General features: G+C 40.7%; 3 protein-coding genes across 16 annotated transcripts; 1 reads left to right on the top strand and 2 right to left on the bottom strand.

The window, feature by feature from the left end:
- Window positions 1–45,038: 45,038 nt before the first annotated feature.
- Window positions 45,039–103,418, bottom strand: LOC103785494 (uncharacterized). 10 transcript variants are annotated; one of them, XR_010111176.1, is made up of 9 exons: window positions 103,295–103,418; window positions 102,355–102,453; window positions 101,388–101,445; window positions 100,906–101,051; window positions 99,472–99,583; window positions 99,135–99,216; window positions 96,420–97,912; window positions 95,369–95,457; window positions 90,858–91,415 (listed from the first exon to the last, which is right to left on the bottom strand). XR_010111176.1 is itself a non-coding variant. In XM_063601521.1 (7 exons), the coding sequence occupies exon 5, from the start codon at window positions 98,105–98,107 to the stop codon at window positions 97,454–97,456; it is 654 nt and encodes a 217-aa protein (XP_063457591.1). In that variant the 5' UTR covers window positions 98,108–98,424; window positions 98,909–99,216; window positions 99,472–99,583; window positions 101,388–101,445; window positions 102,355–103,017; the 3' UTR covers window positions 45,039–83,012; window positions 95,369–95,457; window positions 96,420–97,453. The 10 variants fall into 10 exon arrangements, 3 of the variants coding, with proteins under 3 accessions (XP_063457591.1, XP_063457592.1, XP_063457593.1); XR_010111175.1 differs by lacking the exon at window positions 100,906–101,051; XR_010111174.1 differs by lacking the exons at window positions 90,858–91,415; window positions 100,906–101,051; window positions 102,355–102,453 and adding an exon at window positions 45,039–83,012 and having other exon boundaries at window positions 99,135–99,174; window positions 103,100–103,370.
- Window positions 103,419–104,736: 1,318 nt separating this feature from the next.
- Window positions 104,737–118,600, top strand: EOLA2 (endothelium and lymphocyte associated ASCH domain 2). Of its 5 annotated transcripts, XM_055106312.2 has the most exons (6): window positions 104,754–105,078; window positions 105,790–105,837; window positions 109,138–109,270; window positions 109,372–109,653; window positions 110,508–110,686; window positions 113,199–118,600. In XM_055106312.2, exons 4-6 carry the CDS (start codon window positions 109,401–109,403, stop codon window positions 113,205–113,207), a joined length of 441 nt encoding a protein of 146 aa, XP_054962287.1. In that variant the 5' UTR covers window positions 104,754–105,078; window positions 105,790–105,837; window positions 109,138–109,270; window positions 109,372–109,400; the 3' UTR covers window positions 113,208–118,600. The 5 variants fall into 5 exon arrangements, with proteins under 5 accessions (XP_003805192.1, XP_034805502.1, XP_054962287.1 ...); XM_003805144.5 differs by lacking the exon at window positions 113,199–118,600 and having other exon boundaries at window positions 104,737–104,875; window positions 110,508–111,078; XM_034949611.3 differs by lacking the exon at window positions 113,199–118,600 and having other exon boundaries at window positions 104,737–104,875; window positions 105,790–105,856; window positions 110,508–111,078.
- LOC100971024 (heat shock transcription factor, X-linked member 3) lies at window positions 111,995–113,766 on the bottom strand. Its single transcript, XM_003805149.7, has 2 exons — window positions 113,153–113,766; window positions 111,995–112,693 (listed from the first exon to the last, which is right to left on the bottom strand). Exons 1-2 carry the CDS (start codon window positions 113,633–113,635, stop codon window positions 112,175–112,177), a joined length of 1,002 nt encoding a protein of 333 aa, XP_003805197.1. The 5' UTR covers window positions 113,636–113,766; the 3' UTR covers window positions 111,995–112,174.
- Window positions 118,601–144,179: the final 25,579 nt, after the last annotated feature.

Raw genomic sequence — 144,179 nt, 5'->3', positions numbered from 1 at the left:
AGAAGCAGTTATGCCAGTTCTTATCAAAATTGCAAAATTACAACTAGTCCTCTCTCTAGAACCAAACCCTGGCCATGTCACATAATCCAGAGATGGATATTTCTACCAAATAGCTAAAAAATGATGAGGAAACCACTGGAAAAACAGAAGAGCCTGTGGATAGGTCAGGAATCTGAGTAGGGTAAATTAGGGAAAAGGCAGCCTAGAAAAGAAGAGGGCCAAGAACAATGGACAGGAGTTAAGGTAGGAAAAAAATTTTTTAATGTGCCCATTTTCTCTACTTACTACCCTGAGAACACCATTCTTTTCCCTGCTTTGCCACCGGGAGACATTTAAACAGTAGACTAGTACCCACTAGGTGTGAACTCAGGGCTGGCTGAGATGATGGGTACTAGATATCAACTGCATGTGGATTGGCCAGCCTTTAAGAGTTTTTTCCCCACTTCTACCTGTATCTCGACACCCTGAAAACTAGAGAACTACAACTACAGAGGATTCTTCTGAAAAAAAGCAATGCCAAGGCTGAGTTACCATTTGTTATGCTAGAGGCTCTCTCCCCAGCAACATAGCTCCCCACCATCAAACTTATTGGGTTGGGAGGGGCACTAGGCAAGGCTTAAGTTTTAGTGGCTCCCCATAGTTACACATTACAATCCAAGACAGCCAAAACCCTAGTGGAACAGGAGTTCACAAGGAAAAACGGCTAATGAATATTCACTGAAAAGCATAGTGGAACAATTGAGAATAGCAGCCGAAACTGGTGGAGGTTGTCCACTCTCCAGTACTAAGTGAGTATAAAAGGCCTACGGCAAGAAGGACTAAAGAGGCTGTAGGAGTCTAGCCACTATGAGCTCTCAAAAATGACTTGTCAAGATTCCTTTCTAGGACAGAATACCACATTAAAGATAAGCTGCTAGGAGTGAAATCAAAATTGAGCAGGATCATTGCTTCTGCTTCTGATATGACTGAATAAACTCCTACTGATTGCAATCCTCCTGAAAACAGCAATTTTAAACACTGAACAAAATATAAAGAAACAATGATATGAAGAGACTGGAAAGTGAACAGAAGCAGACATATTCTTAAAAGGAGTTGACATTTGACAATAAAGGTATGGCATAACATGAGCAACCTATTTTTACAGCTTTTAGACTGAGGGCAAGCCAAAGCTGCCAAGTGGCTAGCACACTAAGAATAAACTGACAATCATTCTGATATGACGAACTAAAGAACAGAGCTTGGGACAAACTGAGCCACTGGACAGTTGTGGGGAGAATCCTGTAAAGGAGAGAGAGGGCAAGATAGAAGGAGCACTAATTCCTGTATATACAAACTATCCAAGTCTCAGTTGGCCCCTGAACCACACATACATGGGACAGACTTTAGCTAAAGATAAAAGCACTGAACTCACATTTTAGCTACCAACCAAGAGACAGAATTTAGTTTCAGTCTAACCAAGTTAACTGTCTGCTAAAACAATAAAATCAGTATTTTTCAGACACAGAACCCAGAGTCTCCATAATATAATATTCAAAAGACTCAGAATACAATCCAAGGTTACTCAATATATGAAGAACTAGGAAATTGTGATCCATTCCAAGAGATAATACAATCAACAAAGAGAAAACCTAAGATGATTCAGGTGTTAGAATTAGCAGACAATAAATTTAAGGCAACTAGTAGAATTATGCTCAAAGGAGTAAAAGAAAGTATTTTCACAATAAATGAAAAGATAGAAAATCACAGCAGAGAAATATAAACCATGAAAAATGAAAATTACACAATTGGAAAATACAATATCTAACTTTAAAAAATCACTGAATAGGCTTAACAGCAGAATGGAAATAAAAGAGGGAAGTTTCAGTAAACTTAAGATGAAACTTTCAAAATCATGCGTTCCTATAGATATACAGAGAACAAAGAGAAAAACATATGAGAAAAAAAATGAACAAAGCCTCAGGAATGTGTGGGACAATATCCAAAGGTGTAACGTACATGAAGTTAGAGTTCTAGAAGGAGAGGAGGAGGAGGAGAATGGGATAGAAAAAAATTGCATGTGTAATGGTTTAAATTTCCCTAAATTTAAAGATTCCAGAGGCTCAGCAAATCCCAAGAGGACAGAAAACAAAGTCTTGGAATATAGTCAAACTGCTGAAAACCAAATATAATGAGAAAATCAAAAAAACAGCCAGAAAATAACAACATTTTACACACAGAGGAGGAAAAATGACTCAATTACTGACATCAGAAATGATGGAGGCCAAAAGAGAGAAGATCAACATCTTCAAAGTGGTAAGAAAAAGAAGCCAACCTGGACTTGGGAAAGAACAAGGTGGTGGAATATAAACCTCTCCTGATTGTTCATCTGCAAGGACACGAATTTAACAACTATCTACACACCAAAAAAGCACCTTCATAAGAACCAAAATCAGGTGAGCACACACAGCACCTGGTTTTAACTTCATATTCCTAAAGGAGGCACTGAAGAGGTAGGAAAAAGTCTTGAATCACCAAAGCCACCCCTCCCTCATCTCCCAGCAGTGGCAGTGTGGTTCGGAGAGCGTTCCTGTGTGTCATGGAGAGCAAGATTGCAGCAATTGTTAGGCACTGAACTCAGTGCTGCCCTATAACAGAAAACAAAACCAGACCAAACTCAGCTGAACGGAGGGAACATTTAAGCCAGACCTAGCCAGAGGGGAATCAGCAGTCCCAGTGGTCAGAAATTGAGTTCCTGCTAGTCTCGCAACCACAGGTTAAAGTGCTCTGTGTCTCTAAATAAACTTGAAAGGCAGTCTAAGCCAAAACAGCAGCAACTCCTGGGAGAATCCTAGTGCTGAACTGGGCCCAGAGATAGTGGACTTTGAAAGGACTTGGGTGTTGTGATCTAAGCTGTATCTAAGCCCCTTTAAAGCAGATTCAGCTTAGATAAACCAGAAAACTATTAGAACTGTTAAACAAATTCAGTAAAGTTGCAGGACACTAAATCAAAAGCAACACACAAAAATCAATAGCATTTCTATATGCCAACAGTGAACAATTTGAAAAAGAAATCAAGAGAGTAATCCCATTTTTAACAGCCACGAATAAAATTAAATACCTAGAAATTAACTTAACCAAAGAAGTGAAAGATCTCTATAATGAAAAGTATAAAACACTGATGAAAGAAATTGAGGATACCAAAAAAATGTAAAGGTATTTCATGTTCATTGATTTAAAGAATCAATATTGTTAAAATGTCTATATTGGCCGGGTGCGGTGGCTCACGCCGGTAATCCCAGCACTTCGGGAGGCTGAGGTGGGCGGATCATGAGGTCAGGAGATCGAGACCATCCTGGTTAACACGGTGAAACCCTGTCTCTACTAAAAATACAAAAAATTAGCCAGGCGTGGTGGCGGGCAACTGTAGTCCTAGCTACTTGGGAGGCTGAGGCAGGAGAATGGCGTGAACCCAGGAGGCGGAGCTTGCAGTGAGCCGAGATCGTGCCACTGCAATCCAGCCTGGGCTACAGAGCAAGACCCCGTCTAAAAAAAATAATAAATAAAATAAAATAAAATATCTATACTACTCAAAGCAACCTACGCATTCAATGCAATTCCTATAAAAACACTAAGTAGAAAAAAATCTTAAAATTTATATGGAACAACACAAGACCCAGAATAGCCAAAGCTATCCTAAGCAAAAAGAACAAAACTGAAGGAATTACATTACCTGACTTCAAATTATACCACAGAGCAATGGTAACCAAAACAGCATGGTACTGTTATAAAAGCAGACACATAGACCAATGGAACAGAATAGAGAAACCAGAAACAAGTCCACACATCTACAGTAAACTCATTTTTTATGAAGGTGCCAAGAACATAAATTGGTGAAAACACAGTCTTTTCAATAAATGGTGCTGGGGAAACTGGTTTTACGTACAGGAGAATGACACTAGACCCCTACAAAAATCAAATCAAAATCAAATCACGATATACAAAAATTAAATCAAAATGGATTAGAGACTTAAATCTAAGACATCAAACTATAAAATACTATAAGAAAACATCCGGGAAACTCTGTAGGACATTGGTCTGGGCAAAAATTTCTTGAGTAATACTCCACAAGCACAGGCAACCAAAGCAAAAACGGACAAATGGGATTACATCAAGTTTTAAAAGCTTCTGCACAGCAAAGAAAACAATCAACAAAGTGAAGAGACAACCCCCAGAATGGGAGAAAATATCTGCAAAGTACCCATTTGACAAGGGATTAATAACCAGAATATATAAGAAGCCCAAATAACTCTATAGGAAAATATCTATTAACCTGATTAATAAACGGGCAAAAGACCTGAATAGGCATTTTTCAAATAAAGACATACAAATAGCAAATAGGCATATGAAAAGATGCTCAACACCACTGGTCAGCAGAGAAATGCAAATAAAAACTTCAATGAGGTATCACCTCACCCCAGTTAAAATGGCTTATATCCAGAAGACAGGCAATAGCAAATACTGGTGAGGGTGTAGAGAAAAGGGAACCCTCGTACACTGTTGATGGGAATATAAATTAGCACAACCACTATGGCAAACAGTTTGGAGGTTTTCAAAAAACTAAAAATACAGCTACCATATTTTCCAGCAATCCTACTGCTGGGTATATAACTAAAAGAAAGAAAATCAGTAGATCGGCACTCCCATGTTTGTTGTAGCACTGTTCACAATAGCGAAAATTTGGAAGCAACCTAAGTGTTCATCAACAGATGAATGGATAAAGAAAATGTGGCACTTACACACAATGGAGTACTATGCAGCCATAAGAAAGAACAAGATCTTGTCATTCGCAACAACATGGATGAAACTTGAGATCATTATGCTAAATGAAATAAGCCAGGCATAGAAAGACAAACATTACATGTTCTCACTTACTAGTGTGATCTAAAAATCAAAACAATGGAACTCATAGAGACAAAGAGAAAAAGGATGGTTAGCAGAGGCTGGGAAGGGTAGTAAAGGGTGGGTGGGAAGTGGGGATGGTTAGTGGGAACAAGAAAATGGTTTGAAAGAATGAGTAAGACCTAGTATTTGATAGCACAGGAGGGTGACTATAATCAATAATAAATTAACTCTACATTTAAAAATAACGAAGAGTATAACTGGATTGTTTGTAACATAAATGATAAATGCTTGAGGGGATGGATACCCCATTCTACATGATGTGATTATTACACATTGCATGCTCATCTCAAAACATCTTATGTACCCCATAAATATATACACCTACTCTGTACCTACAAAAATTAAAATATTTTTTAAAGTCAGAATTCTATGCTCAGCAAAAATATGTTTTTAAGAATGAAGGCAAAACAAAGATACAACAAAATTCTAAAAAATATTGTTATTAATCCCTTGTCAGATGGATAGTTTGCAAATATTTTCTCCCATTGTATGGGTTGTCTCTTCACTTTGTTGACTGTTTGTTTCCTTTGCCCTGGTGTGGTTATTATGCATTGTATGCCTGTATCAAACTGGCCTATGCACCCCATAAATATATACAACTACTATATAACCACAAAAATTTAAAATTAAAAACATAAAATCGTGAAATTGTTAAAGAATAAGGAAAGAAAAAATTATTTGCCAGCAAACCTGAACCACAAGAAATGCTAAAGTTGTAGGAGAACAGCTCTACCACATGGTGCCCCAATGATCATTTTAGTCTCCATATGGGCCACTTAGGCAAGGTTTTACCATAATCTGACCTGGGTCTTTGGAGAACACCATGCAATTCCTCTTGGAGCAAGGGAATATAAACAGCCTGGTGAGGAACCATCCCAAGGCTGTTTTTCATCCGTCTCCCTAATGTCGGTGAGCACAGAACTTTCCACCTTGTCTCACTCCCTTATGACACAGCTGTATAAACATGTTTGGCTATAGTTTAGAGCTGGTTTTTCAGTGTCAGAATAACCTGTTATTCATGTCATCTGGTTCCTGTGGTTCAGTGTAATCCTGTTGGACTATGGATACAGGCAGCTAATGCCATGTTGATCTTGCTGTTACTCTCTAAGTAATAAACTGAATCTATCTGGGCTTGTTTTTCCTTACTGGCTGAATCTATGAAAATGTGACAAGCTGACCTAGCAGCTAGACAAGTGATCCTATTAGCTTCACTAAGCAATTAGCTTCATCTAAGCCAATGCTGCCTGGATACTGCTTGACTTCTTGACAAAAGGAAGTTCTTCGCCAGGCTGAAGGAAGATGAATCCAGATGGAAATGCATACATTAATTTAAAAAATAAAGCAGAAATTAGAAATATCTGGGTAAATATTTAAAAAGCCATTTCATTCCTCTTAATTTCTTCAAATACATAGGATTCCTTAGACCAAAAATTATGGCATTTACTTGTAGGCTTCATATGTAGATGGAATACATTTGACAACCATAGAGAAAAGGATAGGGAGTGGTTACATTGACCTCTAATGTTGTAAGTTTTCTACATTTTATATAAAATCTTATTTTCTTTACTTAGACTGAAAAGTTAGAGATATGCATACTACTAATTCAGAGAGCACACACTAAAAACCACTGTGAAAATGAATATCTAAAAAGCTAAGAACTTTTATGTCATGCAAAGAATTTGGAGTAAAATGCTTTCAAATAATTATTTGCTTTAAACTTGAAATAGGTTAACATTAAATTATTTTACCTTATCTTGGTTGATGAAAGTGTTATTTGGATAAATGAAAAACATTTTTAAAGGCAACAAATAGAATGAACCTGGGAAGACTTAACATTGTGAAGGTGTCAGTGACCCCCAAATTAATGGGTAATTCAATGCTATTCCAATTAAAATTCTAGCATTGCTTTTGAAGCTTTTTCTTTTGAAATAATTATAGACTTACAGGAGGTTGCAAAAATAGTTTACAGAATCCACTGAATGCTTCCCCTGGCTTTCCCTAATGGTGCATCGCAGGTGAGTATAGGAAAATACAATTCACTAAATTACAGAGCTTTTCAGTTTTCACCAGTATTTAAATGCACTCATGTGTGTGAGGTATAGTCCTGTGCAATATTATCACATGTGTAGATTCACACAATAAACATCACAATCAAAACACTGCTTGCACCACCACAAAGGCATTCCCTCATGCTACAACTTTATCTCCTTTATAATCACACCCACTCCTCATCCTTGTTCCTGTCCCCTGGCAACAACTATTCTCCATCACTGTGTTTTATCATTTCAAGAGAGTTATATAATTGGAATCATATGGTATTGACCTTTTGAAATTGGCTTTTTTCACTAAACATCAAATCCTTAATATCCATGCAAGATTTGTCAAGTAGTAGTCCATGGTATGGATGTACTAGAGTTTGTTTATCCATTCCCCCATTTGAGGACATTTGGGTTGTTTCCAGTTTAGGGTTATTATGAATAAAACTGCTATGAACGGGCCGGGCATGGTGGCTCACGCCTGTAATCCCAGCACTTTGGGAGGCCAAGGTGGGCAGCTCACCTGAGGTCAGGAGTTCGAGACCAGCCTGGCCAATATGGGGAAACCCCGTCTATACTAAAAATACAAAATATTAGCCGGGCATGATGGCAGGTGCCTGTAATCCCAGCTACTCGGGAGGCTGAGGCAGGAGAATCACTTGAACCCGGGAGGTGGAGGTTGCAGTGAGCCAAGATCATGCCATTGCACTCCAGCCTGGGCAACAAGAGTGAAACTCCGCCTCAAAAACAAAACAAAAAACATGCTATGAACATTTGTGTACATATTTTTATGTGCACATGAGTTTTCACTTATCTAGAATGAATGTCCAGGAGTGAAATTCCTAGGTTTTATGGTAATTGCATGCTCAGTTTTTTAAAAATTTCCATACTTTCTTTCAGAGTGGTTGTACCATATTAAATTCCCACAAACAGTATATGAGAGATTGAGTTTCTCCACATCTTCACCAGCATTTGGTGTTATCACTATTTTTCATTTTAGATATTCTAATAGGCATGTAGCGACATCTCATTATGGTAATTTGCATTCTCTGATGCCTAATGATATCGAACATCTTTTCATGTAATTATTTGCCATCTGTGAATCCTATTTGGTGAAATGTCTCTTCATGTCTTTTGCTCATCTCTTAATTGGATTTTTTTCCTGTTGAGTTGTGAGATTCTTTGTATATCCCAGATACGAGTCATTTGTTGGATATGTGGTTCGCAAATACTTTCTCCCTGTCTGTAACTTGTCATTTATTCCCTTAACAGGGTCTTTCATAGAGCAAAATTTTTTAACTTTTAATTTTGTAAAACTTTTTTTTAAGAGCTCTAATTTACAAACATTTCCTTTTATAGATCATGCTTTGGGTATCAAGTCTAAGAATTCTTCACCAAATCCTAGATCTGAAATTTTTTCCTATGTTTTCCTCTAAAAAGTTTTATAGTTTATATTTTACATTTAAGTCCATGAAACATTTTGATCCAGTTTGCTTTAAAACACATTCTGAGTAAATGGATAATGGGCAGGAATACTCAATTCACTTCCTCACACGAAGAAATATAACTGCTAAACAAATATACACATTTCAGTCTCACTATTAATCAAAGAAAGCAAATTTGCAATAACAATAAAAGTTATATTTTAAGCAGTTAAGTTAGTAAAAAATCAGGCCATTTTTCCTGCAGAATTCCCCACCCTCTAGATTTGGTTGATTGTATTGACAGAGTTTTTGGTCTTTTAAAACAGGGGTTCCCAACCCCCAGGCCATGGACCAATACCAGTCCGTGGCCTGTTAGGAACTGGCCACACAGCAGGAGGCGAGCAGCAGGCAAGCCAGCATTACTGCCTGAGCTCTGCCTCCTGTCAGATCAGTGGCAGCATTAGATTCTCATAGGAATGCAAACCCTACTGTGAACTGCACATACAAGAGATCTAGGTTGCGGGCTCCTTATGAGAATCCAATGCCTGATGATCTGAGGTGGAACAGTTTCATCATGAAACTACCTCCCCAGTCCCCACTTTTGGTCCATGGAAAAACTGTTTTCCACAAAACTGGTCCCTGGTGCCAAAAAGGTTAGGGACTGCTGTTTTAAAATGTAGGTTTATTATTCAGGTGGTGTGAGGCCAAAGATCAGGAGACATCTGTCATTGAAAAGATAGTTTGTGGCCAGGCATGGTGGCTCACGCCTGTAATCCCAGCACTTTGGGAGGCCGAGGCAGGCAGATCACTTGAGGTCAGTAGTTCGAGACCAGCCTGGCCAACATGGTGAAACCCCATCTCTACTAAAAATACAAAACTAGCCAGGTGTGGTGGCATATGCCTGTAATCCCAGCTACTCGGGAGGCTGAGGCAGGAGAATCACTTGAACCCAGGAGGCGGAGGTTGCAGTGAGCCGAGATTGCTCCATTGCACTTCAGCCTGGGAGACCGAGTGAGACTCTGTCTCAAAAAAAAAAAAAAAAAAAAAAAAAGAGAGAGAGAGAGAAAAGATACTTTGTTACCGACAATTTCAAAGGGAGGGGGAACACCATGCCACAACATGCAGGGCCACATGGGGAAGCACCAGGGTCAGTCAGAAGGCAAGACTCCAAGAACTTGCTCCTTCAGGATCCCACATCAAGGTTGGTAAAAGAGGTGCTAACTACAGGTGAGGGCAACAGGGCCTTCCAGTTTCTAGACAAGATTGAAGAGGATGATTATATCCATGGACAATTAATGAATTATCTTTTTGTGTCTGAGAAGAAGCTACATAAAATACCAAAACTAATCAAAAATTAAAAAGATAACAGAGGCTTTAGTTACCCAATATAATGCAATAGGAACTGAAATTTAAGCAATTCAATTTTCTAGTTGGCCACAGAAGTTCAGATTCTGACCTCCCCTCCTCAGAGGTAAGACCATGCACAATAGCGAGGAATTGAACAAAACAAAAAGGACCCCCAAGAAGTGGAAATTCTATACAAAAGCTCTAAGAGGAACAGGGAGGTTTCTTTCCTACTCAACCCATTCTCCTCCCAGGAAGGTGCAAAACAAATGAAGAAAAAAGAGAAGTTTTGGACCTGGTCATTGGTCTCTAACCTGTTGACCTCTTATTGACTATTCATTTCCTGTTACAGGAAAACTCCTTTCCCTTTTATTTTACAATCTGGCACTTTTAAGTTCAGGATCCTTCGCTTAGCATCTAAAGCCTAAAGCTCTTCACAGCATGGTCCTACCCTTTCTTCCCAGTCACGTTTATTTCTGAGTCATAAAACTTAGTGGCTACAAAGCTAGGCTTTGGAGTCTGACAGACTTGAATTCCTGTTCTGCCATCTCTTAGCAGGTGACCAAGTTACATAATTGTTCTGAGTTTTATTCTCCTAATTTGTAAGGTCGGAATGATACTACCTATAACAAATGAGACTGCTGTGACAGTTATATAAGAGAATGCATGTAAAACACTTAATACGATGCATGGCACAGAGTGATGACTCAATATATAGCGACTATTACTAGCCCTAAATGGATCCTATGATCTCCCACCTTGTTACTTTTGCTCAAGTTGTTCCTGCCTCCTAACATGCCTCTGCCTGTAGAAATTATATCTGTTGTTTATGTCTAGTCCCCAAGGCTACCTTTTCAAGAAGTCTTTCCTTTTGTTCCACCAGGAAATCCTATCCCTGCTTTGAACCTCCAATTCATTTGTACTCTTCCCTTGGCACTTCCTTCACACTGATAAGTGTACCTAGGCACTGCCCAGGGCTGACCTTGCACTGAGCAGATGCTTCATGACTATATACTGAATTAAATCCATGTGGTGCCCAAATGTTACATGATTTTCTGGAATTTTAAGTAAGAATTCCAAATACCTGAGAAATAATGCAATTAATTCCATATGTCAAAATTGCTGCTAACACCCTCAACTCAATGTTATTACAAAAACACATGACCAAAAACTGAATTGGTGGTGAGAAAACATGGAGAAGATAATGGTGAGGAAGAACTCTCTGCTGGCATTTGCTGATGTGATAATGTTGGCCTCCAGGATATGCATGTGTCATATATTTGTTTTGGCGACCTGCCACTGCCATTTTCTGCTCTGCCCAGCCCGTTTTCTTTGGGACTAGCAAAAAAATAACTAGGAAAAGTCTGAAAATAGTTCACAGGCAAGCATCTTAAACATCTACAAATGCTTTTTAGATGAATGGAAAAGATGGCATTTGTTTACAGAAGGGAAAAGATCTAACTCTGATGCACCTATCAACCTTGATGTCTCTTGTTCTGCCTGCCTCCAAATATCAACAAATAATGTCAAGGGAAAGTAAGTGTGGAACACTAACTACCTACCCACCTCTTCCCTGGAAAGCAAAGGGGTCCAATACAAGACAGGTCTTAGAGTTTGGATGCTGAAAGGTGTGCATCACCCATACAGCCTCAGTGGGCACTTGTTATAGAACCACAGATAAGCAAAAAGTACTGCCTCACTGAAGAGGGAAGAAGGGATATTTTTCACCAACTCTGTGGAGATGCACTGAAAAATTCCCCCCGAAAAAACAACCTTAGAACCCCTTGTGGATTACTTTCCCATCTTTTTCCTGGCCTGGGAATGTTTACTAGCATGCGAGCATATAATTTTCCATCATGAATGACTCAGAGGGAGCTTAAGTGTCATGGAGAACCAAGTAAATGATTAATTCAAGTGGATTCAAACTAAGCTGCTTTTAATATTTTGATGGTGAAATGAATAATGCTCAATTATCTTCAAGTCACTCATAGTCAGACTTAACACAGGAGATGATCTGCTGAAGTGCACAATATTGACACACACTAGGATGTCACTTAATCCTCTGTGCACAAAAACCAGAGAGAACAACCATTCTCTTGAATGGAAGCAACCCTAGCTTCATCTTCTGGCCTATAACTTCCTCCCTTCCTCTTTTCCTCTCTTCCTTTCTGGCACAGACATTTAATAAATACCTCCCATGTGCAAAACCCTGAGAAAGGTACTACTGGGAATACAGAAATGAATAATATTGTGTCCTCAGGTAGTTTATAAGCTTAGCAGGAAAGATAAGATTGTAATAAAAGCAAAAATTAGCCACTTGAGATTCTTACAGAATAGCCTAAAAACTCCAGAATGGCTCCCTCAAAAGAACTCTATCCTGGAGATGTCGCCACAGTAAGAGGAAGGTTGACAGATCTGAGAAATTAAAGGAACATTTGCAAGAGGAGACTGGGGAAGTCAACTCACTCATATTTATTATAAATTCTCTTTCATTGAACTTATTTCAAAGACAGTCTTTCTGGCAAACTTTTTGAGGCCTTGGATGCCTTAAAATATTTCATTCTTACATTTAAATGATACTTAGCTGGGTATAAAATTCTAAATTCTAAGTTTTTTCCCTCAATACTGAAAATTAACGTTCCACTGTTTTCTTCTATCTGGGTTGCTTTTGAGTACTAAGGTGCCAATATGATTTTGTTCCTTTGTAGGTTATCTGCTTTTTCTTCCTGGGAAGGCTTCTTTTTTTAAAATTTTACTACTATGTGTCTAGATATACGCTTTGTCTCATAAATCCTGGTTGGCAAATTCTGAATCTTTTAAAACTGAGATCATCCATACTCCCCTAAGATTGGAGAATTCTTGGTCTTTCTTTCTTCAAATACTTACATCCCCTCCACATACTCTTCTCCCTCTCTCTTTCTGGTACTCTTATTCAACTGATTGGACATTTCTCCTTCTAAAGTATTTTTCCTCTACAGTATTTTTCCTATATTTCCCAACTATTTATCCCTTTCTGATGACTTCTGGGAAAGTTGTTCAATCTAGTATTCCATGTCATTAATTCATTCTTCATCTGTATCTGTTGTTTTTACCCCCCCATCAAGTTATTTCAACTTATATTTTCATAGCTGCTATTTCTGAATGATGTTGTTTGCAACTGCCTATTCCTGCCTCAAGTTACCAACATTGTCTCTTAACTTTTCAATGATATTCTAGTTTGTTTTCAATCATTGTTTTGATTAGTTCATTCATTCTGCTTTGTCTAGTATATTAAGATTGTTGTCTTTCTTTTGGGGTAGCTGCACTCCTAAAAAGATATGTTATTTAAGAAGACCCGATGCTCAGTAACTTCTAAGGTTATTTATTAATACTTACGGCAGTTTTTTTTACAGCAGGATTATTTATTGAAATGTGTTTGTTTTCCTTTTTTAAATTATACTTTAAGTTCTAGGGTACATGTGCACAACGTGCAGGTTTGTTACATATGTATACATGTGCCATGTTGGTGTGCTGCACCCATTAACTCGTCATTTACATTAGGTGTATCTCCTAACGCTATCCCTCCCCTAAACAATGAGAACACTTGGACACAGGAAGGGGAATACTTACTGCAGTTTTTTGACTGAGGAGACCACTTTGGTTATAACTTCAAAACAGATTTCTCAGACTGATGTCAGTGATCCTACTCTCATTCTATTAGGTTTAGGTCATACATTCATCCTTCCAAAGGTTCGTTCACCCATTAAAGAGACAATCTTGCAAATAAGATAAGGCATCACTGTAGTTGTTACTGCTGTGGTTGCATAGCTTGAAGTATCAGTTCTGTGTGTAGTTTCTTGAATTAGACAACAGCACTAAATATTGTGAGATATTGCTATTTAAACTTAAAAATACAATGTTTAGTGTCAAAGTATGTCAACTCTAACATCCCTTCACACTCTATAAGTTTATCATTTAGTTTCATAAGGATATACTACTCCAAATAAACATCAATATTTTATGTATAGAAATCTATTTCTTTAGAATAAACAAACCAAAAAATAAATTTACTTTTACATGTAAACCATGCAATCCCACACAGAACAACAAGGAAGAGATGAAAGTCTGTATGCAAAGGGTCCAATTTGTAACTTACTGTGCAGTAAAGCTCAGTCTTTAATCATTTTCTTGTTAATCTTATTCTTAACTATAAGCTGCCTCAGGGCATTTTCACAGCTTTCGCCAGTCTGTCCCAGTTTAGTTTTACCTGTTAATCTATAGACTCCAAGTGCTAAACACTAGATTAATAAGTCCTAAGAGTTCCAATATCTCAGTAAGCACTTTTGCCCTGAGCCTAATCTTATCCAGTAATCAGCCTTTGCACAGTTCCCATGTCTCAGCCCGTTTCTCCAACTCTCATTATTTTTCTCTCCTTCTTGGAGTATCTGAGCTGCCCTTTTTGCTAGAGGCATATGAAGGCATTGTGCCTACCCCTAGCTGTTCTTAATTTTCTCTCTTAAAGGACTCTCAGCAGGCCCAAAGACACGGCCCTTGCTTCTAGGATGCAGATGAAAAGCTGAAGTGGAGGGAGAAAAAGGGCAGTTCACTAACACATAATGACTAATCCTAGTAGAATAAAGGGCAGGGCCCTTTTAATAAACAGTGCACTCCAGGAAGAGGGTGGAGCCAATTGAATAAGCCCCAGGCTCTGATGAGACAAGTATGCTCTTGGAAGCTGTCATAGCAACAGGAGTTTGCTATTCAAGATGTGGACTATCTCTACTTAAGGCAGTTCTCTACGACCAGGACATCACTCTCTAAGGCCATCCTTTCTTCTCGCTGTCTTTAAGTACCTGGCTCTAACTACCTGCAAAACCAGCCTCCTGCCTCAAAGCAAGGGCTTTCCTTTCCTGTCTAGAGAGTTAAAATGGATTGTAGGAGACGCTAGACAAATTTAGCTCTCTCCTCCACAGAAGCCCAGTGTTTTGTGGTGTTACAGAAAAAGCCCTGATACACCAGTTCGCATGACCCATAATTCTTACTGAATTCATCTGCTGACATCCAGAAGTGCTGCTTGAAAAATGATGATGTAATGATGCTTTATGAAAAGGAATCAATCTCTGAGGTGGAAATTCTTACTGTACAATGACACCTGGCTAGAGTAGATAGGATAGTGCCCATATGCTATTAGCTTTGGAATTAGTTTCCCACTGGGATAGTGGTAGAAACATTTTAATTTTTGTCTCATCCTATTTAGTCCAGCAGCCAGTTGAAAACATCCCTTCAGAGCACAGCAATTTTGATGGAGGAAGGGCAGACTAGGGAGTAGGAGAGTATAGTGGAAACCCATGAGGCAGGACCAAATGAATGAGGTAGCAGTGGTTCTCAGCTCTGGCTACACATTAGAATCTCCCAGGAGGCTTTCTTTAAAAGTTTATTTTGAAATAATTTTAAAATTACAGAAAAGTTGCAAAAACAGCAAACAGTTGCTGCACACACTTCATCCAGCATTCTTCATGTCAACATCTTATATAACCATCAGAGTTATCAAAACTAAGAAATGAACTTTGGTACAATATGATTAACTAAACTAGATTTTATTTGCATTTTACCAGTTTCTCCACTACATTGCATTTTCTGTTCAGGGTCAAATTCAGGATTTCACATTGCATTGTCTCCTCCAATCTATGGCAGTTCATCCATTCTTTTATGTCTTTGATAATCTTGACACCTTGAAGAGCACTGATCAGTTATTTTGTATAATGTAGCTCACCAGTTTTCCCATTAATGTCCTTTTCATGTTCCAGGATGCAATCCAGAATATTATGTCACATTTAGTCATCATATCTTCTTATTTGCTTCCAATCTATGGAAATTTATTAATGTTTCCTTGTTTTTCATGATCTCAATAATTTTAAAGATAAATGGTCAAGTACTTTGTAGAATATCCCCCAATTTGGGTTTGTGTAATGTTTTCTCATAATTAGACTGGGATTATATATTTTGGGGAAGGATAGCACAGAGGTGAAGTGCGTTTCTTATGACACAGTATAAGGGGTTCAAGATATGAACATAAACTTACCAGTGATGTTAGTCTTGATTCCTTGGTTAAGGAGATTTCTGCCAGGTTTCTCCACTGTAAGCTACTTTAAGAAGTATTTTATCGATATAATTGTAGAATCAGATGAAGTTGTAAATACAGAGAGGTCCTGTGAAACCCTCACTCAATTTTTTCTAATGGATACATCTTATGTAACTATAGTACTATACCAACATCAGGAAATTGGCATTGGTGCAAAGCATATGTGTAATTCTATGCCATTTAATCACGTCTGTATTCTTGTAACCACCACTGCAATCCAGAAATGGAACTATTCCATCACCACAAATATCTTCCTTATGCTACCTCTTTATAGTCACAACTCCCCTCACCAACACTCCTAACCTTTGTACAGCACCAATCAGTTCTCCATCTTTTTATCATTTTTGAGACTATTATATAAATGGAATCACATACTGTCCTTACAGTATGTGATTGTAAGGACAATGGCTGTGCTGCAGTCAAGTATAGGCTGAGGTACACATCCTGCACAGTATGACACAGTGGGATTGGAGCACAGGCGCACAATCCCATGCATTACATAATCACAGCTATGTAGCCATAACGTGGGAGGGCTCATCATCTGGCTCTGAGCCATTATGGTCTGTGAGGTGCATAAATGCAGCACCGACAGTGTGAAGAAACTGCTGAATAAAGCCATGTCCCACCTACCTGGAACCTAACAGTGACCTTTTGAGATTGCCTTTTTTCATTCAGCATAATGCCAATGAGATCCATCCAAGTTGTATATATCAGTAGTTCATTCTTTTTTTTTAATCACTGAGTAGTATTCCATGGTATGGATGTACCATAATTTTTTTAACCATTCACCTATTAACCAAACACCTGGGTTGTTTCTGTTTTTTGATCATTGAAAACAGCTCTGCTATGAACATTCATGTACAGGTTTTTGTATGGACGTATGTTTTCATTTCTCTGAGATACACACCCAGTAATATGATTGCTGAATAGTATAGTAGGTGTATTATTAGTTTTGTAAGAATCCACTAAACCATTTTCCAGAGTGGTCATACTATTACCCATAAGCAATGTGGAAAGATCCATGCATGGAGGTATTATGGTATTAACTTATATTTCTTTAATGGTGATGTTGATTGAACAACTTTTCATGTGCCTATTTGTCATCTGTATATCTTCTTCAGTGAAATGTCTGTTGCTGTTTGTTGCTTGTTTTCTAATAGGATTTTTTTTATTCTATTGAGTTTTGAGAGTTATTTATATATTCTTTGTTGGATATGATTTACAAATACTTTCTTCCAGTTTATAGCTTGTATTTTCATATTTAAAAGGATGTTTCATAAAAAGTTCCACAGAAGTTTTTAACTTTGATGAGTTCCAATTTATCAATTACTTTTTCCTTTTATGGATCATGCTTTTGGTGTCAAGTCTAAGAATCTGTTGCCTAGCCTTAGATCTGGAAGATTTTTTCCAGTTTTCTAAAATATGTTTAGTTTTATGTTTTAAAAACTTACATGATCCATTTTGAGTAAATGTCTACATAAGGTGTAAGGCTTAAGTTGAACTTTGTTTGTGTTGCCTATGAATATCCAGTTGTTCCAACACAGCACCATTTGTTGAAAAGTCTATCGTTCCTTCATTGAATCACCTTTGCATCTTTGTTAAAATTCAGTTGGGAATATTTATGTGGGTCTATTTCTGGGTTCTCTATTCTGTTCCATTGACCTATATATCTAACTCATCTGGCAATACTGCATGGTCTTGGTTACCACAGCTATGTAGTTAGCCTTAATGTTAGGTAGACCGATTCCTCCAACTTTATTACTCTTTTTCAAAATTGTTCTAGTTATTCTAGGACCTGTGTCTTTTCATATAAATTTTGGAATATTACTCTGATTTAAGTTCTGACAAGATCGTGGAAATCATCACTCCCATCCTTACAAGAAGAAGCTGGACAAACTTAAAATCAATGACTTTTCATGAATCCTTCAGACAAATGAGGTTGTAGGGCAAACCACCACCCTGAAATCTAGAGAGTCAGGAACATCCAGAGAGACATAGCTGCAATTTGCTTGCTTGGACCAGAGTCACTGGAGTCACAAACTAGGAGTACCAAAACTGGTAATTTTAACAAATTGCTGCAGGCTGAGTGTAGACTACTATGAGAATGACAAATTGAGGACTGCAGGCATAGGGAAAACCCCAACATTTTGTTGTCTTTACCTTCAAAAAAATCCAACAAGTTCTTACAGTAAAGATCTGAGTAAAATTATCTTGTGGGTCTGTCGGCGAAACTAAAAAATAATCATTGTGATATATGCCTTCCCCTTAACATAGGACAACTTTACAGGGGAAAAGATTTTTCTAGGGCCTTATCTGAGCTGGGGAAGGGCATTGCTCCTACCTACTCCAGTCCCCTCTAGCAAAACTGCAGAAAACCAAAGGAAAAAAACCTTGAAAGACAAGAGAGGGAGAGAAAACAACTTATAAAGGAATAAGGATAAGAATTACATCAGGCTTCTCAAGGAAACATGCAAAAAAGAAGAGAGTAGAGTGAAATATTTAGTCTTGAAAGAAAAAAAAACCAGCAACCCGCAATTCTATATCCAGTGAAAGTATCCTTCAGAAGTGAAAATGAAACAGTTTTCTCAGAAAAACAAAACAAAAACTGACAGAAATGAAAACCAACTGGCCCTGCAAGAAATGTTAAAAGGAGTTCTTTAGGGGGAAAAGGTTATAGTGATCAGAAACTCAGTTCTACAGAAAGAAAGGATGAGTGTAGACTGTTGGAGAAGGAATATATGAAGGTAAAATAAAATCTTTTATTTATTTTTCTAATTCTTAGCTGATCTAAAAGAACACCTTTTTTTTTTTTTTTTTTTTTTTTTTTTTTTTTTTTTTTTTTTTTTGAGACAGAGTTTTGCTCTTGTTGCCCAGCCTGGAATGCGATAGCACAATCTCTGCTCACTGCAACTTCCATCTACCAGGTTCAAGCAATTCTCCTGCCTCAGCCTCCCAAATAGCTGAGATTACAGGTTGCCACCACCACGCCCAGCTAATTTTGTATTTTTAGTAGAGACGGGGTTTCTCCATGTTGGTCAGGCTGGTCTCAAACTCCTGACCTCAGATGGTCCGCCCGCCTCGGCATCCCAAAGCGCTGGGATTACAGGCATGAGCCACCATGCCCAGCCCAAAGATAACTGTTTAAAGTAACAATAGCAACAATGTATTGGTTGATTATAGCATATGGATAAGTGAAATAAATATCAACGTCACAGAGGATTGGAGGGAAGATTTGATAACTCTGTTATGGGGCACCTGCACTATACGTAAAGTGTTACAGTGTTATTTGAAGGTAGACTCATAGTTAGCAATGTATATTTTAAACTGTAGGGCAACCATTAAAAAATTTAAGAGAAGTATAATTGATATTGTAAGAAAAGAGATAAAATATAATTATATAAAATATCAATTAAAAACAAAGAAGGCAGACAAAAGAGTTGGGATATGAAAATGAAAACACAATAAATAGAAAATAGTTACAAATGTAATCCATATTAATATATCAATAATAATTTTAAATTTGAGTGACCTAAAGGCATCAATTAAAACAGAGGGGATAAAAAAATCAAACAAGACACACCTATATCTTTTCTCCAAGAAATCTACTTTCAATATAAAGACTTATATAAAAGTACAGAGATGGAGAAAGATATACCAGTCTAACCTAAAAGAAAACTGGAGTATCTATATTAATTTCAGACAAAGCAGAATTCAGAACAAGGAAGATTATCAGGAATAAAGAGGGGCATCATACAGATTTTAGAATAAGTTTACCTACAAACAAACTTTATTGAAATTTTGATTAAAATTGCATTAAACCTGTAGATCAATTTGGGGCAGATTTGACAACTTTACTGGGTTGAGACTTCCAATCCACAAACACAGTATTTCTCTCCATTAATGTTAAGTCTTCTTGATTTCTTTCATCAGCATTTTGTAATTTTTGGCATACATATCCTCTACATGCTTTGTTACATTTTGTTAAGTTTATACCCAAGTATTTCATTTTTTTGGTAGCAATTGTAAATGGTATTGTGTTTTGAATTTTGGTTTTGATGTGTTCACAGTATTTGAAAATGTAGTTGATTTTTGTGGGTTGACATTGTGTCTTGCAACCTTACTAAACTCAATTATTAACTCTAGAAGTTTTATTGTAGATTCTTTGGGATTTTCTACATAGACAATCATGCCACCTGCAAATTGGGAGGGCTTTATTTTGTCTTTTCCAATTCAAGTGCTTATTATTTCTTTTTCTTGCTTTATTATACTGGCTAGAATTTCTAGTACTATACTACATTGAATAAGAGTGATGAGAGCAGCTATCCTTGCCTTGTTTCTGATCTTAGTGTATATTTCACTTTTTCTGATATAAGCATTTACTGCTATTTGTTTCCCTCTCAATACTCCTTTAGCTGTGTCCCACAAATTTTGATATGTTGTATTTTTATTTTCACTCTGATTATTTTTTGCTCCATGGATTATTGAGAAGTGTGCTGCTTTGTTTCCAAGTGTTTGGATATTTTCCTGGTATCTTTCTGTTGATTTCAATGCTTCTAAACTTCTTGAAGTTGCTCTACAGTCTAGTATATAGTTTATCTTGGTATATGTTCCATGGATGCTTGAAAAACATGTATATTCTGCTGTTGTGAGGTGGAGGTTTTTATAAACACTAGATTCTGTTGGTTGATAGAGTTGTTGTGTTCTTTTATATCTTTGCTGACTTTCTAATTGTTCTATAAGTTGTTGAGAGAGGAGTTTGAAGACTCCAACTATAATTGTGAATTTGTCTGTTTTCAATTCTATTGAATTTTGCTTCACATATTTTGCAGCTCTGTTGTTTGGCACATACCCATTTAGGATTGCTGTCTTCTTGGTTACTGACAATTTAATCATTATTTAATGACCCCTTCTACCTTAGTAATTTTCTTTGTTCTTACATCTATTTACCTAATGTTAATACAGCCATTCCCACTTTCCTTTGAATATTTGTGTGATATATCTTTTTACTTTCAACCTACTTATATATTAAATAGAAAATATAAATAGTAAATGGTAAAACTACTAAATTTCCGTTTCATACTTTATTAGAACTGAGACAGAAAGTCCAGCTCACACTCAATGAAGGGGAATTAATCTCTACCACCTGTAGGGAGGAGTATCAAATAATTTGTGAACACATATTAAAACCACCATAGTAATTAATACAAATTTGGGAGCTAATAGTTTGTAGCTATGTAAATATCTTGTCCTCTGAAATTACTACTGTGGTGTATTCTCTCTCTCATTAGCTATTTCTCTAAGGAGGTCTAATTCTTTTTAATTGAGAATGGTATTTAGGAAACAAGATGTAGTTCTAGGTAAGCTTAATTCTACTTCAGTGTTGCTGCTTCTAGGCCCTCTCAGTGGACAGAGCTATGAAATACAGTCAACCCAAACCTGAGAAAAACAAGCAATGGGGAAAGGATTCCCTATTTAATAAATGGTGCTGGGAAAACTGGCTAGCCATATGTAGAAAGCTGAAACTGGATCCCTTCCTTACACCTTATACAAAAATTAATTCAAGATGGATTAAAGACTTAAACGTTAGACCTAAAACCATAAAAACCCTAGAAGAAAACCTAGGCATTACCATTCAGGACATAGGCATGGGCAAGGACTTCATGTCTAAAACACCAAAAGCAATGGCAACAAAAGCCAAAATTGACAAATGGGATCTAATTAAACTAAAGAGCTTCTGCACAGCAAAAGAAACTACCATCAGAGTGAACAGGCAACCCACAAAATGGGAGAAAATTTTCGCAACCTACTCATCTGACAAAGGGCTAATATCCAGAATCTACAATGAACTCAAACAAATTTACAAGAAAAAAAAAACCCTTCAAAAAGTGGGCAAAGGACATGAACAGACACTTCTCAAAAGAAGACATTTATGCAGCCAAAAGACCATGAAAAAATGCTCATCATCACTGGCCATCAGAGAAATGCAGATCAAAACCACAATGAGATACCATCTCACACCAGTTAGAATGGCAATCATTAAAAAGTCAGGAAACAACAGGTGCTGGAGAGGATGTGGAGAAATAGGAACACTTTTACACTGTTGCTGGGACTGTAAACTAGTTCAACCATTGTGGAAGTCAGTGTGGCGATTCCTCAGGGATCTAGAACTAGAAATACCATTTGACCCAGCCATCCCATTACTGGGTATATACCCAAAGGATTATAAATCATGCTGCTATAAAGACACATGCACACGTATGTTTATTGTGGCACTATTCACAATAGCAAAGACTTGGAACCAACCCAGATGTCCAACAATGATAGACTGGATTAAGAAAATGTGGCACATATACACCATGGAATACTATGCAGCCATAAAAAAGGATGAGTTCATGTCCTTTGTAGGGACGTGGATGAAATTGGAAATCATCATTCTCAGTAAACTATCGCAAGGACAAAAAACCAAACACCACATGTTCTCACTCATAGGTGGGAATTGAACAATGAGAACACATGGACACAGGAAGGGGAACATCACACACCGGGGACTGTTGTGGGGTGGGGGGAGGGGGGAGGGATAGCATTGGGAGATATACCTAATGCTAGATGACGAGTTAGTGGGTGCAGTGCACCAGCATGGCACATGTATACATATGTAACTAACCTGCACAATGGGCACATGTACCCTAAAACTTAAAGTATAATAATAATAATAATAATAAAAGAACATTAATCTCCCAGCATGGCCCTCCCTTCTGAGCATGGGGTCCTGTGTAAATGCACTGGTCACATGTCTATTAAGCTGGTTCTGTCTCTGGCAATCCTAATGTGCAATCATGGTTGACAATACCAAGCTATATACTAAAAAATCGGTGGTCAGGTTGGTTTTGCTCAAACTCTCAGGCTGCCAGAGCTTAAACAGAAAATAATGGATGGAGACACTGACCTAACAGTATCTGAGAGGAGATGAAACTGGGTATCATTGCCTAAGGCAGTGGCATTATAGTGATCACAGTAAGTAAGCAGGAAGGTCAAGTCCTCAGTTTTGAAGAAAATCTCTAATTATCTCTCCCTCTCAGAGCCCATGGTCCTATCTCAGTACCTGCTGGTTGCATGTTGGCCTGCCATGCCCAATGCGAGGGATTTTAAGACACAGGTTATATACATCTAATCAAATTGCAGGTGCCAGATAAGCCACAGAGGCCACCTTTCCCAGACTCTTCTCCTCTCATTTATTTTACCTACCAGCAGGCCAAGAAAGGACCTCAGGCTGCTCCAGGCAGCCACCTGGGTCCTGGGTCCAGTGCTCATCAGCCAAATTCCAGAACTAGAATATACAAACCCTCTCACCTCTAGCCCCCAGCATGATCAAGTTCCTCAAGGGCCTTCTTTCTTTGTTATCCAATCTTGACTCTTTTTAGAACCTTTTAGCCTGTGTCAACTGCTCGGCACATAGCAGGCACTCACTCAATGGTTGTAGCCTGATGGATTGGCTCACTTTTGGCTTGCTCACGGATCAGTTCTTACATTCTCTCCCCTAGCTTCCATTGCCTTCCTTGGCTCCTCATTCAAGCAGAATGCCTTCCACCTCTCAGCATTCTCTCTCTAACCTTTCCCTAGTACCGAAATGTACCCTTATGATACCAGTATAACTGCATTTACATTACAGGGCAAAGAGAAATAAAATGAGTACATATCTGGAGATTTATCAGAGGCCCTTTCTGACACCACAATCAAGTGGGGTTTATCACAAGATTGTAAGGTTGCTTCAATAATAGAATAATTCAATTGATATAACTGATCATACTAAGTCTAAAAAAGCCAAATAATTGTATCAATTGATATAGAAAAAGCACTTGACAAAAGCCAACATCCATTAATTATTAAAAATAAATCTCAGCAAACTAGAAATAGAAGTAAACTTTTCTCAACTTGAACATCTCCAAAAAACCTACAGATAACATCATACTTAATGGTGAAAATCTAAATGTTTTCTCCTGAAGACTGGTAGCAATGTAACACATCCACTCTTACCACCTATTCCACATCATTATGGAAGTCTTAGCCAATGCAATAAGGCAAAAATCAATCAATAAAAGGCACAGATATCAGAAAAAAAGAAAGAAAACTCTGTTTGTAAACAGCATGACTATCTACACAGAAAATATCAAGAAGTCTACATAAAAACTCCTAAAAATAAGTGAGTACTATAAAGGTGATGGAATACAAGTCAACACACAAAAATCAAGCATATTTCTATATACCAGCAATGCACCACTGAAAACCAAAATTTAAATATATGTATACATTTAAAATTTATAATAGCTCAAAACAAATTTAAATACTCAGGTATAAGTGTAACAAAATATGTACAGACTCTGCATCCTGAGAACCATAAAACCCTGATGAAAGAAATCAAAGAAGATTTAAATAGAGTTATACCATGCTTATGGACTGAAAGAAACAGCATAATTTAATGCAATTCTAATCAATATCCCATAGAACTTTTTGTATTTACAGATAAGTGGAATGTAGAATTTATATAAAAAGCAAAGGAACTAAAAGAGCTAAAACAATTTTAAAGAAAAAGAATAAAACTGTAGAAATAACATTAACTGATTTTAAGACCTACTGTATATACACAGTAATCAAGACGGTGTGGTATTGTCAAAGGGAAGGACACATAGATCAATAAAACAGAAAACAGAGTCTAAAAATTGGCTCACATAAACATGGCCAACTCATTGTTGACAAAAATGCAAAAGCATTTCAATGGAGAAATGATATGTTTTTTCAACAAATGGTGCTGAAATCATTGTATAACAGTATGAAAAAAAATAACATTAACCTAACCTTACACCTTATACAAAAATTTACTCAAGGTGGATTATAGATCTAAACATATAACATAAAACAATAAAATGCTTAGAAAAAAATAGGAGAAAATTTTCCTGACCTTGAGTTACTTGAAGAGTACTTGGATATGACATCAAAAGCATGATCCATAAAAACAGAAGTTGATAAATTGGATTTTATCAAAATTAAAAAGTTTTGTTCAGTGAAATACACTGTTAAGAGAATGAAAAGACTAGCTACAGACTAGAAGAAAATATTTTCAAATCACATATCTTACAAAGGCCTTTTATCTAGAATATAATAAAGAACTCTCAAAACTCAGTAGTAAGAAAAAAGTCCACTTAGAAAATGGGGAAAATACATCAAACATTTCAACATTACATTTCAACATAGATGTGTAGATAGCAAATAAGCACGATATTTTCAACATTGTTAACTATTAGAAAAATGCAAATTAAATCTGTGATGAGATAGCACTGCATAGTTGCATAGTTGCAAAAGAGACCTCATGGCCTTCAAAGCCTAAAATATTTACTTTCTAGGGCTTTACAGAAGCACTAAAATATGCACTTATCCACAGTGTTCTCAACACATCTGGTGGGCTACAAACAAACACTGAGTCCACATTTCATGTATGGCTGTCAAATCTGATCAGAACTCTTACCAGTATTGGACAGTATAGGAAGTGCAGAGCAATTCCTGAGGGTTTGCCCTCAGCTTAAACACACACTTCCACCCGCCCCCGCCACTTTTTACTATGTAAACACCTCTTTACCCTTTAGGACTTAGCCCAAGCATCACCTCTTCCTGAAGTCTTCTCTGACCATTCATTTCCACTCCAGGCTGGGAAAGGAACCTTCTCTTTATTCCCATGATACCCTCTGCATGCTTTTGTCACTCTGAAATAGTATTTGCTATGGTCTGAATGTTTGTGTCACTCCCAAATTCATGTTGATACCTAATCCCCAAAGCAATAATATTAAGAGATGGGACTTTTAGGAGGTGATTAGGTCATGAGGGTGGATCCTCATGAATGGGATTAGTGCTCTTATAAAGAGTGCTCAGAGAGTTTATTAGCCTCTTGCCCTTTTCACCGTGTGAATATGCAGCAAGAAGGGACCATCTATAAAGGAGAGAGCCTTCACTAGACAACTAAACCTGCTGGCACCTCAATTTTTGGACTTTCAAGCCTCAAGAACTGTTGGTGATAAATTTATGATATTTATAAAATTTTCCAGTCTAAGGTATGTTGTTATAGCAGCCCAAATGGATTAAGAGTGTTTTATAACTGTTTGCTTGTCCCTCTCTCCAACAAGAGTATAAGCTCTTTAAGGAAAGGAAAAGTATCAATCTTTCTATCATCGCTACTCAGTAATGGTGATAGAAATATAGTGATGGGTATACTTCATAAGTGCTTATTGGATGAATGGACAGATGGTTGGATGAATGGATAGACGAGAGAGAGAGAGACAGAAAGAAACTGAGAGAGAGAGGGTAAGTCCATTTCCTAAAGTCACACAAGTTTTATCCAAATTAGGACATCCCTTAAGAGCAATCTCATCATCTCTCTACTGTGGGATTATTTGATATACTCTCTCACCCAAACCACGTGTGTGTGTGTGTGTGAGTGTACATGTGTGAACCTACTTTTGTATGATGCTGTGACAAAAGAGGACTTATTTTACCAGCTGCAACCCACAAAAGGAGACACCAAAGCCAGAGCCCAGTTATCCTCATTTGACTCAGACCCTCACTGTGATTGTGCATGGTAGCCCCACTATTAGGGTTGCATACTAACCCTGGATTATAACCTCTTAGCACTCACAAGATCACTCAAATTCCACTTGCCTTCACTGAACATATACTCTATGCCAAACTGAGTGTTGGATACTTTCACATCAAATGCCTCACTGAATCCTGTACCAACCCTTGGAGGTAGGTAGTGATCATTACTTCCATTTTAGAATGAGAAAATTGAGGCATGAGTGGTAAACAGAGAACAGATACTCAGCTCAACGGGAAACTAGATAGTAAGGCACTTAAATCTTAATCCTAGATTATACCATTTTTATGTCCCATTATGAAGCCATATTATGAGTCAGGGAGTTATTAAACGTTTAATTAAAGGTTTTTGGAAAGAAGAAAAGTTTTCACTGCAATAAGTAGCACTCTAGGTAGGGGAAACCTGGTCATCTGAGTTGATCCTGAATTAGGGGCATTTGCCCAAGTCATTGGCTTCCGTGCCTGCAAGGGACAAAAGGAGAGATATCACCTGATTAAAGGAAAGACTCTATGGTTGACCAAGGGCCTACATGTTCTAGGGTATGGATGGGGGAGCTCATGGTGTCTTTGTCTGCAGGAGAAGAGATATTCCCAAGAGTTTCTTTCAAATTAAGAAATAAAAAGTGGAAGAAGTAAAACAGAGAAGTGAAGGAAAGAAAAAAACACCATAAAATGCCATTTCTTCTGCCTTAGCAAGGTCAGTTCAACACTGTATGTCTCTCCTCTTGCTTCCTTTCTAATCTCACTCCTTAGATCACGTATAAAGTATTTAGCTTTATTACTTTTATTAAGACATAATCATTAGTGTAAATCACAAGGTCAGAAAGCCATACATCTTTAGGGAAATCCAACTTGATGTGGTGATCAATAATTTGTGTATTCAGGATCATCAACCTCACTGCACCTTTTAAGCATCTATCAAAACTAGTGTTGATGAATGGAAATACTCCCTTCAATTTTAAGTAAATCTTAGGGCATAAATAATCCAAGCTCAGACAGCATTCTAGTGACAAGATAGGCCAAACCAAAATGGGCTACACAAGTGTAAAGGCCTTGTGTTAAGGATTGTTGAACCATATTTCACTCAGTGTAAAGGTTTTCATTTGAAGTAGATTTAATACAGTCCATTCCAAACAGGCCCTTTGCAATTCATTGGGAGCTTTAAGAAGGTGGGAAACTTTAAAGGCACACTTTATTCTAAAATCCTTTGTTGGACACCTGAATACATACAATGACAATCATTAGCAAGAATAAAGGCTTTATCTCATTTCCACAGTACATTTTACTTAATATGTCTCCAATCAGCAGTGCTCTACCTCTGGAATTCCAAGCTCAACTTGTATCTAAGCACTGTCAAATGAAAAGGAGATAATAAAATTACTAGTGTGTTGCAAGGTGATTAAATTTACATAATGACTCTGGATTTGATCAAATGCCAGATCCCCCTCTAAAAAAATTACCTGTAGAGGCATTAAATCTTCCAGCCACACACACTTCACTGCATTTATGCTTTATCCACAGAAGCTCCCGTTTATCTTAGCAGAGATTACTGCCATCCCACCACAGGAACACAGCATGCAGGTAATGCCTGGAAGCTTATTTAGAAGAGTGGCAGGGGCTCATGCTGCTGATTTGCAGAATAAATATCAGAAAAATGTGAGAGAGACATTGTGTTCATCCAGAGAACAGACTGTACTACAGACTCAGATGCAGACTTTTTCTACTCTACCAAAAATGGAATGGCTTCTTAAAATGCCATCCAAACACGTTCTCCTGAAACTCAAGGCTTCCCCACTACTAACAAACTCTAAGGAGCTTACCATGAGCGGGCCTTTCCAGGAGCAAACTGGTGAGAATTCAGGCTATGGTGTGTCAGATTTGGAAATCCATTCCTGTCAAGCTGGTAGGTAACTAATGCATGTTCTCTCATCCTAAATATCATCTCAAAATAGGATTGCATAGTGGGATATTTCCCTATTGCTTGTTTGCTGCATGGCCCTGGATGGCAGTCTTTGGAATAAAAACAATCACACAAACAAGTAAAAAACCTATGCATTATAGTAATGACACACAGCCAAGCAAAAGGCACCATGATACAGCTTCCAGAATACTCATCATGCCTATTGAAAAAAAATACACAACCAAAGAGCTCTGAAATATGATTTGCTTCTAGAACATACCACTGCAAATTGGTGGTACCAGCTCAGAGAGAAAAAGAAGTCTTACCACTTTCCAATGAAACATCAAGAATAGGGACTGTAGCATCAGCATGTTGTTGACTGGGTCCAGACTGCTTTAGTCAGATAAAAGCAATTACTTCTCTACTATGACTGATGTAAATTGGTCACTCCACATATCCCTAGCTTCAGTAACAGGCAGAGTCTTGGCTGGACAACTACTAAGACCTAAACCCCACTAAAGCTCTTGCTGTTCAATGTTCTATGTTATCCATCCCTTTCAAAGCATCCCACTGTTTGCTATTAAACATGCACCAATCTCTTGCCAGTCTTCTGTAGAGATTTATTTTATTTTATTTATTTTCTATGCAACAAAAGCCACATTCAAAATCTTCTGTAAAGATTTAGAGGTAGCTATGGTCCTCCTACAGCCTACCTACAATACACCTGTACTGCATTCAGTGAAGATAAGACTCAAGTCTCAGGTCAGCATTATCAGTAAATTGTAGAGTTAACCACAACTGTAGCAGGCGGGTTGCCTCAGCAACCTGTAACAATACTTTAGCATATGTCCAACCAAGAGTACTTATGAAATAACCTATAAAAAGTGCCATTATTGGACTATTTTTCATGCGTGTAACAATTTGTATATAAAAAGACCAAATTTTCAGTTGCCAGCACCAAGTAAGGACTATATACTAGTGGATTAATGATTTCTAGGCAGATTTTATTACACTTAAGAATATGTATGAGTACAATAAATAAATAGTTTGAGAGGATGCATGATGTCTTTTAGTATTTCAATTTTTTATTAGTTGTTAATTTTCGTAATAGTCATTTGGAAGGCTAAAACTGAAATTTGTTTCCCTGAAAAAATGTTTTTATCACATTGGTTATTATGGAAGAGTTGTTGTGAGTCATGAAACTGCTGTGTTCCATCTTTCTTTAAAAAAAAAAAAAGTCCCCAGGGAACTCAGGGAATTAAACTCATAAATTTAATTTCAATATCTGGTAAGCTGTGAGGACAATTATTAAGGCAGTCATTTATGAGTATCTAGGGGAAACCCAAGTGATAAACAGTAGTCAATACAGATTCTTCAAATACAAATCATGCCAAACGAAGCTAATTCCTGTTCATGATAGAATGACAAGCTGAATGGTGAAAGAGGATGGAGCAAAGTTAACATATCTTGGAGAGAGAAGCATCTGATATAATTTAACCTGACATTCTTATAGTAATGTCAGAGAAAGACCATAAATAGAGCTGGTAAAGAGAAATCTGGTGGCATAGCTAGACTGGTTTGGTGTAAGCTCAATGGAACATGTTACAGAGTAGGATAAATTCCAGATGCAATACCACCCAGATCATGCATAACCACTCTTAGGTTATATCAACACAGACTGTAATCATAGTCAATGATTATACAAAGTATATGTAGTTACATACACAATTGGGGAGATAAATGAATAAAATACATTATTGATATATCAGAGACGTTTACATCAAACTATGTGTCAAGTTTTTTAAAGTCAAGTATTTCCCATAGAGAATCTTCACCAAATGAGTACAAATGTAACTAGAAGGAATTTGTCTGTAAAAGGGGCTACTGAGAAGAACCAAGTGCTATGATGACAGGAAACAGACTCCTTTGTGATTTTGAGGGGTAGGTATTCAAGAGTCCCCTTAACCTACAGAGCAAGTCCAAACTCTCAGTCTAGTATTCAAGGCTCTTCATAAACTGGGTCGGACTTACCGCTCCAGCTGTACACCATGCTGCTCTCCACCTTACCAGACTAATTGCCATGCGTTCCCTGGGACTGCACACCTGCAGAGTGTGTGGTTCTTCAAACTAAACTACCTTTCACCTCAATGTCTTCCTATAATAATCTCATCACCCCTTTAAGACAAAGCTCAAAACCACCTTCTTTCAAACAGCATTCCTTCCAGATACTCTAATTCGACATAATTTTTTACTCCTCCAATATTCCCTTAACACCTTGTTTAAACTTCTGTATAGACCTTTATTATTGCCTTCTTTGTATGAGAATTAACAGTGCACATGTCAATTTCTCATTACAGTGTGAACTCCTGGAGAGTGAGAGCCATGTCTTATTCATTCTTTATCTTCTTCACAGCAGGCATTCAACAAATATTCATTGAATTGGATTGGATTGGAACTGGAATAAACACACCATCTAGACATTTATTATTGGGAATGCCCCCACGATTCCAGGGCAACTGCGATCGGTTTGGCCTTTCCCTTTCCAGATTTTCAGGCTAATTTTCCAGTGCTGGAAATAAACTAAAAATAATAAAACTAAAAACCTAAAAACAAACCCCTTTGTAACCATTAAATTTCTATCAGACAGTGAATAAAGGACAGTTACCTAACATCTGAAATGCCTTTCCTTTTGGATACTGAGGAACTTAGAAATGTTCAATTCTGTGATTGGGCCATGATCGCATCCTGATTCTGAATCCCTAAAACGTGAAGGCAAGGCAGCTGGAGAGCCAGGATTGGAGTCCACCAGAAGAAGGCAGAGACAGAAACTGTCTCTTGGTTACCAAGGTTTCTCTTAGAAAACCCCATTCACACAAATGTGAATTCAAAGAGGCAACACCCAGGGTGAGCAACACTGATAAGGAAACTAGAGAGTTCTGATCAGGAAAATAAAATAAAAGACCATTCCCTCTTGTGTCTTGGTGTTTTGGGTCAAAGTAGGGGTTGCAAGTCCATAGCTCTAACTAATTTACAGTATAAATGTATTAAATAAAAATGCACAATAGCTGGAGATTCTGCCTGAGGTCTTCATAATGTCATTACACAGGAAAAACTGTGGGCTTCATACTGTGGGAATCTCTTTTTGGCTTGTATTATAAGCAGGAAGTGCTTCTTCCCACCCAAGATCCCTCCCATGGTTTAGCTTGTAAGAAAATGCTGTTCCAGCATGAGAAAACTCAGCTCCACCCTCTGGTATGGAGTCTGGCATGCAGTGTTATGTTCACGGCGTGGCTATTATTGTGGCTTGCCACTAGAGAATCGCAGGCTCACAGAAAAGCTAGAAATACTGATTTAAGGGAGGCAGTATGTATATTGATTAAAAGCATATTTTTTAGGGTCAGATAAACCTGGGTTCAAATTCTAGTTCTTCCATCTACCAGCTGTGTGACCGTAGACAATGTCCTTAGCCTTCCTGTGCCTCATCTGTCACTTTGGAGATAATTACTGCACCTCCCTCATGGGTTTGTCATGAGGATTAAAGGAAATTATGCATATAGTAAATGCCTAAATAAGAGTGAGCTAGAATGAAAGCTAGTGAGGTCAGAAGTCACTGACCTCAAGTTCCAAATAAACAAGAACTTTATAGTTGATAAGGCCAGACCAGAAAATATGGACTGAAGCGGTAGGAGAAAACTTATGAAAAGGATAAAATAAACTATTAGAAAGTATCGGGACAAACTCTGAAGCCTGGTTTGAAACCCACTTTGAGAGTCGCCCAAGGCCAGAGTGGACACATGGTGCTCAGGAAGGAAAACCAATCAAGTTAATTTTCATCTCCATGGAGCATATGCAAGCCACCAGAAGTCTTCAAGTGTCAGAATGCATAACTGGGTAGTGCCCTCAATATAGAGAAAAAGTAAAAGAAACCTGAAGACAGCAAATGAACACTGAATTTACACATTCAAAATCAAATTCAGTGCCCTCTATACAAAACTTATCAAAACCTCAGGGTTTTCCTAAAGTTACATTTCAACCATGTAGCCTTTAAGGGAGTCAGCAAGACTGCATGTGCTGACATGGAAAGCATGGAAAGATACACATGTGACATGGTTTCAATGTGTGTCCTCTCCAAATCTCATGTCGAAATGTGATTCCTAATGTTGGAGGTGGGACGGGGTGAGAGGTGACTGGTCAGCCTCTTTAGCTGCTTAGCATCATCACCTTGGTGATAAGTGGGTTGTCACTTTGAGTGCACATGAGATCTGTTTTTTTAAGAGACTGGGACCTTCTCCGTCTCTCTCTTGTTCTCTCTCTCACCATATGATGTGCCTGCTCCACCTTCGTTTTCCACATGATTGTAAGCTTTCTGAGGGCTTCACCAGAAGCAGATGCCAGCACCAAACTTCCTGTACAACCTGTAGAGCCATGAGCCAATTAAACGTCTTTTCTTTGTAAATTACCCAGCCTCAGGTATTTCTTTATAGCAAAGCAAATGGCCTGATACAACATGGAAGTGGATGTACAAAACTTGTGTTTACCATGCTCCAGTCTGAGTTTTCTAAGAAAGCATATATAAGTAAATGTGTGTATGTTACCTATGTGTACATATATGTATGAATGTATACATTACATACACACTTATATACATATAGAAAATTTTTATAGGGATATGTAAGAAATTGTTATTGATGTTATACAAAGGAGTGAAACTAGGAGCTTGATGTGGAAGAGGATCTTCTTTTCATTTTATATGCTTTTGTACTGTGCATTTTTACCATAAGTATGTATTATTTTTATAATTTAAAAAGGGACAACAACCCCAGAAAGAAATAACTCTAAAAACTCAGTACATTGTACAGTACTTTGCATGAAGTAGGACTCAGTAAATACTTGACTGAATGGATGAAAGTCACTCAATCACCCCATCAGTTGGTATATGGGATGGGGGAAAAGCATATACAAAGAAGAGAAAAGAAATAAAAGAGGAGAATAGCAAGCACCAACTTGGAGCAGTTTTCATTCCCTCAAAAGATAAAAAAAAATGGAAGGAAAGTCACCAAAGGAAAAAGCTGACAAGTATCTTCCCCACCCCAGTGGTGCCTGCTGTCAAAAATTGCAATGTGCTTTGCAAATACTGTCTGCAGATCTGTGAGAGGGTGTAAACAGAAGGCTCTTTAAAGAGTTAATCAAAGCTGTGCTGTGCTCCAAACAGGGAAGGAGCAGAGAAGAGGTTAATGTCCTCCTCGTGGCCATGAAAGATGCTTTGCCATGAGGATGCTTCTCAGTGAGGAGCCCAGGGACTACATGGAAAGTGCAGTAAAACGCTCCACATTGGTAATAATAGGTGCCATTTGCAGAACACTGCCTTCCCAAATCTGAAAGTTCGTAAAGAAATGCTTTTCCACAAAGAGCGGTAGAAATTATGGGTACAAAACCCCACTAGGTTATCCACTGTCTCTTAGATTGGATTTAATTCCATATAAATCCTGATATGGATTTAACACTACATAAATCCTAATGCTTTCAATGATGTATAAGGGGGATTTACACTAATAAATCCTAAATAGAAAATACAGGCACAAAACAACAATACTAAATGCAAAGGAAAGAGAGTCACCTTCACTGATTCATCTTGATATATACCAAGGTAATTATGAACTGCCAGCATGTTTTTAAATTTAGGGTTTTTTTTTTAAAGAAATTACAACTTCATTGAAAGTTTAATGGATGAAGCTATCAAAGTCAAGTTAAAACAAACAAGCACAGATGCCATTTTCATTGATCAATTCAATTTAGTATCCTCATGGGACAGAACCAAATTCCTGAACAAATATAGGAGAGAAATAAGGAAGCCTGGCCCCACAGCAAGCACAGTGTACCTTTATTTTAACAAGGGCAAACTTGGCCTTTGGTCAAGGTGGTGAGACTGAGTGCAGTAGCCTTGTTGCCACTAGAGAAGTCCACCAGAAAGCAGATTTACTCATCATTAAAACTATATAGATCATTTCCAATTTTGTAATTTAGCAGTTAGGGGCCCTTATAAATATGTTGTCTATGTTATTTCACTTTACTTTTCAAACTTTTCTATTTTCCCTCCATTCTATCCAGTTGTGAAAACTGGGACACTTCCAAACTTTGGGACAATTACTCACCAAATGGCTCATAGAAAAAGCACAACCGGAATCCAGACTTCTCTTCTAGCAAACAACCTTTATCTCTTTCCTTCTCCTTTCTTCTCTACCTTACTTATTGTCAGGAGATGTGAGTGTGAGGCCTGGCTGTGCCACCAACTTGCTGTGTGGCCTATAAAGGTGGCTTCTCTTCTCTCAGGTTCACTCTCCCTATGTATACAATGAAGAAGTGGACTAAATGAATGCTAACTTTCAATGGCATTGACTCCATTAATATAAAAAGTCCTTCTTGATCCCAGTATTAACCTGACAGAGCTGGAGGCCTTTTCTAGTCAGATCCCCATTCCCTGATGGAGGATACCCAGCTTTTGGTGCTCTCTTCAGGAGAGTAAAGCTTCTCTGACAGGAAGATGAGAGACTTCCACTCAGGCTCTGGATTAGCATCTCAGAAATCTGAGTCAATAGAAATCATGCCAACCAACCTCTATGGCACAATATATGCTCACTTAGTAGACATAGTAATAATTAATTATTATTACTCAAATATTACTCAATATTTTATGACTATTGGGGTGAAAGAACTCATAATGACAGCTCACTCAAGGCTCTCCATAATCCTGCAACTGTCTCTGCTCAAAGCCGCATTGCTATCTTCATGATATCTGTTTCACTCATGGTTATCCAGAGAGAACAAATAGGAGATACACACACACACTCACACACATGCACATGCTCATACATGTGCATGCACATGCTCATACATGTGCATGCACACACATAAACACACACGCACATTGTCTTAGTTCATTTTGTGCTGTTCTGACAGAATACCACAGACTGGGTAATTTATAAACAACAGAAATATGTTTCCCACAGTTCTGGAAGCTGGAAGTCCATGATCATGGTACCAGCTGATTTGGCATCGAGTCAAAGCTGTCTCCACTTCCAAGACGGCTTCTTGAATGCTACATCCTCCAGAGGGAGAAACACTATTCCTCACATGGCAGAAGAGCAAAAGAGCTGAGAGGGAGAGAGCAAAAGGCGGCCAACCTTGCCCTTTTATAACATACTCACTCCTGCTCAACAGCATTAATCCACTCATGAGGGCAGAGCCCTGTCGATCCAATCACCTCTCAAAGGCCCCACTTCCTAAATATTGTCACAATGGCAATCAAATTTCAACATGAATTCTGAAGGGGACAAACAACATTCCAACCATAGTGCATGCACGCGTGCATGCGTGGGGGTGTGTGTGTGTGTCTGCGTATGGAGAGAGAGAGAGAGGGAGAGAGAGAGATTTTTTTTTTTTTACTTGGGTAGGATTTTTAATAACAAATGAGCAATATATTTTCAGCAGGCTATATATATGCTGTAAGATAAGCTTTATAGAAGCAGTACACTTTGTATCTTATGTTGACTACTAATAATGATTTTCATATAAAAGCACAGCAAAGCGATCCATGTACAAAGTAATATAACCCACTTAAAAGACTGCACAAGCAAATTAAAATAAATGGGGAAATTTCTCAGGGAATAAAATTTCTTGAAGATTAGAAACACTGTTCCTCAATAAATAAGCACCCCTGGAATGTTTAGCACAAAAACTCTATGCTTGATCATTTTACTATTTCAGCAGGACTGTCAGAGAGGTTGGTCTTCGTGGAGTCCTGTTCCTTTCAGGTGTTAGAGATTTTAAGGAACTAGTTCAGATGATTGTGGGAGATGGTAAGTCTGCACATGCAGACAGGCTAGAAACCCGGGTAAGAAGTGATGTTACAGTCTGGAATCCAAAATTTGCATGGCTGGTCAAGCAGCCTAGAAACTCAGGCAGGGTTTCCATGTTACGGTTTTGAAGCCAAATGTTTTCTTCTTTGGGAAACCACATTTTTTTTTTTTTAATCTCAAAGCTTTCAATGAATTGGATGAGGCCCACCCACATTATGGAGGGTAATGCTTTACTCAAAGTTTGCTGATTTAAATGTTAATCTCATCTAAAAAAATCCCTAAACAGCAATATCTAGACTAGTATTTGACCAAACAACTGGGCACCATAAGCTAGTCAAGTTGACACATAAAATTCACCATTACTAGTGTCCAAATATGGTCTGCCTTTGCTGCTCATTTAGGTCATTTACTCTTCTCCTTTGAACTGGGTTTACCTTGGACTAGCTGATACTGGCTTTGCACCCTTTGTCTGGTCCCTAAATCCTGTCATACCTTATAAGAATAGTCCCACACATTCGGTCTGCTCTTCTTCTACCCTTTAACTGCTTCCAGAATAACTTGAGTCTAAGCTACTAGACAAGCAACAGCAGGCACCAAACAAAAAGAAGCCAGTAGCCCCTGTACTCTAGGTCAGGAAATTCCTCTCCACTCAGGAAATTCCTCTCCTTCAAACTTCCTCATGCATTAGCTCTGCTGGCCCCGAAGTACTTGGCTTTGTGTACTGTCTCGCTGGTCTCATCTAGCTCCATGTCAAGCTGTTTGCCTTCACTCTGACCTCAGGATGTTGATCCAAATCTTCCCTGTCCACCAATGCTGGGAAAGAAGTCCCATGTCTGTAAACTCCATCCATCTGGGAAGGAAGACTAGATAACCTGTATGATGCATTACAGTTCTTAAAACACTTTCACATACACTACCCACTAACTGGTATTTCTTGACATTGCCTGAAAGCTTATAAAGATATCATCCACAAAACCTCACTTGACATGTAAGAAAATTGAGGTTCAAAAAGTGTAAGTCCTCAACACAAGGACATGTAGCTAGCCAATACACGTGACCCTGCTATGGAGCTGAAGCTCTGGGTCATTTCATAAAGCCAGAAGCACCTTGGCAAGGAGCTGAATACTACTAGACTAAGTACTACTACTACTAACAATGCCACCTTAGATTCATATGCAACTTAGCTTCCAAAATGATCACACAGGTATTTCTCACCTTCACCTAATTTTCTCAGGGTGGCTCAAAAATTCCCAACAGCATCCCTCTACCTACTGTAGGCTACAAAGACACAAAAATTCTCCTTCATCATCCATCTCAGAATATTAACTTGAATTTAGCCTACAAGGTCATCAAAAGCAAAGTTTTACAAGGTTGTTTATTAACTGGTGCATAGTGACTGAGAAACTAGACACAGTAGCTTTCATCTCAAGGGATGGGCCCACAAACCTGGCCCAGGCAGGGCCAACCTGGCCCAAGGACTGCCCATATAGTCTTTGCAAGTTATAACTGAAACTTGGCTGGGACTAGAATAGACCAGCCTGGGGAAATCTAAAACATAGAGACTAGGCAGGCCCATGATGGCTTTGAGGTTAGGGTCTCCAGTAAGAGATGAGAAGTAGAGACTAATAATCTGTGTTGTGTAGGCCCAGACATGAGTTAGAGGGCAATGTCCCCACAGAGCAGATGAAGCACACCTTAAGAGGGTCTGGTAATAAGCAGCAGGCAGAGGTCCAGGCAAGGCAGGCCAGCAGCCTCACTGAGGATCAACAGTAAGCAACAAAAGGCTATGCTGGCTAGTAGGCTATGAGACATTGTGGAGTCTTGGACAGAAGCCTTAGACAAATATCTCCATGGACAGGCAGATGAGTGATCCCAGAGAATTCTGGCAGTGGACAAGCACAGACCCCAGGAAGACTGAAAAGGACAACAGAATTTCAGTCCTCAGTGGAAAAAGACACCAAGTACAAAGCCAAGGTAGGGACCAGGCTCTCTAATAATTAAAGAAAGTAGGTAGTAGACAGATAATGAGCTCCTGGATATGGAAGAGAAGGCAAGGTGTGCCAGTCCCAAGAAGGTGGCAACAATCTATTTATTAGGACTGAGGGGAAGAGTCCAAGATCAACTTGCAGCCATACTGCATCCATGACCTGCTTTTAAGACTGTGGATCCTTCAGATCTCTCTTGACTACAAGGTAGGGCCTCAGAGCCTTGCTAGGTAGAGTGGAGTAAGGTGCAGGGCCTCATTCTGAGAGTCACATAGGCCCAGTTGTGGGGAAAGGAGGACTGAAGGAGCACGAAGCCAACAGGCCCATTATAGGGTTTGTTGAGTGGAGAAAACACTTTCTTATCCAGGGAAAAGCCTGTAGGGGGAAATCACAGTTCTCTTTACATGTCACCCACCACTCTGATCCAGGGATCCTGGGATGTGGGTCTCTCTTTCTTATTTCACAGGATGTCAGTAAGTACCCCCCAGAGCCACAGCCGGGGGAAATAGAACCCTAACTATTCCAGAATCCTAGAATTGGAAGGCAGAAGAGTTCAACACCCGGCATTTAAAAAATGGGGAACCTGAGATCTGCCCAAGATCACCTAATAATTTAATCATAGAGGCTGAGACTTAGGTTTCCTGACTCCTAGCCTGAGGTTCTTTCCACTAAACCCCAAAGATGAATATTCTGACACCCACACGCATCTGAAGATGGCTTTATGACAGCCCCAATTTCCATCTATGCCTTGGACAATCAAGCTGATTTATCTCATTTGGCTTCAAAAAACACATTTATAGATATAGATCAAGTAGGGGAGACTTCAGCAACCACCATATATAATAAATTAACTTTCTGTCTAAAGCCTGACTTACTTTGTCATTTGAGAAATAATGGAAATACCTACAATATGAACCCCTCCACAAAGCGTGATATATTTAGCAACTTTCAGTAGCATGTTAATTTCAAAATTCCAATATTTCCCCGTTGCTATAGCTATGGCATCTGGTTAAATCAGAGTTCAGCAGCTGTGGGCAATGCTAATACTGATTCCAGCCAACTTTTTGCTTTGTTTCTAATGCAGGATGAGGAAAATGAGAGCAAAACAGTCACATTCTCTCCCACTCCCTCCAAGGAGCAAAACCCCTTAACTAGTCTGAGTTAGACAACATATTAATTCTCCATCTGGCACCAATACAACTGGAGCCCTAAGTCCCAAAGTATTGAATTGACGATGCAAGTAATTCCAGATCTATAACTGGGAGTTACATGTTCAGGACATGCTAATATGTGAAAGCTGTGATCTGCTCATCCAGAGAATCTTGCTGCCTCGTATAGCTGCATGCTTTTGTCAATTCCCTTTACAAACATACCATTTGAGGATTCCTGGACAGGAAAAAATAAGGGCTTTCAAATAGAGTCATCACTTTGGGCTACACAGCTCACAGCTTTCCATTTTGAGCTACTATTATTTAAGGGCTTCTTTTACTCAATTTTCAAGAGAAGTTATCTTAGGCAGGTTTCTTAGGTCTACACACTGGGTCCATTAATGGGCTCTAATCTGTCTACACAGCCCTCTATTTCCTTGACTCCAAATAGTGACTTGGTCTCTAAATGTTATTCCAAACATTTATGGGCCATCATAAATACACATGACAGAGTATTTCCAAAGTTGTGACAATAAAATCAATACAGTATAAATTATGGCATAGATAAGTGATGGCATGCTATCTTATAGGATTGGAAAGTAGGACTGGGCCCATTTTTAAGAAGGCATTTAGCAGGTTTTCTATAATCCTTTCTCTCAAATGTTAATTTTGTCTTCAAATTTTCAAAGTTTTGTTGGCACAGATTCTCTAGAAAATGGGGTCTAGAAAATAGGGTCTACACCTGAATTTAAATAGAATGACCCAAGTCTGACAAAACCAGACTTGGGTCATTCTCAAATAAGGCCAACGGCTCATCTCAATCAGTATAATTTCTACCTGAGAACCCTCGGCTTGAGAAGGACCTAGACTCATAGGAGGTCTGCTACTGAAATCTTTTGGGGGGCTACACAAATGGGAAATCTAGACATTGGGATTGTCCTTGTTTTTCAAATTAAAAATATCCACGAAGTGCCTGCAGGGTGAATACCTTGTCTGTCTCCAATATCCTGGAATCCCAGCAACAGCTCCCCATTTCCACTTTAATGTGCATTTCCAATGTACACGTGAAGACCCATGTACATTGCACACACGTCCGGAGGAATTCAGCGATTTTGAGTTTCTGTTTAGAATGATGTTGCCATAACATGATTATATGACATCAGGGTTTTATCATGCAATAATATGCATTATTGGCCAATATTTCTTTTCTTATTCCCAAATGTCTTATCAATACTCCCTTGTGGTATCCATGTTATTAGACGCTCATTGTACAAATTCCTCACAGTAATGGGGACTTATCCTCACTGATGCTCACATTAATTCAAAACTCAAAAAGACATAAACTGCTAAGTTTTTGGTGAATAAGGCAGGGATGCTTTGGAGATCGGTCCAAGAATCTTAAGAGCATTCTTACGTAACTCTGTAACTTTTGAAAAATATTTTGGAGTGAAATACAATTGGTTAACAGTGACTGGAGAGAAGGTGATAAAAGGATATCCTTTACTATCTGGCTGTTGCTTGTGTCTCAAGTTAAGAAAACACATACAGAAAAGCACTGAATTGGAAATCAAAAGACATGGATTAATTAGTGTTTGCTCTGCCAATGTAACTGTAAGACATTGTGCATGTCTCTTGGCCTCTTCAAATCTCAGTCTCCCTATCTATAAAATGATGGAGTTTCATTAGCTGATTGCTAAAGGACTTTCCTATCACAGAGTCTATGGTTTCCTAACATCTTCATTCTGCAGATCATGGTGAGGGTTATCCCTAGTTTTCTGATGTCTATGCTCATGGCCTCACTATTAGCCTAACTGATTAAAGGCATAAGCTTCTGAAATTGTATGACCAGACTTGCCTTTATTATCTCATTCTCAAATACTTCCATATTTGATTCCTTTCCAAGATTCTTTTAATTCGTGATTATCTCATTGAACTTACTTAGGCCAAAAACAAGACACAAGAGAAGCAACTGACACATTTTACTCCATAGGTGAAGGTTTTGTGCCCACACAGATGATGGATGGGTGGGAAACAATGTCATTTGATGTCCACTGAAGGAATTTTAAATGCTTACTCTAGACAGGAGTACTTGAAAACTGCTTTTATATGTATAAAGAGCTTTCATACTTGCAAAGAATTTGGTGTGGCTGTGTAGCCCGAAGAAGTTTAATCTAGGAACAAGCAGTAGAAAATAGATTTTGGTATGGCCTAAAGAAAAGCTTTCTAATAGGGCAGCCTGATGAAATAAGCTGCCTTGAGATATAACGAGCACTCTGTCAGTGGAGGTACTCAAACCATAGGCTAGACAACCACTTGGTAGTGATGCAGCCAAAGGTACTTAGCCTACACTACTGGCTCATCTTTGAGGCCCCTTCAAACTCTAAAATTCTATGGGCCAATTTACTCCCTCACTCCCTTTTCTCACCTTCCCAGATAAAAACTGCTCCCTTATCTGTGTGATGCTCTCATATTCTAAATACTTTGACACATTGTATTCTGTGGTGATGTGTTAGGTGACTTGTGCATGTAGCCACATCTAAAAACACAGAATGCAAATGTGCCCTAAATGAATTCCCAACCTACGAGGTTTAATCTTCAACATGGCATTGCTGGGTTTGTAAACTGTTGAGCTTCTTTAATAATATTTCTTTATGCTTTGGTCACAATTCAATTTTTAGACGCCTAGGATGGAAAGGTTTTATTATTATGACTTTTTCTTAGAATCTTAAAACATTAGTTGCCACAGCATCCTGAGGAAAAAGATGCTGCTGTGAAGAAAAATGCAAATTGCTTGCTTGTGGAATATAGTGAGTCAGTAGCAGATGAACAGGCATAATTTAATTTCACAGGGCTAGAAAATATGGAATGGAAATAGAAACTAGAAATGCTTTACTCTTCCTAAATGATGATTTCTACTTCTCCCTGTCCCAGATTAAGGTCTTACCAAGTCAGAGTGGCAGTATGAGAGCAGGTGAGCAGTAGAAAATAGTGAAGCCAAGACAGGTTAGCAGAGAGGGTTGGCTCCAAATAAATGAGCTATTGTAGGAGCTGAAGATGAGCAAAAGATCACACAAACTGGTGGGCAGAGCCAGATGGGAGGCTTTAAGACCACACAGATATCTATATAGTGCTTATGTTTGCACAGACTCACTATGGAAGGATCTGAAAGAAGGTAATCATAGCAGCTGCCTCTGGAGGAGGGAACTAAGGAACACAGGATTAGTTAGGACAGGCGGGCCTTACATTCCACTGAATATACTTCTGTTTTATTTGCATTTTTATCATGTAGGTCTTACCTTAACAAAAAAAAGAACCTATCAAAAGAAGACAAGTTAGTAACTGTGAAGAGTGAAAATGTCGAAGGAACAGCACAAGATGCTCAACAGCCAGAAAATAAGCAAGACTGCCCTGACCTAAGCAAACAAGACAGGCCAGAGAACAAAGTAAGGCCCTTGATCTTGACCCTGACCCTGAGAGCAGTGCTGTCCAAATCACAGGTACCTGTATTAGTTTGCTTCTCACCTTGCTGTGAATTAGTCCTGAGCAAACCTGATCTAGACACCCACAGATAAAAATGAAAATACCTGGGTGGGTAGAAGGTGAGCTAGGGAGTGCAGGGGGTTTTCTTGGTAGAGGGACTGCTTTGACAATCAGGTTTCTTAGTGCACATTAAGCATGTGTTCTTATAAGAGATTTGATGAAATTTTCTAAAATCTACACAATGATAGGCATTTAAAGAGTGATGGTCACTTATGTCCCAAATGATAACTCTACCTTACTTTGGTGACATATATATATATATATATTATATATAATTATATATTATATATATTATATATAATTATATATTATATATATTATATATAATTATATATATTATATACATTATATTATATATAATTATATATATTATAATATTATATATAAAATATATATTATATATAATACAATAACATATTATATATTATGCTATATATTATATATTATATATTAAATATATTATATTTAATATATTTATTATTATAAAATATAAATAACATTATGTTTATAATATTATTATAAAATATAAATAACATATTATATATTATATTATATATTATATTATATATATTAAATATATTATTTATAATATAATATATTATATATAATATATTATATATAATATATTAAATATAATATATTAAATATATTTATTATATATAATATTAATATATATATAAATTATATATAATATATTATATATTTTATATATAATATATTATATATAATATATTATATATAAATTATATAATATATATATTATATATAATATATATATTATATATAATATATTATATATATTATACATAATATATTATATAATTTATATATAATATATTATATATATTATATAATATATTATATATATTATATATATTATATATATTATATATAACATATTATATAATATATATAATATATTATATATAAATTATATAATATATTATGTATAATATTATATAATATATTATATATAATTTATATATAATATATTATGATATATAATGTATATTAAATATATATTTTTATTATATATAATATAATATATTACAGATATCTATATAATATTGAATCTTTATTGAATATTTCAATATAGATAATATTCACATATATTGAATCAGATTCACTTATCACCTTGAAAATGCAAAACCCAAACTTGAACAGGCTTGTGTTCAGGCTTGAACGAAATGTTAAAAGTCATAAAGTTCAATCTCATCAGACGTTTAAACCCCCTCTATGGCTTCCCTGCCAGGTAAGTGGTCAGTTCACTACTTGAACTCTTCCAGTGACAAGGAACTCACTACCAAATGAACTAGCCCACCGAAGTCGTGGATAGCATAGTCATTAGAAGGTTTTCCCTTGTGTTGAGCCAATAATCTGACTTGCAGGCATTTCAGTCCGTTAGTGCTGATTCTGTTCTCAGGAGATTACAGAACCAGACTGTTCTTTGCCCTACATGTCAACCCTTCAAATCTTTGCAAGTTGCTATAATGGTCCCCAGACTCCTCTCATAATATTAAAGTAAATTATCTCCAGTTATTTCCACTGTTCTCTATACAACCAGGTTACAAAGTCATCCACATCCTGGTAACTTTCTGAATGGACTCTCATTTGTCTAGGTGCCTTGTATGACAGGAACACAAGTAAGAAGTAAACAGAACAGGTGTGTGCAGGTATGGACCACTGCTTCTTGTACTCTAGACACTAGCCTTCAGTAAGGTGGTTTGAGGTCACTCAGTCTTTTGGAGCAGCAACATCAACCTGTTAGGTACTGTTGGTCTTTCTATCAATTGAAACCCTGAAGGCTTCCTCCTACCTGGTGCTATTAAAGCAGATCACTCTTGCGTGGTTCACTGGGGTTTGAAACCCACATTTCCCTGTTACATTTCATCCTCTTGGGTTTGGTTTACTGTTACTTTCTGACAGCCAATGACTGTGTAAGCCGATGCCTTCACTTGGCTGCCCAGCTCCCCCATCTGTGAATCTCCTCACAGGCCATCGGTGGTCTCTCCATGTCACTCTTGACAGTGCTGAACAGGTCAGAGGAAGGGATGGTGCGCTGAGCAACAGCACCAGCAGCCTCTCTCTGAGGACATTAGTCTAGCCATCAGCATCTGTCACTGTAGGTTCAAAAAGGGCACATTTCTCTACCTTTTCCTTAATAGATGAGAAAAGCCTTTGAATTTTAGAAATCTTCTTTGCAAATACAAGGTACTCATATTCTTTTAACTCATATTTACTTTTTACTTTTCACCAAGGACATAATAATCCTTGAAAACATTTGCTTATTTTATACTTGTCTGAAGAAAGTAAACAATCTTTTATTGTAAGGTGGAGCCATTTCTTCATACATAAATATTTACTGAGTGTCTCCCTATGTACCAGGCACCAGTCTAGGAGCTGAAGATAAACAATGAAGAAAGGCAACATTCCCTGCCCTCCTGGCATGTACACTCTAGCGGGGCTCAGGGTCCAGATGAACGTTCTTGATGTACCAAGAATATGCTAATGAGTTAATGTTTCTCTTCAAAGTGCCATCTAAACAAACAATTCGGTCCCTCCTGAAAGAAGACTTACTGCCTAGGAGGGTTCTGAATCTTGTTCATCTTCAAGGAGCTCCACAGAGTTTTGTGGTTCAATTCAGTTCAGTGAGTATCTGGGAGGTGCCTGTGTGTAGCCAGCATGATACCTGATGCTGTCAGAGACAACAGGGACCTAGTAAGATGACTGTCTCTATCTTTTCTAGTAAAGCTGACCATCCAACTGGGGAGGCAAGCCTGCATTTAGGTTCCCAAACTTAGTTACAGAAATACAGGATGAAGAATAACAGACTTGAGAGTATATTACTTCAAAAATGCTGAGAGACTTTGAAGAATTCCTCCCCTGCTCTGAGACCCATTTCCCTCCCACATAAAATGAAGGGATTATACTGGCAGTGGTTCTCAGTGGGGATGGTACTGCCCCCTTAGGAGGAATGAGGAAATATATGGGGTTGGGGTTTTTTGGTCATCAGAATGACTGAGGGGTGCTACTGGAATCTAGTTGGTGGGAACAAAGTGTACTACACATCTTGCATTGCACAGGACAAACAGTCCCCTGCAAGGAAGCATGGTCCCACCTAAAATTCCAATAGTGCCTGATATGGTTTGGCTCTGTGCCCCCACCCAAATCTCATGTTGAATTGTAATCCCCAGTGTTACAGGAAGGGCCTGGTGGGAGGTGATTGGATCATGGGGGTAGTTTGTAATGGGTTAGCACCATCCTCCTAGCACTGTTTGTTTAAACATGTGTAGCACCTCACCCAACTCCTGCTGGCCATGTGAAGATGTGCTTGCTTCCCCTTCGCCTTCTGCCATGATGGTAAGTTTCATGAGGCCTCCCTAGAAGCAGAAGCCTGTACAGCCCGCAGAACCGTGAGCCAATTAAACATTTCTTTATAAATCACGCAATCTCAGGTATGTCTTTATAGCAGTGTGAGAACGAACTAATACAGTGCCCCCACTGAGTTGCGTTGGTAGATCATCCCTCTAAGGGCCCTTCTATCATTCTGACTTTGTGACTTAGGGACTTTACCTCATCACAAGACATGATAGGGCTGTCAAACTACCAATACAACCTTGGACTACTTTGTTAACTGGAGACCCATGTTTTTTTTGGAACCACCAGCATCATGATCACCTGTGATGTTTGTTAAAATACAGAGTTCCTGGTCCTACATATTGAAACCGGATCTCTGTAGGTAAGGCCCAGGATTGTGGATTCTAGTGCCCATTAAAGTTTGAGGGTTTACATAAAGAGAAAGCTGGTCCTGCCCTCCTTGACACTGATGAGAACAGTGCTGGATTCCAACTTCACTACCCTTACGACCCTGTAAATGAAATGTGCCCAAAACCCTCCAAAATATCCTGAAGCTTACATCCTGTTGTCTGTCTCTCCTAAACTCTCCTCATCAGGGTTATTTAACATTCCATTTTGCTGTTTTTCCTCCTGCTTCTCTCACTTCTCCTCAGTTTTCTTCACTGACTTCTCTTTTCATCCTATGCCCTAAAATAGCAGTTCTCGGTCCGGGCGCGGTAGCTCATGCCTGTAATCCCAGCACTTTGGGAGGCCGAGGCGGGTGGATCACGAGGTCAGGAGATCGAGACTATCCTTGCCAATACGGTGAAACCCCGTCTCTACTAAAAAAAATACAAACAATTAGCCGGGCGTGGTGGCGGGCGCCTGTAGTCCCAGCTACTCGGGAGGCTGAGGCAGGAGAACAGCGTGAACCCGGGAGGTGGAGCCTGCAGTGAGCCGAGATTGCACCACTGCACTCCAGCCTGGGCGACAGAGCGAGACTCTGTCTCAAAAAAAAAAAAAAAAAAAAAAATAAGCAGTTCTCAGGTTGTGTTCAGGCCCTGGGCTATTCATTCATAACCCTTGCCATTGAAGAGCTTAGTGTTATCTTGAATGATTTATGACTAGCATACTTTAATCATACATGAAATTCACAGAGAGAAAAACATAATTAAACATTTACAGACAATAAATGCTTAAATGCTATGGGAGGTCAAAATAAGAGATACTGTCATGTCACAAGCCACCCAAATATACTACTGTATCCTCTTAGAAGAAAGAACCAGGAGTAAAGGTGGCAGATGAAGGTAGGATCCAGAGGAATGTGTGGGAAAGCTCCTTCATAACACTGCCCAGGACAGCAAAGCTATAACTTCTGCTAAAAGTCTCCTCTCTGAAATATTGTCAAACTCTTTCGCATTTTCCTTCTATCCTGGCACTGAGCCACGGTTGGAGGGAAAAGGTAGAACTGCAGCCATAGTGAAGTCATTGTGCCAGAAGCCATGGGACCCAGATTGTCCAAGTGAGGGAGTCAGGTAGTCATGTCATTGGAGTCCAGAAGCTCTGATAACGGTGTGGTCAAGGCCAGCCCTGGAAGCAAGCCACTATCCCCATCTAGGAAAAGTACCCTAAAGTAAATAATGTACTGGAGAGAAAGTAATCAATAATGTCTTCTTTGAATACAAAAGTCAATACATTGAGATGGGATATGGGAGGGAACTACCACTTTCTCAGCAATTACATGGTAGGTACTACACTTAAAATAACCCTGTGATGTCATGATTTTTATCCCCATTTTTGCAGATGAGAAAATTAGGCTCAGAATGATAAAGCTAGCAAATACAGAAATCCTTTCAAAATCAATTATGTCTAGTTCCAAGGACTATACTTTTTTGTTGTTGTTCTAAAAACTTGGGATTACTGGGCACGGTGGCTCATATCTGTAATCCCAGCACTTTGAGTGGCCAAGGCAGGAGGATCGCTTGAGCCCAGGAGTTCGAGAACAGCCTGAGCAACATAGAGATTCTGTGTTAACAAAAAATAAGAAAGTTATCCAGGCATGGTAGTACATGCCTCTAGTCCCAATTACTTGGGTGGCTGAGGTGGGAGGATTGCTTGAACCCAGGAGATGAGGCTGCAGTGAGCTGTGATGGCACCACTGTACTCCAGCCTGGGTAACAGAGACCTTGTCTAAAAAAAAACAAAAACAAAAACAAAACAAAACAAAAAACTAACCAACAACCTTGGGATCTGGAAATCATATTAGGGAAAAGCCAATATTGGAAGGCAAGTGAACCAGGAAGGATCAAGGTAGCTGCCAGTTAGGTTCCCCAGAACATGGTAGAGGACAACATGTGTCTGCTCAGGACAGGTCTAGGTCAGAAAAGCCCTAGTCAAGTACTGCCACAAATTATTCCAAAGGATAGGATATGATGGGCAGCAGGAAACAGGTTCATCTATCGATAGGGTCATGATAGCTAAAGTCAAAGGTTAACAGAGAAGAAGGTCAAAACTTGATATGTGAGGTACCACTTTGCAGCCCCCCAGATATCAGACTGACCAAGGGATGAGAGGAGGCTGGCATAACCTGGCTGGCAGCAAAAAGGATCAACTGGATCCAGATGTAGGCCCTGTCTCCAATGTTTCTTTTATTTTTTATTTTAATTTTTAAATTCCAGGGTACATGTGCAGGATGTACAGGTTTGTTACACACGTAAAAGTGTGCTATGGTGGTTTGCTGCATTTATCAACACATCACCTAGGTATTAAGCCCCGCATCCATCAGCTATTTTTCCTAATGCTCTCCCTCCCTCCACCCCAATCCACTGTTTCTTAATGGAAGGCATCATGGCCCAGCCTGGTAAAATCTTAGAAGGGCTCTAATAAAAAGATAAATGACATTCTACTGACATAACTTTATCCACATGTTCAATAAATATACCACCAAAATTCATTCATGCACATAAAAAACATTTACTGATATGGTATTATATGCCAGGCACCATGACAACAACAGAAAAGATGGCACAGTCCCTATCACTACCCATGTGACTCTGAGTCAGGCATTATTAGGAACATTCAATACATTCGTAACGATTCGTTTGATATCTGCCTTCACCACCAGACTGGGAGATTTACTGGTGTAGGGAGCGACTGTATCAGTCTGAATCACCCCAGTATCTGTAGCTCTCTCAGCAAGAACCTGGTCAATAGTTGACATTCCCGTTGCAGATATGTCTGCTGGATTAACAGTACATTTTTGGGTGGTGCTTGGGAGTCGAGAGGAACGCATCTAAATTAAATTGGGATGAGGGTGGTCAAAAAGTTTTTTTCCAGGAAGAAGGGGCTCCTCATACTGAATTCAAAAGAATGAGAAGCATTAGCAAGAGGAAGAAGAGGGGGAACAGCCTCAGCAGATGGAACAACAATGCCAATTGCCAGTTCTGACTGAACTAGCCTAAATAAGTACTAATCACTTAGCAACCCCTGAATTCATTCAAACAATTAGATTTTAACCAATCCGAATGAAAGCAGCAGCTGTGTGTAGAGACAGGACTACGCACTGTGCCCTGTGCATGTGTGTTTGCCAGCAGAGTTGGTTGTTGTTCTAGGATGATATGTAATGCTGAGCAGGAGGTGGGGGGCATCACAGGAATCCTCCAAGAGAGCACAAGGCAGCAACCTCAGACTCTCAGCAGCTTAGTCCTCAAACGGTATTCACTATACTACTCAATAGGCTTTCTAGTCACTTCTTCAAGGTAGCCTCTGCCCCTGGACTATTTGCTGACCAGTCTGCTGCTTGTTCCATTGGCATATAATCTCATCAAGCAGCTCTGGCTGTCTGTGACACGTTAAAGTTGTCCATCAAGTCTCTGCTATTTCTTCCATTGAGAGGCAGAATCTGATTACCTTCCCCTTGAATCTGGGTTGGTCCTCAGTGACTTGCTTGACCAAGAGAATGCAGTGGAAGTGACATTTTGGGACTCCAGAGGCTGAGTCATAAAAGGTTGTGCATTTTCCACTTGGATCGCTGGAACACTAGCCCTTGGGGCCCTGAGCTGACACATAAGAAGTCCAACCACCCTGAGGTCACCATGCTGTTGAGGCCGTGTGTAGGTTCTCTGGTTGACAGGGCCAGCTGAGCCTAGCCTTCCTGCCATCCTTGCCAAAGCATCAGACAGACATGTGCGTGAAACTGGAGAGGGGGATACAGAGAGGAGGTTACCATACCAGCGCATTTACCAGCTGAATGTCACTGGGTAATCCGTGTTGATCAAAAGAATCACCAAGATGAGCCCTGCCTGAATTTCTGAATTGTGAGCTATAGTAAAATGGTTTTTACATTAAGCAACTAAGTTTTGAGGGTGGTTTATCACACAGCAATAAGCAAGTGGAACACTGTCTTAGTCAACATTATATCAATGGTGCCGGTGTTGTGCCTGGCATGTAGTCAACTTGCAGCATAAATTCACTGACTGAAGGAATGAGTACTAGAGAGAAGGATACGAAAAAGGGACATCAGGGAAAGACAAAGATGATTTCCAAGTGGCAGTTGTTATGTGTTGATACAACTTCATTTACAATGAGTAGAATTTTTTAAGTAACATGGTACCTACTCTCAGAAACTAACCAGAGTAGACATTTAAATTGTCCTGGAGGGGGTAAAAAAGAAACAACTGAATCTTTGTGCTATGTTGCCTACCATAAAGTACAGCTGCCCAATGGCTGTCCCTTTGTCCCAGATCTTAGGATATTCCAGCTCTCATGATCTAGACCCAGTCCAGCTACAATTAATATGCTTTTCCTTCTCTTCACTGTAAGACCTCTGCACTTTCCTGGAAGTGATTAATTCCAAAAAAAAGCCAGCAAGAAACTATGAACAAGAAAATAATTACCATGAATCTTTTCATCTTATTGATAACAATTTTATAAATTAGTTTCCAAGGAATAAAGATTATTCTTGCTTTAAAAAAGAAAATAATTACCAAAATGAATGGGCTTTCAAGTTTGGCTTCAGAACCAGACCCACTTTCTAAAGTATACATACAGACTGTGCCTCCTGATGGAAACACGGAGACTTTGATTCTAAATGTAACTATGTTTTACTTGCCTCACCTTTAATTGTATGAAGTTCAGACCTAAATTCAATCAGTAGCCTATTGTTTGTTGCTTCCTGGGAAGCAAGTAGCAGCTGAAAGGAGAGCTGGGGAAGAATTGGGTGGGGTTGGAAATCTCAATCTTGGCACGATTCTTATGAATTTTCTTTTCCATTTTACTCACCTCCTTCTGGCTCTGATGTTATCAGTAATTTCCCAAGACAGAGAAAACCCAGACTTCCTCAAAGAGTTCAACTACCTGCCTCAGCAAAATCCAAAATGGGGAGACCAGCTGCTCCATAGAAACTCTGCTCCTGTGTTTGTGTCCAAGGAAACTTACAGAAAGGAAACACGCTGGCAGGGCTCTTTCATTTCTGCCTTCCTCTAGCTGGCTAAGAAGCGAAGTCTGTGGTGATTCTGGACAGCCCATCCAAAATCTGGAATGGACAGGACATTCTTGCAGCCAGTGAATAGACAGCAAAGGAAAGAGAAAATCAAGGCACTTTTGATGTATTCAAAGACATGAGCAAAATGGCACCAACAAAATGGATGATGAGCTCTGAAAAGGACAGCACATAAAAGCAAAGTTACTTTAATTTTCACATTGAGTCTAGGGTTGCAGTTGTCTGACAACAGTTTTCAAACGGCACAAATGTTACAAGACCAAACCTGACTTTTTCTACCTTACACTGCTCACCTGAATTCCTCTGGTTCCTCCGAAACCACATCTCTGAGTTTCTGCTAAGCTTTTGAGAGTTTTGAGATGAAAAGCCAATGACTTCCTTATTCAAGTACTAGAAGGCAATATTGTATAGCTTTACAGATGCAAAATGTAGATACAGATCAAGAATCAGTGTACTTGGGCTCTAGTTCTGCTTATGCTGTTAACTGACTGTGTTATCCTAGACTATTCATTTCCCTTCTCTAGGCTTAAGTTTTCTCATCTGCAAAATGAAGAGCATGGACAGACAGTGTGTAAGGGCTCTAAATGGCAAATATAATGAAATACTCATTATCCAAGGCTCATTTTCACAAGTGTAGCTTCTCTGTGGGTCGCCTTGGTTTCAAACTTATGGATAACAACACTTTTGATGAATGCCTTCCCTGTTAAATTAAGGCTTTGCTGCCATTTCAACATCTTCTTAACTTCGTATTCAGAACTACTCTTGGAAATCCATACACTTAACTACCTCCCATGTTGTGAAGGAAATCTTAGAGGGCAATGATTAAGAGAACTAAAAAATGAGGGGCATATATCCAGAATTAAGCACAAAAATCAGTCATCAAATAATAGTGCCATTGTGTTAAGTGGCCACCATATGTGAAGACTTTACATGGATCATTCTAACCCTTATGACAGCAATAAAGGTAATAAAGCATTAAGTTGTTGGTGAGAGCCAGACACTGTATTTGACACTCTGAAATACATGATCTCTGACAGAAAATGCTGCATAGCACTTGCTACCTGCCAGGCCTTGTTTTAAGTGCTTCCTGTATATTAATTTCCTTAGTACCCACACTGACCTCATGAGGAAAAAGGTATTATTAACCTCATTCTACAGATGAGGAAACCAAGGCACAGAAAGGTTAAGTAACTTGACCAAGGACGTACAAGTTAATAGATAACAGAGCTAGGAATCAAATCTAGAAAGTCTGTTCCATACAACCCTACAAGAAAGATAATGTCCTATACCTGTAGGGATGCTTTTCAGCTGTGGATTAGCTGACAAATCAACCACAAAACCCCAATGGCCTAACACAACAATGGTTTACTTCTCACTCATGCTACATGTTGCCTGCAAGTTTATGAGTGTCTATGTTCCATATAGTCACTTAGGGATCCTTGATTGATGGAGGTTCCACCATGGAGATTGTTCCCCATTGCCTCAGCAGGGGTAAGAGAGCACACAGAGATTGCACACTTGCTTTTTTCTACTTCAGCCCCAAAGTGTCACAGGTAATTTTCCCTCACAGCTCATTGGCCAGACCTAATCATATGATCCCACCTAACTATAGGAAGCTTGGAAATTAGTCTTTCATGCTTTCAGAAGGAGAGAATCAGATGGTAGTAAATACTAGTTATGTCTATGCAAACTGCATTTATCAAAACATCCAACTAAATGTTCAGCTACATATGTAATGGAAAATAGTATTCTTTTAGCAAGGGAAAAGAAAACGGCTAGGATAGATAACTAGCAGTGTCCATCATATACCCTAATCTTAAGATGAAGAATGTGAGACTTAGAGAGGTTTAGTAATGGATTAAAGGTCATATAGTAAGAAAGTAGTACACTCAAATTTGAACCCTGGTCTGACTCCAAAGCCTATAATCCTTTTGCTCCAGCAAACTGCCTCCCAAAGACAGGAAGAAATTGTTTTGTGATCATCCACCACTCAGAATTATCCACAATGGTCCACAAAGTCTATACAAGAGAACTAGAGCTAGAGCTGGCTACTGACCACTGCTGCATCATATAAAACCAGAGATGTCAGAACAGGAAGGAGTTCTTACATGACAGATCAGACCACCTATCGCCACCTTAGTACTTTTCAGATATGGAAACTGAGGCCCATGATGTGGAGTATGTTGTTCAAGAATACATGGATGATAATGAGACAGTGCTACCATAACATTTGTATCAGGCAGGGTCTTGGCAGGAAACACAGCACATTCAAAAGGTGTAACTGAAGGTAGGGGCAGGGTTAAGGGAACCTATAAGGTAAGGTGCATTGGTCCTGGATCAGTAGCAGGAAGAAACCACTACCATCTCTAGACCTGAAGTGAGAAGGAGAGTAATGGTTACCAGAACCTGGTAAAAGCTGAGGCTGTCACAGAGGGACAACCCAACACAAGCTATGGCATGAAATAGTGGAACACAGCCACTGCCAAATGTGACCTGGCAGAGAAGAAGCTGGAGAAGTAAATACCGAGATCTGGCTTTCCTCTCAACCCTCTGATCCTTTCTCCCTCCCCCACTGATACGTTGCATTGTCAAACCTAACTGGAAGCCAGAGGACAAGGGAGCCTAGTTGATGCAGCCCATAGAAGTCAGTCTCCAGGGCCCCAGAGCGGGGTAAGGAAGGGTAGAGAGTGCAGCTGGAGTGGGAAACTCAAGAGTATCCATTATAGTGACTTTCCTTTCTTTTCACTGATTCATTCATTTATTTATTTACCATGCATAGTGTCAGAAAGTGCTAAACACGTTTTAATTTCCATCAACATTCAAGTTTTGTCTTTAAAATTTGGTGGTGAAAGCATGTCATCTATCCAAGTATAATGCTAGTTTTATTTCAAAGAACAGGGGTAGATTTTAAGGCCATGCTCAGTTTAGCATGAGGTAAAGAAAACTACATTTAAAAAATTCTACCACAGCTTGACTTCTGGTTAAACATGGCAGACTGATAACACGTGATTATCTCTCTCCCTCCCGAAGTCTCATTAATGGAATTAAAACAATGCAAATAAAAAGTGTGTGTGTGTGTGTGTGTGTGTGTGTGTGAGAGAGAGAGAGAGAGAGAGAGAGAGAAGAGAAAGACAGAGAGAAAGAGGTGTTAAGTCCACACAGACTAAGAAAACAGGGAAGGAGACATTAGTGGACAAGAATTATCCATAAATGTTTCGAAGACAGGAAACGATGGGAAGAATGAATATTTATTTCAGAGAGTAAAGGAAAAGCAAGTTAGAACCTAAGTGCTTGCAGAAAGACAAGCCAATGAAAAGTGAAACAATTAGTCCCCATTGAATCCTGGGAAGGCTTAAGGGTTTAGAAATACCAAGTACCACAGAAATTGGGATAAGACACAGGAAAACAGGAATTAAAACTCTGTATAGGGAGCAGCAGGCTCCCATATATACTTTTCAGCATGCAGCTACCTAGATAACTATTTTATCCTCTCCCTTTGCCCCCAGGAAACAAGAGAGTTCCACTCTTCAATATGAATAGACAGCCAAGGATCACAAAACATTTGAGGAACTCTTCCAATATGAGAGAAGTCAAAACAAACAAACAGAGAAAACAGAGATGATACAATAACAGAAGAAAACTTAAAACTATAATTAATATCCTCAGAGATAAGAGAAAATTTATATCCATAAGCATAAGCAGGATACTACAAAAAGGAAGACACAGAAAACAAAGGAATTTAAGGACACTGAAAATATGATAATCAAACCGCAAAAAAGTAAAAGGATTAAAATAAGAAAATCTCCCAAAAAGAAGAACATAAAGACCAAGAGAGGAAAAGATAAGAAAAGCAGAGGAACAATATGGGAGGTCTAATATCCAAATAATTGAAATTTCAGAAAGAAAAAACGAAGGGGAGAAAATTATCAAAGTCATAATGTAAGAAAAATAAGGACATAAATTTCCACATTTAAAGCTCCTAAGGAAGGATCAGTAAAATGAATGCATAAAGATCTATACCAAGTCACACTGTCAAAACATGTCTGAATTATAAGGGCTAAAAAAAAAAGAATCTAAAAGGTTTCAGAGCAAAGGAAAAAAACAATGCTTATACGGAAGACTCTTATACCAGAACTAGATTGGCATCAGCCTTTTAAATAACAACACTGAAAACGAGGAGACAATGGAGCAATGCCTTCAAAATTCTGCGAAAAACCAATTCATAATTTTATACGCAACACAGCTATTTATTTCCTTTGGCAAAAATATAATTTTACCTGTGGAAGGATTATTTTTATTTTCCAGGCTTATTGACATCAAGCTTGGCCATAAGACTTGATTTTCCAATGACATGTGAACAGAAGTGATGTGTACCACTTCAGAGCAGCAGCTTTGACAGCCAACACTGATTCAATCAGTGCTATTTTTCCTCTGCCATGAGAACTGCTTCTCCTAGAGAGGGGCTGCTCCCTTAACCTAGGTGCCAGAGTGAAAAAGACCTGGCTAGAACTACTGCTAACCCATGAAAGACATAGGATACCAGTAAGAAAGAAATCTTGTATAAGCCATTGGGATTTTGGAATCATTTGCACCACAGCATAACCTACTAAAAAGCTGACTAATACAATTTGTCATAAACCTTTATTTAGGAAGCTATTAAAGCATGTGCTCCAGCAAAACAAGTAAGCAAATAATTTTTAAAAAGGAGACAAAAGACCCCAAAACTAGGGTCCTAATACAGGAAACTGGCAAAGGGAGGATGATTCCTGTACAGAAGGCCCAGAGAGCCAAGGCTGAAGCGGGAGGCTGGAAGACTCCAAGAAAAAATAAAATTGGTAGGTTATCTGATATATTTCAGTGTTCAAAAAATAATACTGAGGACTACTTGATAAATCTGATGAATGTTGTGCAGAAAATAAGAAATTAGTAAAAAGAAAACTAAGCAAATAAGAAATTAGGCAATTATTGACTCTGGGGAAAATAAAATATTATTCAAAAAAGGAAGTGAAAGCATAATGCATTGCTTGGCTTGGCACTGGACATAAATGCAAAGCTATAATAACAAACACTGAATACCAATTTTGAAAAAATACATGATTTACTTATACTGGAGTAATGGAGGAAAGAAAATGGAGAGGCTGTATGGTCATCATTAGGGCTGTTCACAAATATTCCAGAGCATCTTTTCCCAGGCACATGGTAGGGTTGTACTTCCAGGCCTCTTTTCAGATTAAGTATAGTCATGTGGCTTGCTTTGACCAATAAAATGTGGGTAAAATTAATTTATATCATACCTGGGAAGAAGTTTTGAGAGGCAGCAGGCAATTACCTCTTTATTTGCCCATTTCATAGATCATGTGATCAGGTGTTGAGTTGGAGCCTCCATCATCCCATGTCCATCCTTCAGTGACCAACATGAGCCAGAGGCCCCCTGCCCACTTAAGTTGAATGTGTAGCATGAGCAACAAATAAACTTCTGTTCTGTAAAGCCCCTGGTAACTAGGAATGTCTTGTTATGCAGCACAGACCAGCCATACTCGACTGATAGGGACTATGAGACAGCCAGCCTCTCATCTATCATCACAAGAAGTAAACACACAATATCTAAAATAATGAATCAAGTAATGGCAGCATAAGCATATTACATAAAATATGAAGGTAAGTACCAAAAGCAAGAGGAGCAGGATTGGGAGGAAGCAGTACCGGCCTGATTGGTTTTGTTGATGTTATTATAAGCCTGATTACAAAAATTATTCATATTATTGCATTGATAAAAATAATTTTAAACCCATATATATATGCATATATATATGCACATTTTACTGGAGATCCAGTATAAAGAATAAGATATTGGTAGCAGCAAGGTTTTCGTATGAATTTCCTCACCAATGCTCAGGATTCCTAATGGAGAAGACAGGGTCTAGCCTTCATTGTTTTTAATAGAGGAACTCAACTATCTCTTGACCCTTAAGACAGGTTCCTTTCGATTAAACATTAACTCTAGATATTTTGTAGAACTTTATCCTCCAGGATCATCATTCCCTAAACAGCAATGCTAAAAACAGTAGAAATGGATAAATCAAGACAGCTTTTATACTAAGTAATTAGGGATACTTTAGAACCAGTTTGTGAGAAGGACTTGGAGATTGTATTATTTTTAAAAATTACATTGAATCCAAGAAAACACACATTTTTCCAAGGGCTAAGCAGAAAAAAGACAGCTATGTCACAATAGAACACCTGCCCAAGTAGACCCTGGCACCTCCATCCAGAGATTTTTCTTCCTTAGAGAGTTTCTCTACTCATGTTTGGAAGGATTTACGCTGTACTAATTTTTTTTTTTTTTAAGACAGAGTTTCGCTCTTGTTGTCCAGGCTGGAGTGCAATGGCGTGATCTTGGCTCACTGCAACCTCCGCTTCCCGGGTTCAAGCGATTCTATTGCCTCAGCCTCCCGAGTAGCTGAGATTACAGGTGCCTGCCACCATGCCCAGCTAATTTTTTGTATTTTTAGTAGAGACGGGGTTTCACCATGTTGGCCAGGCTGGTCTTGAACTCCTGACCTCAGGTAATCCGCCCACCTTGGCCTCCCAAAGTGCTGGGATTACAGGCGTGAGCCACAGCGCCCAGCCCTGCTGTACTTTTTTAAAGGAGCAATACCTTTCACACCCCAATAGCAAAAAAGGAAGAGCAGTCTATGAAAGACCCATGCAGCTTACAGCAAAGCAACATAGATATGAAGCAACATGAATGACAGCCCACGGTGAAGGTGAAACAACACCAGGAAAGAGGACCTCTGGCAAAATCTGTGTTTCCATGTGGACTGCCACATCAATCCAACCATGCTCCCTGTTATAATCATAGTGTGCATTTGGAAGATGGTGGGTTGGGGACAAGGATATACTTGTGGCTATGGGCCAGAGGGTAATGATACATGTGCCTGGATGAGGGTGCACTGTAACCAATAGCTCCTATCATCCCCAGTGTGTTCCTAAATGGTCTGACCTCTGGCTGCTCTTACAAGCCTAGTAAGCACTTGATTATGGCTGCCTGTGAATTGAAATCATATAAATAAGCCAAATCAGTCCTTTATATCCGAATCAGATGTGAGGTTGCCATGCTTACTTTTAAATATGAATGGCTGTGTGTTCTGGGACATCACAATATTTCAAGGCAATAATGAAATCAAACTATAAATTTCTGGCTGGGGAGCAGCAAAACTATCCAGCTCTTCTATCCCTCCTTCCCAAGCCTTCCTCAAAAATCAAGTCCTCTCTCTTCCCTGAGCTAAAGATACATCACATACATCTCAGACTGATGCAAAGCTCTGGCCACCAGCCATGCTGGATGCTCTAACCTCTGACACACACTGTCCCTAAGGCTAAGGATCACTATTTCAGCTTCAATAATTTTTTCTTCTATCTCCTGCTACTCTACAAAAAAGTTCTAAGAATGTAGACAGAATCACTACCTTGGAACCAACATCTTGAATTCAAGGGATACCAACATAATCTTCTAAAAGCTAAAAATCTCAGCTCTTCAAAATCTGACCTGAATCTACCTTTACATCTTGTCTCTAGTCATTTTCTGCCAATATCCATATTACTACATAAGTGATTCCCTGAACAAACCATGCATTTATCTGTTCTCAATCTCTGTTCATGCCAGTGCCCTGACCTGAAATTTTCTATCCAGATCATTAGGTATCAGAGTTAGCTGTTGATGTGTCTCTCTCTTTCCTACTAGACTGTGAGACAATCTGAGAACAGGCGCTATGCCTTTCTCATCTGTGCATCCCCAGCATCCAGCTCAGCACCTAGCCCATAGGAAAAATATGTGCTAAATAAATCTTAAAAGGCACCACAAACCATTTGCTGATTTCTTACAGTAACAAATGCACCAACTAAAACATACCATTCCCTGCAATGCTTCAAATGGCCAAAGGCCTACATACCCCATATATGAGCTCAAAAACAATAACAACAAAAAGGCAAAGAACTAAACTGAGATGATCTTAGATTCCATCTTCAAAAACAAAAACAAAACAAGACCCAAAGAAACTTCATTTCTGCAAATACTACTTTAGTGTGACTGGAAGAAAAGCCCATGGAAGACTTCTAACTGAAACAAAAGTGCAACGTATGGTTCTGGGCCCTCCATGTGTTCTGAGCCTGGAACAAATGACTTTGCTCTAGATAGGATTCTGTTTGTCAACTGGGCATTGAGAAATTAGAAATGTGGCAGGAGAACATAGCCAGCTGTTCTTAATTAATGGGTCTGTGATGCTTATGTTGAAATGAACACAGAATAAGAATAAATGAAATATACCTTAATCCAACAACACAAAAGGGGAAAGGGGAAAAGCGGGAAAGCCCCACTGAAGGATGGTCCAGGTACCAACTAAAAGATCAAATACCACACCAGCATGGCACATGTATACATATGTAACTAACCTGCACATTGCGCACATGTGCCCTAAAACTTAAAGTATAATAATAATAAATAATAATAATAATTTAAGAATGTTAAAAAAAAAAGATCAAATACCAACATTCACTTTACCTACAGGGCATTAATGCTACAATACCCTTGTACCCTCATGAACTAGTTTAAGGGCTTAAGCCTAATAGATGTCATCAAGAATTTTAAAATTAGGTATAATGTGGACAATCTATAAATGATAGAGAATGGGTTATTTTGTACAGACCAAATACCACTCTACTTTAAAGGTCACCCAAAAGTCTGCTGACATGTACCTTTAAGCACCATTTTTATTAAAAAGCCTGAAAATCTGAAGGAAAAAAATGGCATCTCCAATCCTATTAGAAAGCAGAGGGAGGTAGGGGTAGAAAAACAAGTGTAAGAGGGAGGGACAGGGGGTTGACAGCAGTCAATAATGATTTATGTAATTGGACTTGTCTGGCCTACTCAAAGACCTTGAAGTAAACATGGCCACCAGCTGACAGAAGCAGTAGCAATTCACGTCCATTTGCCAGAAGGGCAAGGACAAATCCTATGGAGAAAGAAAGGAGCATCACTTTGGAGCTCTGTGAAGTGACCTGGGCACAGTGGATATTAAGAAAACAAAAAAGGAGAAAACTGTTTTTAAGAGATACATGAAAGTACCTTTTTAGTTATCACAATACCCTGTGATGAAGGTGGAAGGTGTGTGGAAAACAATCAATAACCTTCCCTAATAGCTTTTTGGGAAAACGGCGGTAATACTTTTTTGGCTTCTCCTCAGCCATGTACTGATGACATATGGCATCTCCGAATTCCTCCCACTGACAATTTGCCCTGAAGAGTCTCTCATACTGAACTACAGAGGAGAGAGGAAAAAATTTCAAAAAACTAAAGCAGCCAATTTTTGCTGAAAAATCTGGACAGTTAGCTGTTTGGTATCTGATAGCATTTTATTTCATAGGAGACTAGTGAATCCCCTTGTGGCTTCTTTGGTTAATACTTCCTGAAGAGGAGAGGCAGGAATTTCAAGTTCAACTCAAAGTGAACAGTGAGATGTCCATAGCTCCCTATGTATGTGTAACTGGGCTACGGGATAAAATAGGCTATTTTCCATTCTTTGCAACAGAACTTTTATAGCAATGGTTGGGATTTCCAAGACTTCAATGTAAGAAGAGCAGAAAAAGAAGAATGAGCACAGATCAAGAAGAATCATAACTTGGAGAGCCCCAGAGTTGTCCCTAAGAGGGCTGACTGGCTATCCAAGTTACAAAGATGAAAAAATCATGATAAATGCAAGCTGAACAATCTGGCTAGGAAAGACCTTGCACAGTGGCAATACTAATCTTGGAAACATGGTGCCGCCACCCTGCACCTTACATACGGCGGCAGCACCATATTTCTAAGACGTTTTATTTGAATTGAATGTTAGTTGGCAGTTTGGTGGAGAAACAGAGTCCAACACCCCAGGGAAAAACCTAGCAATGGCTAGGCTGGATGCCAGATCCCCACCCAAGCAGGACAGCCACCAGTTCAGTCCTGGAACACATCCTGGTTTCACCCACACCATAATGTAAAAAGAAAAGCTGCAGATTAGTGAGTCTCCATGGGCCCCAGGGGTTCTTCTCAGGGGCACTTAACACTTAAGGTATCAGACTAATCTAGAATTAATTACCTACAATGTGTAGGTACTTCTACTATCCCGTCAAGCTTAGTTACCTACCAATGCTTGAGGTACTAAGAGACATTAAGTTTGCCAGCTGCTGGCCTTTAGTGTCTACTCCTGATTGGGGCTGGGACAGCCAGAGTCTGACAATCGGGTGACAGGACTGGAATGCAGGGTCTATCTTACCATGGTACTCTGCCAAGAGTCATCAATCCACTGGTGCAGGAATCCAGTGCCATATAAGGAAATGGAATTCAGCCTTTGGTTCAGTGACCCAGGGTACTAGCTCATATTGTATCAATATCTAAATGATACCAGTTTATAGAAACCTAGCATTAACATTTCAGTGTCAGTGGCCTCATAGAGAGCTTCAACATATGTACCAGATGGATTCGCTCTCTTAGATTTAGTTCCCTTCTCTCAGAAAACTCCTGCAACACCAAAGGAATAATTACTGCTCAGTGAAATACTGCAGAGTTCTGGCCAAAAAATAGTCACATCAATTTAAACCAGCAAATATGAATTTTTGGAAGAGAAAAGAAGCCTCTTTCCAGAGGCAATTATTTGTCTCTTCAGAAATATTTGCCAATATAAAATCTCCGTCCCAAATCTGTGGAACTCAAAAATGAGAATCACAGCAGTGTATCTGCATGGAAGAGGCTGGAAGGTGTCAGGAAGAGGGGCAGATATGGCTTTGCACAGAACCTTGTATGTTGCTGTGACCTGAAAGCTGCAGTGCTAAGGAGAGGGCAACCTAAATCTAAAACTGAAGTGCAGGTGAAGACACACTCACAAAGGAAAGACAACAAATGGCAGAATGATCATCATTTCTTCATGCACGGACTTGACAGGCTGCAAAGCACTTTTCCATCCATTGTCTCACTAGAGCCACCCAACACCTCTGCAAGGTAGGCAGGACAAGGACTGTTAGACCCATTTTACAGAGGAAGAGGTGGGGTGTGGGAGCTGGGACAGCAATCTGTTGATCTTCATTTCAGACTTGCCTCTGTCCCACAACGGTGGCATCATACAGGTGGTGGTGGACACAAAATGGCATATTTTGCCCCTCCAACAGCCACGGCATCCCAACCACACCAGACACTGCTCTCAATTCTTCGAGAAAAGTGGCCCGTTTCTTAGGTTTGAAGGAAGTTGTTCAAAGCCCTCCACAGCCACATCCACCTGTCTTCTACGGAGGCTAGTAGCTAATCTAATCAAATTGTTATTAGGCACTACAGGAGGCACCTTCGCTGTATACCTTCTACAGATAAGTCAATGTATACGTCTCTAGCTACCAAAGACTTTGCTTATAACAGTTCACACTGATTCCCTCTTAAAGCAGTAATGGTCCCACCACCATAACTTCCGCACACTCCAAAGAGCCACCAAGACCCTGGCTGCTGGCCAGTACCTCAGGGAGCTATGAATCACTCCTACTCAAATCTTCATCCCCTTGAATATTTGGGACACCTTTCAACAGTATCACTCTTAGACTGGGACAACCAGATCCTGCCCTAGGCCTCATGGTTGGCAGGGCCTTACTCTGGTCCTGCTGCAGCCACACTCCTCACAGGGCAAGGGGTATAGAGGGCCAAGGGGTCTTGCCAACCCCAAGTCTATGCTTCCCTCTTAGAGGCTATCCTCAGGATACCCATGACCTTGAAATCCTCTGCCCATGTGCCTCAAGCCTGCCTTTGGAGCCTGTGTGATCCTCTTTCCTAGTTCTGTCTTCCTAAGGATGGACTAAACCCTAGGCCTGAAGAGTGACTGAGGGGTGGCCACAGGGCAGCTGTTGCCCCTCCACTCAGTGTTGATGGAGCTTGAACACGTGGGCTATGGCAGTGCTGCTCAAACTTTAATGTGCATGTGAATTACCTAGTATCTTATTAAAATCCAGATTCTGGTTCAGCAGGCCTAGAGTGGGGCCTGAGAGTTCACAGTTCTAACAAGCTCTCAGGTAATGCTGATGCTGCGAACTGGGGTCCACACTTTGAGAAGCAAGGCTCCTCAAATATAATGTGTGGAAGTCCTCTTAGGGGAAGGAACAGAGCGAGAAAGTTGAAGAGAAGTGGGAGTTTGCAGTGAGTCTGTATTTTGCACCCTTGCCCCAGGTCACCAAAGTCAGGAGTGGCCTTACGTTTCATCATGCCAAGGAGAAGTATTAAAAGTATGCTGTCCCTGGGCAACAAAGAAAGACAGTCAAGTGGGAGACACCATTTGTCCAATTTGTCCCTGCTTCAAAGCCTATATATCCCTCCCACGATCACCTCCCATGCCAGAAACTGGAACACTACCTCCTGAGACCCTTCACAATGACATGTCATCAATGTTCAATACAACTGCGCCCTTCCACGGACATTTACATGGTGTTTTACTACTCCGCTACAATGTCTGGTTCTCAGAAAGAATACATTCCACCTTGCGTGTCGGTAGTCAGCATCAGACACTGAACAATAACACCTCCTACCAAGCAATCATTCATACGCCCTGGCCTGAGAAGGAGGGTTGGGACCCTTTATGTGGACCTGACACACCCATACTAACACATAGCCAAGAATCCATAAAACCCCAGTCTTAGGCACTGGTACACTAACTAGTCACAGAAAATCTATATTCAAATTACCAAACCCACATGAGCAAGCCTGGATTTTTTCCTGTCTTTTATTATTGTAAAGAGAAAGGTTAAAATAAAAATAAACACAAAACCACAAAAATATTGTTTAATTGGAATATTCAACTTGGAGAGCAAACTAGCTAATGTATTCCTGAGGCACAGTCATTTTTAAAACTTTTACAACATAGAATCACCTATTTAAATCCAATGGTAGTGTAAGTCCATATAAAACAGATACAAACACAGCTGTCTGGCTGAAACGGGGGTTGCCAGCCCAGGGCCCTGTTCACTTGGCACCTCAATGAGTGATACATATAAGAGGCCCCAAGGCAACTCCAAGAAAGCCCTGGTGCTCTAAGGTGCCCCATTTGAAAATCACCACTGAAGCATATGTCACTTTATTATGTCCTGGATTTTTCCCGTCTTTTATTATTGTAAAGAGAAGGGTAAAAATAAAAATAAACACAAAACCACAAAAATATGGTTTAATTGGAATATTCAACTTGGGGAGCAAACCAGCTAATGGGTTCCTTTCTTTCTAATCACACTGATTAGCACTCAGGCTTAAGAGAAGCAAAAAATGATCAGATGAAGGAAGTCATGCCACGGTCATGTGGGGGATGGGTCACAGAGCTGCCAAATGTTTTAACAATGCATCTAAATGAAGCCTCATGATCACTTGAGTAATACAGAGAACTGGGTCTGAGTCCTACTTCCGCAGCTAACTGGCCTTGTGATGTTAAATAAAGCCCTTCCCTTCTCTCAGCCTCAGACATAGGATCCAGACTGGCTTTGCCCAGCCCTGACGCTCTTGGATTTTATGATATTCCAGAATTCCATATTTAAGTGAAGATTCATGGTCACATCGTCCATCACAGATAGATGCTAGAGGAAAATAAAGGAAACCTTTATGTTGTTCCTGCTGGCATGTTTCCATGCTTTCCTTCAGAAGCTTGAAGCATTTTAATAACTTATTCCATTGGATTCACAGCAGAAAAACAAAAAGGAAATTAATCTTGAAGAAATCATATGTCTCTGCAATCTTTGAATATATCTTAGTAAGGTTCCAGCTACTTCTGCACACTGGCAGCCCTTACTGACTTCTGGATCCAGAAAGAGAGAGAGAACAGCATTTGCCTGTTTGGAAGGAGGGAGGTGGTCTTTAGGGAATAAGATCAGGGAGGCAGGGAGGAGGAAGAAGCATTTGCAGTAGTCTAGATAGAGATAAGATAATGAGGACCTGAACCAAGGCCACATCAATGGAGGTAGAAAGAAAAAGACAGATGCGAGAGACATTCAGGAGAACAAACTGACAGGACTGTGCGCTGACTGATGTTCCAGAGGAGGGAGGGGGAGATGGCATACATGATGGTGCCACTATCCAAGTTATGACTGAGGAGAAAAAAGATTTGAGAGGCAAGAAGACAGATTATAGGTTGGAATGTTGACTGTGAGATGTCTGGGGTCATTGGGTGGAAATGTCCAGCAAGCCTTTGGTTATACTGGTATAAAGTCACACAGGCCTAGGCAGGTCAAATGTAACCACAAGATTAACTTGGAAGTCCTCAGCATATAGGGCCTCTGCCTCCTTATAATTATACCACATTGCCTCATTTATTCATTAAACTACTTAAAGTCCCTCCCAAAAAATATTTACAGTCCCTACTTACTTTGCTACGCAAAAGGATATATGGGTTAATATTTGAGGTGGTGGATATGTTAATTTGCTTGATTTAATCATTCCACATTGTCTTCATAAATCATAACATCACTTTGTACCCCATAAATATATGTAACTATAATTTGTTAATTTACAATTAAAAAATAAAAATTTTTTAAAATAATAAATAAAATATAGGCATGGTCTCTGTCCTTGTATAGCTTACATTCTAGTGGGGGAGACAAGTTTTTTTAAAAAATACAAGTATAATTTTAAATTGTGATAAATACTATGGAGAAGACAAATGGGTACAGTGATCAAGAATACTAGGGGGAAAAAGAGAGACTTATCTGAAAAGGCCTTTAAACCAAGGTTTGAAGGGCATTCCTGGACAAGGCAACAGACTACGTGAAGACCTAGAGGCAGGAAGAATTTAGTCACAAGGCTGGGAGACCCATTACCTTGGTCTCTGTGCTATGCCTAGAATACTTGCTGCTGCTGTTACTGACATTTAAATGATAGTGGCTGGGCGCGGCGGCTCACACCTGTAATCCCAGCACTTTGGAAGGCCGAGGCGGGCGGATCACAAGGTCAGGAGTTCAAGACCAGTCTGGTCAACATGGTGAAACCCCGTCTCCACTAAAAATACAAAAATTAGCTGGGCATGGTGGTGCGTGTCTGTAATCCCAGCTACTTGGGAGGCTGAGGCAGGAGAATTGCTCGAACCAGGACCTGGGAGGTGGAGGTTGCAGTGAGCTGAGATTGCACCACAGCACTCCAGCCTGGGCTACAGAATGAGACTCCGTCTCAAAAAAAAAAAAAAAAAAGATAGTAATGAAGTACTACAATAAGAATAAGACATGATCATAAAATTATACCAAAGCCAAAGCACTTAATGCCTATGAAATGGTGTTTAACAGTTTTATATTGTCACTGATGGGGCCGGATACAGATGGTTACATTAGTTGGATATAATATTAACTAGGCAAAACTTTAAATAAAATTGCTACAGAGATCTGCATTCCATTACCAATAGCTCTGATTGCCTAAATCACACTAGCATACTGAAGCCACACTCTGGGCAAAGCCACCATTCTGTAGAGTTTCTGTCAAACACTGTTATTGAGGAAGCAATACTTAAAATAACATTCCTTTTAATGATTAGAGTTGGCACAAACTGCAGGACAGAAAAAAATTCTATGTAGCCACTGGGGAAAGGATAAGTAGGTTGTGTTTTGCAATTCCTTCCTGGTGAGTTTACAATTATTCCACAGCATGACAGCTAAAATGCCTAAGAAATCACTTACCTGAATCTCAATAATAATTAGTCCCCTATTCTTTGTATGTTCACCATGAGTTCTGTTGACCTCACCACATGGAAAGATTAAGTTTACCCATTTACAGTTCTAAGTATTTATTCCTTACAGGCAAACAAAAGTATGCTGGAGGTTTAACAATTTCTGGCCAACAGTGTGTATTTTAACTAGGATGTTTAAGATGCATCGGTTGAATAATTAATGTATAAATCTTAGCCAGCTGGGTAAGGAAAATGAAACAAGCTTTATTTGTTATAGATACAGATTTAGCTATATTAAAGTCTTTCTGCTTTTAAGATGAAGTCTCTATGTCAAAAAAAAGCCAAAATACAGAAATACTCCTGTTCGTAGTGTAATTAAAAAGGAAATTAACAAATTGTGTTAATTTGTTGTACTCGTAATTTGGCTGAAGACTGTGGTGTTGCAGTATTACCATTTGGGTGTGGGAAAGCATGCAAATGAATCTACCAGCACTTATCAACTCTTCACTTATTTCCTCATTTGTTAAACTATTCAGAAATGTGTGGCCTGCCTATAGTAAGCTATAATTAGGGCTACTTTTAATAATTAAGGGCTATTTTTAAAATTAACATTTTAAAGTCCACTGGTAGCCCTTACATCTTTTGTCTCACACTGGCAGGACCAACAGGGTGGCCAGTTCAGAAGAAGCAAGAAGCAGCACTTAATTTTACTGTAGCCCTCAGCAAATGAGCCATGTGTGATTTTGGCAAAGGAGGAAGGTCATCCAGCTTGCTGGTGGTATGTGCGTCACTAGGGGGTCTATCAACTCCATCAGAGTCCCTGGAACACAGTGAACCTCTGGTTTAGTACTGGTATGTAAGATACTGCATCTCAGAGGTCAAGGAGCACAACTGTTCAACCCTATTCAATTTGCTTCCTGCCATTTCCACAAACGCTAAAAAGTTGACTGTCTTCAACACTCCTGGCTCTAACGAAGAAGCTGGGGAAAGGATTTTACTATTTATAGTTTAGTTTTGACTCTCAGGGTTTTCATAGGTTCAACTCAAATGTAGTGCTTAGGGTATATTTATTTTTCTCAAGTCAAAAAAGCCAAATGCCAAAGCCACAGAATTCTTTTCTATGCTTTAGAACTCACAACTGATAGATGAACTATACATCTGTGCCTCCTTGATCCTCATTGTATATATGGGGAAACTGAGGCACCAAACATTTAGATGACTTGCCTAATGTTTCATGGCCAATTAGTGGCAGAGCACTGGCTAAAACCCAAGCCTCTTGCCCCCTCTCCCACCAATCTCCATGGAGAGCTCTTCCCAGCACACTATATCACCCCCACCAAAAGTGAGACTGCTATAAAATGTCTGGACATGAGTTGTATAGGGTAATTTACTGATACAAAGAAAGATCCACAGGGTTGTCAGTGAATAGACACTCAGGCTTTTAAAGAATGGCCTGCTTACTGAGCTGCTCAGCCTCTCCCTGGGGTCAGACCAAAGTTTAACAATGTGTTGCATTAAGAAAGATACTGAGGGGCCCCCCACAAGGTCGGACACCATGGCTCAACCAGGGTTTGGCTGGCTTAGACTTGTTCCTTACAACTGTTACCTCTAACCCTGACCCAATTGCCTGTGATCTGGCTCAAGACCAACACTCTTTGGCTCCTCCCTTGGTTCATTTTTAGATTCTTACTCTTTCTTCCTCCCTCCCAGCTTCCATCCCTCCATAATTCCTCTGTTCTTGAATCCTCTACCCTACCTGCCCCCTCATCCCAGGATTCAAAGTCCAGGACACCACAGCTGGAGTACTCTCTCTCCCTTGGTGCACTAGTTCTTGTAGATGAGAACCAGAAGTGTGGAATAAGGTAGGGAAGGCAAGAGTATTTAAACATCTTTACTTTTTCAAAAAATCAACTAGAAGGTTCTATCAATTTCCTTCCACAAGAAGGAATTGCAAAACACAACCTACTTATGCTTTCCCAATGGCAACCTTTTTCATAGATACAGTACAATGAAAAAATAATCAAAAGCTGACCCAGGGCTTTGCAAAGATCTTGAAGGGCCTATGGAAGCATCAGGAAGATGAAATTCTATTCTACCATAATTAAGACTGAATGTACTTTCCTAAATTCTTGACTTTTCAAAATTGTTCACCTCTATATGGTTTACAGCAACTTATTCCTTGTAGAATATTTTCTAGGTATAAAATTACTATTATTTGGGGCTATTGTTTTTGTGATTTTTTCAAAGAGCCAGGAAGACACCTCAACAATCATAAAGATAATTCCTCATTAAATGGCATGAGTAGAGATCTTTCATTTAGCGAAATAAGCTTTCTGTAGGGAAAGTTACCCAGAAAATTAGAACTTGTTTAGCAAATGTGTGTCACATCAGTGACTGGCAATAAAATAAACACAGAAAAGTATAAATTCAATTCATGCCATTTCTAAATTTGTGATAACTCAGTCATGGCTGGCATATTTCACCTTTCCTCTATCAATTAAAGAAAGAGCAACAACAGGTTTCTGAGTAAATTAAGAGTATAAACATGAGCTCTTAGGGGATGTTTAACCCAGTTCAGAGAACAACTCTTTCCAAGCTCTCTAACATTCATTTGCATATAAATAATTAGTGTGCTGATTTCAAATGACCTTTACCTACTCATTGGAGTATACTCGATCAAGACCTCTACTTGGCAATATTTTGTTAGCTTTTTATAATATCATTTCTGCTTGAAAATAAGAAAAAAATTATTATTTTAAAGAGATCTCATTAAAGAACATTAAGAAAATGTCTGTCCATAAATGCCTCATGCAGTAAGACATGAGGCAGTTTGCCCCATTATTCAGGGTATATAAACCAAGTCTCCACTTAGGATCCAAAATGCCCAGTACTTTTAGAGAGTCAAAGGGAAAGACCATGCGCTTGTATTGCTTTTACAATTTAAAAAATCTACTTAGTGTAGAAAATTTCAGAAAATAGGTAGATAAGTGTTCTAGTAACTCAAACTCTATCTGAGCCTGAAAGGTAACTCAGAGGTCATGCAGGACGACCCAACCCCTGGCAACAAAACGCTCAGCATATGCCCAGAAACCTGGCTTTTGCTTAAGGATATCCAGAGCCTCAGAGCTTCCCATCTCCCAAAGCTCTTCCCATCATCCAACAGTCAAAGTATTAGTCTTTCCTTATATTGGACCAAATCTGTCTCCCCGTAATTCCTACGTATTGGTCCAAGTTTCTAGGGGAAAAAAACAAAACAAACAAACAAACAACAACAACAAAAATGATGTTTCTATGGTTCTTTACACAGCACTTTCCACATACACGTTCTCATTGGACTATCTTAATAGTCCTGTGAAGCAGTTATTCCTACTACCCTTGTTTCATAGATGAAGACCTGGAGGCTAAGAGAGGCTCAGGAACTACTGACGGTTGCAGAGTGGTGAAGTGTCAGAAGCAGGGCTTGAACTCAGGTTTTCTAACTCCACCTTTTATAGCATTTTCAGTATCCCTTGTTGCCTCAAACATTAAAAAGAGAGAGAGAGAAATACGCTGCTTCTGCTTCCCCATGGGAACAGCCTTTGAAGTCGAAAGGGGGTAGAATTATTGAAGATGCACTCTCCACACATTCTCTCTGAGAGATGTCTTACTATTCACTTGGGTTTAAACTGCCCAGACATAGAGGCCTTGACCTGTATTTCCAGCCTAGACACATCCTGAGTTCCAGAACAAAATAGCTGCTCTCCCCTCTGGAAGTCCCACAGTACCTCAAATTCAGCAGGTTCCAAGCTGAATTTATCCAATTTTTTTGTACATTCTATCTCCACTGTTCATTCCTGAACTTGGTCAAAAATACCACCATCTACTCAGACAGCCATGCCAGAAACCTGGAGAATTACCTTACACACTTTTCTCTCCCTCACCAGTCCTCCCCACAACATCGTAAGAGTTTCACCGTTTTGCATCTGCCTCTTCCTCTCTGTCCTCACTGCTACTGCCTTATACAGTCCACCATATCTCTTAGATGAATTCAGTGACCTTCAAAATGGTCTCTAGGCGTCTAGTAGCATCCCTTTCAAATCTACCTGCCTCCATGTAGACTGTCACCAGAGTGATGCAACATGGCAGTCTATGTCACTCATTGCCTCCACATGTGACTCTCAAATCTAGCTAATTAAGAAAATGCCTAAGTTCCCCAGATGATTTCAATAATTCAGCAATGTGTAGTAACTAATGGTGTACAAAGCAAAGTCTACGTACTCAATGATCTGAATCTTGCCTACCTCTCTAAGTCATCATTTCTGCCATTTTCCCCTTGGCAAGGAATACTCCAGCAATCCTAAAAACATACCATACTGGTTTGCACCTCTGTGCCCTGACTGGGGCTGATCTCTCAGCCTAGAATATCTTTACCCTTGGCCAATCTCCAATGAACCTTCAAAACTTAACTGAGGTGTCACTTCTTCAGGTAGTCTTTCACAACATTATCAGACTGGATTAGGTGCCCCTCCTGTATGACTCCACGGCATCACACAAAGTTCTCTATCATGACACTTAGCATATTGTGTTGAAATTATTTGCTCATATTCTGACAAGCCTATAAGCTCTCAAAACCAAGGAACATGTTTATTCATCACTGATAAGTACCTGTCACTTAGTAGATGCTTAGTAAATGTTCACCTGAAATGGATCTAATTTCAAGTGTAGGCTCCATACTTGGCTAACTGTAGAGTTGAATTTTAGGAAACTCAATTCAGCTGCTTAGACCTCAGTTCGCCAAACTGTAAAATAGGCACAATAAATCCCCATGTTTGGCCAGGTGTGGTGGCTCATGCCTATGATCCCAGCACTTTGAGAGGCTGAGGCAGGATGACCACTTGAGGCCAGGAGTTCAAGACATGCCCGGGCAACCCTGTCTCTACAAAAAAAAAAAAAAACAGCCAGGCATTAGTGATGGTGCATGCCTTTAGTCCTAGCTACTTGGGAGGCTGAAGCATTAGGATCACTTGAGCCCAGAAGTTCAAGGCTGCAGTGAGCTATGATCGCACCACTGCACTCCTGCCTGGGCAAGAGTGAGACCCTGTCTCTCTACAAAGCAAAATAAAACAAAAACCTCCATGTTCATTCATACACTAAACATGTGATTACTAAGGGACAGGCACTAGCTTGTGTGAAGATTTAATAAATTGAATAATGTATGTGAGAGTTTTTGTAAACTCTCACATAGTATTATAAAGGTATTTCTGCAATTTTAGCTTCTACTTAGTGTCTCAGCCAGAAATAATTTCATTCCCTAAAGCCAAAGTTAACTAAGCTTTTAGTTTCCATTAGGCTCACCAAGGTATCAGAGAAAGAAAGCCACATGTGAACAAATATGAACCTAAAAGAGTCAATCCTTCAAGATGGATCCCAAGTGGCTAACTGGGCCTAAATTTAAAATACAGCCAGGCAGCCATTTGCTGACTAAAGGTCACTCTGAGTTTCCCAAAAACTCCCACCTCTCTTTAACTTTGGGACTTTCAGAGCTCACCTATACCAACCAATTAGGGCTTAGCTGTATTTACCAATCAGAACTCAGCTGCATCAACCAACTAGAACTAAGCCCATTTCAATATTTCATTTGCATAAATAAACCTGATTAGGAACTCAGGCAGAAACTTTTGCTATAAAACCCAAACACTCTCTTTGTTCTCTGAAACATAACTTCCTTTTATACAAAAGGCTGTGTCTCCTGAGTTCGCAAACTGTTCACTGGAATAAGGTATCTTTCCTCCGAATTCCTTTCAGAAAACATTTTTTTCACAGCCACTTAACTCAACAGGAACTACACTGGCCTAAACGAGACTGGAAGTGCACTCTGGGAAAGGATAACACAGTAAAAAGCCACTTTGGCAGAGGCAGCGCTAATTTCCTAAGGACACAGGCTTCACAAGTAAGCACTACTGAGGAAAGGTCACTGAGCTCCAATCCTTCTCCTCACTGACATCTGCCCTAACTCGTACTCAGATTTCCATAGTAAAGGGTGTGGATCCTGGTGGAGCAGGCAAAACTGAGCTAAAAAGATGACTTCCAAAGACTCATCCAGGTCTTCCTGGGGCCTGTCTACTCAGGTGAGTACTGAGTACCCTGAGATTATCCTGGGGAGGTCACTCCCAGGGGCAGTTTTAAAGTTTAGTCCCACAGAGCTGAGGGGAGCCAAATTGATTTGTTTGCCCTCAGGAATTTGAGCCCAGAGCCCCGCACTGTTCTTTACCCAAAAACACTGCTATCCCTGAGTGCTTGTATCCTGTAGGCCTAGAAGGGACCATAAAACTTCCCAAAGTCCTTGGACTACAGGTTATTGGGCCTGTTCGAGGCTCTCGCCCTCTACCATAGAGTTGCTCATTCTCTTGGGGTAAGTTCTAGTCTGAAGATTGCTTCTCAGAATCCCAAGCTCTGCAGGCTTCTATCAATAACACCATGTGACATCATTCCCAGGCCACTAAAGGAATCTGATCTCTCATTGCTCCAAAAGTGACTACTAAAGCAGGAGAGCCATCAGAAGTTATATGCCAAGAGCCAAGCGAGGAAGGGCTGGAAGCATTTCCTTTACATACAGAGCTCCCAGAAAGTATGTAAATCCACATTCACTGAAGCCGGTTCTTATCGACCATCCCTTTTGGATTCCAGCCATGTGATCGTGTCTACCTCCAAGAAATCTCAGATGGTGGTTCACTAAGTAAAGAAGGCAGGAAGAAGCATCTGAGCAGAGGGAACACATTAAAAGACAGAAGAATATTTCTGGAGTGACAAGAGACAAAGCTGAAGAAGTAAGTAGGGAGCAGTACAATATGACAGGCTAAAGAGCTTAAACTATATCCTTTAGAAAAGTAAGCAGCCACCAGAGAGACAGTAAATATTGTTGTACTTGTTCTTATTTTGATTTGTTCTTTGCAGTGAAATGGCATGACTAAATTTTCAATTTAGAAATTCACTTTGTGTCAGTAGACTGCACGAAGCGGGTTGGGGGGCATGGTAAGAGACTAGACAGAAAGGCAAGATTGAAAATCACTGAAATAGTCTAAATGAGAGATGATAAAAGCCTGGACAAAGAAGCAGCATGGGGATAAAGACAGAATATTAAAGACAGTTTTAGAATAGTACTGACTTGGTGAATATTTGGCTTTAGGGGAGAAGGAGAAAGGAGGAATGATGGTCAGATGTATGTCCTGAGAACCCAGATGGATGGTCATGCCATTGACTGGAAATATGACAAGAGGAACAAGTTTGGGGGCAGCTAAGGTGGGGAGAGTTAAGTTTGGACATGTATCCAATTGCACATCTATTCTACAAATGTCCATCTCTCCAGTTGGACATCTGTCCTACAGATAGTTTGATATATGTGTCTGAAGTTCTCAGAATATTCCAAGGCTAGAAATATTTATTTGGGAGTTATGTGTGTAAGTGATAGTTCATATCTTAAGACTACATACAAATAGCCAAGAAGGAAGGTAAACATTGATTTGTAAAAGATTGTGGACGGTTGGACACAGTGGCTCATGCCTATAATCCTAGCACTCTGGAAGGCCAAGGCAGGTGGATCGTTTGAGCTCAGGAGTTCAGAAGCTCAAGACAAGCCTAGGCGACATGGTGAAACCCTTTAGCTGGGCATGGTGGTGTGCACCTATGGTACTGGCTACTCAGGAGGCTGAGGTGGGAGGATCACTTGAGCCCAGGAGGCGGAGGTTGCAGTGAGCTGAGATCATGCAGATAGGTAATTTAAGGGGCAGATAAGAATAACCTGAAATAAAACGATCAAAGACAGGAGAACCAGAAGAGTAAGGGATCAAAAAAGTCAGAAGAGGATAGAGATCAGGAAGGAGAGAATACAAAGTAAAGAGAAAACATATGCAAAATATTATGAAAGTAATGTGGAACTTGGCAACAAACTGATTCCTTCCTATCTCATTTCTCTTACATGTAAATATGATGCCAAATTGAAAGTCTGGATGATTAGAATAATAGTCTAATCATTAGAAGATTAGTTAATCTATGATTAACAGAAATAAGGAACACAGAGGAAGAATAAATTGATTGGGAGGAAAGATGATGAATTTCAGTTGTGACACACTGATTCTGCAATTAGGGCATTAATGGCTAAGAAACAGATGGGAAACTGCGACAATCTCAGGAGAAAGGTCAAAGTTGGAAGTAAATATTGGAAATCATCTGCACAAAGATTTTAGTGAAATCCATGAAATTCCCATGGAAAAGAATATCAAAAGTGAAGAGGCAAAGAAGATATACAAATGGTCAATAAGCACATGAAAATATGTTCAATATCATGAGTCATTATGGAAATACAAGTCAATCATAATGAGACACCAGTTCACACCCACTACAATGGCTATAACAAAAAATACTGATAACAAGCATTGGTGAGGATATGGAGAAAACGGAACCCATCTACACTGCTAGTGACAACGTAAAATGCCACTAGCAATGTAGGAGGCATGGCAATATAAAATGGTGCAGCCGCTTTGGAAAAGTTGTTCAGTTTTTTTTTTTTTTTTTTTTTTAAGAGTTAAACATTGAGTTATCATATGACTCAGCAGTTCTACTGCTGGGTATCTACTCAAGAGAAATGACAACATATATTCATATAAAAACTTCTACCAGGCCGGGCACAGTGACTCACGCCTGTAATCCCAGCACTTTGGGAGGCTGAGGCAGGTGGATCGCCTTGGTCGGGTGTTCGAGACCAGCCTGACCAACATGGAGAAACCCCGTCTCTACTAAAAATACAAAATTAGCCAGGCATGGTGGCACATGCCTGTGATCCCAGCTACTTGGGAGGCTGAGGCAGGAGAATCACGGAGATTGCACTCCAGCCTGGGCAACAAGGGCAAAACTCCGTTTCAAAAAAAAAACTTCTACCAAATGTTCATAACAACATTATTTACAATAGCCAAAAGGAAGTAACTCAAGTGTCCATCAAGTGATAAATGAATAAACAAAATGTGGTATATCCATATGATGGAATATTAGCCATAAAAAGAAACTGGACTTTAGTAAAATTAAACCAAAAACCTTATGCTCTGTGAAAGGTACTGTTAAGAGAATGAAAACAGAATCCATAGAGTGTGAGAAATATTTTCAAAACACATATCTGATAAAGGATTTGTATCCACTATACACAAAAAGAAAACAATCAATTTAAAAATGGGAAAAATATCTAAACAGACATCGCATCAAAGAAAATGTATGGATGGCAAATAAGCATGTACAAAGATGCTCAACATCATATGTTATCAGAGAATTGCAAATTAAAACCATGAACTACCAGTATAAACCTATCAGAATGACAAAAATCCAAACAACTTACAACAGCAAATGATGGCGAGGATGTAAAGCAACAGGAACTCTTATACATTGCTGGTCAGAATGCAAAATTACAAAGCCACTTTGGAAGCCAGTTTGGCAGTTTCTTACAAAGATAAACATAGTCTATGCTCACTGGTATTTACCTAAATCAGGTGAAAACTTATGTGCCCACAAAAACCTGCACACAAATGACTGAAGCAGCTTTATCCATAATTGCCCCAAATTGGAAGTAACCAAGACGTTCTTTAAAAGGTGAAGGGATAAACTGTGGTAAATCCATACAATAGAATATTACTTAGCCATAAAAAGAAATGAGCCATTAAGCCAAAGAAAGACAGGGAAGCAGCTTACATGCATATTACTTAGTGATAGAAGCCTCTGAAAAGATTACATGCTATATTATTCCAATTATATAACATTCTGGGAAAGGCAAATCAAAAGATCAGTGGTTGGTAGGTGTTCACAGGGAGGAGGGAAAGACTGCCCTAAAAGTCCCCTGTGTTTTACCTTTTCATCAAAACTACTCTGTATGATACTGTAATGGTAGATATATGACATTAGACATTTGTCAAAACCCATAGAACTGTACAACACAAAGAATGAACCCAAATGTACGGACTTTAGTTAATCATAATGTGTCAGTATCAATTCATTGATTATGACAAATATACCACACCAATGCAAGATGTTTGTGGGCAAAATTATGGTCAGGAGTGGAGAGGAGGGCAGTATAAGGGAATTCTCTGTACTATCTGCTCAATTTTCTGTAAACTTAAAACTGCTCTAAAAAGTAGTCTGTTAATCAAAAACGAAAACTTAAAAAAGAGAGAGAATAAAGTGCTGCTACATGCTACAGTATGGATGAACTCTGAAAACGTTACACTAAGTGAAAGAAGGCAGCCATAAAAGACCATACAGTGTGTGATTCCATTTATATGAAAGGTCCAGAATAGGGGAATTCTATGGAGATAGAAAGTAGATTAGTGGTTATCTAGGACAAGGGGGGGAATTAAGGGGAAATAGAGGGTGACTGCTAATGGGTATGGGGTTTCTTTCTGGGGTTTTCAAAATGTTATAAAATCTATTGTGGTGGTTGTGGTGATGGTCTAGAGCTCTGAATACACTAAAAATCACTTTAAATGGGTGACTTGTATGCATATCTCAATAAAACTGTAAAGATGGTAACGAGTTTGAAAATCTCAATAAAAAGGACAATTTTCTAGGAAAATTAGCTAACTGGAATCACAAAGAAGTAGAAAACGTGGGGAAAAATAGCGTGTTACACATTTTCCTCTGATGATTGTTACAGTGCCCAGACAGCTTTATAAGCAAGTTCTTTTTAATTTACAAAGAACAGGTAATTTCCATGCTCTAAAAGTGGTTCTCATTATAAAGTAAAAGAAGGAATAAGCCCATTCATTTTATAAAATTAAAGTTATCCTGATCACAAAACCTGACAAACACCCACACAAATACACAGAGAAAGAAAACTGAAGACTAATGTCACTTAGGAATATAGATGCAAAAATCCTAAATGAAATGCCAGCAAGCCAAATCTGGCAAGACATTATGAGCAAGGAGGGATTATTTCAGGAGTGCAATTTACTATCAGGAAGTCTAGACATATAACTCATCACAACAATCAGTTGAAGGAGAAAACCTGAACAAATGACAAGAAATTAATATTTCAAATTTATTTTTTAAATCTATTAATAAACAAGGAAAAACCTATACCAAAACATAAAATTGGGCAAAAAAGAAAAAAATAGTTCAGTTTTACTTGTAATTAAATAAATGTTAATTTGAAAATATGATAATCAATTCTTTGTAGTCAAATTGGCAAAATAGTAATATCAAGAATTTGGGAAAAAAAGGATATACCAATATTCTGCCTCTAAGATAAAAATTGTTATAGGAACATTTAGCGATACCCATGAAAAGCCTTAAAAATTAACATACAGGTGAAACAACAGTTGCATGTCTAGGAATTTCTTCACAGGGAACAATCAAGGACTTGGAAAGGTGTAGTCACACACTACTTACCTCTGCATTGTTTATAGTACAGAAAAACAGAAAGTAACTGAAATGTCCAGCATTAGAAGATTCATCAAACAAATTCTGGTTTGTTCATTCAGTGAAATGCCATGTAACCAGTGAAGGTAAAAAAGAACAATGAACTTAGGTATTCTGAATACATTCAGTAAAAAAAGCTTATGAAAGAGCATGTAGAATACAGAGAAAAGAAGGCTGGATGGTTACAATAAAATGTTAATAGTGGCTGTCTCTGAGTGGGAAGAATACAAGTAACTTATATGCTGTCTTTTTTGTATATCTGTGATTTTGTACATGTTCTATAATAAACATATATTACTTTGGTAAAGAAAAATATAATAAGAGTGTATTTTAATGTATATGTTCTTAACTAAGAAGTTTTGCTGCTAGAAATTTATCTTTAAAATCAGACATTTACAAGATTTATGTATAGGAACACACATTATTATAAAAGCAAAAAAAGGAAACCAACTAAATGTCTAGCAATAGCAATTATAAAGTATGAAATAACTATGGCTATACAATGGAATACTAGGCAGCTATTAAAAATCATGAGGTAGAAGAACATATAATGACAAAGAAGATTAAGCAAAAAGGCAGATTATAAAATAGTAAATACAAAATGAGGCTAATTTTTTTCTTTCATTTTATACATTTTTAATTTTTTTAATTTTTAATTTTGTGAGTAGTTAGTATGTATATATATATGTATATATATATGGGGTAAAATTTTTAAAAATAAAACTATATGGAAAAAATACTGGAGGGAAATATACCAAAATGAACATCAATTACAGTTCTCCCGAAGCCAAAGAACCACTGGTAATTTGTTTATTTTCACCGTTCTGCATTTCACAAACTTTCCACAATAGATTTTAAACTCTAAGGCATTTGAGGAGCAAGGAGCGAGAAAAGGTATACAACCATAGTAATTCTCTCTGCTGCCATTATACTAGGCATTTATAGTATCCCATAACTGAATGCAAGAATTGCTCCTGTATAAATGGGAAGAACATGGATTAAAACAAATGAGAAAAGGGGCAATGTGCTAATATGTTGTCTGCATAATTTTTTAAAGCATAAACATAAATCTGGAAACCAACATAATACAAGGTTAAGAATGGTTACTTCTTGTTGGTAGGAATGTGGGTAATGGTTAATTTTGTGAGTGTGATTTTTTTTTTAATTTTTGAAAAATAAAAAAATAAAAATTAAAACCAAATGAGAGACCTATAAATATTTCCACTCACTGGTGTTGGGGCAGTGTGAGTACACTTCTTCCTCTGTGTCTGAGACTGTGAGAGGAGCCCAGTCAGTCCCCGGGATGGGAGGGAACATTCATGGCCACTGCTTTCCTCCCCTGGTCTCAGAGGCTGAACATTGGTGCCCTCTCAGTGAAATAACACAGCGATGCTAGTCTCTCCATTCACTGTATGCCAGGGAGCCCCTAATCCTATGGCAACGGCCCCATAAATCAGGCTCATGGACCCCTAACCCTTCAGAGCTCCCGGTCGGCAGAGTTCTCTCCCATGCCATGGCCCTCTATTCTGGCTTCTGCACCCTGCCATGAGACCGGGAGCTCCTGGAGGGCAGGGCCTGTAGTTTAGCTCAAACCTTGCCTCTGTGACTACCCTAGTGCCTTGCATAGAGTGGATATTCAATGAACATTTATGAGACTTTGAAAGGCAGGCAGGTATGAAACATCATCTTGGTGCCTGACTTGAGAATAGAGGAACATGGATACTAGCATGTATCCATGAAGCCTTTCATCCTCTCAGGAAAAGCACAACCCAGCCCATGGCTTGGCTACTTCTTGACGTGCGCACGGGTGCAGCAGTCTCATGGATGAGAATGCCACCTAGTGGCATGGATGTGGTAGTCTCATGGATGAGAATGCCACCAGGGTAGGCATGGGCAGTGATGAAAGCAGGTCAAAGAAGAAATTAAACATGGTTCAAACAGATCTTCTTTGAAATAAAGATATACAAACCATCACAATAAGTGGAACACTGGGGGCTGGATGAGGTGTCTGTATGAAGGCATGGCAGCTACAAAGTCAATATAGCGTCAATATACAAATTTACCTGCGATGCAATAGGTTTCCTTTGTTTCAAATTGAAGGAAGACATTCCATCTCACTGCCAAAGGCTTACAAATTAACGCTGAGGGTCAGGGTTCATGGTACTTACTCAAGGTTCCTGTGGCTGCTGTTGTAGTCCCATAACTTTAAAATCATTCTATCATCTTGGAGTACTTTCTCTTAGTGGGGAGATGATGGAATGATCATAAGAAGTATACAATGGGAGAAATCTCCTTTGCTAAAGGTTCATGTAATGAAAGTTATGAAAAAAACCTTTTTTTCATTAAAGCAAACTAATTTTTCACTGAAGAAAAAGTAATTATTTAAATGTTTAAAGAAACAACTTTTTTCAATAAAGCAAATTAATTCTTTAAATATGTCGGAGTGTCTCCAGGTACTGACTAGTGTTCTTAGAAAACAAAACTTTTAAGAACAGAAAAATTCAGATCAAAAGAACACAGCCCTTATCTTTCCCCCTTCAAATATAAGTCAAATAGTGGCTGTGAAACTGACTGCAGGGAAATCCCTCCATTTTTTATAACATCAAAATGGAATAAGGCTTCATTGCTCAAGCTCATACATACCAGGTCTGAAAGCACATGTGGGTTAAATATCTCAGACTTGGTTTGTTTGAAATGATGTTCTTGCTTTCAATATGATCAACTAAAGACAGTTACTCTGGACTTAGAGCTTCATGGAACAACATAGACTTGATTATGCCAAAAGTACTTTACACAGCTTGAGAAGTCCACTCTTCACAGGTGCCTTTGGAAGTCGAGGCAAAGGATTTTTTAAAAAATTGAGCTGGAAGAGATCCTGACCAGTATAACTAGACAGCCTGTGGGATTCAAGAGGTAACAGCTTATCTGCTTTTAAACACTAGTACAATAAGAGAGTTCACAATAAAGTTGGACAACCGCCATAACATCTTTTATCGAAACTATTGCAAGTTTCTAACTGATCTTTCTGTTTTCACTTGACCCAATTTGGCCAAACCCACACAGCCTAGCACAGGCTCATAATTCTACCATTATGTGCCTGTGCTCCAGCCAAACTCAATTTCTCACTGTTCAACTGTATCAATATTTGTTTTACCTCTCTAGCAGTGAAAAAAATTGAGTCACCCCAAAAGGTTGTTAGGATCATTCTCAAGTACTGTAAAAACCCTGTCCAGAAGAGACATATCCTCAGACATGCAGTCACACAAGACTCTGCCTTTGAAAATACAGATCCATGGAGGATGAGACAAGAGTTTATACCTCTCTGCACCTGACCTGGGTTGTTTTATTGCTTGTTATGCTACTGACTAATCCAGTGCTTCCCAAACATTTTTGGAGTTTTGACATTTCACTGGTTCTAAGCAAAACAATTGTTTGTATTGTTTTTATAAAATGTACCTATCCTACCCCCAAGAATGCTATAACTTTTCAAAAAAAAATTAAAGTTAATTAAAATGAATTTGGCTTTGAGAAATTTAGAACAATTTTGTGAGGTACTTTGAAATCCTATGAAACACTCTAGAATTCCCAAAACAAGGAGTTGAGAATAACTATTTTGGCAAATATGTTTGTCTCTCCATGCTTTGTTATTCCCACCTATAAAATGAAACTAATGATGCTCCTACTCTTTCCCAAGTTTCCCAGTCTGTATATTATGAGAACCCAGGCTTATAGAAAGAACTTTGCTTTCCCCAGAATAAAGGATTCCCATCTAACCCAGATAAAGAAATTTAACTATAACTCTAAAATCTCCTTATGAGATTAACATTCTAAATGTTACCAGCAAAATATGAGATACTGAAACATTACCTGATAACACAGAGACATAAAATTCTTTCAGGCTGCAAAAAGATATCTATGTTACTAAACTTACATTTGAAGATCACAGTGCTTGAGAAAGCGTAGATCCAACATCCAAACATAGTTGCCATTGGGAAGGAACTGCCTTTAGCTTCTGTGAACAGAGGAGTCTCTTCTGAGGTAGGGATGGGAGTTCAGGACTCTGAGAAGATAACATGTCATAATTTCCACTGGGTTCTCTGTTGAAATGTTTCTTTCTGCAGAGAGATTAGAAGTGCAGCACTGGGAGGAGAGGCTGAAAAACAAACATAAGCCTCCCTTGTTGGAGTACATTTTATCCCCACAAAGTTATTTTGTTTGTGATCACAATTCAGTGAATTCTTTTTGATAGAATTCTTTTATTGCAACTGTCTCTAAGAGGCTAAATTTCTCCAAGCAGCACTCTGGAGAATCCCAGCATTAGACAATAATTATAAATAAGGGTTCTACAAGTAACCAGAGACCCAGGCTAAAAGGAATGTGATAGGCCATACAGGGTACAGCTCTGCCTCCAGGCTGAATAAGAATCCTAACCCAAATGGACTGGGAAAGAGTCCATGTCATTCTAAAATAATAACAGGAAAGAATCTGTTATGGATTGAATGTGTCCCCGCAAAATTTATATGTTGAAATCCTGACCCCTAAGGTGATGGTATTAGGAAATGGGTCCTTTGGAAGGTGATTAGATCATGAGGGTGGGACCATCATGAGATAAGTACCCTTATAAGAACAGGCCAGAGAGCTAGCTCACTCTCTTTCTTCTGTGTGAGAACACACAGCAAGAATATGGCCATCTGCAACCCCAAAGAGGGTCCTCACCAGAACTCATATTAGCACCCAGATCTAAGACTTCCAGCCTCCAGAACTATGAAAAATAAATTTCTGTTGTTTTCAAGTCATCCAGTTTATGGTACTTTGCTTTGGTAACCCAAACCTTTCTGGATGAGGCAGAATCCAAGAGTTAGAGATTTGAGAGTCAGAAAACACCTCTAGAGATCACTTGTTGTAGCCTTTTGCAGAGAACAAAGGTATTATATTAATTTTCTGTAGGCCTAATGTTAAGGTATCCTTAGGTGAAAATAACTAATGTGACATGAGCTACATATAGTATACAATCTCAAATAACATGATTACACAACTTATTAAGATCCTATGACTATCTTTTGCATATAAAAAAGAAGTTAGCGTAAATTAGTTCTTAGCTAATGTAAAAGTACTGAACAGTCCTTTGTGCTTTTTTTTTTTTTTTTTTTTGAGACACAGTCTCACTCTGTTGCCCAGGCTGGAGTGCAGTGGTTCGATCTTGGCTCACTGTAACATCCACCTCCCGAGTTCAAGCGATTCTCCTGCCTCAGCCTCCCGAGTAGCTGGGATTACAGGCACCTGCCACCATGCCCGGCTAACTTTTATATTTTTAGTAGAGATGGGGGTTTCATCATGTTGGCCAGGCTGGTCTCGAACCCCTGACCTCAAGTGATCTGCCTGCCTTGGCCTCCCAAAATGCTGGGATTACAGGCATGAACCTATTGAGCAACTGCTTAGGTTAACCTACTCCTGCTCTTACCCAGAATCACAGGTGACTTTGAGCTTTCAGAAGAGGAACCTATCCCTTAAAAGACCCCAAAGAAACCTTGGAGTGATAGAACAACATTTCATTTTCCCTAGGAATTTCTACGTGTTTAGAAAAGGAGGTCTAGATTAAACCAAGCCACTTCTCAGAGCTAACTAGACATACTAACAGGAGGCTGCAAGTTTCCCAGATCATAAGCCAGGCAAAACCACACACAATTCCTGCAAGAATGGCCATAATTTAAAAATTAAAAAATAATAGATGTTGGTGTGGATGTGGTGAAAAGGGAACACTTTTACACTGCTGGTGGGAATGTAAACTACTATAACCGCTACAGAAAACAGTATGGAGACTCCTTAAAGCACTAAAAGTAGATCTACCATTTGATCCAGCAATCACTACTGGGTATCTACCCAGAGGTAAAGAAGTCATTATATGAAAAAGACACTTGTACATGCATGTTCATAGCAGCACAATTTGCAATTGCAAAAATATGGAACCAGCCTAAATGCCCATCAATTAATGAGTGAATAAAGAAAATGTGAGATAGATAGAGATATATATATATCTCCCACATATACCATGGAATACGATTTGGCCATAAAAAGGAATGAAATAATGGCATTTGCACCAACCTCCATGGAGTTGGAGACCATTATTCTAAGTGAGTAACTCAGGAATGAAAAGCCAAACATTACATGTTCTCACTTATAAGTGGGAGCTAAGTTATGAGGACATAAAGGCATAAGAATGATATAATGGACTCAGGACTCATGGGTAAGGGTGGGAGGGGTGTGAGGGATAAAAGACTACACATTGGGTACAGTGTATACTGCTCGTATGATGGGTGCACCAAAATCTCAGAAATCACCATGAAAGAACTTTTCCATGTAACCAAATACCACCTGTTCCCCAAAAAACAATTGAAATAATAATAAATTAAAAAATAAAGAAGATGACATTGCTGGTGTGAATATTAACTGATGGAGCCACTCTGGAAAACAGTTTGGCCATTAATTCTTTCAAATGCTAAATATAAATTTACCATGTGAACCAGCAATTCAACACCTAGGCAATAAATAAAATGAAAACCTATGGTCACACAAAGACTTGTAAGTATGCTCATGACTGAATTATTCGCAATAGCCAAAAAGTGAAAACAATCCAAATGTTTTTCAACTATTAAACAGATAAACAAAATATGATACATCCATACAATGAAATACTAGCCAGCAAAACAAAGGAACAAAATACTGATATATGCTACAACATTGACGAGCCTCAAAAACATTATGCTAAGTGAAAGAAGCCAGATACAAAAGACTAGCTATTGTGTGATTCTATTTATAGGAAATTCCAAAGACAGGAAATCTACAATAACAAAAAGTAAATTAGTGGTTGCCAGGGTTGGGGATAGGAAGGTGACTGACTACAAATTGGCATGAAGGATCTTCAGAGGTGATGGCAATGTTTTAAGAGTAGATTATGTTATTGGTTACATAACTGTAAATTCACTAAAAGTTACTGAATTGTACACTTAAAAGGGTGAATTTATGGTATGTAAGTTTTATCACCATAAGGCTGATTTTTAAAATGAGGGAGAAATAAGGACTTTCTCAGGAAAACAAAAATAATGATGGAAATCCTAGCCAGTATTCCTACACTACAAGAAATCTTGAAGAGGTTTTTTTATACCGAAGGAATATATTAGATGGAAACATAAATCTTCACAAACAAATCAAGAGTGCTAAAAAGAAATAAATTATCTGATCTAAAATATTACTAGAAGTAAAATATTGTGCAGAAGTAGCTATAGTAATATCAGACAAAGTAAACTTCAGAACAAAGAATGTTGTCAGAAATTGAGATATTACACAATAATAAAGAGGTCAATTCTCCAATTAGATATAAAAAGTATAAATGTGCATGTACTTAACAGAGCTTAAAATATATTAGACAAACTGTGACACTACTGAAAAAATAAAATGACAAATACACAATTATAATGGGAAACTTTAACACTTCTCTCTTAGTAACTGAAAGAAAATGTAGGCAGAAAATTAGTGATGACATAAATTACTTAAACAGCACTACTATTCACCTTGACTTAACTGATACGTATTTTTAAAACTACATCCAATGCACGTTTTTCAGCAGCACATGGAATGTTCATAGAGATCAACCATGCTGTGGGCCATAAAAAAACTCAACAAATTTAAAAGAACTGAAATCATTAAAAGTATATTCCAGGAGCTGGGCGTGGTGGCTCACGTCTGTAATCCCAGCACTCTGGGAGGCCAAGGCGGGCAGATTGCTTGAGGTCAGGAGATCGAGACCAGCCTGGCCAACACGGAGAAACCCTGTCTCCACTAAAAATACAAAAATTAGCTGGGCATGCTAGTGCATGCCTGTGATTCCAGCTACTTGGGAGGCTGAGGCATGAGAATCGCTTGAACCTGGGAGACAGAGGTTGCAGTGAGCCAAGATTGCATCACTGCACTCCAGCCTGGGTGACAGAGTGAGAATGTGTCTAAAAAAAAAAAAAAAAAAAAAAAAAAAGTACGTTATCAGGCGATATTGGAAATTAATAAAAGAAAGATATTTGTAAAGAGCACTCTTAAGAGAATAAAAAGACTAACCACAGACTGGAAAAGAATATTTGCAAATCATAAATCTGAAGAAGAACTTGTATCCAGAATAAAAAAAAACCCTCAAAATTCAACAGTAATAATGATCCACACAGTATGGTACTGAAGGAGGTATAGACACATAGAACAACAGAACAGAATAGCAAACATATACTTTGGGAGGCCAAGGTGGAAGGATCACTTGAGGCCAGGAGTTTGAGACTAGCCTGGGCAACAGAGTGAGACTCTGTCTCTACAAAAAATAATAATAATAAAAAAGGCTGCATATGGTGGCACACACCTGTAGTCCCAGCTACTCAGAAGGCTGAGGCAGGAGAATTGCTTAAGCCCAGGAGTAAGCCATCATTGCATCACTGCACTCCAGCCTGGGCATGGAGTGAGACACTGACTCTTAAAAAAAGAAGAAAAAGAGTATCAGAGACAGAAATAGATCCACGCAAAGATGCCCAATTGATTTTTGAAAAAGGTGCAAAACCAATTCAAAGGAAGAGGCAGAGTTTTTTCAACAAGTGGTGTTGAAGCAACTGGACATACATCGCGGAGGGGGGGAAGAAAGAAAAAGAAAAATGAACCTTGACTTAAACCTCAAACTTTAACTCAAAATGGAACATAGTGTGAAATGTAAAAATGTAAAACTTTTCAAAAAAACACAAGAGAAAATCTTCAGACATAAGATTAGGTGAGGAGTTCTTACATTTGGCATCAAAAGCATGACCCATAAAAGTAAAAATTGAAAATTATACCTCATCAAATTTAAAAACTTTGCTCTGTGAAAAACTCTTTCAAGGAGATGAAAAAAGACAAATTACAAACTGAGAGAAAAATTTGCAAATTATATATCCCACAAAGGACTTATATCTGGAATATATAAAGAACTCTCAAAACTCAACATTAAAACAAAATCCAATTAGAAAAGAGGCAAAAGACATTTAACTGAAAAGGATACACAGATGCCAAATAAGCACATGAAAAGATGTTCAATATCATTAGCCCTCAAGAAAATGCAAATTAAAACCACAATGAGATATTGCTAGAAACCTATCAAAGTGGCTAAAATAAAACACTGTGACAACACCAAATGCTAATGAAGATGTGGAGCAAATGGATCACTGACATCGCTGGTCAAAATGTAAAACTGCACAATCACTCTGGAAAATAGTTTGGCAGTTTCTTTTTTTAAAAAAAAATTATTAGTATTATTATTTATTATACTTTAAATTCTGGGGTACATGTGCAGAATGTGCAGGTTAGTTACATAGGTATACATGTGCCATGGTGGTTTGCAGTTTCTTTAAACACTAAAAATGGATTGGCCAGGCACAGTGGCTCATGCCTGTAATCCCAGCACTTTAGGAGGCCGAGGCAGGCAGATTATGAGGTCAGGAATTCAAGACCATCCTGGCCAACATGGTGAAACCCTGTCACTACTAAAAATACAAAAATTAGCTGGGCATGGTGGCGCATGCCTGTAATCCCAGCTACTCAGGAGGCTGAGGCAGGAGAATCGCTTGAACCAGGGAGTTGGAGGTTGCAGTGAGCCGAGAACGCACCACAGCACTCCAGCCTGGCGACAGAACAAGACTCCATCTCAGAAAAACAAAAAAATAGATTTACCAAATGACCCAGCAATGGCACTCTTGGGCATTCACCCCAGAGAAATGAAAACTTATGTTAATGTAGAAACTTGTATATGAATATTCACAGAAACTTTATTTGGAATAGCTCAAAGTGGAAACTACCAAAATTGACAATGCTTAAATTATAGTACATCCATACTATGAAATACTATCCAGCAATAAAAAGGAATGAACTATTGATACATGTCACAACTTGAAGGAACCTCCAGGAATTATGCTGAGTGGGGGAAAAAAGCAAATATGAAAAGGAAACATACTATATAGTATGCTTCCATGTATATAACATCCTTGGAATAACAACATTATACAGATGGTAAACCAAATAGTGGTTGATAAGGGTAAGGGATGTAGAGTAGGAAGTGGGTGAGGCTGTGGAGAGGTAATATGAGAGGAACGTTGTGGTGATGGCACTGTATGTTGATTGTCGTGGAAGCTACACAAAACTATACATGTGATAAAATTGCATAGAAACACACACACACAAGTATATGTATAACTGGTAAAATCTGAATAACCTCTGTGGATTGTACCAATGTCAATTTTCTGATACTAATATTGTACCATAGTTAGGCAAGATGTTAACATTGGGGAAGGGTGAGTGAAGGGAATACAATTCTTTGCAACTTCCTTTAAATCTATAATTATTTCCAAATAAAGCTTTTAAAATTAACCATAAGAAAACAAGCAACCCAATATTTTGAATGGACGAGAATATAAACAGAAAATTTACCACAGAAGTTAGATGGATGGCAAATAAGCATGTTAAAAGATGTTCAACATTAATAATCATTAGAGAAATGCAAATTATAACCAGAAAGAGATACCACTATACACCTTAGAGTGGCAAAACAAAACAAAAACATACACAGAAAAACTAGCAGTACCAGGTGCTGGCAAGAATGTGGAACAACTGGAACTCTCAAGCCCTCCTAGTGGGAATGCAAAATGGTACAGCCACTCAGCAAAAGTTTGGCAAGTTCTCAAAAAGAACTATAACCCAGCAATTTACCAAGTAACCCAGCAATCCCACTCCTATTTACTCAAAAGAAATAAAAACTATGTTCACACAAACCCTATACACAAATGTTTATAACAATGTATCCATAATAGAGAAAAAATGGAAACAAACCAAGTATCCCTCAACTATAGGACTCATAAACAAAATGTGATACATCTATACAATGGAATATGACCCAGCAATAAAAAGCAATGAACTCCTGGACTGGGTGCAGTGGCTCACGCCTGTCATCCCAGCACTTTGGGAGGCAGAGGCAGGTGCATCACTTGAGGCCAGGAGTTCGAGACCAGCCTGGTCAACATGGCGAAACCTTGTCTCTACTAAAAATATAAAAATTAGCCAGGCGCAGTGGTGCACGCCTGTAGTTCCAGCTACTTGGGAGGTTGAGGCATGAGAATCGCTTGAATGTGGGAGGCAGGGGTTGCAGTGGGCTGAGATCACACCACTGCACTCCAGCCTGGGCAAGAGAGTCAGACTATCACACACACACAAAGGAATGAACTACTGAAAACACAACAACATAGTTAAATCTCAAAAGCATTTTGCTACCTGAAAGAAGCTACATCCAAAAGGTTACAACCATATCATTCTGTTTCTTTGATAATCTGGAAAACTATGGGAATGGAAATTAGATCAGTGGCTGCCAGGGTTGAGAATGGAGAAGGGGATGAATGCCAAGAGGCGGTACAAAGCAATTTCTGAGGTGATGGAATTGTTTGGTAACTTTAGTGATGGCATTAGGCAAAAGCCATAAAATGGTACACCACACCAGTTTGCACTGTGTAAAAAAATAAGTAAACATGCCAAAAAAGGATCACCCTGCATACCCACCTAAGTGACAACATGTGCTGTCAAGGACGGAGAGCAAATGGAACTCACACATTGCTGGTGGTAATGTAAATTGCTACAGCCGCTTTAAAAATCTGTTTTTCAATATCTGCTAAAATTAAACATATGCATATCCCATAAATCATCAATTTTACCTCTAGACATGTACATAACAGTAATACATATTCACCAAAGAAAGTAAATCCAAGCATGTTCATAGCAGCTTTGTTTGTATTACAAAAACCTGGGAACAATTCCAGTATGTACAAATAGCAGAATGGGTAAATATATCATGGTATACTGATAAAAATGGAATAGTATATGGCAATGAGAATAAAGTATTGCTGACATGACAACATGGATGAATCTCACAAGCAATATTTAATATAAAAATCCAGACAGTAATAAGATTACATAGTGTACGATCCCATTTATATAAAGTAATAAAAAATGTTGCAAAATAGCGATTACCTTTGGGCAGAAGTAGTGACTTGGAGGGTATTACAAAGAGGTCCTAGCGGTGTTCTATTTTGTGATTTAAGTGCTGGCTATCTTGTTAAGTTGTGAATGTTCATCAGTGCATTCACTTAATATTTGGGCATGTTTTCTGTTTGCAAATTATACTTCCATTAAAAATGTTTTAGGCCAGGCATGGTAGCTCATGCCTGTAATCTCAGCACTTTGGGAGGCTAAGGCAGGAGGATTGCTTGAGGACAGGAATTTCAGACCAGCCTGGGCAACATAGTGAGATCTCATCTTTAAAAAAAATTTTTTTTTAATTTGCTGGGTGTGCTGGTGCATGCCTGTGGTCCTAGCTACTAAGGAGGCGGAGGTGGGAGGATCACTTGAGCCCGGAAGTCAAGGCTGCAGAAAGCTATGATCACATCACTGCACTCCAGCCTGAGTGACAAAGTGAAACCCTGTTTCAAAAAAAAAAGTTTAAAAACTTTTAAATGTATGCTTCATTTTCTTTTCTTTTTAAAATTTAGGTTTGCTTATATAGCCAATTGCTAAAAATCTGTAACTAAAATCAAGATTACAGTAGCTCAATGCATAGAAGTTAAAGACAGATAAGGCAATTTTGTAACCTCGCCTTTTACTTTCTGTTTGTTGGCTTTTACATTACTTCAAAATTGTTAAGGAGTAATAAATGCCTGTCCACGTCCATTCCTGTCTGGCCTAGAACATTTAAACTGTCTATAAGTCTTTTGGCTGTAAGTCTCTTGGCCATAGAGGTCCTACCAAGGGACAGGATGGACCTGGGGCAGGCAGCCAAACCACCTCCACAATGCTATGGGACAAAATAAAAGTTTGTCCATTGATGTTGCCTCTGGCAAATCCTGGCCAGAAGGAAAGAATGTAAACCAAAAATAAAATTCTAAGCTCCCCAACCACCTGAATTGACCCCTCCTCTTGGCCAAGGGCATTCCAAAGTTAACCTGAAAAACTAGTTCAGGACATGATGAGGAAGGGGGAGTCAGACATGCCTCATTACCATCAACATGAACACAGTCCTTAAGACTGATACAATAGACTCTTTAAGTCTAATAAGAAACATTTACAATCTATTCTCTCTGAAGCCTGCTACCTGGAGGTTTCATCTGCATGATAAAACTGTGGTCTCCACAACTCCTTATCGTAAACCAGACATTCCCTTCTAATGATTCCAGGTCTTTAGATAATAACTCAACCAATTATTAATACCAGTCAGAAAATTTCTGAACCTGCCTATGACCTGGAAGTCCTCCAACTTCCATTTGTCCTGCTTTTCCAGACCAAACGAATGTACATCTCACATGTGTCAGTTGATGTCTTATATCTCCCTAAAAACCAAACTGTGGCCTGACCACCTTGGGCATGTCACCAGGACCTCCTTAGGCAGTGTCACAGGCATGTCCTTAGCCTTGGCAAAATAAACTTCTAAATTGATTGAAAAAAATTTTTAGGTTTTCTGATAAGATTGTCTGATTCCAAGGGAGAGGTGTGAGAATTATACATGAAAGCTTTTGTTCCCAATTGGACAGAAGGATGCAAGCGACTTTTGATCACCTGCTCTACCATGAACAGTGCCAGGGGCTTCACAACAACCACGAGAGGTATGTATTTTATGTCCACTTTACAGATGAAGAAGACTCAAGAACAAGAAGATTACTAGTTTCGGTTACAAATATATGATTCCAGCATTTCTAGAATGAAAAACTCAGGGAATATCTGAGAGAGAAAGGTCTATAAAGAGCACTAAATCCAGCCCCTTTATTTTACAAACTGGGAAAATCTCTCCCAGGAGGGAAAGGGACTAGTTCAAGACTACCCAACTACTCAAAGAGAAGGAACTCAAATTTCAATCTCGAGTGCCACCCAGTGGACAATGTACCATGACCGATATTTACAGACAAGTTATCAAAAAACTTTACAGAATAGGGGGAAAGAGCACTCATTAAACTGGGAATTGGAAGAACTGGATCCTGTCCCAGTTTTGCCAAGTAAGGTTAGCTTCCCCTCTCTTGGCTTTAATTTCCCCATCTGTGTAATATGAAGTGACAATAGGAAAACCAACATGAGGCAGCAAGTCTTGGATCCAAGACAGAGACAGATCCAGGTTTTGTGGGGCTTGAAGCTTGTAACATTTGGGGCCTTCTTTAAGTATAAGAATGCAAAATTACCAGTATAAAATTGGGAACAAAAGCAAATATTTAAAGTGAGAAAAAAAAAACAAAAGAACACACATTTGAAAACGTTGACAAATGTTAGAAACATCTGAAAATTTAGAAAAAATAACATAAATAGCTACTTATCTTTAGTACTTAACTGCCTCATGCACTTCTATAGTATGTTATTCCTGCTTTTCTTGTTTGTTATAGTTGGAAACACAGGATTCAGCATATAGTTATAATCACAACCAAGATTTATTACAGCAATGTAGTTAGGGCACACAGCCAGATCACAAGCAGAAAAGACAGGCAAAGTTTGGAGGAGCCCATGCACAGACTTCCTTATGCTCTCTCCCTCCCATGAGGGGCCACACAGAGCACATGCTTCTCTCGGCAACAAATATGCAGTGGCACGTGTGATGTTTCTGGCCAGAGAAGCCCAGACTCATTGCCCACACTTTACACCGGTGTTTGGTAACAGAGACTTCCTCTGCCTAGCATGCACCAAAATTCCAGACTCCCAGAAGGAAAGCAGGTATTCAGCATAAACTACGTTTTCTGTATCAACAGTCAAGGCACAGTGAGCCATCTTATCAGTTAACTGTTGACTAGGGAAATTCTGAGAGTCAAGTTTCCAGATGCCAGCAGGGAGCGTAACTTCCAAGCAGGTCTTTCTAAGGGTAGCAGTCACAGGAACTGTGACTGTGCCCTTTCTAGCTCAGGACACATTTGATGCTGTGACTGTTTGGGAATTCAGTCCCGACCAATTTAAGAGGTTGTGTTTCTTAGCTGTCTCTGGCTCCTGGTTTGCGCAGTTTAATTCTGTGCCTGCCCAGCAAAACTCTTCTGCGTACTACTCAATGTTTCTAGTCCTTCTACAGGTCCATGTCCTACAATCACAGGAATTCTGAAAAATGCCATTTCACAAAATCCCCTTCCAAATGTGCAAATAAATGTATCTTGTATTTACAATTGCGTACACTGCACGCTGGGTATATTTCTGACAAGAGAGCACTTTTGCTTTTCAGTGAAAATGGAATCCTTCACTTACAATTTTACACATCTGACTGATGACTGGAAGATTTTTCCACAGACTAGCTTCTGGTGCTGTACATTGTGAATCTTGGTTCTCCTCCACTGCCAACATACCCCTGATGCCAAGTGCTACAAGTCACAGTGACATTACAATGTACCCTTCAGCCTCACCCCTCTTGTCCTAACACTGGATGCATCAGCACAGTGAGCAGAAGTATTCCTGCAAGCTATTCCAATAAAGGGCAGCTGGCAAAAACTGGGAAATATATGGAATTGCCTGTGGACTCCTGAAAGATATCTCAAAAATATATCCTAAACTAAATGAATCCCAACTTAATGTCCCCTTAGTTGAATTCTCAATATGACCATGGTCATTGCATTGCTACCCAACACACAGGCAAGAGGGATAGAGACAGCATAGTGGAAAGAAAGATTCCCTGAACCAACTGTGGTTAAAATATCTTTTGTAGATTTTCCAAACCATACAACTGTAGGAACATAATGCTAGGGCTCCTTCCAGGGCTGTTCAAGCAAGAGACACTGAAGCTTTATCTTAAACTTCATTCACTTCCCTGTGTACTTGCATCGGGTCTAGAGACTTACAGAAGAGAAACCATGAGAAAAGACATAGGGCCCAGATAATGAGACAGAAGGGAAGAGAGTACACAATCAGAAACAAGGACAAGGAAATTAAGACAAATTCCAGATAAACAAAGTGCAAAATTTACCTGGGAATGTGTGACCTGCCTGTGACCTAGCATGGGAGAGGCAGCCTGAAGAGTTATTCTTCCTAAGCTGGGGCACAACACAAGGACAAAAACAACAGAGCTGGCTTTATTCCATGGCTGAGCCAGGAGGACATACCATGAGATTCTGTCGATATTGAGTGGACAGGAAGAGGACTAGTTCAGAGATGTCAGGCTTCTTAGACCACAGACAGAGAGGTTTTGCTAGGCAGGCACAGAATCAAACTGGGCAAACCAGGAGCCAGAGACAGCTAAGAAACACAACCTCTTAAATTGGTCAGGACTGAATTCCCAAACAGTCACAGCATCAAATGTGTCCTGAGCTAGAAAGGGCCTTCTAGTTACCATATTCCACCATTCCACCACCATCTTGTGGTGTAGAGATCAAATCACCATAGTCAGGGTCAAAAAGACTGGTTGAGTCCTGCCTTGATCACTTACAGTACAAGCTGAGGCAAATCACTTCCCCTCTCTGAATTTCAGTGTCCTCATCTCTCGAGTGAAGAGAATGATAATGTGGTCCCAGGAGCCTGTGAAGAATTCAGTGTCACATTAGGATGAGAAAAAGGACCTGGAGAGGCATTCCTGCTGACCCAGAACACAACACAAGAATCTAAGGGCAAGCACGCTGTAAGCTTCAAAGCCTTGCAGGAATGTTACCTTTCGTTTACTACAGAGGAGGCACCAGCAGGGGAACTCTCTTGGCACACAGTTGGAGTCCTCAGAAAATGTTGATTCTCATGGACTCTTCTCTGTCTCTAATGTACAAGCAGTTTCAAGCAGGGGTCTTGTTGGTATTTTAGGGGGAAATTGATGGTATTACTTTGGGATTAATTTGATAAGACTAACGGTCATTTTACAAAGAGAAAGTCATCCCGTAAGTAGTATGGCTGGGAAGGGAGAAGGAAGGAGGGCGCAGGGGACCTGAGCAAGCATTGAAATATCTAAACGAGAGGTAAGAAAGCAAGGGCAGTTATGCTGTGATTGAAGATGACACTTGCACCCCTATCATCTCCCTACCAACCTCTGGCCCAGATGACTTACTGGCCACGAGTGAATCAATGAATTCTTCTCAGGAAAAGAACCAGTTTGCCTTTTAAAAATGCTGACACTGAAACCCAAGTGAGGAAACTCACCTGCTGCACCCAGCGTGCAGCCCACACTCCTTCAGTGGTCCTTTAGGAGTTGGACCCAATCTAGTTTCCCAGCCTCTTCTCTCCCATGACTTCACTCTATGAATGCGTCTGCTCCAGCCATGAACCTTCTCTGGGCTCCTTGAATGTACCTAACCCTTTCAGACTGTCCTTCCCCCATTTCCCACCTAACAAAACCCTTTTGACCTTCAAGGCCCAACTCAAACACCCCCTCCTCTACGAAGCCTCCCCCAGCCCCCTGCCCAGAGTGAGCAGTTCCTTCCTCTTCACATTCACCTAACTCCTCTTGCCTGTAAGATGCCCCCTTACAAGTAACAAAGACATGAGTGTACACCTACCTTCAAGGAGCCTCTTTCAGGAGGGGGCCTGGCTTCCATCTGCTTTCTGACGTACTTTGCACGGAGATCTGCCCTCTCCTGCCAGGCTGTGCTCACACCAATACCAAGAGATCACGAGACGCCCTGCCAGCAAATGCCCTGGAAGCACATCCCCTTCATGCCCCTGGCAGTCGTCTAATGCACACACAAGATCAAAGCAGCTCTCAGGTGGCCTGTTGCAGGGCACAGCACAGTTCTGCCTATGCCAAGGCAGATGCTGGGCCCTTCCCTATTGTGTTCAGCACGCACCCATTCTCCAGGGCACCTTTTCTGAGCATTAATTTATCCAGTCAGTTAATATGGATTGCACAGCCTGCTATATGCCAGGTACCATGTGGACCCCATCACCCGTACCCAATGCAGGCCCCTCTAGTGGGCAACCCTTGCTCCACACCTCCCTGTTGGGCTGCTCGAGACTGTCAGGTCGGGCTCAACCTGCTCTCCAGCCCTGTTTCCTTCCTATCCCTTTCCTGAGTGTTAGTTAGCCCCAGTAAATCTTTGGCCCTGCCAACTCCCTCTCATGGTCTGCTTCCTGGAGGACACAATCTGAGACAGTGGATTCCAGAGTGGTCTGAGAAAGCAGGTGGTAAAATGGGGTCTTGGTACAGGATTGCCCCGCATCTGCCCAACTGGCAACAAGGTTCCCATCTTCGGGAGTAGGTGGCACGCAGGCGGCTCCAGGCACAAGATGGCAGGCTAGTTGCCAGACCTTTGGTGTTAGAACTTTTGCTGGGATGGCCGGCTTGTGGAGAGGAAGTTCCTGGCAGGTGAGGAGATCCAGGCAGGGCGGATGCCTGGAAATGAAAACTCAGAGAACAGACAGTAGTGAGTATGTTTCCTGGATGACCCACAGGGGATTAATGAGAGACCAAGAGCAATTAACAAACATCTAAAAATTAAGCAGAAACACTGGAGTCTTCCTGGTGGTTTACAAAGTAGCCCCCGATCCAGGCAATGGGCGAGCAGCAAAGTCTGAAGAACAAACCCAGGACTTGCTAAGGTGGCTGAACTCCAAAGACGGGTGAACGCTCAGCCAAGGCAGGTCTGTCATGCCAATGACACCAGCCCTGTTGGGAAAACCTGCGTCCCTGATACATGGAACAGGCACATCTAGGAGAAGGTCTCTGAATATCTGGTCTCCCCAGATGCCCTTGAAACTTCTGAGTCCGCAGCATCAGCCCACCCCCTCCCATGAAGCGCTGCAGGCACTCTATCCCGAAGGAGAAATAAATAACACAAGAATTTTCCCCACAGGTGTCCTCCCTCCCAGGAGTGGCCCTCACCTGATCACTGGCTGCCAGGTAGGGTGACCAACAGTCCCAGTTTGCTGAGTGAATTGCAGTGCTAATAGCCGGCGAGTCCCAGGGAAGCAGGAGGAATTGGTGAGCCGACTGCCAGACCCGTGACCAGAGTGAAGGTGCAGCACAGCGCCATGCAGGCAGGGTGTGCTGGGTCTGGGAAGGGGGAAAGCGATGACACCCTCGAGGAGCTGCAGGATCAGCATGCACCTGCAGCGGCCAGGGGGGGTCCCTGTGGGATGGGACCCGGATGCAGCTCAACCAGTGGGGACTTGGAGACACTCTGCTGCTCAACACAACTGAATGCCCTGGTAGGGAGCCGAAGGGATGGGGCAAACCCGTTGATGGCATGGGATGGGCAACAGTGATGGTCCAGGCCTGAGTGACGGTGAAAGGCCCGAATTGTCACGGCAGACAGTGAAGGAAGGGATTCAAAGGCTAAGCAAAGTGAGCTTGCTGGAACTGGACAGAAGAGGTGAGGCCAGAAGACACCCCGGAGGATCAGGTTTCAGGAGAGGACCCAGAGGACACGTGTCAGCAAGGGCATCAGGAATGTGCTGCAGAGAGGGCGCCAGCATCCCTCAGAGATCCAGCGCGGGAATCCTCTGCAGGCCAGGGCTGACCACAGGAGAGTGTCTTGCAGAACGGGGCGCACCGAGAACTGGAACCTGATAAGGGTGGTGCAGCCTCGTCCTCCTCCTCGTTTCCTTCTCCTCCTCTCCTCCCCTCTTCCTCCTCTCCTCCCCTCTTCCTCCTCTCCTCCCCTCTTCCTCCTCTCCACCTTCTGTCCTTCTTTCTTCCTCATTTCCTCCTCTTACTCTCCTCCTCCTCCTCATCCTCTCCTCTCTCTCCTCTTCTCTCTTCTTCTTCCTACTTTTCTCCTGCTCTCCTTCTCCTCTGCTCCTACTCCCCCCTCCTCCTCCTCACTTGCTCTTCTACTCCTCTTCCTCTTCTTCCTCCTTTGCTGCTCCTCCTCCTCTTTCTTCTCTTTTCTGTGTCCTCCTCTCTTCCTTCACCTCTTCTCCTTGGTCTCATCTCCTCCTCCTCTCCTTCTCCTCCTCCTTCCCTCCTCCAACCCACTCCCTCTCCTCCCCCTCCCCCTCCTTTTTTCTTCCCTCCTCCTCCCCTCCAGCTCCTATTCCTCCACTTTACCTCTCTCCTCCTGCTACACCACACGTTCACACGACCCTGTGAGAGTCAGGGCAGAAAAGGAAAGCTAAAAGGCGGACAAATGAGTGCAAGAGAGCAAAAAAGGGAACCCTCCCTAATCTAATGGGCAGGGCACTGGACGCATGCGAGCACCTCCTCTGTGGGAGAGGGGTCACTGCCTCCAGATGGAGGGGCAGTGGGACACTCCATGACCTCTGGGGTTACTTACAATTTGGAATGCTTAAGTGAATACTGAGTTCAAAACAGCCCTGCAAAAGATGTAAGAACAAGCCCCTGAGCAGACGAGGTCTCTGAAATACAAAAAGCCAACATGGGGTTAGAGGCAGAATTCAGACAGAGCTCCTACAACTCCATACCAACAAGGCAAATGACTCAATAGAAAAATGGGCAAGCCAGGCACGGTGGCTTACGCCTGTAACCCCAGCACTTTGGGAGGCCGAGGCGGGTGGATCACCTGAGGTCGAAGTTCGAGACCAGTCCAATCAACAAGGAGAAACCCCATCTCTACTAAAAATACAAACTTAGCCAGGCATGGTGGCGCATACCTGTAATCCCAGCACTCAGGAGACTGAGGAAGGAGAATCGCTTGAGCCCAGAAGGCAGAGGTTGTGGTGAGCCGAGATTGCACCAGCCTGGGCAACGAGAGCAAAACTCCGTCTAAAAAAAAAATGAAAAAGAAAGAAAGAAAAAGAAAAATGGGCAAAAGCCATTTCCTAGACGAGGAAAGCAGGCTGACCAAGAAGCATCTGAAGGGAAACCATGAATCAGGGTCAAAGCGGTCCCAGACTGGCTGTGCCCCGGAACACTAGGCAGAATCAAACGTGAACCCTCTCCAGAGGAGGGCAACTTCCTCCTGGGCCTCAGAGACAAAGAAGCACAGTGAGGGGAGGTGGCTGCACTCTGCAAAGGGTCAGTGGGGAGGCAAGGGAAGAGGAAGGGGGTGACAGGCTCAGAAAACAGGAGGAGTTGCACGGAAATTAGGCTGAGCAAAAAGAATGCTTCTCTAGGGGAGCACGTGGGCAGAAGAGAAGGACTGCACAGCCGGGGATGCTGAGCACAGAGAGGCAAGGTGATGGCAAATTCGCAAGGGACAGCTCTAGCCAGGGAGGCTAGCCTGCCATGGAGGGAGAGGACAGAGCAGGAGAAGGCAGGGTTGGGGGCAGGGGGTGGGGGGGCAGGGTAGGGTAGGGTAGGGAAGGGGGGAGAGGGAAGGGGAGGGGAGGAGAAGGGATGGGAGGGGAAGGAAGGGGAGGCGAGGCTCAGAAGGCCACCGGGATGGACAGGGAGCTCTGCAGGGGGCTCCCTGGTGATGAGGAAGGAAGGAAGACCTGAGCGGGGGCTGTGGTTTCAGGAAGGAGGCAGTATCCTGGGGGAGGCAGGCAGAGGGTACAGTCAGCTGCAAAGCAGGATCTTTGGAAAAGGCAAGGATTTCCTAAAAGAGATATGATGTGTGGCATGATAGGCATGCAAGCAAGGCCTGAAGCAGCAAGCAGAACTTGAGGAAACACACCGCTGGCCCCAGGAGTGGGGGTCAGTTGAGTGTGTGCTACTGGGGTGCAGCCAGGCACAGTGGTTTCAAGGGAGCACAGCAAGGAACCCGAGAAGGCCCCGCATGCCTGCAGTTGGCTGACTACTGCCCGGGACTCCAGAGCATCCACGGAGGGCCCCACAGGGGAAGGCAGGAGCAGGACGGGTCTAGGGAGGTGAAGGCCGACCTGACCTGCTAAGAGACGAGAAGAGAGGGAGGGGAAAGTCTTGTTCCTGCCAGGACATTGTTAATGAGAGGAGTGAGAAGGCAGCAGGTGAAGAGAGTGTGGCATGGAAGGCAGAAATCAGAGCGTTTTTGGGTTTGGTGCTGACCTGCTATTGGGAATGAAAATCAAGACTCAGGTGCATTCTGGTCCCTTTCTCAGGGTTAGCCGAACACCACCCACATCCCTGCCTGGCCTGTTGATGCCATTCTTCCTAGGCCCACTCACCGCTGCAGCTGCTTTACTTGCACTTCCTCTCCTCATCCGACCACAGATCAGACCTCTGCTGCTCGCTGCCGCCCAGGGAGAGTGTGCACCTACGTGCGCATTGCACCCCACTGCCCAGCACACCCAGGAGTGAGAGTGAGGAGCAGCTGAGAGAGTTGGAAAAGGGAGCCCTTATGTGGCCACCAAGGGCTTCCCTGCTAGCAGCCACACGGTGGCTATCCAGCTCATTATGCGAGTTCTAGTTCTTCAAACAAGAGGCCACGGGAGGAGCAACGGCCACCCACCATCCCGGGGATCCTCATTCATGATTTGAAACCACTCTAAGCAGGTTCTGGGGTGTTCGGCAGAAGCTGGCAACCATTCTTGGGGGGAAGGAACCCAGGAGGGGATGCTAGCATGCATAGGAATTGGAACTGGTGATCTGAAGGTCCCCTGCAGCCCTACGGCCTACATCCCATAAAGAGGGACCCTCTCCTCCTCACCTCAACTCCAGCATTTCTGCTTCCTCGAGCTTCTCCAGGGAGAAGTAGGCGCATCTCACTAGAAAAAACAAGAAAGCTGCCCTTTGCTCATTCAACACTTACTAAGCAGATACTGTGCCCTGGGCACCCAGTTTCAGAAATGAGTAAAACACCGGCCTTGCCTTCAAGGAACTCAAGAGACCCTGCGGCAGCCACAGACTCTTACAGAGCAATTACCACCCTGGGTTGCAAGAGCCTAACGTGGGGTGGGGACGGGGGAGGTACAAAATGCTATCAGAGCTGGAGACGAAAGTCTCTAATACTCGGGGTGGGGCTGTGAAGGTGACGTTAAAGTTGTGCCTTGAAGGAGGCCAGGAGCGCACCAGGACAAGGCCATGGGAACCGCCGGTGCAAAGCAGGGAGACCTGGAACAGCAGGCTGGTGGGGACCAGTGACTAAACAGCACAGCGTGAACCCAAAGAGTGTTCGGCTTAAGGGTGGGGAGAGCTGAGCCGACTCCCTGAACTGCTAGGACTTAAACCTGAGAAGGCCCAGCAGCGTTTTCACTAGAGGATTGCTGGGGACAGATTTGTGACTTAGAAACTGAGCCGATGGAATGTGGACGACAGACCCGAGGGAAGAAAGACAGAGGCCTCCAGGTTGGTCAGGAGGCTCATGGAACAGTGCAGGCTCCAGGCCACGAGGCCTGAATTCTGGAAGTAGCAGCGGGGATGCAGGACGAGGAGCCGTTTTGTCTCATCAGGCACTCCAGAGGCAGGGACCCAGAACTTGGTTATGAAGTCAATGCGGGAGACTAGATAAGGGGAGGGACAGAGGAGTAAAGCATGGCAGCCCTACAGAACCTGAGCCCGTGACTGAGATAGAGAAGAGAGTTTGAAAAGCAAGTTTGCCAGGGAAGTTGGGCTGTGTGCTGGGCGACTTAGGCCGGAGGAGGCAAGACATTAAGAGTGGGGATGTTTCTCATCACCTGCAAAAGAGACGTTAAAGAGACGGTTCCTCTGGACCCCACTGGCAGGCACTGACGGAGCGGCTAGGACACATGAGAGCAGGCCTGGGGGGCTCAGCCCTGCAAGACACAGCCTAGAGCTGCATGGACCCCAGTCAAGTGTTCCCGCCCTTCTTGCTGCTTCTGTGCCCTCTGGGGGTAGACACTGGAGGTGCAGTTAGGTCGCTGCGGGCAAGTTTGGACCTCAGCTCCCTCCCCCAACTCCACCCACAGCTTCACCCCTAGCTTTTCCTCCTGCAAGTCCGTCCCCAACTTCTCCTCTTGCAGCTCCGCCCACAGCTCCACCCCAGCTGTTCTGCCCCCCTGCTCCTCCTCCCTCAGCTCCGCCCCAGCTGTTCCTCCCACAGTTCCGCCCCCAGCTCCTCCTCCCGCAGCTCCGCCCCAGCTGTTCCGACGCCAGCCCCTGCTCCACCCGGCACTTAACCATTTCCGCCCACAGCTCTTTCCCACAACTACGCCCTCCTCTTGCAGGCGGCTCCTCCAGAAGCTCTGACCCAGTCCCCGCTGCAGCCACAGCCCCAGCTTCTTATCCCCAGCTCCTCCTCCCACAGCTCTTTCCCACTGCCCCGCCCTGCTACCCCTTCATCACCGCTCCCAGCTCCGCCTCCTCTAGCCCCGTCTCGCTTCTCCTACCCCTCTGCCCACCCCAACAACCTTTCAGCTCTTTCCTCCAGCTCTGCACTAGCTCCTCCCCCGCCATTCTCACCCGCCAGCCTTGGTGCAGCTTGGCTCCTCCTTCTCCAGCTCTTTCCCGCAGCCCCGCCCCATCTGCTCCCACAGCGCTTTGCCACAGCCTCGCCCTGCTCCTCCTCCAGGAACGCCCGGCTTTCCCTCAGCTCCACCCTGCAGCTGAGCTGTGCACCAGGCCCTCCCACAGAGCTTTCTCGTGATTCCACCTTACACCTCCCCAAGCCGCCGCTCCCCCAAGCTGGTTCTCAGGAGTCCGTGGAGTCCTCCCGCAGCTGTTCCTCGCTCAATTCTCCCACTGCCCCAGCCTGCTCCTCACACCACTGATTGCAAAGCCCCGACCCCAGACCCTCCCCAGTGGTTTCTCTCGGCCCGGCCCTACCCCGCCCCTCCAGCGGCTGCTTCCAAGGCCCCGCCCCCAGCCCATGCTCCGCGGTTTCTCTCAGCTCCGCCCCGCCCCAGCCTGCTCCTCCTGCGGCTGGTTAAAAGGCCCCGCCCCCAGCCGCTCCCCAGTGGTTTCGCTCAGACCCGCCCTGCCCCGAACCCCGCCCTGGTTCTCCCGCGGCTGCCTCCGAAGCCCCGCCCCCGCGGTTTCTCTCAGCCCCGCCCCGCGCCCCGCCTCTCCCCATCTCCTCCCTGTTTCTCCCGCGGGTGCTTCCAAAGCCCCGCCCCCAGCACCCCCCTCAGCGGTTTCTCTCAGCCCGGTCCAACCCTTTTCTGAGCCCCCCCCCGTTTCTCCTGTGGCTGCGTCCAAACCCCACCCCCAGCCCCACCCCAGAGGTTCCCCTCGGCCCTGCCCCGCCCCCCAGCCCCGCTTCTCCAATGGCTGTTTTCAAAGCCCCGCCCCCGAGCCCCTCCCCGACGGTTCCCTCAGCCCCGCCGCACCACTCCCCGAGCCCCAGCCCCACCCCTCCCCGAACCCCGCCCCGCCCCACTCCTCCCCGAGCCCTGTCCTGCTTCTCCAGCACCAGCTTCCAAAGCCCCGCCCCCAACCCCTCCCCACTGGTTTCTTTCAGCCCCACCTTCCTCCTCTCACCAGCCCCCTCCCTCCCCGCGCTGGTTCTCAGGAGTCCGCGAGCTCCTCCTGCAGCCTCTCCTCGCCCAGATCGCCCATAGCCCCGCCCCCAATGGTTTCTCTCAGCCCCGCCCCACCCCCTCGAGTCCCCGCCCCATCCCAAGTCCCCGCCCCATCCCAAGTCCCCACCCCATCCCCTCAAGTCCCCGCCCCACTCTCAACCCCGCCCCAGCGGTTTCCTCACTCCCGCCCTTCCCCTCCCCCAGCTCCGCCCTCCTCCTCTCAGCCCCGCCCCAGCCCCTCCCCATTGGTTTCTCCCAGTTCCTTCCTGCTGGTCTCGCAGCTCTGGGCTTAAAAATCCTGCCTGGTGGCCTCGTCCCGCCCCTCCTCTTCCTCTTCCTCCCTCCGGTTCCTTTTCCTCCTTCCGGTTCTTGGTCCAGGCTGCCAGTCTCGAGCTCCCCGGCCTTGTCCTGGTTGGCTGGCGCGGGACAGGATCCGGTAAACTGAACAGCGTCTCCTTGTGGCAAGTGCGTGCGTACGTGCGTGACGACGTCACTGCGTGGCTTCGTGAATACGTGGCTTCCTAGCGATTTGGCGGTGTATAGGCGTGGCTGAATACGTGCCTCCTGCGTACGTGCGTGATGTACGTACGTGCGTGGTGTACGTACGTGCGTGACTACGCGCACACGTACGTTCCTCATGAAAGGGACGACGGGAGCTGCATGAAAGCCGAAGAGTTATGGACCGCTAGCATCTGACGCTGGCCACCGGTTTCCGGGAGTAAGCGGCAGCTACCTTACAGCCCTGACACGAGCCGGGCGCTCTCTCTTCTCACCGCGGCCCACGTCTCCTCGCTGGCTCCGGTGGCCTCGCTGGGTCGCGAGGAGGCGAAGGACTGTTCTCTGAGGCCAAAAGCCAGAGTCGGCCCTGAACGCCCACGACTCTCAGGGTCCGGAGGCCGTGAGACCGGCCGCGGCTGAAAGGTACCAGGGCCCCTGATGCCGGAGCCCGTGTGCTCGGCCCTCTTGCGGACGGTACCTGCGGGCTGGGGTTTCTTTCCCCTGGGTTTCGGGCAGGGAACCCGTGCGGGGCGCGCCCGAAGCGCCCTTTCGTGTCCCTTGCTCTCCCCAGGGTCTCGGCCCCCCTCCTTTTAAGCGCATGTACCCGCGACGTGCGTCTGCAAGTGCTGCTCCACACACAGCGGCCCCATCTCGGCCCGGTCTTCCCTGCCTCCCGCTTGGCCCCTGTGCTGTAAGCTCGCCTGGACCCCAGGCCGGGCGGTGCATAGCTCTGTGGCCTGTGGCCCCGTGCTCAGCATGACCTAACCAGAATTAAGCAGTGGACAATGGGATTTAGGCCCCCCAAACCCTCGTCCGATGACAATGGGAGGGGAAGTGTGATTTTTCTCCCCTCGGATGGAGCGTGCTCAGCTGTAGGAATGTGACTCAACTTGCTGAAATGATTTTCTGCTCTGCGGACTGGTGCACCCTGTGACCCAGACAGGTGTGGAGGGTCCCACCGCTCTGATAGCAGAACCAAACCGTGAGTGAGGTGCACATGTGTTACTCTTAGGACCGGCCCTCCCAGCTCTTGGTTTCCAATGCCTGCTGAGTAGAAGACCTTCCTAGGGCCATTAACCAGCTTTGCTGTCTTGTACTTAATGACCTTTCCTCTTTATCTTCCTTGTTGTGCAGGTAAAGAAACTAAGTGGAAGAGTGTTTCCTCCTCTGGCCGTAAAGCAGGTACTCTCTGCAGCACCAGGTAGGAGGGGACTCAACCCCCTTCTTGCCTTTTCAGTTACATCAGTTCCTACTAGGGATTCCACACACACACAGTTGGCGTTTGTTGTGATTTTGTGGTGATGACGAGAAAAGGGTTGGCTAAGAAACTGGGCGGCAGAAAAGAGGCAAACATTCACTGTAGCCATTTATCCCGATGGAAGTGGCCAGGCCCTGTGGGGGACATTCAGCCTCCGTCAGAAGTAATCCAGAACCAAGGAACCTGGTTATCTTTGGTCACTCATCAGAAGAATAATCATGCTCAGGGGCCACAAGTGCGTGAGGAAATGGCACCATGGATGGGTTGGTGGAGGGTACACGGGTGAGTCTTTGTGGAAAGTCATTTGCTGGCAGATATCAGCATCTTAGATGGGCGTGCCAGGCGGCCGAGGCATTTCCTTCAGCATGTCTTCACACAGCGAGTGTTAGAGGTAATGTCATTTCTAGTGGCAAAAATGGGAAGCAACTTGTAACTCTCCATCAGTGGAGGAATGGTCAGGCAAATTATGAGACGACCAACAATGGGATATCACCCAGGCAGTGAAAAACAAGGTAGATGAAGATTGTCAGGTGGAAAGAATGGGCTTGATGTGCTGTCAAATGGCAAACTCGTGCCCTAGCCTGTGCAGATGTGTTGGGAACAGCAGTTTGCCAAGATGGCTGAAACAAAGGACCATAAAGGGGCTGGCTTAAAGAACAGACAATCATTGTCTCGCAGTTCTGGAGGATGGAAGTCTGAAATCAAAGTGGTGGCCAGGTTCGTTTGTTCTGTGGGCTGTGAAAGACAATCTGGTCTGTCCCTTTCTCTTAGCTGCAGGCGGCTGGCCGGCAATCTTTGGCACTCATTAGCTTGTAGAAGCATCTCCCTTATCTCTGCGTTTATCTTCTCATGGTGTTCTCCCTGTGTGCGTGACTGTCTCTCAAATCCCCCTTTTCATAAGGACGCCAGCCACATTGGATGCGGGTCCACCCTGATGGCTTCAGTCTCACTTGATTGCCTCTGTAATGACTCTGTTTTTATATATAAGGCCACATTTTGAGGTGCTGGGGTTTAGGACTTCAACATACGCATTTTAAGAGGACACAATGCAACCCATCACAACTGACAAAGGCTCTGAGGTAGAAACAAGCTTGGCATGTTCCCTCAGGGGATGGAAGGCCTGTGTGGCTTCAGGGTGGTGAATAAAGGGGAGAGGAGAGGACGTGGCTGGGGTGGGAAACCAGATCAGGAGGGACCTTGAGTGCCCTGAGAGGAAGTGTGGATTCTGTGCTAGTTGGGGCAGGGAGCACTTGAAAGGTTTCAGTAGAGGAGTGACATAATCTCATTGTTCCTGTACCAAGATCATTCCGATGGCAGTGTGGTCACAAGAGTGCAGAGGACAAGTGCTGGGGCGGGGGTGGGGGTGCTATCAGGAGACTTCTTCAGAAGGCAGGGGGTTTTAGGGGATTGGATTGGGATTGTGGCCATAGAGATTATGGAAAGGGATCAGATTCAGTGTCGGTTTTGGACACAGTGCCACGGGATGTGGGCCGCAGATGTGGGAAAGAAAGGCAGGACAGAGAGCAGCTAGGTCTGGGGCAGGAACACTGTAGCTGGTAATGCCACTCACAGAGGTGGAAGGGAGGTGGACTTGGTGGTGATGGTTGGGGTCCTGAGTATGTACGGGCCTGTCCACCTAAGGCTGTCTGAAGGGGGGTGGCCTGCACCACGGGATTCAGAGCAGGACGGTGAGCAACGTGGGGGTCCCAGAAGGAGGGAAGGAGTGTGCCCAGCCATGCTGGGGCTGCTGAGCATGGACTAAGATGAAGACAGGACTGGCATGAGGCCGGCCATGGGTGCTTGTGGGGATAGGTCAGTCAGTGGAGTGGGTGGTGGGGGGGTGGGGAATAAAGGGAGAAAGGTGGGGGTGGGGGCAGAAGGTTCAGAGAGGAAGTAGAGACTGCGCATGTAGACAGCTCTTCTGAGGTCTCGGCTGTTCAGGCTTGAAGAGAAGGAAGGCAGAGCGGGAGGCGCGCGTGTGCTCAGAGTAGGGATGCCGAGCGAGCATAGATGGTGGCTGGTGGCACCCAGGGCCCGGAGTGAGCCAGAGGAGCAGGGTCCAGAGCACAGCAGGCAACCGGCTCGGCTGAGGCAGCTCACCCCAGAGGCGGGAGAAAAGCAGGAGATCTGGAGCTCAGAAGGCTGCAGTGCAGATTGGGAAAGGAGTGAATACCAGGCAGCTTTGGCCCTATCAGGGCTTTGTCTCATGAGGGTGGGTATATTTTCTTAAAATCATAGAGCGTACTAGAGGTTGCGTTTATGTGTTGAAAGGAAGGACAGAGAGAGGAGTAGGGGCAGCTCAAGGGTGGAGTTCAGGGCCAGGGGGCGGGGCCACGGGCCTGAGGGGTGAGGGCAGCCACTATTTCTGACTGTTCTGTTAGGTGCCACGTACTGGGCTGGGTGCTCTTGGTGCCTTATCTCCCATCCTCACAGCCATGTGGAAACTGAGGCATCTCAAGAGTCTGTGACTGGGCTGAAGTTCTGGTTTCAAGCCCAGGGTTCCTTCCAAGGCACAGGGCTGTCCTCCGTGCAAGAGGAGGGGACCCTCTCCCAAGCCACACACGCAGGAGGCTGGGCAAGAGTTGTGGGAAGTCAGAGCCCGTGTGACTGTGGGCTGGTGCCTCATTCTCCTCAGCCATAGAGTGGGCCTCACAGTACCACTGACCCTGCTGGGTTACTTGAAGATTCAATTTGATGATCCGAGGATCATGCCATCCCAGAGGCTGGCACGTGGAAGGCATGTGTGGGGGGTTGCCAGTTGTTCTGATTATCATTCTTCTTTTCTCAGCTCAGATTGGGACAGGGGCGTCTGCTGACAGTGGAGAGCAGTGGTGGGGGAAGGGGCTTGAGGAAGGTGGCACCCAGAGGGGTGGAGAGGAGATGTCTGACTGAGGGCCATCTGAGGTCACGGTGCATCCTGAGGACAGAGCTGAGATTGGATATCAACGATGTGGGCTCAGCAGCCCTGGAGTAGGAGCTGGGAAGGTCAGTGCCTTGGTGGCGGCAGGGCCAGGGCACTGAGAGTATTGGCAGGGCACAGCAGGGGAAAGGGAAGAGAAGCAGAGCGTGGGACTATCCCTCTGTGCTGGAAGAGGGCTAACACCAGCCCCGACTCTCCACTCTGGCTAGGCCGAGGGGGCCCTCTGTCCTCTGTGTTGCCCTAGAGCTCGGTGACCTCTGTCATAGCACTGACCACATGCTATCCTGCCTGTGCCTTCCTCTAGCTGTCCCCACCCTACTCCGGACCGCCCCAAAGACTCCATGGGATGGACCTGAGTCAGCCGAATCCCAGCCCCTTCCCTTGGGCCTGCTGTGGTGCTCGACATCAGTGACAGACGGAAGCAGCAGACCATCAAGGTCAGTGCGATTTAGGCCACCTGAGAGACACGGGGGGAAGGTCAGGCCACTGCCCATGAGCTTGAAGGGCTGGCGTGTGATGCGCTTCTGTGCTTCCGCAGGCCACGGGAGGCCCGGGGCGCTTGCGAAGATGAAGTTTGGCTGCCTCTCCTTCCGGCAGCCTTATGCTGGCTTTGTCTTAAATGGAATCAAGACTGTGGAGACGCGCTGGCGTCCTCTGCTGAGCAGCCAGCGGAACTGTACCATCGCTGTCCACATTGCTCACAGGAACTGGGAAGGCGATGCCTGGCAGGAGCTGCTGGTGGAGAGACTCGGGATGACTCCTGCTCAGATTCAGGCCTTACTCAGGGAAGGGGAAAAGTTTGGTCGAGGAGTGATAGCGGGTAAGTGACAATGTACCAAATGCGCAGACAACGCCTAGGGCTGCCGCCCAAGATCTTGCTTGGGAATTTGGGGGCTTCTCTTGTCATCTGAACTGATTGGCGTGTATAACACAGTTTCCTTTGGCACCACACCTTCAAAGGGGCGGCAAGGACCTTGGGCTGGGGGTTGGTATGGCTGGCTTCCGCAAGCTCTGGTAAATCATTTCTCCACTCTGGGCCGCAGTTCTGTTTCTGAGCTCAGTGAGAAGCCTGGTCAGGGCCATGTGCACGTGGTGTTTGTGGTGTTTGGCTGTGTGTGTTTGCGCATACATGCGTGAGTGCACATGTGTGGCAGAGACCATGAAAAGCAGCCCAGCCCACCGAATGGGTCAGGTGGCCTCTAGAATTGGGCTGCCTGCCTGGCTTCATGAACCTGCCCCAGCCCCACCACTCACAGCACCCTGGGAAAGTCCCCTAACCTCTAGGTGACTGAGGCCTGACATCAGCACCTGTCCCCTGGTGACCTGCTCAGGCATCACCTGTAGCTTCGCAGGCAGTGGCTGGTGCCCTTCCAATCTGCAACCGCTGCCCTCAGAAGTCTGGCTTGGACCTGCCTCTTACTTGTGTGGCTTCGTGAGGACAAGGCCCTCTCCTCTGCCTTTCTGGAGCCCTCCCTCTGCCTCTCCCAGCATTTTCTGAATCGGGTTTGGTTCGTTATCAAAGCTACGGAAGAAGGACTTGACTCCCTTCTTGTCATTTTGCTGATGCCGTCTTACTCTCTATTGATTGTGACTTTGAGTAACTGTGTTGTCACATGGGCAGGCCTTGGGCTATGGAAGTGAAAGGCATTCATGTGTATCTCTCTTTGTGTACAGGACTCGTTGACATTGGGGAAACTTTGCAATGCCCCGAAGACTTAACTCCCGATGAGGTTGTGGAACTAGAAAATCAAGCTGTACTGACCAACCTGAAGCAGAAGTACCTGACTGTGATTTCAAACCCCAGGTGGTTACTGGAGCCCATACCTAGGAAAGGAGGCAAGGATGTATTCCAGGTAGACATCCCAGAGCACCTGATCCCTTTGGGGCATGAAGTGTGACAAGTGTGGGCTCCTGAAAGGAATGTTCCAGAGAAACCAGCTAAATCATGACACCTTCAATTTGCCATCGTGACGCAGACCTGTATACATTAGGTTAAAGATGAATTTCCACTGCTTTGGAGAGGCCCACCCACTAAGCACTGTGCATGTAAACAGGTTCCTTTGCTCAGATGAAGGAAGTAGGGGGTGGGGCTTTCCTTGTGTGATGCCTCTTTAGGCACACAGGCAATGTCTCAAGTACTTTGACCTTAGGGTAGAAGGCAAAGCTGCCAGTAAATGTCTCAGCATTGCTGCTAATTTTGGTCCTGCTAGTTTCTGGATTGTACAAATAAATGTGTTGTAGATGACTGGTTAGTGTTTGAGGCTTCGTTCTATGTTTTCCCCTGATTTGTTCTGGTCAAAACTCATCAAATGTGTAACTAGCATCCAGGCGACATTACAGAAAGTCTGGGACCTGGCACTGAATGTTTGCCTGGTAGTGACTAGCCGTTAATCAACCGACTCATCCAGGATGAAGAGGACGTCAGACTTAGAGCAGCTGTCTGTCCTTTCAGGTTACTCTCACTCTTCTGAAAGTGTCTGTCAGTTTCTGAAGCATGTGTGTTACCTGCATCACACAGCTACTTCCTATCCTAGCAATACATCCAAAATACAGCTCTAGTAGAGAGAGGTTAACTTGGAAATGTGATCAGTAGTGTTGTCTTATTTTGTAGTAATTTTTTTTTTTTTTTTTTTTTTTTTTTTTGGTGATTTAGCAAAGTTTCTAGTTGTTATCCATGAGGATGATGGGCATTTCCCCCCAGGAATTGACTGCAGTGGCCCTTCTCTTCTGAGCCAGGATGTTATGGTGGTTGTACATCCCATGGCAGATGGGGTGGCCTGACTTTCAAGTGGGCCTCTTTGGAGGCCCCTGGATGCTAGGCTAGGGATGCTGAGCTGCTGACCAGACACTTCCTGGCAACATTGGGAGGGACCCATGAGGAAACAATCTCCTGTTTGAAGATACAGGAAGATATTGCCGGAATCAGGCGTCTATTCTTTCTCCTGACCAGCAGGCCAATCTCAGGGGACCAGGTCTTCCTGGGCTTGGCCTCGACACTTCCTAGCAACATCCTTTGCTGAGTGTGTGAAAATGCTGCTTCTCCAAATAAACAAGGACAATGGGGACCAAAGCCTGTCTTGGACAGGATTTCCAGCCTCCCCTGGTTTCTGCCAATGAGATGTATATAATATAGAAGGTTAAAAAAAACACAGACAACAGTTCTCATTTAAATTGTTTATTATTTATTTCCATGGAATTTTGTTTTTCTTTATTAAGACCAAAAATGTGTTTCTCATTAAAAAATGGCAACTTTTATGGGCCATTAGTGGCCTGTGAGTTCACGAATTTGCAGTGTTTCTGAACTGTTCACAGAGTCTACGCTTGTAATCTGAGGAGCCTTCCTACTCCTCCTCATCGTCAGAGGGCTCATTTGGAGACATGACTGAGAGGGAGGCCAACAGAGCGTAGTAACAGATATTGTACAAAGACATTTCACTACCATTATCTGAGTAAACCAGACTACTAGGAATCCCTGTGCCTTCCATCCAGGTAGTAGCCGAAGATGTAAATGTGACATTCCCAGAGGTGCCCTCCCAACTTGGGCCATTTGGTTCCTGAGGGGGCCCATTTCCCAGGGGATGCCTAGTGGCACTCTTCTTGGACCACATGCCAGAGCGCCTGAAGGACTGGGTGCCACTGGACCCCTGAACACTGGGGGCTCCCTGCTGACACATTTTGATTGCTGCTTTCCTGGCATTGATGTGATAGATACGTAGGGAGCGTCTTGTAGCTACCAGATTCTTTCTCTTTGTAGTTGGGACACGGGTCGCTTGCTGAGCGGTGTTTCTGCGGGCATCCTTTCTCTGGATATTCTCCAGGAGCCTGGGCTTGTCTCTCTGAAAATTGGAGTTGCAGTAGATCTGAAACAAAATGAAACATGTTAGTTGTTCTGGGATAAATTATTCCTTTCCCACCTCTCAAAATTATGATTTTGTTTTGCAATGGAGAAAAGAATGCTTTAAGTGGCAGCAAGTGTGGTTATGCTCTACAGCATGACCTGACTAAAGATAAACAATTCATAGATCAAGGCAGTAATATATAAATAGCATGGATTTTGATATTAAACTGCAACCCCGTAGAGGTAATATGCAGGTCTGCAAAAGATGATGCTTACATTATCTCTAAGGGGGTTGTAGTTTAATATCAAAATCCATACTTTTTAAGTTCTATACTTTTCATCTTTCAATAAACAATATTTCACATTTTCAAATGCTATCTTTGACACTTAAGCTCTTACAGTATATTATTTAAATTGGTGTCCTATGAAGATATGTTTGAGAAAGAGAGAAAAGGGATTACAGAAATGCTTTCTACTTTACCATCATTTTCTTGTTTCCTGGAGAGTTGCTTGGGCGTGTTTTGCAGAATCCATAGAGGTTCAGCTGGCGAATGAAACTCGTCAAGCTGTCTGTTTTGAAGATCCTCTCTGCACCTCTCCGTTGAAGAACCTCCCTCTGGAAGAGATCCTTGTCGATGATCACGGCGTCTCCATCATCGTTCCAGCTCACAGACTTGAATGTGTCTTCCTCCACAATCGTCCAAAGCTTTCTTGGGAAGAAGAGCCTAAAAAGGTTGTGGTTGTCTTCCACGTTGACCACGCGTTGGTTTCGGTCTTCTGGTGGTGAGTTATCTTGGGAGCCTGGATCTTGGCTCATGGCTTGGTCCTCGTGCCTGTCCAAAACCTCGCTGGAATCTGGATTTGGATCAGGTGAAGAACCAGATGGGCCCCCGCTTGTTGGCTCTCCACCAACAGATGGGGCCAGCTTGGCTTCATATTCCTGTTCAGTGTTCTGACTCGCCATGGAGCTACACCAGAATCAGGAGCATTTTGTACCCAAGGCCCTTATCACTGTCCTAGCAAGTCCAAAATGCCTTCAGTCAGAGTAGGCGTGCCCAATAAATACTGTCCACAAAATTCTAGAGTCTCGGTATCAGGGCAACCAGTGGCTTAACTCATCATCTGCTGTATTTGTCACATGATGTCACAAAGGTGGCTCTCAGCCAATCTGGAGAGGGGGCCCTGGCCAGGTGTTGAGGGAGTAGACAGGTGGCATGGCCTTCAGCTTCTCCCTCTTCTAAAAGTATAAACAGGCATGGTTCAAGGTCCCAGAAAAGTCTCCCATCTTCTGACAGTCACATTGTGTCATAGGGCCAGGCCCCAGATGAGCTGAGAAACCATGGCTCTATGGCCACTCCCAACCCTGAAGACAGGGGAGGCCATTTGCTGGCCTCTAATTTGCTCAAGAGCCAGCCCCTAGTTATCCCTAGCTTGGGTTTCACCAAGACTGCCTGACTCAGATGGACCCCTCATGGGTGACTGCCTTCTAGGAGATGGTGGTCCCTACCAGGCTGTTTGGCCTGATCTGTGTGGTAGCACCCCTCTTTTCCAATCCCCCCCCCCATCTCCTTCCTGCTTTGGTCTCTTCCAGGTACTCCTAATGATTGGTTGGATGTGCTCCAGTGGGCCCAGATAAAGTGTTTCTTATTCCCCTTGGTCAAGTTGTCCCCAGAGTGGTGCTGTGCCTGAGCATGGTGGGAGCACTCCCCTCACTCCTCTACCACTGTGTTACCCAGAGCACCATTTGTGGTTGGATGGCCACATCCTCAGCTGTGCTTTGGAGTCTCCTGTGGAGCTCTGCTTGCCCCTGCATCTCACCCTCTTGCAGATCACAACAGGAGATTACCTTTAGTTTCATTTTTGCCCATAAATACTGTTTTCATTGCCCAAGACATGTTCATTTCTGAGGCCTGCTTTACACAGACTAGCCTAAGAAAAGTTTCTGCTTGTCTAGTTAGACCTGATTAAAGTAATCCATCACAAAAGTGCCATCATTATGTATTTGAAAACAGATGAGCGTATGAGTGTGTGTTGGGGTGGGCAGGAGGAGGGAGAAAACCCAAATGAAAGCCATGTTCAACCCCAGATGAGAGGATACGACAGTCTTTTTGGTGATACATTTTCTCTAGCCATTAAAGACAACTTTGTTCTTAATATTCACTCTGTATAGGGAGACAGAGTGATACAGTGGAAAGGCCCCAGACTGAAAGGACCCTGGGTCCTTGTCCCACTGAGTAGCACCCTTTGCCCACTCAGGGTCGGCCCTGAGTGCGAAGAGGGTTGGAAGAGGCTCTTCCAAGGTGCTTTTCAATCTCAGGGCTCTCTAGTCCTTCATGGTGCCCCCAGTGCCTGAATGCAGGCTTGGTTCATGGTCACCAAGCTTTTTAAACAGGTTTACAAAGGTTTTGTTCAAGGACTCAGTGTAACCTGTAGGCACACACACTCTGAGGCTAAATATTAAAATAGAGGCCATTGGTGACATCTCTAAATGAGGATCCTTGAGTATGCAATTAGACAGCTGGTATCTTTCACTTACATACCGAAGTGCTTTTTCATAGGGGAATTCTTAAGACTGAGAATGACATTTTGTTGTGGCTTTTGCGAACTTATAAACTCTGCTGATTACTTATATAAAGGCTTTTGGCCACTGGGTGGGAGGGGAACGATCATGAAGAAAATTACTAGGGAAACTACACGGTGGCATTCAGCCAAGAGCTGGTATTGATTTGATTTAGTCACACTATGTCATGTGGCTTCTATAGGACCATTAGCGACCATTGTCCTTTGTTTTAAGTCACAGAATGTACACTGGGATTTCGAGTCTAAGACATCAAGCTCCTCTTGTCCCCTGGAGGGAATATTCAGGGCACTGACTTAAGTCTAGTCCAGAAGAGTCATGGTGGGAAATCCAGCCTCCTCCGGCTAAGCCTCCTCAGTCCCCAAAGATGAGCTCTGCAACCTTCCGCAACCATTCAGACATTCTTTATGAGTCACCTGCCACCTGCAAGCCACTTTGAGGAAAATGGTTGGTCTTCTCTTCCATGCTCCAAAAGCCCCTGAGATGGCCCCTCTGCGTTGCTGCATTATGAATAAAATCATCATGGTCAGGCGACCCAAGCAGAGCACAGCTGACTATGGTATGAGGACCAGTGGCCCTGTGGAAAGCGGTCTCAGTGCTGACTCGCTGCAGCTTCTTTGTAGCTATGCAGCAATCAAGAATAGTGCTGAGCTCTTGATGGTGGGGCCCCAAGGTATGAGGCCAGCCACAGGCCAAGACTTGCTGTGTAGGCCTTGCCTGTCGCACGATCCCCCAGGCCCTCTTCATCCTCCCCGTGGCCTCTCAGGATCTTCTTCCCTGCTGATTTCTCCCAGGCTCCAGGATGTGTCCCTGCAGTTGGTTCATCCCACCCCAGAGGAGTCTTTCTAAACTGTGGCTCGGAACTTGTCAGTTGCTTAGGCACCAACTCCTCACACCTCCAAGGCCTTCCTTTCCCAGCCTCGTTAGCCACTGGGCTGCTCTTTCTCACACACTCAGGTATCCGCCATGCCACCTGCCCTTAACCCTCCTTCACTCAGCATTTGCTTGATGCTGGGTCCTGGGTAAGACAACTCTCAACCTATTGCGGGATCTGGCCAGCAGTCTGCAATGCAACGGTGCTCTCTCTTTGTTCCCAGGCAGATCGGCAGGTCGAGAAATAATAGACACACGCAAGATAGCAAAATCTGGGTCCAGGGGGGTCACCGCCTTCTGCTCCCACGGTGCCAACAACGCACTGGATATACCGGCATTTATTATTAAGTTTAGTGAGAGGGCAGGGGAAGGTTAGTGAGGGATTTAGGGTCATTTGATTATGAGGTGAGATGGTCACATGGGGATGAAGTAATTCTTTAACATAACATCTGTATGCAGAAGTACAGTATACAGGGATAAGAATTTATGATATAGTGTGTGCATCAGTAGTTTCTAACAGAGCCTTAAAACAGAAACACAGTCTTTCCATGACCTATGATTAGCAAGATATTAATCAGCAGTAACAGTTGCAGCAAAAGCTGGTTACAAACAATCCATAGAAACAGGACGTGAAGCTAGACAACCGGTTAGACCAGAAATTCTCAGAAGGGAGTATGCCTTCACCCTGAAGAGGCCTAGAAGAGCCGTGGCAACGTGAGGGAGTTTGTAGCCCTAGCTTATCCATATGGACAGGTGCTCCTCATGCATCCGTTTATAGGCTCCCCACAAGGATCGCATTCCATTCCCAGAGCTATGAACATCTGCTTTTCTAGGCTAGGAATCTTGGTGATGTGAAACCTCCCTGACTGCACGTCCATTCATAGGCTCTCTGCAGGGGAAAGCACATCACGTGCTGTTGGCTCATTCTGGCAGTCCAACCTGGCATTGTCTTTACACAATCCTGCATGCAATTATGTATTTACAATAATCAGGAGCATTTCATCTTTTATTCCATAGCAGTAGTTTCAGGGGGTCTCCCTACATCAACCTCTGGTTCCCTCTGGTGCTGTTTTCTGAGCACACTGTGAACTTCCTTGCTGGTAAGGGTGCTTGTGCTGCCTCCCCTATGGGAATGCCCTTTTCAACCCAGAAGTCACTCAGCTTCTCAGGGTCCAGGTCACTCCATGAGGTCAGCTGGCAAGGCTTATTCCCAGGGGCTGGCCTAGCACAGCTCTCCACCATTGGTTGGGTGGATCCCGAACTCCTATGAGGTTGGGCATGTTGATGAGCCGTCTCCCCTCTGGACTAAGAGGCCCATGAGGATGGCGGAGACCACAGTGCAAATGTGGCCCTCAATACATGTTGGATGAGGAAAGTTCTATGTCACCAGGAGCTCAGTGGGGTTTAGCATCCTTGGACATGGCTCCACATTAGAACAGTGATAACAGAACAATTCTTGTGAGCTCCTATTGAGACAGGAAAATAGGGTCTAGAAACAGGGAACTTAAGGCCACCCTGTGCTAACTTCCTAAAAGAGAAAACACCAGGGTCTGGAGGCAGGAAATCTAAGGCCAATTCACTCTGACTTCCCAAAGCTGGATCAAAAGGAAAATACCGGGGTCTGGGGGCAGGAAACCTAAGGCTGATTAACACAAACTTCCTAAAGCTAAAGCAAAAGACAAAAACCCCATCTCTCCATGCTGAGTAACAAAGGATCAGAGGCTACTCTCCCTACAACCATCCCTCTTCCACCACATCTCAGATGGAAAGGGAGGGGAGGGTGCCTTGTTGACCGTGGGCCAAGCAGGGACCATCCCTTCATCTGCATAGGGTGCCAGTTCACCTCAGCCTTTAATTAGCCACAGACCAAATCCTTCATCCAGATAAGGGGTAGTCATTAAGAACCTCAAATAGGGCACTTAAAGCCCAGAAAACTTTGTAACTGGGCCCTTGAGCCACTTGCTCAGACCCACTCTCACCTTGCAGAGGGCTTTCTCACTTTAGTAAATTCCTGCTTTCACTGCTTTGTTCCTGCATTTCATTCCTCTGCTACTTTATGCATTTTGTTCAATTCTTTGTTCAAAACGCCAATGACCTGGACAACTCATAGTCAATCTGCTGTGCTAAGTGCTCTGCTAGTCTGTGTCATTTACTGTGCACACCCATCTCTTGGGTGGATATTAGGAATGAGCCCATTTCTCCAGTGAGCCAAGCTAGGCCATGGAGGGGTTGAGCCATGGTGCCGGTTCTGCAGTGAGGAAGCAACAGGGCCAGAATAGGCCCACATGGTCAGACTCTCAGACTTACAACCTTACTCAAGTACAATGAGTGTTCCAATGATCTGAGCAGAAGAAGTTGTCTTTGTAAGCAGAAAATGGCTGAAGAAAGCAAAAACAGAAGACAGAGCAGATTAGTCATTGATGTGGTTTGGCTGTTTTGTCCCTCTAAATCTCATCTTGAAATGTGACCTTCAGCGTTGGAGGTGGGTTTACTGGGAGGTGTTTGGGTCATAGAGGTGGATCTCTCATAAATGGTTTGGTGCTGTCCTTGTGGTAATGAGTGAGTTCTCTGTTAGGTACAAACCACCCCAAAGAGCTTCTTGGTACTGCCAACACTCCCCGCAAACCTCCCCGTGCTGCCCACCCTTCCCCCAAACCTTTTTACATTTCCAAGCCCTTATCTAGGCACCGCAGTGAAGCCAGCCTGATAGAAGACTTTACCTATCAGGCCTTGCTGCGATAAAGCAAACCCCAATTACAAACCGTCCGGACCGAACAGGGGGAGGTTGTGGGAAGCATAAACAAACTTTACCTACACCCTCCAGTACCGTAAACATCACAAGGTGATATGTGGCAGAATTAACCAGCAAACAACCCTGGGATGCAGCCATACCAAAGGACTCCCTCAAACTCCCTGCCCCAATGTAAACCCCCTATTCTGTAAGCTTGGGGCTGCTTTCCTTGACTGTTAAGGGGGCAGCCGACAGGTTAATAAAGGCTTGCCTGAACTTGGGGCTCTCTCTCTCTCGTCCTTTCTCTCGGCTAACCTTACATTCTCACTCTCTTAAGTTCACATGAGATCTGGTTGCTTTAAAAAGCCTGGCAGCTCTTTGTTCTCTCTCGCCATGTGATATGCTGATTACCCTTTTGCCTTCTGCCATTGACTGCAAGCTTCCTGAGCCCTTCCCAGAAGCAGATGCCAGTGCCATGCCTCCTGTATGCCCTGCAGAACCATGAGCCAAAATAAACATTTTTCTTTATAAATTACCTAGCCTCAGGTATTCCTTTATAGCAATGCAAAACTGACTAACATATAAAATTGGTACAGGAGTTGGGTGATGCTATACAGATATCTGAAGATGTGAAAGCAGCTTTGGATCTGGGTAATGGGCAGAGATATCAGAAGATATCAGAAGAAGACAGGAAGATGCAGGAATGTTTCAAACTTATTGGAGATTTGTTAAGTGGTTTTGACCAAATTGCTGACAGAAATATGGACAATGAAGGCCAGGCTGATGAGGTCTCAGATGGAAATGAGGAATTTACTGGCAAAGGTCACCCTTGTTATATCTTAGCAAAGAACTTGGCTGCACTGGGTCCATGCTCTAGAGATCTGTGGAAGTTTGAACTTAAGGGTGATAAATTAGTGTATCTGGCCAAAGGGATTTCTAAGCAGCAAAGTATTCAAGATGTTCCTTGGCTGCTTCTAACAACCTGTCTCAGATGTAGGAGAAAAGGAAAGACTTAAAGTTGGAATTTATAATTAAAAGAGAAGCAGAGCATAAAAGTTTGGAAAATTTGCAGCCTGACCATGTAGGGAAAGAAAGAGCATTTTCGGAGAAGAAACCAAGCAGGATGCTGAGGAACCACTTGCTGGAGAGATTTGCACGACTAAAAGGGAGCCAAGTGCTACTATCCAAAACAATGGGAAAAAGCCCTTGAAGGCATTTCAGAAATCTAGGCCCCTCCCATCCCAGGCCCAGAAGCCTAGTGGGTAAGAATGGTTTTGGGGGCCAAGCCCAGGGCCCTGCTGCTCTCTGTAGCCTTTGGACACTGCTACCTGCATCTGGCTGATCCAGCTGCACCCATGGCTCAAAGTGCCCCAGATACAGTTCAGGCCACTGTCTTGGAGGACACAAGCTATAAGACTTGGTGGCTTCCCCATGGTGTTATGTCTGCAGGAGAACAGAATGCAAGAGTGAAAAAGGCTTGACAGCTTCCACCTAGGTTTCAGAGGATGTATGTGTTGAAAAGCCTGAGTGCCCAGGGAAAAGCCTGCCACAAGGGTCGAGCTCCTACAGAGAGACTCTACTAGAACAGTGCTCATGGAAAATGTGGGGTTGGAGCCCCTACACAGAGTCCTCATCATGGTACTGCTGAGTGGGATTGTGGGAAGGTGGCTGAGAATGGTAGAGCCACCAGCAGCTTGTACTCTGAACCTGGAAAAGCAACCGGCACTCAACTCCAACCAGTGAGAGTAGCCGTGGGAGCTGCACCCGCAGAGCCACAGGGATGGGTATGCACAAGGCCTTGGCATCCCACCCCTTCCATCACTGTGCCTGGATGCAGAATATGGAGACAAAGGAGATTATTTTGGAGCTCTAAGATTTAATGACAGCCCTGCTGGGTGTCAGACTTGTGTGGTGCCTGTTGCCCCTTTCTTTTGGCTGATTTATCTCTTTTGGAATTGGAATATTTACCCAATGCCTGGATCACCATTGTATCTTGGAAGTAAATAACTTGTTTTTTTATCTTACAGGCTCATAGTTGGAAGAAACGTGCCTTGAGTCTCAGATTTTGGAATTTTGAGTTGATGCTGAAATGAGTTGAGACTTTTGGGGAACTATTGGGAAGGGATGCTTGTATTCTGCAGTGCAAAAAGGATGTGAGATTTGTTGGGGGGTCATGGGCAGAATGAAACAGCTTGGGTATTTTGTGCCCTTCAAATATCATGTTGAAATGTGAACTCCAATGTTGGAGGTGGGCCTAGTGGGAGAGGTGTTTGGGTCATGGGGGTGGGTCCTTTATGAATAACTTGCTGCTGTCCTCACAATAATGAGTGAGTTCTCTCTGTCTGTGAGTTCACATGAGATCTGGTTATTTAAAAGAGCCTGGCAGCTTCTCCTTTTCTTGCTTGCTCTCTCACTCGCCATGTGATATGCCAGCTCCTCTTTTGCCTTCTGCCATGAATGGAAGCTTCCTGAGCCCTCACAAGAAGGCTATGATGACGCCATGCTTCCTGTACAGCCTGCAGAAATGCGAGTCAAAATGAACCTCTTTTCTTGACAAATTACCCAGCCTCAGGTATTCTTTTATAACAGTGCAAAAGTGACCAACACAGTTATTTCAAAGTTACTTTCCTTCTAGAGTTAAAGATGAGGGGACACGCTTATAACACTGACTCAGGTTGACTGAATCTTCTGAGTATTTTTGTATTTTTTTTTAATTGGCCCCTTTGAAAGTTCAGTATAATTATGTGGCATTCGGCACAAGTGACCCCATTCTGGTTGGGTCTGGTCAGCCAGGGCTTAGGGAAGGAGGCTAGTCCACAGCAGTGGCATCCCCTGAAGTTTGTTTCACACAGGCCCCTGAGTTAATGAGTCTTTCTAAAGGAGGCTTTGCTTGGTTTGCTTATCAGCCATCTTTCCACTCTTGCTGTAGACAGGGACACCTGGATGCTCATAATTTGCTTTTTTTTTTTTTTTTTTTTTTTTTTTGAGACAGAGTCTCGCTCTGTAGCCAGGCTGGAATGCAGTGGTGTGATCTTGGCACACTGCAACCTCCGCCTTCCAGGTTCAAGTGATTCTCCTGCCTTAGCCTCCCGAGTAACTGGGATTACATGCTGGGATTATGTGCCAGCATGCCCAGCTAATTTTTGTAGTTTTAGTAGAGATGGGGTTTCACCATGTTGGGCAGAATGGTCTCGATCCCTTGACCTCATGGTCCACCCGCCTCAGCCTCCTAAAATGCTGGGATTACAGACGTGAGCCACCACGCCTGGCCATGGATGTTTTTAAAAATTAATTAGTTTATCCTCTTGCCCTGCTCAGAGTAAAATATGCTGGTTTTCTTTTCTACAGTATCTTAAAAGCCTTTTGTAACAATGTTTGTGAGCAATTGTGTTAAAATTATTCTGAATTAATATCTAATGCTTGAACACACACTGTGTGTGTGTGTCTGTGTGTGTGTGTTAAACTCAAGTATAGCACATGGAGCCTCTGTAGGTGATAATTCTTGCCTCTTGGGTTCCCTGGAAAAAGGAAGTCCATATGGAAAAGAGAGGCAGTCTCCAGGTAGAGATACATCTTCAGGGATTTTAAAGGAAGTTTTCAGCTTGTGTTCTATAAAAGCACCAAAGGTGACTTGTGTGTATAGCCCCTAGGTTGGAGGAAAGCCTTGCTGGTTTTTCTTTTTCTTTTTACCTTGCTGGTTTTTGCTGGTTTCATTGCAGCATTTCAGCTCTCCTGCAACACCACTGACATTTCTCTATTGTTTTTCTCCTCCACACTGAGACCTATTGGCTCAGAAGTCCACCAGCATACAACCCAGATTTTCATACTTCTAAATTGTTTTCAACATAGCTCAACCAGGAAGATTGTTAGGCATTGGAGGCCTTCCTGGCTTTCATACCCTGGTAAACCTCACCCCACATGTGCTAACCATAGATAAGATGGAGCCTTGTGGTTAGAAGACCCCCAAGACACTGTCTAGCTGCTGAGAAACATCACTCAGACCCATAAGCTCCTTCTCCAATTTCCATCTCCCCCAGCAGTTCTCTTGCCTTCCTCCCCATTTGATGGTGATCCCACACCCATAAACTCTGGACAGTCTTTTACTCTGAGGATGTCCCCGCTTCTGCTACCCTATCCAAGCACCACCCAATAAAGTTGTTTGTGTGGTACTGCCCCTGGTTGGTCATAGCATTTTTCTTGATCAACCCCCTAATCCTGCACAGTGTGCAATGAACTCTGCTGAACTTGGAGTCTCGCACTTAGAGGGTGATGATTATCTGAGCTGAGGTGTGTGATTTTAGGGGGTCTGTTTGGACTGTTACACTGATAAGGCCAGAAGGCCTTAGAAAAGCACACCAGGCAGCCTTCTCACTGGGACATGGAATGCTGCTGTTGTCTGGTCTTGAAGCATCTCAGCTTTCCTGCTGCAGTAGAAAACTCTCTGACTGTTTTGGAACCCAGAAGTCACAAATTACAATAGGCTTGTCTCGACTCTAAGCTAAAACCCAAAAATGTCCACTCTGGGCTGTTTCAGACTCATGTCAAGCTGTGCTGAACAGAAAGCAGGCATAGCTCGATGCACTGGAGGGGTCTTTGACCCTGTGATCCTGGTAGGTTTTGAACACCCCTCTCTGGAGTTTGAAACTGTCACAACCTAGATGCTGTCCTGGACTGTCTGCCTCCCTTGCAGATGCCCATGATGAGGGGATTGTTCTCTGGTGGGGCCAGCGAGAGTGGAGCTGTTCATGAACACTGTATTTTTGATGTAGACAGGTTGCATTTTTTACTGGTAATGCTGTCAAAAGCTGCACATTGAGGGAGGGCACCCAACAGGAATTGTGATCCCTCTGCCCAATTGTGACAGATCAGTCTTAGACCTTCTCTCTGTGATGTCCACTGCTGGTGACTTGTGTCCAGCGATCCACATTAGTTTCAGTTTGGGAAAGTGGACAGACAGCCTGGCTACTTTCTTTCCTTGCTTCTGGCCTACAAGTCAGGCAGTAGGATTATCAAATGCAGCTGTGCCCAGGGAGGGATTATTATTTTTTAAATTGTTGTTCTACACTGCTCACTGCATGAATGAGCAGGATGAAAAGAGTAAACCCACTTTGGAATCTTTTGGAAATGCGGGATTTCTTCCTGACTGCTTCCTAAACATGATGGGCCTTTCTGTTCTCATGATGCTGTATGACAGTGTTTTTCTGTAAAAACAGTGTCATCTCTCTTTCATATAGCCCTGCCAGGCAAGAAGGCCAGGGGGAGGGTAAGAGATGACTGAAGCAATGTAAAGCTTTTATTGTTGAGTGGGCCATGCTGATTTTATAAGGATGGAGGAAAAAGAGAATGAGACATCTGTAGAGGTGTGGGAGAAGGCATTGTGATCTTGGTGTTTCAGAACTATTCCTGAAAGCTTTCGCCTCTTGCTGAAGGAAAACACCCCATGCTGCCTTTGAAAGCTTCTGCAAGTTTTGTGTATCCAAAATGATGGCCATGCCTGAGACCACACCTGACCCCACCGACTAGGGGACAGAGGAGGTGGCCCCAGCTTCTCCATGTTCCCCTTAGAGCACCTCCAGGTGTCCTCTGGATCTGTCATGCACAAGCCAAACTGTCTGCAAGGGAAACCAAGGATGGAACTGGATTATGTAGCCTGTACTGGAAAACCTGTGACTGGCAGGAGGTGCTAAAGTGGGAGGCCACAGTGTGGCACTGTTAACCTGTGCTGCCTGACTTAGGTACACCCTCTTGTGTTGCCCAAACTATGGTACACTCTAAGTTTGCAGGGAGACCATGTGTATGCTCGGGTATTGTACAGCTTATGTGCCCTGCCTGTCATCACACTGCCTCAGCCCTGGATGGCTTCCAGGTCAGCTCGAACTTCCTGTGCAGAGCTGTGTTTTACCTGAATTGATGCCCCAATTGATTGAATTGGCCAAGTATAAAGAAAAAGTACTGAAATTTAAGAGGGAAGCCACGTGACTGTCTAAGATACATCTCTTTGGTTAATGGGGTTTGTGTTAACTGGTTCAGTACAGGACCCCTAACAGGCACAAGTGACACCTATATGCAGCTTGGTTTCCACCCTGTTGTGTCAGGTCCTATGATAATTTTCCTGTAATATGCCTTGGCCAGTGGGGTGCACTGTGAAGAAAAGAGTTCACACAGCAGGCCTCACTGCTATCTTTGGCAAAGCCTGCTGCTTTCAATGTTATCCATTGGCTGGATTCTCAGGACTTGGATTTGGGAGGGATTCCACCTTTCTCAGAACTGATCAGGGTGGTTCACTATACCCAAGCTGCTTATGCAAACAAAAAGCTGCACACTGCTTTCCTCCTGGGAGTCTGGAATTTTGGTTCATGCCAGGCAGAACTGCTTATGTGACCAGTGCCAAGTTCAGCTCATGGATGATGAGGTTTTACTGAGCTCCACTGGTTGGCAGCATTTTACATGTGTGGTCACACCTTGTTGTGAGGGAATTAAGTGCGTTCTATGTGACCCTACTGGGAGATGAGATGACTCTGGAAACTTGTGTCTGGTCTCCTGCACTTCTCCCTGTGCACCCTTTCCCTTTGCTGATTGTGCTTGGTATCCTTTCACTGTAGTAAGTTGTCGTCGTGGGTAGGACTATATCATGAGTCCCATGAGTTCTCCTAGTGAGCTACTAGACCTGATTCAGTGGTCTGGGTTCCCCCATTTCATTTTGGGGACCCTGACACACCTATCCATCCCTTTCGTCTCCCACTCCAGGGAATTTCAGATTAGGACGCTGCTGAGAAGAATCATAATGGCCAAGCTTGCTTAAGTGCTTCTTAGGTCTCAAGGACTGTTCTCAATGCTTTGCAAACATCCATAGATTCTATTGTTCCACCCATTTTGTGAAGGAAACTCCGAGTCCTATCTATGCAGCTTTTCTGTAAATCCAACTCTGTTCTAAAACAAAATGGTTAGGTTTCTAAAAAGTAAATAGTAACAAGAGCATTGGGGAAAGAAACCAGACTTGAAGTAAGATCAATATGGCAGTGAAAATTCCTGTACCATGTTCTCCTGTTGTATCTCTAAGCCTGGAGTCACAGTCAGCCCAAATATGAGAACTGCACAAGAGGTGTGGACAGGAAGAGATCTATGAGAAAGATTTTGTTTACTGACCAAGAGCTAGGAAGACAGGCCTTTACAGCATACAGATAATGAGGGACAGAACCTTTTTATCTTGCTTGCTCTGCCTCCAGGCCAGCCTCTGTCCTGAATCTGTAACCTGTGGCGGCAGCATCAACCACAGCTGGGCAGGCACATAAACACTCCAGGCAGTGATTCCTACTCTCTGATAAGAAATTTCATCCAAAAACCCTGGAAGGATTGCAAGGAGGAAATGAAAAGCACTTGTGCAGGTCACAGCAAGGGGCACAGGCTAACAAAAAGACTGAGGCCTACTCATAGGTGTGTAGAACACTTCCTCTCCTCCACGCCTTACCACTACGTCAGGAGGGCTCCTGTGTAATAGCAGGAGAATGGCACTGAAACAACTGTGCATCTCAAACTTCACTTAAAAAGTCTCTGGGGAAACCCAAGATGACAGGGGCAGACCAAAAAAAATGGAAACCAGAAGAAAGTTCAACCTCTGATGCCTCTAGCTCCACAAAACAGTAAACACAGTCTAACTCTTAGTCAAATAAAAATAAACTATCACTGTAAAGGCCTATTTTCCTCAATTCCATTTACCCAGTACATTATATGTTTTTTAAAAATAATAGAAATGTTTCTTTATGGAGGTAATGTTTTGTGTGTTGATTTTTTTTTTATTGAACAAGTAATATTAAAAAAATGGTAATGGAACACACATAGTCCCACAACCTTTACACATATACCATTGCATTGTGTAACAGCAGTAGCAGTAGTAGCTAGCATTGATTGTACATTTACTGTGTGCAAGGCACAAGCTAAAAACTTTAGGAGCATTGCTTCCTTTAATTCCCATGATGATTATGTAAGATAGTTATTTTACTATCTCATTTTACGGATGAAGAATTTGCAAGACAAAGATAATAATGGGTATAGTACACACTTATAACCAGAGCATGAAGTCAACTTTGCATTAAGCTTCTTTCACTTAGTACAATGATGTATTTTCCATATTGAATAGACCATTCCAGTATATTCACATATCAGTTTTCTTCTCATTAGACATTTAGATCATCCCATTTTTCACAATTATATTTAACATTGTAGTGATCAATTTCATTTAGTGCTCGTCTTGAATTATTTTTCTTAGGATGGGGTCTCAAAAGTGATCTTCCTCAATCCAAAGGTAAAATCACCTAGCTTTGATAATAACATACTAAAACAAAAAACTTTTTTAAGAAAGCCCACATTTTGTCAGTGTTTATAAAACCAAATCATTCTCTTCATAGGTTTAGATAGTCATACATTTAAAATAATGGTACTGTAATTTTAAAATTATGAAGGTATTTTTATATAATTCAGTCTCATTGCAAAATCACTCCATGGAGACTATCTTCCAGGCAGCTAGGCACTTCAAGAAAACTTCCAGATTTATGAAGGCAAGACGTTTCTGCCTTCTTCTACTGAATTCACCCCCAAACCACAAGACAATGAGAACCAGAATCACAACTCAATTTTGGACAACACCAGAAGACATTTGTAACTCAGAACTCTGTTGTACAAGCAGAGGACAGTGGCAGGAAAAGTCAAACCAAGTGTCTGAAGAAAGGCTCAGGAACCCAAGGCACCAGCTACTGCAGAAGGTGAGCAAGAAGTGCAGGCTGAAAACAAGGGAGTTATGTGAGTCTATGTAAGGGACAGAGTCCCCCAATTTTCAGTCCTATTAGCAAGAAGCAGGACGGCATCCTTCAGAAAAACTGAAAAGAGAGCCTCTGGATATAGAGTCACAAGGCACAGAGTGGGGCATGGTGTACCAGACCAGACCCAGGGGACTGGATGAAGTCTGCATCTTGAATGGAGAGACCTCCAGATGTCTGGTTTTCAACAACAACAAAATTACAAGGCATAGTAAAAGAAAAATAACATAGGTTGGAAAGAATGAGTATCACAAACAGACTCAGCATATGGCAGAGCTGTTTTGTGAAGCTAGAGGCATTGGAGGTTGAACTTTCTTCTGGTTTCCTTTTTTTTTGGTCTGCCCCTGTCATCTTGGGTTTCCCTAGAGACTTCTTAAATGAAGTTTGAGATGCACAGTTGTTTCAAATTGACAATTTTTCATTTATTTTATTTTTTATGGACACATAGTACCCATAGTAGGTGTATGTATTTATGGATTACATGAGATATTTTGATACAGGCATGCAACATGTAATAATCACATCAGGGTAAATGGAATATTCACCACCTCAAGCATTTACCATTTGTGTTATAAATAATCCAATTATACTCTTAGTTATTTTAAAATGTACAATTAAATCATGTTTTACTATAGTCACTGTTGTGCTATCAAACACTAGATCTTATTCTTTCTATTTCTTGTATCCATTAATCATGCTCATTTCCCCCTTCCACCCCCAGCTACCCTTCCCAGCCTCTGGTAACCATCCTGCTACTCTCTGTCTCCATGAGTTCAATTGTTTGTATTTTTACCTCCCACAAATAAGTGAGAACATGCAAAGTCTGTCTTTCTGTACCTGGCTTATTTCACTAAACATAATGTCCTCCAGTTCCATCCATGTTGTAGCAAATGACAGGGTCTCATTAGTTTTTAGGGCTGCATAGTACTCCACTGTGTATATGTGCCACATTTTCTTTTCTTTTTTTTTTTTTATTATACTTTAAGTTCTGGGGTATACGTGCAGAACGTGCAGGTTTGTTACATAGGTATGCACGTGCCATGGTGGTTTGCTGCACCCATCAACCCGTCATCTACATTAGGAATTTCTCCTAATGCTATCCCTCCCCTAGCCCCCCACCCCCTGACGGGCCCCAGTGTGTGATGTTCCCCTCCCTGTGTCTATGTGTTCTCATCGTTCACCTCCCACTTATGAGTGAGAACATGTGGTGTTTGGTTTCTGTTCTTGTGTTAGTTTGCTGAGAATGATGGTTTCCAGCCTCATCCATGTCCCTGCAAAGGACATGAACTCACCCTTTTTTATGGCTGCATAGTATTCCATAGTGTGTATGTACCACATTTTCTTAATCCAATCTATCATTGATGGACATTTAGGTTGCTTCCAAATCTTATCTATTGTGAATAGTGCTACACTAAACATGGGAGTGCAGATATCTTCTTCAATATAATGATTTCTTCCTTTTGGGTATATACCAACCAATGAGATTGCTGGATCATATGATAGCTCTATTTTTAGTTTTTTGCAGAACCTCCAAACTTTCCCATAGTGGTTGTACTAATTTACATTCCCACCAACAGTGTTCCATTTTCTCCACATCCTCACCAGCATTTGGATAAATGTCATTTTAACTGGCATGAGATGATATCTCATTGTAGTTTTGATTTGTATTTCTCTGATATCAGTGATGTTGGGCACCTTTTCATATACTATTAGCAACTTGTATGTCTTCTTTTGAGAAATATCTATTCAAACTTCAGATCTTTTACTCATTTTGAATTGGATTATTACACTTTTTCCTATAGAATTGTTTGAGCTCCATATATATTCTGGTTATTAATCCCTTATGAGATGAATAGTGTACAAATATATTCTGTGGGTTGTCTCTTTACTTTGTTGATTTTTTTCCTTTGCTGTGAAGAACATTTTTTACTTGATGTGATCCCATTTATCCATTTTTTCTTAGGTTGCCCATGCCTGTGCTTGCAAAGATTACTCAAGAAATCTTTGCCCAGATTGATGTGCTGGAGAGTTTCCCCCAATGTTTTAGTCTTTTCATAGTTTGAGGTCTTAGATTTAAGTTTTCAATTCATTTTGATTTGATTTTTATATATGGCAAGAAATAGAGGTCTAGTTTCATTTTTCTGCATATGGATATCCAGTTTTCCCAGCAGACATTTATTGAAAAGACTGTTTTCTCCAACGTATCTTCTTGCCACCTTTGTCAAAAATAAGTTGACTGTAGATGTATAGATTTAGTTCTAGGTTTTGTTTTCTGTTACATTCATCTATGTGTCTGTTTTTATGCCAGTGCCATGCTATTTAGGTTACTGTAGCTCTATAGTATAATTTGAAATTGGGTAATGTGATTAATCCAGTTTTGTTCTTTATTAGTAGGATAGCTTTGGCTATTCTGGGTCTTTTGTGATTCTATATAAATTTTAGGATTGTTTTCTATATTTATGTGAAGAATATTATTGGTATGTTGATTGAGATTGCATTTAATCTATAGATAGCTTTGAATAGTATGGACATTTAACAATATTGATTCCTCCAATCCATAAACATAGAATATCTTCCTATTTTTTTGGTGTCCTCTTCAATTCCTTACATCAGTGTTTTATAGTTTTCATTGTAGAAATCTCACTTCTTTGGTTAAATGAATTTCTAGTTATTTTATTTTATTTGTAGCTCTTGTAATCAAGGATTACATTCTTGATTTCTTTTTCAGATTATTTACTGTTGTCATATAAAAATGCTACTAAGTTTTGTATGTTGATTTAGTATCCTGCAACTTTACTGAATTTATCAATTCTAATAGTTTTTTGGTGGAGTCTTTCGATTTTTCCAAATATAAGTTTGTATCATCTGCAAACAAGGATAACTTGACTTCTTTTACAACTTAGATGCCCTTTATTTCTTCTTGTCTGATTGCTCTAGCTAGGACTTCCAGTGATATGCCGAATAACACTGGTGAAAGTGGGCATCCTTGTCATACTGCAGATCTTAGAGGAAAAGCTTTCAGTTTTTCTCCATTTAGTATGATACCAGCTGTGAGTCTGTCGTACGTGGCTTTTATTGTGTTGAGGCGTGTTTCTTCAATACCCAGATTTTTCAGTTTGTTTGTTTGTTTTTTGAGACGGAGTCTTGCTCTGTCGCCAGGCTGGAGTGCAGTGGTGCGATCTTGGCTCACTGCAACCTCCACCTTTTGAGGGGTGTTTTTTTAAATCATGACGGGATGTTGAATTTTGTGAAATGGTTTTTCAGCAGCAGTTGAAATGATTATGTGGTTTTTGTCCTTCATTCTGTTGATATAATACATTACATTGATTTATTTGTATATGCTAAACTATTTCTTGCACCCCTGGGATAAATCTCACTTGGTCATAATGAATGACCTTTTTAATGTGTTGTTGAATTTGGCTTACTAATATTTTGTTGAGGATTTTTGCATCTATATTCTTCAGTGAGATTTGCCTGTAGTTTTCTTATTTTGGTGTGTCTTTGGTTTGGGTATCAGGGTAATACTGACTGTAGAATGAGTTTGGAAGTATTCCTTCCTCCCCTACTTTTTGATTTGAAATGGTTTGACCAGGATTGGTACTAGGTCTTCTTTATTATATAAATATATATATTTATGGTTATAAATATGTAAATATGTATATTTATGGTTATAAATATATAAATATGTATATTTATGGTTATAAATATATAAATATGTATATTTATGGTTATAAATATACATATACTTATGGTTATAAATATACATATATTTACATTTATAAATATATATACATATATAAATATATATATAAAATATACATATATATTTATAAATATATAAATATATATAATATATATAAATATATAATATATATAAATATATTTATGTATAAATATATATAATATATATAATATATACAAATATATTTATATATATTATATATTTATATATAATATATATAAATATATTATATATAAATATATATCATATATATAAATATATTTATATATAAATATATATTAAATATATAATATATTTATATATAAATATATATCATATATATAAATATATTTATATATAAATATATATCATATATAAATATATTTATATATAAATATATATTAAATATATAAATATATATTAATATATATAAATATATTTATATATAAATATATATTAAATATATAAATATATATAAATATATTTATATATAAATATATATTAAATATATAAATATATATAAATATATTTATATATAAATATATATTAAATATATAAATATATAAATATATATTAATATATTTATATATAAATATATATAAATATGTAAATATATATTAATATATTTATATATAAATATATATTAAATATATAAATATATATTTATAAATATACAAAAATATAAATATATATTTATAAATATATAAATTTATAAATCTATAAATATATAAATATATTTATAGATCTATAAATATATATTTATAGATCTATAAATATATCTTTATAAATCTATAAATATATAAATATATATTTATAAATCTATACATATATAAATACATAAATATATATTTATAAATATATAAATACATAAATATATATTTATAAATATATAAATATCTAAATATATATTTATATATATAAATATATAAATATATATAAATATATAAATATATATTTATAAATATATAAATATATAAATATATATTTATAAATATATATCAATATATAAATATATATTTATAAATATATATCAATATATAAATATATAAATATATATTTATAAATATATATAAATATATAAATATATATAAATATATAAATATATAAATATATATTTATAAATATATATAAATATATAAATATATATAAATATATAAATATATAAATATATATTTATAAATATATATAAATATATAAATATATATTTATAAATATATAAATATATAAATATATATTTATAAATATATAAATATATATTTATAAATATATAAATATATAAATATATATTTATAAATATATAAATATATATTTATAAATATATAAATATATAAATATATATTTATAAATATATAAATATATAAATATATATTTATAAATATATAAATATATAAATATATATTTATAAATATATAAATATATAAATATATATTTATAAATATATATTAATATATAAATATATATTAATATATAAATATATATTTATAAATATATATTAATATATAAATATATAAATATATATTTATAAATAGATAAAAATATATATTTATAAATATATATAAATGTATACATATATATTTATAAATATATATAAATGTATACATATATATTTATAAATATATATAAATGTATAAATATATATTTATAGATATATAAATGTATAAATATATATTTAGATATATAAATGTATAAATATATATTTATAAATATATATAAACATATAAATATATATTTATAAATATATAAATATATCAATATATAAATATATATTTATAAATATATATAAATATATCAATATATAAATATATATTTATAAATATATATAAATATATCAATATATAAATATATATTTATAAATATATATAAATATATCAATATATAAATATATCAATATATCAATATATATTTATAAATATATATAAATATATTTATAAATATATATAAATATATAAATATATTTTTATAAATATATATGAATATATAAATATATATTTATAAATATATATAAATATATAAATATATATTTATATATATAAATATATAAATATATATGATGAATATATATAAATATATAAATATATATTTATAAATATATATAAATATGTAAATATATATAAATATAGAAATATATAAATATATATAAATATAGAAATACATATTTATAAATATATATAAATATAGAAATACATATTTATAAATATATATATAAATATATAAATATTTATAAATATATATAAATATATAAATATATATTTATAAATATATAAATATATAAATATATATTATGAACATATATAAATATATAAATGTATATTTATAAATATATATAAATATGTAAATATATATTTATAAATATATATAAATATATAAATATATAAATATATATTTATAAACATATATGAATATATAAATATATATAAATATAAATATATATAAATATGTAAATATATATTTATAAAGATATATAAATATATATAATATATCTAAATATATATTTATAAATATATATTATATCTAAATATATATATTTATAAATATATAAAAATATATAAATATATTTATATATAATGTATATTTATAAATATATATAACTATATAAATATATATATAAATATATATTATATATATTTATATATAATATATATTTATAAATATATAAATATATATTATATATAAATATATATTTGTAAATATTTATAAATATATATATTTATATATAAATATATTTTTTTATATTTATAAATATATAAATATATATAAATATATAAATAAATATATAAATATATAAATATATAAATATATATGTTATATATAAATATGTATTTATAAATATATATTTTTATATATTTATATATATATTTATAAATATATAGATATATATTTAAAAATATATTTATATATTATAATTATAATATATTTATATATTAATATAAATATATATTAATATATATATTATGTATATATATGTATTTAGAGACGGAGTTTTGCCCTTTGTTGCCGAGGCTGGAGTGCAGTCGTGGGATCTTGGCTCACTGCAACCTCTGCCTCTCAGTTTCAAGCGATTCTCCGGCCTTAGCCTCCTGAGGAGCTGGGACTACAGGCCTGCGCCACCACACCTGGCTAATTTTTGTATTTTAATAGAGATGGGGTTTTGCCATGTTGGCCAGGCGAGTCTCAAACTCCTGCTAGGTCTCCTTTAAATGTTTGGTAGAATTCAGCAATGAAGCCAGTGGGTTCTGGGCTATTTTTACTGGGAGACATTTTAGGTAATTAGCTGAGGTCGTATTTTCCTGGATGATCTTGATGCTCATTGATGTTTGCCTGTGTTTAGACATCGAAGAGTTAGGTATTGTATTCTTCACAGTCTGGGCTTATTTATACCCCTCCTTCTTGGGAAGGCTTTCCAGGTATTTAGAATGACTTGGGTGTTGTAATCTAAGCTGTTTCTGCATTAGGGGCCACCCCAAGCACAGTAATGCTGTGGTTCTTGCAGACTCACAGAGGTACCACACCTAGGTGGTTTTGGATAAGATCTGCAAGAATTCATTGGATTACCAAGCAGAGACTTGTTCTCTTCCTTTCTGTCAAACAAACAGAGTCTCTCTCTATCTGCTGAGCTGCCTAGGGCTGGGGTTGAGGTGACACAAGCACCCATGTGGCTGTTTTAGGCCGGAACTGAAGTTAGCACAGCACAGAGTCTTGCTCAAGGCCCACTGTAATCACTACCTGGCTACCACCTAAGTTCACTCAAGGCCCCAGGGCTCTACAATCAGCAGGTGGTGAAGCCGACCAGGCTTGCATCCTTCCCATTAGGGTAGTGAGCTCCCCCAGGCCCCAGGCTGGTCCATTAATGCCGTCCAGGACCTAGGGGCTAGAGTAAAAAACCTCAGAAGTCTGCCTTGCATTCTCCTCTGCTGTGGATGAACTGGCCGTCAAACCATGAGATACAGTCCTACCTGATCTCTCCCTTTTCCATAGGCAGAGGAGCCTCATCTCATGGCCACCACTTCTATAGGCCCATGGGAGTACTGACAGGCTACCATTGATGTTCACTTAGGCCCAGTGGCTCTTTAGTCAGCTTGTGGTGAATTCTGCCATGTCTGGAACGTACCCTTCAGGGCAGTGGCTCCACCTCTGGCCCAGGGCAGGCCCCAAAATGCCATCCAAGTGCCACGACCTGGAACTAGGGACCCAAAGAGCATGCTTGCTACTCTACCCCACTGTGGCTGAGCTGGTACCTAAGGTGCAAGTGAAAGTCCCCTTTTCCCTTTGCTTTCCTCAAGCATAAGGAGTCTCTTACCATAACTCCCACAGTTGGCAATGTTCTGGGTGTCACCTGAAGCCAGCATGTCTCAGAGTCTCATGTAAGGCCCATGGCATACTACCTGGGAATCACTGCTGGTTATTCAGAGCCAAAGGGATCTTTGGTTAGCAGCTGATAGATTCTGCCTGAACTGGATACTTCCCTTCAAGGCAGCAGATTCCCTTCTGGCACAGGTTGTGCCTAGAAATGTCATCCAGGACCTAGGGCCTAGAAGGGGCCACTATTGAACAATGACAAGCCAGGAAATAACAAGTATTGGCAGGGATGTAGAGATACTGGAACTTTTGTGTTGTTGGAATGTAAAATGATATAACTGTTGTGAAAAACAATATGTGATTTCTTACAAAATATAAAATAGAATTACCATATGAGTCAGCAAATTCACTTCTGAGTATATACCCAGGATTACTGAAAGAACACTCTGAAGGAGATATTTGTATATCCATATTTATGGCAGCCATATTCACAATAGCTAAAATGTAGATGCAACCCATGTGTCCATTGACTAAAAAATGAATTTAAAAATGTGATATATATGTATGTATATGCACAATTCTCAAACTGCAGGGTATATATATGTATACACACACACACACACACGGTGATATTATTTCGCCTTAAAAGGGTAGGTAACTGTGGCATAGAATACAACACGCATGACCCTTGAGGACATTAGGCTAAATGAAAAAAGTCAGTCACAAAAAAGTACTGTATGATTCCACTTACATGAGGTACTTAGAGTGGTCAAATTCATAAGGACAGAAAGTAGAAAGGTAGTTGCCAGAGGTTGTGGGTAAGAGGGAATGGGGAAGTAATACTTAACAGGTAGAGTGTTTCAGTTTTGCCGGAGGAAAACAGTTCCTGAGATGAATGGTGGTGATTATGAATGTACTTATTACCACTGAACTGTATACTTAAAATTGTTAGGAGGATAAATTTTGTGTGTATTTTACCACAATAAAAATGTTTTATTAGAAAAATAAAATAAAAAAATTCATTGTAACAAAAATGAAGAATGTCTTATTTAACTCCTCAGTAGATAGGACATGGCTGAGGAAACAAGGAAAAAGCCTGAAGAAATGAAAGCAGAAACTTTCAAAACTGGAATTCAAAGTGAAAAAAGGAAGGAAAAAGATGGAACAGAATATTCAAGAAATGTGGGACAACTACACATGGTGTAACTGTGCATAATTGGAATACCAGAAGAACAAGAAAAGGAGAAAGGAACGAAATAAATACTTGCAGTGGTAAAGGGTATAATTTCCCCCAAATAAATGACAGACATGAAAACACATATTCAGGAATCTCAAAACATCAAGCAAGATAAATGCTGAAAGTATATACCTATGCATATCATATTCCAACTGTAGAAAACCAAAGGAAAAAAACATGAAAGAAGCTGTCAGAAAAAAACTAGTGTGAGAGGAATCCCTTCTGTTATTTTCCTCTCTCTATTCTCCTGCCACTTGGCTACCTAGCCAGACCCTTTCAAGGGAAATGCACAGCTGTGTGAGGAGATGAAAGATCCATGTTTTAGCTAGAGGATCAGAGGGAGTCACCTGGGACCAAGTGAGCATGGAGGAGATCACTAAGAATAGCAAATGTAAGAAAAGGAACACACTAAATTGAGTAGAATTTCCCGGTCTCAACCTAAGGTGCCATGTAGAAATTTTTATATTTACCAAGGACTGGAGAAATGATTTAGGGATAGATCATCATTCAGCCCTCAGCCTTGGCCCAGGGTGACTCACAAACACTATGGATAGAAATATCATGGTACCAACAACATCTGAATATGCATTTTTTAAAGCACACATGGAAAACTCACCAAGGTAGATCATTTCCTCAGTCATAGAACAAACAACAACTTTTTAAAAATTCAAATCACCAAAAGTACATTCTTTGAACTTTATAGCATCAAATTAGAAAACAACCAATAGCATAAGTACAACAGAAAATTCTCAAACTGCAGGATAATTACACAACAAAATCTTCAACAATCCAAGGGTCAAACATAGTCTCAAGGAAATTAAAAAATCCATAGAACTAAATTAAAATGGAAAAGTAACATATCACAACTTGTAGGTTGCAGCTAAAACAGTTTTTTTAAGCCTTTGATTTATGGTGATGGTATAAAATTACATAATAGAAATCAATAAATTATAAACAAAAACCCATAGTAATGTAAAATAAAAACATGTTTATGAAGACCAAAGTGCCCCAGGTTAACTAAATATTAGTCAAGATTAAATGATCAGATAGACTTTATGATTCATGAACCATTTTTAAGAAAGCAATTTTTATGAAAAATGTAGAGAAACTGAAAAAATCATAAACTACAATTTAAATTTATGAAGTATAAATAAACAAAATGTTTAAATTATTTGAGAACTACCAAAACACCTCCTGAGCCCTCCATAGATGACCTCAGAGCACACTCAGAACTGGCTCTTTTGCTTCTCAGAGCATTTTCAGAGTCACCTTTTCCATGTGCCTGTGTACCACAACTGCCTAAGTAGCTTTTTTAAAAACATGCATTTCCACATCTAACTTTTTTTTCTTGTATTATACTTTAAGTTCTAGGGTACATGTGCACAACATGTAGGTTTGATACATAGGTATACATGTGCCATGTTGGTTTGCTGCACCTATCAACTTGTCATTTACATTAGGTATTTCTCCTAATGCTATCCCTCCCCCAGCCCCCTACCCCGCAAAAGGCCCCGGTATGTGATGTTCCCCGCCCTGTGTCCAAGTGATTTCATTGTTCAATTCCCACCTATGAGTGAGAACATGCAGTGTTTGGTTTTCTGTCCTTGTGGTAGTTTGCTGAGAATGATGGTTTCCAGCTTCATCCATGTCCCTGCAAAGGACATGAACTCATCCTTTTTTATGGCTGGTTGCAGCTAAAACAGTTTTTAAAGAGAAAACTATACCACATAATACTTATATTAAGATAAACAAAGATCTCAAATAAATAATCCAGGCTTGTACCTTAACAGAAAAAGAAGTAAACAGATTTATCCAAAGCAAGCAGAAAGAAAGAAAACAGGAAACAGAAATCATTGACACTGAAATCAGAAAAGAGATAGAAAAAATCTGGGAAACCAGAACCTGGTTTTTTGAAAGGACCAAGACAATGGATGGAACTCAAGTCAGCCAGACAAAGAGAGAAGACACAAGTTATTAAGGTTATGATGGAAACAGGAAATATCATGACAGAAACTGCAGACATGAGAAGGATAAAAATTAAATACTAAGAACAAATCTATGCAGAAAAATTCAAGAACTGAGATGAAACTTAAGATGAAATGAAATTCCCCCCAAACTCAAAATATCAGAACTCACCTTAGGTGAAATGGATAACCTGAATAGTATCCTAGCTATTAAAGTAATTGATTTCATAGTAAAAATCTTTCTGAGAAAGAAATCTGTAGATCCAGATAGGTTCACTGGAGATTTCTTACAAATATTTAAAGAAAAAGCAACACTAATTTTTATACCCTCTTTCATAAAATAGATGAAAAATGAATGTTTCCAGAATCATCAGGTTAACATCATCGTAATATCACCAGGCTGACAGTATAAGCAAACAAACTAGGAAATACAAAGAAATGAACATACTCGAGGCCAATATGCTTCATAAACATCGATGCAAAAATCTCAAAGAAAATATTAGCAAGTAGAATTCAGCCATATCTAAACAGTGAGTTTTATCTGGGGAATGCAAGTTTTGTTCAATATTTGATAATTTATCAGTGCCATCCACCATATAAATAGACTATAAAATTTATGATAATCTTAATTGAAGCAGAAAACAGCATTTGAGGAAGTACAATATAATCGTAATAAAAACTCTGAGAAAGCTAGAAGTTTAAAGGAACCTATTCAGCAATGCAGTGGGATTCTTATCAGTGGAATAAATCAAGAAAAATAGGAGGCATTCAGAATGGAATGGATTATATAACATTGTAGCCTCACAAGACATGACTGTCTATGAAGAAAATCCCAAGGAAACTGCACAAGAACTCCTAGAACTAATAAGTGAGTGCAAGCAAGGTCGCAAGATAGATATAATGGCACTAAAAATGGAAAGTTGCTCTTGCGTTTCCTCAGGCTCACTGATTGTGTCCTTGGCTCTGTCCAGTCTACTGATGAACCCATGAAAGGTATTCTTCATTTCTGTTACCTTGTTTTTATTTTTAGCATTTCCTTTTGACTCTTTCTTAATGAGTTTCCATCTTTCTGCTAATATTACTTATTTGTTCTTGCATATTATCCACTGTTTCCTTAGAGCACACAGCATATTCCTCATGGTTTTAAATTCCTGGTCAGATCATTCCAAAATCTTTACCATATCTGAGCCTGTTTCTGATGCCTGCTCTGTATCTTCACACTATGGTTGTGTGTGGTTTTTTTTTTTTTTTTTTTTTGGTCTATTATTATACTTTGAAATTTTTTGTTACAAACTTGACATGATGTAGTGGGTGAAAAGAATGGAGTTAAATAGGCCTTTAGTGTGAGGTTTACCTTCATCTGGCTGTGTTTACTGTTTGCTGTAGCTGTAGGTGTCAGAGGCTAAACCTCCCTGTGATGTCCTTCATTTTTCCTCCTTGGTTGTGTTTGGTTTTCTTTGGGAACCTGTTCAGTATGGTCTAGCATGCACAGTTCTTTCAGTTTTTTTCCCCCAGTTGACGTGGTAGTAAGCTGTGGAGAGAGGAGAAACTGTCTATCCTTCTATGATAGAAGGCTTGAGTCAGTATGCCCTGAGCTGTAGCTTTCACTAGTGCTTCTCAGTTTTGTTTTCTTTTCCCCTTAGAGATACAAGAAGGCTGGAGAGTGTTGTAATTGGATATTTCCCTTACTCTGGGTGGATTCGAGTCTGAAAAAACTCAATAGGTTAAACTGTAGAAAAAGAGTTTCTCTTGAGATCAGGTCTAGTTAAGAAGAACAGAACCCTCTGGGCATATTTGCAAATGACTGCTTTCCACTCCCCCTACAGGAAGTAGGGAGGGATTTGTCTCCGGTCTTTACTGGGACAACCCGATAGGGCTCCTGGAGATAAAACTCCCAAAAATGTGTTAGCCCCATTAAGATTACGCCCCCAGGAGTTGTTAGCTATCAAATTTACCTATGCTGAGCCTCCAGCCATTCATCTTGTGCAGAGGAGGTTTGCCTATCCTAGTACTTGTTCCTGGGTATTTAGCTCCTGGTCTCCAGGGTTGTGACTGTATCTGTATGTCTCTTGAACTTTGGGGCAGCAGTTTGCCCTATGGTCTCAGTTCTCTGAGGGATCAAAGAAAAGTTGTTTTTCAATTTATTCAGTTTTCTCTTGTTTGTGTCAATAACAGAGAGACTTCAAGCTCCTTACATGCCCAACTGAAAACAAGAATGGACAATAAAGATGGAAAAAAACATTTAGAAAAATATCAGTTTTAAGAGAATTAAAAAATGAAATGCTTTGTTACATATCTAACAAAATATGTACATTATTGGGACGTTGAAACTACAAAATGCTGATGAAAAAAATTTCAAAGAAGGCCCAAATAATAAATGGACATACTGTGTTCATGGACTAGAAGACTCAGTGAAGATGTATCATCTATACAAAAGTGATCTATAGGTTCAGACAAACTGTGGTCAAAGCAGCAGCAGGATTTTTTTCTAGATGTAGACAAGCTGATTTAACAAGTGTGTGGAAATGCAGTGGAGCTGGAATAGGTAAAACAATTTTGAAAACACAGAATAATAGGGAAATCATACTACCCAATTTTAAAATCTGATGTAAGCCTATGGTAATCAAGACAGTATGGAATTGGCTAATGGATACACACAGATGCATTTATATAAATATGGAATAGAATGCAGAGTCCTTCAATAGACCCACACAAATTAGCCAAAAGAGTTTTTAGAAAGGAGTGAAGGCAATTCATTAGAAAAATGTTAGTGTTTTCAGGCTGGGTGCGGTGGCTCACGCCTGTAATCCCAGCACTTTGGGAGGCCGAGGCAGGTGGATCACTTGAAGTCAGGAGTTTGAGACCAGCCTGGCCAATATGGTGAAACCCTGTCTCTACTAAATATACAAAAATTATGCAGGCATGTTGGCTCACACCTATAGTCCCAGCTACTTGGGAGGCTGAGGCAGGATAATTACTTGAACCCGGGAGGCGGAGGTTACAGTGAGCTGAGACTGAGCCACTGAACTCCAGCCTGAGCGACAGAGCAAGGCTCCATCTCAAAAAAGAAAAAGTTAGCATTTTCAATCAGTTGTATTGGAACAATTGAACATCCAACTATTTTAAAAAAAAAAACTTTCACCAAAACCTCACACATTATTACAAAAATTAACTCAAAGTTGATCATAAATCTAAATGTTATGTGTAAATACTTTAAAACGTTTAAGGAAAACATGGGAGGAAATATTAATGGTCTGAAGTTAGGCAAAGAGGTCTTAAACATGACACTAATAGCATAATTCATAAAGGAAAATATGATAAATTGGGCCTCCTCATAATTAAAACTTTTGCTCTGTGAAAAACTCTGATGAGAGCATGTAAAGTCAACCAAGAGATTGGACAAATATTTGCAAATCATATGGTCTTTTATGAAGATTATATAAAGAGTCCTAATACCTCAAAAATTAGAAAATACGTGTCACAAGACAAATTACACTATATTTAGCTCAATTATCTAATTGGCTTTTATTTGTGATTCTAGAATGTGCAACTGCTAATTCTATCAAATAGAGTGGGTGTTCTGATGAGCTAAGCAGAAGAGGTTGACTTTATATGCAGGAAAGGGCTGAAGAAAAGTAGAAACAAGGGACAAAAAGTTGACTGGTCATTTTGAAGTTGATTTCCTTATATGATAAAAGTGGAGAAAACTTTCTTTCCATGCCTGCTCGAGCACACTGGGCTCTTTGTCATTGGATGCTGTGACTCTCCTGTTTCTTTTTAATTTTTGGAAAACTGAACCATTTCAAAGTTCATTTTGATTATATGGCAATTAGGATGAGTGATTCCATTCTGGTTTCGTCTGTTCTGCTGTTGCCTATCAATGGAGCTTAGTCCAAAACAATTGTCTCCCATGAATTCATTTAACACAACCAACCAAATTTTTTTTTTTTGGGGGGGGCGCCAAAAGATATCAATAGACACTTCACTTAAGTGAACATATGCATGACAAATAAGCACATGAAAAATCATTCTACATCACCTCTGTTAGGGAAATGCAAATTAAACCATGATGAAATACCATAATACTTATTTGAAAATGACTGAAACTTTTTTTAAAAAAATTGCTAAGTGCTAACAAGGATGAAGAACAACTTGAAATCTCATACATTGCTAGTGGGAATTATGATACAACCACTATGAAAAATGATTTCCAAATGTCATATCAACACACTTAGCAATCCCACCCAAGGAAAAAAGAAAAGCTTATGTTCACACAAAAGCTTACATACATGAACGTTTATAACATTTCTGGTCATATTTGCCAAAATCTGGAAATTACTCAAATATATTTCCATGGGTAAATGGAAAATGAAATTTTGGTGCATCCATACTATGAAATACCACTCAGCAATAGAAAGAAATGAACTATTGATACACAACAACGTGTAGTATATCAAACTCAAAGGTGTCTTGCTCTATGAAAGGAGCCAGTCTCAACAAGTTACATATTCTATTATTCTATTTACCTTATATTCTTGAAAGAGAAAAATGAAATGACAAAGTACAGATGAGTGGTTGCCAGGGTTAGGTGTGAAGGGGTGGGTATAACTATAAAGCTTTAGTAGGTGGAGGGGATTTTGGGGGGAGGAGGGTGATGAAAGTGTTACTATCGTGATTATGGTGGTGGTTTTATGAATCTACATATGAGCTAAAGCCCACAGAACAGAACACCAAAAGCCAAAAAAAAAAACCAAAAATTTACTGTTTGATAACTTAAAGAAAAAAATTAAAAAGTAAGCTGCAGTGACTATATTATATAATTTTTTTTTGACTTTATAAGAAGGAAAATTACCATGGATAGAGACATTATGCAATGATAAAAAAGTCAATTAACAAAGAAGACACAATAGTCCTGTTAATTTACTTAAAAGCAGAGCTTCAAAATACACAAAACAACATCTAATAGAACTTAAAGGATAAGTAGTTAAATCTGCAGTTATATTTGGAGATGGCAATGCTCCTTTCTAAGTAATGATGGAAGAAGTAGACAGAAATTCTGCAAAGTTGTAGAAGGAAAGGAAGAACAAAATGAACCAACTTGAGCTGATTGATTTTTATTGCACACTCCACAGCACAGCAGCAGGATATACAAGGTTTTCAAGTGTATGCGGAATTTTCACCAAAGTAGACCCTAAATGAGCCCATAATGAATTTAAAATAATTGAAAATGTACAAAGTGTATTTTAAAAATCTAGAATGGAATAAAAAATAAAATATAATAAAGGAGATATCTGT

Source organism: Pan paniscus, chromosome X (genome assembly GCF_029289425.2).
Source record: "Pan paniscus chromosome X, NHGRI_mPanPan1-v2.0_pri, whole genome shotgun sequence".
NCBI classification, from domain to species: domain Eukaryota; kingdom Metazoa; phylum Chordata; class Mammalia; order Primates; family Hominidae; genus Pan; species Pan paniscus.
Note: the sequence above shows the minus strand (reverse complement) of the source record. Positions and strands in the feature narration are given on the sequence as shown.

Bases quoted from the DNA above. Each gene is read 5' to 3' on its own strand.
- LOC103785494 (XM_063601522.1), bottom strand. From the start codon at position 98,107: ATGCCATCAACGGGTTTGCCCCATCCCTTCGGCTCCCTACCAGGGCAT.
- EOLA2 (XM_003805144.5), top strand. From the start codon at position 109,401: ATGAAGTTTGGCTGCCTCTCCTTCCGGCAGCCTTATGCTGGCTTTGTC. The intron at 109,654-110,507 runs GTAAGTGACAAT...CTTTGTGTACAG, and splicing joins TGGTCGAGGAGTGATAGCGG to GACTCGTTGACATTGGGGAA.
- LOC100971024 (XM_003805149.7), bottom strand. From the start codon at position 113,635: ATGGCGAGTCAGAACACTGAACAGGAATATGAAGCCAAGCTGGCCCCA. The intron at 112,694-113,152 runs GTAAAGTAGAAA...ATTTTGTTTCAG, and splicing joins CAGGAAACAAGAAAATGATG to ATCTACTGCAACTCCAATTT.